The sequence below is a fragment of the Manis pentadactyla genome, chromosome 13 (assembly GCF_030020395.1).
Source record: "Manis pentadactyla isolate mManPen7 chromosome 13, mManPen7.hap1, whole genome shotgun sequence".
Taxonomy (NCBI): domain Eukaryota; kingdom Metazoa; phylum Chordata; class Mammalia; order Pholidota; family Manidae; genus Manis; species Manis pentadactyla.
Window position 1 is genome coordinate 28,003,002 of NC_080031.1, and position 144,179 is coordinate 28,147,180.

Genomic DNA, 144,179 nt, shown 5'->3' on the forward strand with positions numbered 1-144,179 from the left:
TTCTATTTGATGATGTCATGTTCTTTTTTAAATGCTTAGCCTGAAATACTAAAGCCTAGTATTTAGACATCTACATTATGAATCAGAATCAACATCAAACATATCAAACATTTTTGTGAGGTTGCAAAGCAATAACCACAACAAAGCCAAACCCTTCAGGCCCCACAGTCTGTTCCCCTGGAGCTGAGCACAATCAAAAAGCTTTTAGATTATATTGGAAATTAAATCTGTGTGGGTGGAAAAGGATTTGTGTCATCAAAATATTGTTTTAATTCAAAGTAACAAGAATCAGATAATAAAATGGTCACATCATCAACTATTCTCTGGGACTACTGAATGTTATAGGCTAATGACATTGTTTTTGTTATTTGGACATACCTATATTCATTTACTTTTGCCACAGATTATGTGACAAAATTATGTGACATTCAGAGAGGGACTATTGCCACGGTGATAGATTTCCTTTAACTATTGTGTACAGGAGAAATTAAAAATGCATTTATGGGTATGACATTTGTACAGAAAAATATATTTAAAGCTTTTTCAACAAATGTACATACAGATTTAATGCAAACAAATTACTGACATGACTAAACTAAGGAGTTATTTGATATTTAAAGTTAGTATCTTATTTTGTGTTGCATTTGTCTCAGCAAAGTTATATGTAAATAATTCTTAGCACCTATCAAATCCAAACTATAATTTCATTTGTACACTCAACAAATATTTGAGTCCCTACTATTTATTAGTCACTGTGGCTTATATAGACTACTGGCCTATAATTTCTTGAGTTATATAGTCTTCCTTCAGCTCTAAATTCTCATAGTGTTTACCACATTTTCTTGTGCTAGTAGTAGGGACTCAATAAATATTTGTTGAATGAAATCAGAAATGAAGAAAATTTGTATATTGAAGTTATAATAACATTTGAGGGCTACTTAAATATAAGCAACAATTGTATTTGTGGACTTTTTCTTAGGGAAATAATATTCTATTCATTGGATTTTGCAGTTAAGAACAGGGAGCATACAGTGCTGTTCTTACTAAATATATAATGTACTTATATACTCCTGTGTTATAGTCAGCACAAGGAGAGATCTCACAAAGTAGCAAGAAAAGGTGGAAAATTTAAGAGAGATGAAGAGAAATAAACATGGAGATAGGGACCATGGGAAGAGAAAGTGATACATTCATGCATACAAAAACATGCAGCTGATGTAACAAAAGAATGATAGAGATCCACGGTGCTAACAAAAAAAAAGAGAACATGCCATTCAACTTTTAGTCAAGAAATGGTATTGTTTGCACCTTAATATAGCTCCCAGACTTAGAGTCAAAATTGTAGAACAATGCACTACTGTAATTCAGATGTACACAAAATATCTGGTGACCCTTAGGAGGAAGCAAATTGCTGTCTGGAAGAAGCAGAGAAGACATTACAGGACTGATGTCTGATGAGTCTTGAAGGTTGAGATCTGAGTGGGACTGGTATTGGAGTGGGTAAATTCAGGCATAAAATTGATGGTAAAAAGACTTGCATGGCTGGAACATAAGATGAATGTATGACAGCGGAAGATAAGAGAATAAAGTTACAGGAACTAATGTTTAAACACCATTTCAGAGTAACTACTAGGGGCCTGCGTGAATAAGAACAGCGAAGCAATTAACATGTAATCAGTGAGGAGAGAGCCCAGGTAAACGTATATTTGAAAAGCTCACTTGCAGACTCTAATGTGCATCTATAGTTGAGAATCACCCCAATAAGTAACTGCAAGTCAGTAAACAATTTAAAGTGAGTAAATGGTAAAATTAGATTCTTTTGAAGAAGAAGTTAACTTTGGCCTGGAAAGTGGAAAGAGAATGAGTCTGTGTGTGTATAAAGACTTTGAAAAACTAAATAGCAGTCAACAGTCTATTGTAATATATATTATTCACAGAAAAAAGACATGCAGATAGACATACTAAGGAAAAGACTTTTTATATTAAGACTGTTTGGAATACTTGGGTTAAACTCTTATTAAATGTTATAACTGAATGTTATAAAAATTTGTATATTATGTATTATATTTGCCATACAGATCCAGTGAACCCAAACTAAAGACCCTGGTTGGAGCTTATTTTAATCCCTATTTCAAATGCCTTATAAGAATTCACTATTTAAAGATACTCCACAGCTAATTATTTTTATAAACTGAAGAAGTTAATGGCAAGAAACGTTATGGTAACATTAGTATGATAATTTTTTCATCAGATCAAACCACTTTATGTTGTTTTGAGGGCTACCTTAGTACTCATTAAGATTATTCTGTCATTGTCCCTCAGTAAACTGAAAGTATTTATCACTTGAAGGGAATGGGTAATTAAAAATGCATTAAGAAGTCACTATTAAATTGCATAAGGTGGTATGTTTTATTTGTAAGATAATGTCCAATTTTAAAGAAATTTAGGAAAAGAATTGGTTTACTAGCTTCTCTGAACTGTTAGAAATTGTATCTTTATTATGCCTAAATTTGGTATAAATTGCTTTATCTAGAAAAGATCAGTTTTAATTGAATTTTGCCTATGATATGAACTTGGTTCTTCCCTGATATATGTATATATATATATGTCTTTTAAAAATAAATTGATCTCCAAATGACTTCTCTCAGAAAAATAATTCATGTCTGTCTTCTAAGGAATAGTTTCAGTTCATATAGTGGTGTGAAATGTGTGTTTTCTAGTTACTGTAATTGGTTGTATTATTTTAAGCCAGTATCTAGTATTTTCTGAAATACCTCTCATGGAACTGGATCAGAGGAATAAAATTTTTCAACCTGTGATTTGTTATGCCCCACTGAGTCAAGAAACAGAAGAATATTCTTTTTTTCTCCTCCCTCTCTTTCCTCCTTAACCTACCTTCCTTTCTTCCTTTCTCTTTTGATTCCAGAAAAAGTATGTAAGAAGCTCTGACCAAAAGGAACATTTGTAGGAATGTGTTGAATCAGCAACATTAAGTGACTTTCCACATGTCCCACATGGGAAGGAGTGAAATTAGTCCCTAGACTCTTCTGACTTTTTGATTCACAATACCTTATCAGAGGACAATTCCCCAGAAAGGTTAGTAAAAAAGTACAAAACCCATTATACTGTTATCATAATGATATGGCTCTGCTTAATAACTTCTTTGGAGTTAAGTGTTTCCAATCTAGGAAGCAGTCTTAACATATGAGCTATTTTTCCTAGTTTGAGAGACACCAATCTATTTCAGGGATTTTTAACCCTTTTTCTCTATAATTTTTGTATTAAAAACTCTTTGGAAAATCTAATGATGATTATGAATTTCTTCCTCACAAAAATGTATATACAATCCTGTAGACAAAATTCTGCATACCATATTAAAGGCTCATTTTTATAAATATAATCAAGTAGACAAAGGGAGTGACCTAAAAAGGAACATATATAATAAGTTTTCATTTTTTACATGTAAGTTTTTTTCCTCCAAAGTATAATATTTTTTAGATGCAAAAGTTAAAAATCTTCACCTAAATGGTATGAAATAATATGTATGGATAAGGCTAAGTTTACTTTAACAATCAATTTCAGTACTTTTTCAATCATGTAAAGTCTTAAAGAAAATATGGTTACACAAAACACTTTAAAAATTCTAATTATGCTTTATAAAGGAAAATAATCAAAACTTCACAAATTTTCTCTGAAATTTACACACTATGATATGTTATAAATGTAAGGCTTTAAGAAGAACATTATAAAAACTTGGGACCTCATAATCCTGACCAAAACAACAAGACAAACCACAAAATTTAATTTTGCAAAGATAATAATGGCATTCATTTTTTGTGAAAGAGAAGAGGTTTCACCATCCCTGCCAAGATCTTGGGTAATTGTGCAGCAATTACTTCAGACATCATTTCTGGAAATTCAACGCTCAGTGCCCGGGACTGGATAAATGTATTCAAGCAGTACAGATGAAGTTGTTTGACAAGCTGTCGATTTAACAAATGAGTAAGAAACATGTAAGAAAAATAATAAATTCATATGCTTTTCACACATGGGAGCTTATTTTTCTAACAATATAAATACTTTTCAGGATGTTTTCTTCTTACCAAAATGAAAATAACTCCCTCCACTCTCTAGAATAATACGTAAAATATTACTTACTCATGATGAAACATTCTGATAGTATGGAAAGATTCAAAGAAATGAAAGTCATTCATTATACCATGGGATAGTCAATGTAAACATTTTGGTGTATTTCTTTCAAGTTTTTTTAATACATGTATATAGGCATATGAGGTATATACACAATATGCATATGTACATATGTATTTCCAAAAATGCAATTATTTTATAGAGTTTTAACCTAGATTTTTCATATAGCAATGTATTGACTCTTCCTATGTCAATATAAACAATTCATTTAAATCTAATTTGAATTCTTGTCCAAGTATTTCATGTATGTTATTTTAAGAGTCAAAAGTACCACAAGACTTAACAGCAATAAAAACAATAGCCAATGACAAAACCCAGCGGTTTACAGATACAGTTCTTCCCATCCTTGTTCCAGCTCCCCAGATGCAACCACTTTCAACTGCTTAACCTGTGTCTTTTAATATTTACCTCTGTATTTCTAGTAAGTTTTGTGTTCTAAATTTGACATTATTGATCAAGTTCTCTTATGGAAAATGAGGATTTACCTCTCTCATACTATACATCCCCCTCCCCAACCACACACACTTTCTTTTCTCCCCATTCTTCTTATAGTTGTATCTCAATCTTTGGCTAAATTAATGTCTAGCATTTATATTATAAAGATGTTTATTGTTTCCCACCTGATTATATTTCTTTTCTTATATGACTTCTTTTTATTTTGCTAGAGCTAATCACCTTGATTCAGTTTGCTTTGTTTTCTCTATATTTATCATAAAGCCAAGTCAAATCCTGGCAGAATTGTAAAAACTCACCTCAGTATGTTCACATGTATTGGGTAATCCCTCTGTTCCATCTTTTCTTCCTGGTACTGGTATCTTGAAACCCCCCTGCATTATTTATCCAATCTAGACTACTGATTGCTCAGCAAGGTTAATGTACTGGACTTCCCTTTGCATCTCTCCTGGGTTTGATCTTCTTTGGCTTACTCCAGTGTTTTGTTGGAAGATGTTCTCAGAAAAGGTTGCATTTGAGGTATGCTCTATGAACCTTGCAAGTCTGAAAATACTTTCATGATGTCATCATATTGTTTGGTCATTTGGCTGAGTATAAAATTCTTTGAAGATTCTCCTTTCTTTCAAAATTCTGAAGACATTACTGCATCATTTTGTGTTTACTGCACTCCAGTACTGTTATTGGCAAGTCCAACATAATTTTGAATCCTGATAATTTGTATGTGAATTGTTTCTTTTCTCATTGATATATATGTTAGGATATTCTCTTTATTCCTGGTATACTGGAATTTGACAATAATGTGCCTTGTTCAATTGTGCTGTGCATTTATACTGAGCCCTTTTAGTCAGAAAACCCAATCCTTCAGTTCCAGCAACTTTTTTTTTTATGACTTCTTACATAATTTCCTCTCTTGGATTTTCTGTATTCTTTCTTCTGAAAATTCATATTAATTGGAGAATGGAACTCATTGGATTAATCCTCTAAATTTGCCATCTCCTCTAATTTTTTCATATCTTTATATTTTTTGTTATATTTTTCTGGTTTTCCTGAGATTTATATTTCAACCCTGCTATTGAATTTTTAATTTTTGCTTTTCTATATATTATTATCCTAAAGTATTTTCTTGCTGTTCCTTTTAAATGTTTTCCATTCTTGTTTCATGGATGCATATCATTTTTATTTTTCTGGATATCTTAATTTTTTGGCACTTTCTTCTGCTCTTTTTACTGGTATGTTTTCCAGAATTTTTTTTTCTGTTTATTTTGCTTTCTGCCTTTTACTTTAGAGGCTTTCCCTAAATGGCTAATAATCCTTGGCTGTTTATTCATATTCAGGTGTAGGATCTCAAATTTGATCTGATGAGTAGGTAGCTTTTTTATGCATTGCCTTCATTTTTAGTGTGGTTTTTGAAGCAGCAATAAAAGCTTGTATTCAATGTCTTGACTAGCCACATATATCTTGTATTAATCCAGTTTTGGTTTGGGGAATTTTTTTTTCCCTCTTGTATAAGCAACACTGTATAAACATCCTTGCATATTATCTTCAATACTTGCCTAATTATTACAGATAAATCCTAAAAAAGTGGAAATTTGAAAAGCATGCAAATTTTAAACTTTTGTGCTATGTATGGCCATATTGTCCATTAGCATTGTTACTAATTTATAATTCCAACCAAAATGGTATGATAGTCTTATTTTCTATGTCCATACCTTTGCTTTTCCTGTATTTAGATCTTGCCAACTTAAGGAATAAATATTTTAGAACATATTCAGGAAAATGCATCACAATTCCTATCAACCATTAGAATACCCTCAAGTTATACCTATACTAGTAAAAGGGTATTTGGGTTATCTACACTGAAAAATTTTTAAAGCATAATATAAACCTTGAGCAATGTGGTGTAAATATTATTTTTAAATATGTGTACAAAGATGAATTTGAGAAATAAATGAAGTAAAATTTAGACTTTACATTGGAAAAGTTATAGAAATTCAAAAAATAATCTTTGGGTATTATAGAAAACAAAGTACTTACATCATGCAAGTTATCGAGAAGTTTTGTAAGTTGGTAGAAGCGCTGTGAGCTAGAAACAACTCCTTTTTGTCTTAAACCAATTGCCTTGATGAGCTCTCTAATGTAGCTTGATCTCATCTCTTCAAACTGGTTTTGACTCCTTAGTCCTTCCAAAGGAACTACAGGAAGATAATTATAAGTAGCAGATATGTTTAAAAAGGTGACATTAGCAGTTTATAATACAAATGTATGAACTGTATACTGATTTCTTTTGATAATGCAACTCAAGATACAAACATTTTAAATATGAATGAGATAGTGTTATGGATAGCTTTAGGACATGGAAACTTGTTCTCTTGAAGACTATACGAACAACTAGGAAGGTTAACATTTCAGTTTACCTATTTTAGAGCTGTAGTGATGGAATATGCATGTAACTTAGCATTTGCTCAGAAGAGCACCTGACGTTATCCTACCTGCCTGTCTCAAATACTTGGTTTGATTTAATATACACCCCACGTATGCTGGGTCTCTCTTTTCTTTTATTTCTCTCTTCCCTTCCCTCCCTTTGCTTTTCTTTTCCTTCCTTCCTCTCTTCCTTCATTTCCCTTCTTCCTCCCTTCCCTTTCCTTCATTTCCCATCCTGTCCCATCCCTCCCTTCCCTTTCTTCTCTTTCAACAATTATTTGGATCTCTGTAAAGTTTTGTCTTCCTATAAATCTGAAGTATTTCTCATTAGGATTATTTCAGGATAATATATCTTTTTTGTGGTAATTTTAACATTGCTTCATTAAGTTTCCTGCTGATATGAAAGAAAGCAATTGATATTTGAAAACTTCTTATATCCAGCCACTTGCTTTTACTGTTTTATTTTTTTATTTCTATTTTTAGTTGATTATCTTTTGTTTTCTTGGTATTCAAAAATACTATATTTAAATATATCCTCTTTCTCCCCTTTCCAATAGTTGTACCTCTCATTTCTATTTCATGATTCAGTGCATTGTTTAGGACTTCCAGAAAACAATGTTAAATAATAATAGTGATGGCAAATATCACTATTTTGTTGCTAATTTTAATGTGAATATTTCTTATTCCCATTGTGATGTTAACCGGTAATGCATTTACCTCTGAAATCTTTAATTGTAGTATCTAATTCTTAGGCACAACTTCCTATTCTTATGGCTAGTTCTCTTATTTCTACTACATTGTCTATTTACCTACAGTTTTTCTCATAAATCTTTTAGGTCCTTCTGTTGTCACTTGTCTGAATGCCCTGGTTGATTTCTTAGCAGCTCTATTACCAGAACTCCTGATTTCTCTGTTTCCTTTTTCTTTCTTTGCACTTATCCTACAAACAAGTGTTCAACCTTAAGTGAAACATCTGCCTTTTTCTGCAGCTTTATCCAGATTGCTGAAAGAAATAATCACATAATCTCTTGGACTTATAAAACTATATATTTATGACCTTAGCAATATTTCTGTGGAGAAGTGTGTAAAATGTAATCAAAGTCAACTGTATATGCCCGGCAAAAGAAGAGAAATGATGCATTTTTTAAAAACTCCTCCTACTTATTCCCTGTATCCCAATCAGACCTTGGCTTCTTCTCCCCTTGGAAAAAAAGGCGAGATGACAAACAAAAAGAAAGCAAAAAGTTAATTATTTGGTCTTGAGTTTTCAAGGGCTCAGATCTTGAATATAAAAAAGACTCTCAATGGGAATTTGGTAATATGCAATTTTGGCTCAGTTGAAAACTTGACTGCTGTTTACATCTGTATAGATATGCTATGTGTGCCTATGATCTCTTTTCTCTAGTTATTTCCTATTTTAAAGTAGGCAGTTAGATTGACATGAGCAGGAGGTGAGAAAGGAGGATGGCAGATCACTTAGTCTCCACCCAGAGACAGCCCCAGCTTGTTTAGATCAGTCCCTTTTAACCCCTTTTGCGTTTAACACAGACTGACAAAGAAAAGATATGGGTCACAGGGACTTTCTCAATTTTAGAGAATGCACCCTTAAAGAAAATTTTGTCTACTAATAACCCAAGGCTATTATATCATTTGCCTTGCAGATGGTTTTGCTTAGGTGCTTATGGGAAGATGGTAGACCGAAGCATGCATAAAGATGTTGGAGGGGAAGAACTAGGGCAGACCCAAAGGGTGGTGGGATGACGGCAAATCGGGAGGAAGGAAACCAAGTAAACCCCCATAGAAAACACTGTGCAAAACTCAGTGGGCTATTACCCATCTTCAGGGTCAGCCCTCCTCTATCTCTGGACTGTACTCTCCTTTTGCTTTGCTAAATTAAAAAACAAAAAACAAAACTTTGCATCTTTAACTTTCTGTCAGTCTCTCAACTGAATTATTTCCTTCAAGAAGACAAAAATGAGGAATTCCACAATCCACCACCTGGTAACAGTATGGCAGCTATTTTAAATCTCCATAACTCTTTTCAGACTTCCCAACCAATCCCCACATCTCCTTCACACTTTTTTTCTGATTATTGAAGTATTATTTTCCCACTGGGCTTTCAAGAACTGGAAATTAGTAACTCAAAACCTTCACTGTCCATCTAAGTGTAATCATCCTCCTTGCTCTAAGGGAAGAGCGCACTGATGCCATCCCGCCTCACATCCTGCAGTATCAGTCACTGCAGCTGCTTCCGGGATAAGCTCATCTCATCATGAGGCTTCCTTCCTGGGCTCCTGGTGTAGCTCCAGAATTTTTCCTCCTCTTCCACTCTGTTCCCTAGATTTCAGATCTTTGATGATCTAGCTCTCCTAAATATTTCTATTTCCTTTGAGCTCCTTACCTTAATTCATTGTTTCCTTAATTATTACATCCAGTATTATATGATTGGAGAATTTTCTCTCAGATTCTTGTTGATTCCACATGATGTGAGTTTTTAGGATTTCCTGTAAATATCTTAGCGGCAAGCTGGGAGAGGGTGAGCCAGATGCTATTTAGATAAGAACACTTTTTTATAAATAAGAATATTTGTGATTTAACTAATTTAAAAATAACATGTATTCATTGGAAAAATTTTTTTAAATATAGAAAATACACAGAAATATTTATGTCATCTTAGATCCTACAGTCCAATATTTTGGGACATTTCCTAATATCATATTGGAGTATTTACTTATTCAAAATTCTTCAAAAATGATTGTTTTAATTCTCATCAAATTTCATTTTACATAATTATAGGAAATACAATTTGTTTTATCACTTGGCATTTGAAATATTGTGCTAGTCTAATACTTATGAATATCATTTCTGATATTTTTGAAAGATTCTTAGAAGTGGAATTATTGCAGTGAAAGTTATTACCTTTCTTAACATTCATACTATACATTGCTAAACTTCTTACTCTTTAACTGTTTTGTGGCTAGTATTGAGTTTTCCCATTTTAGGTAATCTTTGCTTTTTATATAGAGAAACAAAATATCACTTTCATCTTTCAAACTATTAGTATGGTTCAACAATTCTTTAATTCTTATTAGATATTTAAGAAAATTTTTTTGTTTTGTACTCATTTATCTAGAGAGGCCTAAAATATATTTTAAATATTTTTCTAAATTTGTTGTTTAAAATATTTTATCACATTTTTATAACCTCATTAGGGCAGAGTAGTGCCCAGTAGAACCTATTTCTTTTTTTTTTTTTTTGAGAGGGCATCTCTCGTATATATTGATCAAATGGTTGTTAACAGTTAACAACAATAAAATTCTGTACAGGGGACTCGATGCACAATCATTAATCCACCCCAAGCCTAATTCTCATCAGTTTCCGATCTTCTGAAGCACAACGAACAAAGAACCTATTTCTTTTGATTTTTAACTTCCAAACCTTTAAATAACATCCTTACAATGCTGATTCTTGATTTTTTAACTTTTGACTTTCCAGTATGGAAAATTAATCTGTAGTTCTGTTTCGATTCTAGATCTACCATCACCACTACATTAAAGCATGCATGCTCACGCGCGTGCACACACACACATACTTACACACTCATCTTCCTAATATTTTCAGAATATTGGTTAGATCAGTATTCAGTGTTTGTTAGTGTAGCTGTGTAAAATTGTTACCATAGTCGTGTACAATATATTATGATTTCCTTTATAATCTAATGCAACTTTTTGTTTTACTAAGAGTAAATAACCATCCTAATGGGTATGAAGTTGTATCTCATTGTGGTTTTGATCTGTGTTACTAATTTGTATTTTCTTAATGATTAGAAATGTTGAGCATCTTCTCATGTGCTTAAGTCTGTTTGCATACTGTCATAGGGAAACGTGTCAAAGCTTTGCCTGTTTTTAAATTGGTTTTTTTTAAAAATTGTTGAACTGTAGGAGTTCTTTGTATTAATTCTGAATATTAATGCTTTTTCTTGATCAGATATCTGATTTTCAAATATTTTCTCCCATTCAGTGGATTACCTTTCATTCTGATGGTCATGTCCTTTGATACACAGAAATTTAAATTTTCATTAAGTCCATTTGTTTTTCTTTTATGGTCTGTGTTTTGGGTGTCATATCCAAAAACTCATTGCCAAATTCGATGTCAGAAAGCTTTCTCCTATGTTTTCTTCTGAGAGTTTTGGAGATTTAGCTTTAAGATTTAGGTATTTGATCTATTTTGTCAATTCATATATATAGTGTAAGAGTCTGACTTAACTTTTATGAATGAAGTTTTCCAAACACCTTTGTTGAAGAGACTAATTATTTTCTTGATTATTTCTTCTTTTATCTGTTGTTCTCTCTCTCCAGACCTCCAACTATTTGAGTGTTGGAATGCTTTCTTATTTCCAATTTCCCACATTTTTTTGTTTTTTGCTCTACTTTTGAGAAGTTTTCCAACTTTCTCTTCCAGTGCCTCTGCTTTTAAATTTTACTTTTATCTCTATACATTTTTAGTTTCCAAGAGCTTTTTCTTTTTTATATTATTCATTTTTCATAATATCTAATTCTTGTTTCATGGGTATAATATGTTCTCTTATCTTTCTAAGGAGAAATAGCTTTCTAATTTTTCTGAATATTTCATTTCCCTATATATTATCTATTTCTTTGAAGTTCTTATGTTTTGTCTTTGTCTTTGAAATCAAAGGCCTCCCTCAGATGCCTTGGTTTTTTTGGTTTATATTCAAGAGTTGAAAATGAAAAAGGTGGCTGATAGCTCTCTTTGAACGGGTAGTGCTTACTGACCGTGAGCTTTAGTGCAGGGCAATCCTTGATACTCCAAGGATAAATTCCTGCTATTAGCATAGTGAGTTACTTTTTTTTCTGGCTAAACAAGATTCTGCAGAGAAAAACCTTTCACTGTCCTTAGTACAGAATATAAAGCTGGATGAAAATGTTCTGGAAGGCAGGTGGGGGGAAGTATGCTGGAGGATGGTCTCTCAACATCTGTGTAATCATCATCTATAGAATGCCTCACCCTCAACAGTGCCTGCAGTTCACCTACCCAGCTACCCTCTGTTATATCCTCTTCAGGGAGTAATCATACAGTGTCTGCCTGAGTTGGAGAGGAACATTGGACCGCTGGGTGATACCTGCAAACACTTTTAATAGAACTTATGTTTTGAACTTTAGCATCACTCATTTCAAAAAATCGTCATCACCAAGTACAGAACATGCTAGAGGTTCAGTGCTGCAAATCAGGTTGCTTCTTGGCTTTCCTTACTTCTGGAATGGAATCCAACCTTCTCAGGTGTGCTCAATTAGTTCTGATTGATGGCTTGCAAAATTTTTTATTGCTTGTGATCTCTCTCTCAGGCACCTTTCATTTTACTTCTCAATAAATGCCTTTCTAAAATGTTGTGTAGTTTTATGGGAAACAATGGTTAAAGTATATGTTCAACCTGCCATATTTTCCTGGAGTTCTGTATTTTAATTTTTAATAGCAAATGGGAGGTTGAAATTCTTATGTAGTATGTCATTGAACTTTTCATTTGTCCATTTTCCAGTTGCATTTATTTTTAAAAAGATGACAGTCCTTATTTGAGATTTCAAAATCATGTATATTGTTTTTAACAATTTAGGTAAGTGTTTACATTCAACTCAATTATCTGGTATTTATTTTAGGATATAATTTGAGCTTAATATCTAAACTTGGTTTTCTCCAAATATAAAGCTATTTTTCTTAACAATATTTGTTTCATATGCACTGATTTGTGATGTCTTCATTAAAGTATATTAAGTTCTAATATACACTGGTATGACTTGACTAACTATTCAATGTATTACTCTTTTCCTTCACTGTATTATTGTAGCTGTCTGATACTCTCCAAAATTTTGTAATACTTATCTACTTATTTTTCAAGATACAAAGATGATTTTCTATTGCTTTGCTATGTCTCTCTTCAAAATTTCCATCTGAATTTTTATTAGAATTTGTAGTAATCATAAGTACTTGTCATTAAATATTTGTTTTTCTCTGTTCTTATAGTTGCAAGTGGCCAGAATCTTGCTCTCTCCATTGTATGTGAGTGGAAGTCATGTACATATTGTTTCCTTTCCTTACCACTGCTCCAGTGATGGTGGAAATGTATGCCAAGATACAGCCTCCAGCTGTCCACTCAAGGGCACCTGAGTGACGACAGTGATCAGAGCTTCCCTGTTGACATGCACTGGATGTTACTTGGGAAGAACAAATACTTTTTTAAAGGTTTTGGTGAGCTACTGAGATTTGGGGGTTATCTGGTCCCCCAGCATAATGAAGTCTATCCATAAATACAGAATTATTTTAATGGTATCAACTAATTTGGGAGATCTAGGAGTGTATGACATAACCTCTATGGGATACATCACCGCCAATGAATTAACTACTGTAATTTCAAATTTATTCCAGTTGACTCTTGGCCAGTCCCACATCAATACCCTTAGTCCACTTTATATTCTTTCATCAAATTAGGTTTGAAGGCTTCTGCTCCAAATAGGATTCCCAAAGGTCAGAGAATAGGGCTATGAATCCTTAGATGCTCTATTGGTCCCTGTCTTTGCATAAATTTCATGAGGAAAACTTCCTCTATACGGATTCAGATTTTCTGCCTTTCTTCCTGATGTGTCCCCACCCCGCACCCCACCATCGACACCATTTGAAATTGGTGCCACTAGAGAGAAGTCCCTGAAAAGATGTTGCCAAGAAAAACCATTGGCTTTCCTTCTACCTAAGATCTTAGCTCCCGTGATTCTCTTTCAAATTACTAGGAATGAAAGGAGGATCGATTCAGACATTCAAAGGCAGAACTTACCTGTGCATGGTAGGGGCACAGAAAAGGGTGAAAGGTAAAAGCAGGTTTTATAATTTTCCCACCTAAACCCTTAGGGGTTCCACTGAGGCAGACATATGCATATGCTTCTCTCTGTGTATGAGAAATGAGTGAAATGCCTACCCTTCGAGTGACCAGTACCATGATTCATAACATACCATTTCCTTTTTCTTCTGGGTATAGAGTTGGGGTGCAAGTCCAGCCTCTCCAGCAGTTAAGGTGGTGATGGAATATGGGAAGAAGCGGCCAATGACACCTCCACGCCTTGCCTCCAAACCTTCTCTCTTTCGGTGCTAATCTTCTAATCAGATCCGATGGAGGCACTGAGCCTCCCACTGAAAGGGTGGAGGCCCTGGGGGGAAGGAGCCTGGGTTTTCTTGCTACCCACTGGACTCTGACTGTGAGTGACAGATAATTGTATTATGCTACTGATCTTTGGAGTTATTTGTTGTAATAGCCTTCCTGACATGAAGGGAATAGTTCAAACAAAACTATATTTTATATAGTAAGTCCTCTGGGGGATGGGTGCAGGGAAGCATAATTTATGTTTACACAATATCAATAAGTTCATAATACCTAATTAGGTGAATATAAAAATGTCACTTAATAATGTTTTATCTAAAAAATAGAACTGGCTAAATTGATAGGCCATTTTAATATTATGTGATAGGTAAGCCTGAGAAACATGAAGTAATTTTAGTAATATCTAGGACAGTATGTCAGGTGTTTCTCCTTTACAGTTGCAATCTAAGATTCATACATCATATACAATAATATGATTGTATTGTCATTGGAGACTTTCATAATTAAAAATTAACAAAGTAAATATCTTGTATTAAGTTGCTAATACTCACTCACTTGTATTAAGAAGTAGCAATACTTTCATACAGAGGAACTCTTCTTGGCTAACTTGAAGCTTGACAAACTCCTGTGGGATCTGCCACATGGTAAGGCATAATGAATAGAACGATGATTCCTTCATCCGCTGTCTTGTACCACATCCAACACACAACAGAAAAAGCATCGGGAAAAAAAAAACACACGCACACACAGTGTCTTAGCCAGTTTATGTAATTTATCAGAGGATATGAGTTTTAGTAGTTAATTTTATTGAAAATGACTTTTAATGAACAAACTCAGTAGTTGGAATTTTAAACATCTTCTAAACTTATTGACAATACTGAATTTTTGAGGTTAAAAAATTTTAAACTTAGAAATCTTATGAAATATGAATTGATCAGGATTAATGCTGTTTCTCATTTTCATTATCATATTTTGAAAACTAAACCAAGAAAGGAGACCAAATTTTAGGAGTTGAAAATGTGGAGCTAAAGAATGCTTAGGAAATAATTTATTCACTGATAATGTTTTTCCTGTGGAAAAAATATATAAAATTTTGTGTGCAATCCAATGGGAGAATGGATTCAATTCACCAAAACCATAGAACAGTTTGATATAGCTGGTCAGGGTGTTCCACGTGGAATAGTTACTGTGAACTACTCCAGGGGAAATGAAGGGTGACACGAACAACAGAACATTCAGAAGCACCAAGGAACTGACGTGAGCAGATATTCATTCTGAAGACTGAGGAAATTTTTAAAGGCATTTTCTCAACCATATGCTATTTTGTAGTATCTGCATTAGTCCAATGAAGCTAACAGGAATAGTAAAAAGAAAACTAGATTTTGCCTCAGAAAAGCTAAAATTAATCCCAAATGTCACTCAGATTCTTTGGCAGGTTATGCGATTCTTCAGAGCCTCAATTTCCTGAGCTGTAAAATGAAAGATGCTGATTCCTTATCTATTTGAAGGGATTGTAGAATAAAGTGAGGTACAATTCATGAAAGTTTTCTGTAAACTATAAAGACCTATGCAAGTGTAAGTTAATATGTTATATAATTCTGAACATTCACCATTAAAACACTATAAATATTTCCATGAAAAGATTATTTATTTTAAGGTTATATGCACAAAATAAATTAAGTACACACAAAAAAATGTAAGTAAATCAAGTAAAGTGAAGTGTTAGTCTTTCAATTTCTAAAATAAATTACCAGACTGATCTTTCCTCTAGGAAAATAAATGATATCTTCACTCTTTGAAGGTAAATCAATACTTTCAAGCAAAAATATTTCTAATTTATTTCATTATCTTCATTATTACCAAGGAGTAAAATTTTAATTTGATAAAGTAAAAAATTTTATCTTTAAATATAATTTCTTGATACATTTTTTAAGTTTAAAAAATTGGATTTGAGAAACAAGGAAAACTCCAAATATCAAATTATAGACAAAAATACAATTTATTAATATTGTCATATCAAGCTGTTTTGCAAGATAATTGAAAGGCCTTTCATGAAAATCTATTATCATTTAAATGTATGATTATCTGTTTAAATGTAATTTTCAAGATTACTCTACATTTAGGATAATTATGAGAACAACAAAAATAAGTTACTACTTACTCATTTAATATTAAATCAGGTGCAAAATAAAGCATCTGACCACTGACATGTTTATAAGATCTCCATCCTAGTCCAAACACCATTAAGCTCATCCAAGAATACTGGATGAGAGTTATCTGGTCATCAATATGTAAGTTTCGAAAACCTACAAAGCAAATTTTAAAATAAATGATCACAAAGTCACTTGTGTAAAAAATGTTGAAAGTACATAGAAATTTGAAAATAGAGGTACATAGGGTGATACAATATCTCCAACCTCAATATGTTTTACACTAAAAATCACAAAATATTAGTGAATAATAGAGCCTGAAAAATTAAAAAGAAGCAACTTCAGAAAGCATCACAACTAGTCACTATAATTTAGCATTTCTGAGAATTCACTAATTAAGTCAATCATCCATCATTCACTTATGCAGCATTTATTGAGAACCATTTTTGTGCTGGGCACTGTGTTAAAATACTGGGGTTATGAGATGAATAAGACACAGTCCTTGCCCTTAAAAGGAGCATACAAGTCAACAGGAGAGACAAGCATATAAATGCAGAGAAAGAGAAGGTTAAGAGGGAGAACACCAGGCAACTGGGAGGCAGACCAGAAAAAACTCTTAATTAGAATATGCCTGAATATAATATAATCAGTTTGTTGAGGAAACTCAATTCTTTGGAATTTAAATGTAAACTGGTTTTATTTTGTAAAACCACTACTTTCCATTGTGCTGTATCTGTTTTTTCTTTCGCATCCCATAATTAGGTCATGAGTAGATCTATAGTTTTCTAGTCACTTTTGTTTTTTGAAATTTAATCCAGTCTTGCTTTAAACACCCACGTGGTTTAAGAGGTTTAGTGTCTCCGTGTCTATCTGTGAAAATGGTCAAAGTCTTCTCTTCAACTGTTTCCAACTCTCTTTTGCCTCCTTGTGGGAAGATTGGAAATTCGACACTGACGAACTTGAAGGCGAGGCAAGGAGGTAAATCTGGAGATGTAGGCTGAGGTCCGGTCATGGATGTTCCTGCGTGTCTGATAAGAGCTGTGGGGGTGACATAGCCTTACTTGTGTACGGAGAGATTCTTGGTGCCTTGTAGGGGACGGATTCAAGGAAATAGTCTGGAGTCAAGGAGAGATGTTTAGAGTTCTTCCCAAAGGCCAGGTGAGAGACTGTAAAAGTCTGAAATAAGTCAACAGGTAGGACCAGAGGGGAGGGAGAATAATCAGAGAAATATTTAAAGAGTAAAATGGGAGGAATAAGGAGCCAAAGAAGTTTTTCAATGTTTTTGCTTGAATGGGGGGTGAAAAAGCATTATTGAGATAAAATAAGAGGAGAAAACAAGCTAGGGAAAAAATAATTAGTTCTGGACACGTTTGAGGAACCTCTGTAATATCCAGATAGCAATTAGACAAATGACTTAGAAATATGGAGAAGAATCTGAACTAGAGATATAAATTTGGAAATTATTTGTATCTCAGTGTAGCTGAAGTAGTCAAAGTGGATGAAATCTTTCATTAAAGGTATCAACCACTTTCCATAAAGCTATTTTAATAACATTTACTGCCCTTAAGAATCCACTGAAGTCTACATACAAGAACCTATTTAAAAGCAAAACTAAAGCAAAACTTTATTCCTTAGATCTCGAGGACAAAGCACATTTATTTCTTGATTCTGTTAATCATCTCAAGGTAGGCTGCAGAACAGGGTATCTTCTCTCCATACACTCCATAGTCCCACCTTCATGTGAGCAGTAGGAACACTGCTGTTCTCTTCTTACAAGTTCTCAGCCTCACAGGAACCAAAGACAACTCAAGTGCATATTCATGATTAGGGATGCCACAGCACACATTTACTTTTTTGTGAGGGTGGGGGTGTGGAGTGCCACCTCTTCATTGTCTTACCTTTCACCCTAACTTCTTCCTTCCCTTTCTTCCCTGTGTGGGTAGAGTTTCCTACTGGCAGTTGTTTGGTGACAGTAAGTGATCTCCCCACCAAAGAAGCTGGCTAAGGCCTCTGCTTCCTTGGGCTTGTGTTACAGGGTTTGGCCTGTGGTACACATACTACCTGGACTTCGAATCAGAAACTAGTAAAGCAAAGATAAAGATATGGTGAGCCTTTATTCTTAATCATGGTGGTTATCAGGGATGGCAGGATCCAGTGCAGGTATCTGTGTTGGCCCTCTAGAAATGCCTTGGTTTCTGCCTATTTTACAAACTTGTTTCAAATTCTAGTCAGCGAATCCCTGGTGTCCTTCCAGGAAGCCATTTTTTCTTTTTGTTTTGGTTTGGATAGCCAGAGGTTTTTTTGTTTTTGTTTATGTTTTCTAAAATTAACAGAGTTGGTTTTTATTGCTTACATTTTTCAGGTGCGAAAAGACTCCCTTAATAACTGGCCAAGAAAAATTTGGCATGTGATTTTCATAATTCTTTCTGTCATTTTCATATGACATACATGCATCAAGTTCATGTTGATATATTACCTCTCATTTAAAGAAAAATTATGAATTGCCCTTAAGGCAATAGTACAGAAATGCTGCTTATAAGTGGAATATTGTATAGGCTTTATAAAAATGGGTAATTAATTATAAAGTTTAAAATAATTTGGTAAGAGATAAATGAAGTTTCCTATTTTTTGAAAAGCAAGATTCCCTAAAGGGAGGCACCTAATGGCCTGCATATTGACTTACTGTGCTATATTTTTTTCATTCTAGGACTTTTTTTTAAATGTTAATCTGACTAGTTTTTAAAATCTACAAAATTATATGACAATTCATTTATTCTTTTTTAAAAAACAGATATTCTGCTTGTATTTCTTCGTTAAGTTTAATTTACCCTTTGGTTTCTGTTTGTTTTTGCATTAGGACTAGAAATAAAGGAACATTTTTAGTATATCATAAAAGGCAAATCTTGCTGAAATAACTTCAAACTTATGAAATTACCAATATTTATAGCAGATCTGTATTCTTTCCATTTAACAAAATGGAAAACAACTCAGAAAATAGCTTTAGTTACTCCACCTTTTTGAGAGCTTTTCTGTGATAAATGCACAATGTTAAAATTGACTTGAACATGCCTGGTACAGAAGTGTAATTCCTCCCCCCTAACCCCCATGAACTGTAATATCGTTCATTATTTTATGCAGAAACAAAGATCAAATTCCCATTGATGATAATGATCAGGTTAACTCAGTACATTTGAGATGATGATCAATATGAAAACCCTCACACAGAGAAGTGATGGGTGATCCTTAACTCTGTTTAACAAGTAGCAAAGGAAAATACTCTTTTCTTTCAAGTGTCCTGACCTGATAATTTCTTACAAACGCCCTGTTACAAACTGATCCATGATACTTAAAAAAAAGTAAAAGAAGTGTACAGTAATACATGGCCTGTATGACCTTCCAGGTTCTCCCTCTCTCTTACTTTCAGAGTTTTGATAAAATATATAGGCTGTGCTTCCGTAAAAACTGTCTCATATTGAAACAGTTAACCTAAAGGCAGAGCCTTTAATACCTCAGCACCTTCTGACACAAAGTACAAACTTTGGCAGGCACAAAGCTTTAGCACAATGAGCGTCATCACCAACCTGTTTGATATTTATTATGAATAAGGATTTGAGGATTATTAAAGGCAGCATTGTTCTTTTCATATCAATTCCATAATTTACATTTCTATAAATATTCTAAGCACCTCTTTGGGATGAAGAGTCATGCTTGCTACTAGGCATAAGACTAGAAAGACGGCCCCTGCCTTAACACTTGCTGTGGTGTGAGACAGACAGAAAAGCAGAACATCATCATAACTCCGAGTGACAGTGCTGTGGCTGACAAGGCCGGGGGAGAGCAAAGGAACCTTCGGCTCGGCTGGGAAGGCTCAGAGAAATCTTCCCCAGGGAGGCGACAGGTGGTTAGGATTCTGAAGGCTAGAGAGGGACCAGCCAAGGGAAGATGTGGGAGAAGGGAAGTGCCTCCAGATAGGGAAAGCAGTTTGGGCAAAAGAAGGCAGGAAACTGAGCAGAGAGCACTGTGGGACCTGAGCCTTAGAGTGGCTAGAAGAGGGAGAGTGAGAGAGAGCACTGCAGATAAGGAGTGAAATGACAAGCGCCTAGGGTGTCAAGGCTAAGAAGTTTGACTTTGTTCTGAAAAGGAAAGGAATTATATAATTGATTATAATTGTTTTCAGAAAGATGATTCTAGTGGCAGAATAGAGGACTGTTTTTGCAGCAGCATGAAACTGCGGGAATAAAGTCAGGGGGGCTGCAATAGAAATCTAGGAAAAAATGAAAAATGATGACCTGAACTAAGTCAGTACACAGTAGCAGTGGAAGTAGCATGTCTAAAAAATCCTATATTTAATAAGTAGAGTCGATGGGATTTGATAACTAATTGCACATAAGGTTAAGGAGAAAAGTGAGCTGAGGCTGATACCCAAGTTTGTGTCTGAGGTGCCATTTTAGGACACTGGAAAAGGTTTTAGGTTTATGCAGAAGGTCATGTTGACTTGGAAGTTCCTCCAGGTAGAAACATGTGATAAGCCATTGAAATACATGGTTCGATAGTTCGGTAGAGGGTCTGAGCTGGTACCATGTATTTAGGAGTTATCGGAATATAGCGGTAGTTGAAGACAGGTTACGAATGAGATCACCCAGACTGCGCAGAGAAAGAAACTAATGGAGAAGATGGAACCCAGGAAATGTCAAATGTGTAGGTGTAAGAACAAATATACAAAAGAAAAACAGAAAATGTCTAAATTGAGAGAAACATATATATCTGGAAGGGAAGTGATAAATGCCAGAGAACAAGTTTCACCAAGAAATGGTTACTTTGTCAGTGGCCCCAGGGGCATGTGAAACATGTTAAAGGGCTGAAAGTATTCATATGATTTGGTAAGTAAAAAATTTTGTTGACATTGGCAATAATAGGTTTTTAGAAAAATCATTTTTGACAGTCTTCATGGAAGTGATTTGATTTATTCCTTTGATTTGGGAAGAAAAAAAAATCCTTTATCACATAACTCAAAATATATTTTGGCATGCTTCAAAAGCAGAAAATTAGGCAAAGGACTTTTCCAGCCTTCCAATACTGCCAATTGTTAGGAGTGTGGCTGAGACCAAGAAGTGAGGTACGTATTCAAAAATACAATGCTAAAAAATTTCAAACCATTAACATGGATTGATTTTTTAAATAAAATAAAAGGGTCAAGACAAAATTTATGAGGAAGAAATATTACCCCCAAAACCTGTCTCATCTGTTCTGCTACAGTGTACTGATATACAGGATGAAGAATATTTAAAGGTGAAATTGGATTGGGAAGGAATACTTATTAATTTGATTTCCAAAACCTATCCTAACTTTCAAGACCCTCCGTGACCAGCCCTTATTGTCTGTGGTTTCTTAATTCTTGGGTGATAAAACCTCCAAGAGACCAGTACTCATTGTAGTAGTGTTTGAGAAACCATATGCACAAATGTCTTTTCTCAATCAGCAGCCATTAAAAGTTTTGATTACTATGCTGTGGGGGGAAGGTATAACATTTTTTATATTACTAAGGGACGCTCACACTTGAAAAGATTGAGAACCATTCTTATGCTGGTGTAATTCATTATTCATGAAACATACTTCATGCTTTATTTTTACACCATCAACCACACCATCCTTCTATCTGGCATGCTTTCCTTCTTATCATGATTTAGCAGAGTCTGATTTCTCCTTCAAGGTGCAGTTTGACTGAAACTTTGTCTCTGAAGCCTTCTCTAGTCCTTGAAGCCAAAAATGTTTCTTCTGTCCCTATATATTATGTCACTTCACATACCACTATAGTTTGAGTATCTTATTTATCCAACTGGACTGAAAGTTCCTTAACAAAGAAGATGTCTTGTTCATTTTTAAAATCTTGCAAATAATTGTGTAGTTTCAAGCTCCAAATAAGAAAATATTACCCACTGAAGTTACAGCTAGAAGTCAGGGTATAGTCAATATGTCAAATGATGCAATATGTCAAATGAAATGTACCCTAAGAGATCTTTTGTAAATAAATGTGCTGTCATAAGGCTGAAGTATCTTGCAAGTCTCCATTAAACAGAAACAAAGAGATCTCTGAAATATTAGGAGGGAAATATCAGATGAGCTGCAATTATTGTAACAGGTCCAAGGTAATAGAAAAGCACAAAGGAGAAATGAGGAAACTGTGATCAGGCAACAAGAATCCTCTTAGGGATCTGCAGATATATGTTCTGGGGACCTCATGTATTCTGGCACCTTTGTTATGATTATCATTTTGCATCTGAGCTTAATCTGACTTCTCAAATACATTTTCCAATTGTGAAAGAATGACCCAATCTGCCAACATATATTCCTAGTGGTACCTTTATGGCACTCTATAAACTGATATCCTGGCTTATTCATAAGCCTCATTTAACAAAAGTTCATCTTTCACAGATGAAAAACACATCAGAGAATGGATAAAATAAATTTCTACTGTGTGCAAAACTGATGACCAGATGCTAGGATGTGCTGTACCAAATGCATTCATGCCATGGACCCAGCCTCCTGGCTTCTCTTTCTAACAAACACCCCTGTGTAATTCTAAGGTCTTGCACACAGCAGGAGTACAATAGACATTTGTTGAGTGAATCAAGTGAATAAAATCTGTACTCTGGTTTAAAATCAAAACTGAAAGGTTCTGAGCAGCTAATGATATTAGATTACTTTATATACACGTGTTCCTCTGAGTCCTTTCACAGAGGTCAATATAAGTCACTGGTTTATTGACCATTTTCATCACTCATTCATTAAAGGTACTCCCAGAATGCAGACCATGCAAGTATGGTTTAAAAGAACCTGGGCCACACAGTACTCTGATAATCTTATTGTATAGATTATGTGTAATACCGGCGATGCCATCATTCTTGTTTACTTACACACAGATTACATTTTGCAACATTACAAAAAGTGATCACTAAATTTAATGTAAAATTTCTTTTCACTTTGTAAGTGTGTGGTGGTCAAAAAATCTTGTCAGGTAACAGTGTTTAAACCTAAAAAGCTCACTTAGCTTTTATCCAAGTGAATAAATTACCATCTAAACTATAACTGGTTACTTCCTAATTTTGCCAATTAATAGTAAAATCTTTTTAAACAGTAAAGAACCTCAAAAATGCAAAGAAGAGAAATAATGAACTATAATAGTATATATATAAAAATCAAAGAAATCACTTTTTCCAAATAGGGAAACTGAGAAGAGTTAAACACGTGTAAGCACTCATATTTTTAAACAGAAAACATTCATTAATGCTATTGTAATAATTTAACTTAATAAAGATCTACCAAACTTGATAACCACTTTTCAGTAAGTTATAAACATTCATAACTTTACTAATACAAAAAAAATATTACCTATCCAAGGCCTTCCAGCAAGAATGAAGCAATAAGAGTCTGAGCATTTTGATTTTTCTATAAGGTTACTTTATCTCCATTATAATAGTGAGTTTTATCAACTTTATAAAAGATTCAACAAACAGGAATCTTTTTCTTTTTGTTTCATATAACCTTGAATTTTCAATAACAATTCACCTATTGTATTTCAAACCTTTCAGGCAAAATAATAATTGAAAAAATATTAAGGCAAGTTGGGAATGGAATTCTTTACTTGCAAACTAAATGGCATAATATATTTAACTCTTAACCAGATATTAGAAAAATAAATTGGTCTAAAGGAGTATAAGGATATTATTGGTGTGAAAAGGCTGTAATATGAAAAAAGTTCTAATTATGGGATTAACACCTCCACAAGCAATTGCTACCTATATATTCTTCTCCTGGCTGTGCAGTCTAAGATTTAGCCAAATGAGAACCACATCCTTGTAATTCTTTCAACATCTTACCACCTACGGTGCTGTGTTAAGGGAGCAAAAATAGCTTATAAATAAACTTACTGAAATTGCTTCATGATGACATAATGCAGATTTTCATTGTTACTCCCTTTGGATATAAATTAGAGAAAATAGTGAATGGAAGTTCATTTTCTATGTCTAAATTATTTTCACTTAGCAATTTGGCTTCTTAATTGACTTCACATACAACATTGTTCTCTGAATACTATTTTGATTTGTTATATGAATAGATACATTCAGTTTTTTCTTTAGCCATTTGGATTAGGATTTAGCATGAAATAGACACTTTTAAGATGGTTAATTTGTCTTTCTCTGAACTATTATAACATGCTCTTCCTTAACTGTTTGATGAATGTAATTATTGATCAGTCGACAAGACTCAAAGTGTGTCTTGTATTTCCACAGCATACAGCAGGGTCCTAGATACATATTTTGAACTGCTGAAACACATACTATACCATGCTTTCTGGACTATAATTAATTTACTGCACAGACTGTTTATTTAAAAACCTACTAGAACAGTAACATTTGTATTATATGCTATTATATACAAATTATTATTACCTGGCAGCGATTTAGACCACTTGACTACTGAAAGAAGTTGTCTCTCTCCTAGTTGATTGAGACTTGTCAGCAAAGAACTGGAGGAATCAGGCTGGGTGTTGTCGTGTCCTGCATAGATCATGTCTGGTTCAATGCTAATTAACAGGTTTATCAGTGGGGGGATCAAATGCACATCTTGACCTGGCGGAAAAGTGATTCTCTGGCTTAGGGCTTGGCTTTCAGTTGGAATGCCTACTGACTGTGGTAGAGCAATAGCCTCTAGTGGTCTCATAACTCTGACTTTATTGAACTTTTTAAACTTTCGACCTAAAGAGAAGAAGAAAAAAAGAAAAGTTCATATAAATACATATCAACGAAATCTTCCAGCAGAGTATTATTTTTCTTAAGTCTTAGAAATAGAGCATTAATCTGATAAAATGAAAATAAGTAAGTGCTAGGTCTCAGACTTAGATTAAAGAGTTGATTATACCAGCATTCATTAGGTTGGTAGGGTGTAAGTAGTTACATCAGTATCCACTGGGGGGCTGTGGAGCTTTGCAGTAACATGTATGAAAAAGACAAATTGGATGTGAGTCCAACATGGCAGCAAGAAAGAACCTGAACCCATCTCCTATGTACACACCAAATCTAACTGATGCACAGAGCAATTCATCCTGTGGAAGGACTGAAGTCCGCATGAACACCTGCACATGAGGGATAAAAAAACATAAAAAAATGGCAACAGAGACAGACATGGTATGGAGGAAGCCTCATCCCAGTCCTACAGTAAGTAAGGAGGGATATCAGTGGGGACAAAAGCAGAGATTCCCCTGCCCTGGACACAGGAAAAAGTCCCAGTTTAAAGAGCAACTGCCCTATGAGAGAAGGAATCCAACTTTCAGAGCTAAGGCAGGGGAACTGTTAGAACTCTCTCTGTGACCAGAGGTGCTAGTTAGTGCCAATATTTCTCTTCTTGTCTACACTCTGACAGTGTGTATGGGAACAGAGTGAGGGCTCACACTAGCTCCAGACTTAGCTAAGGCAGTCGCCCCGATCCTGCCTTCACCCAGTCGTGCCAGCCAGAGGCCCAGCAGTTCCACCAAGGAGGAACCAGTGCAACGCCCATGTGAACTCACACTGCCTGCATCCCTTCTGAATCCAGTCACTGCACCAGTGTAGCCTAAACGGGAGCCCTATGCATCACAACCTGGGGGCCCGGGCACCACAGCACCCTGCTGGCACCATCTAGCCTTCAGCTTAAACTGCCAGGCATACACGATCTACCCAAGGGATGTTTGTAGATAAGGCCAACAATTCAAGATTGAAAAAGGTAGCTCCTTTCCCTAGCCTGTAGAAACACACAGAAAGTCAATCAAAACAGGAGACTGAGGAATATTCTTAAAACAAAATGGTAAGACAAAACTTCGAGAAAAGAACTAAATGAAACTGAGGGAAGCAATCTATCTGATAGAGTTTGAAGTAATAGTTATAAAGATGCTCACCAGATGAGAGAAGAATGGATGAACTCAGGGAAGGCTTCAAAAAAAAAAAGTAAAAAGAACCAATCAGAGATGAAAAAGACAATAAAGGAGATAAAAAATACCCTAGAAGGAATCAACAGCAGGCTACAGGATGCAGAACTCATCAGTAGTTTGGAAAACGGAGTAATGGAAAGCACTCAAGTTGAAGAACAGAAAGAAAAAATAAAAAGAAATGAGAATAGGTTAAGGGACCTCTGAGACAACATCAAACATCCTAACATTCTTATTATAGGAGTCTCAGAAAGAGAAAGGGGTGAAAACATTGTTTGAAGAACTACTAGCTGAAAACTTCCTTAACCTAGGGAAGGAAACAAACATTCAGGTCCAGGAATCAAGAAATCCCCAAATAAGATGAATCTAAGGAGGGCCACACCGAGACACAAAATTAAAATGCCAAAGATCAAAGACAAAGAATCTTAAAAGCAGCAGAAGAAAAGCAATGAGTTACATACAAAGGAAATACCACAAGGTTATCAGCTATTAGTCTATAGGCCAGAGGGCGTGCATGGTATATTTAAAGTGCTGAAGGTAACAACCTACAAGCAAGAATACTCTATCTAGTAAGGTTATCATTCAGGATTGAGAAAGATATGAAGAACTTCTCTCGTAAACACAATTAAAGGAATTTACATAATAGAGGGACTTCTTTAAGACAAAGAAGTAAGGACCATAACTAGAGGCAAGAAAATTGTGAAAAGAAAAAAAAACTCACTGGTATAAGGAAAGAGATAACAAAGGTAGATCACTTAAAAGCTAGTCTGAAGGTTAAGAGATCAAAGTAGTAAAATCAGTCACTTCTAATATTTAGTTAAGAGAATTATTAAATAAAAAAGTATAAAAGAATACATCATATATATGAAACATGGAGGATCAACTGTAAATATAGTGCTGTTAGAATTAGTTTAAGCTTAAGCAACAATCAACATAGAATGTGACATATGTACAATATTACATATAAGTCTCATATAAATACAACCCAAAAACTATAATACAGACACAGAAAATACAAAAGAAGCCAACCATAACACTAAAAGAAGTCATTATGTACAAGGGAAGAGAGCAAGAGAAGAAAAAAAGATAAGAGAAGAATGAAAAAACAGCCAGAAAACATTTAACAAAATGGTGATAAGCACATACATTTCACTATTTACTTCAAATATAAATGGACAATTAATGTAACTCTAATCAAAAGACACTGGGTGGCTGAATGGATAAAAGAAACAAGATCCATTTATGTGCTTCCTACAAGAGACTCATTTCAGACCTAAAGATACATACTGAATAAAACTGAAGGAATAGAAAAAAATATTCCATGCAAACAGAAATGAAAAAAAAAGCGTGAATAACAATACCTATATTAGACAAAATACTTTAAGACAAAGACTAAAAAGAGACAAGAATTATGTAATTACTACAGGCTCAATCCAGCAAGAAAATATAACAATTACAAATATCAATGCACCCAATAGAGGAACATGTAAATACCTAAAGCAAATATTGTCAGACATGAAGAAATTGCTAATACTATGATAATAGTAGGGGACATTAAGACCCCACTTACATCAATGGATACATCATCCAGACAGAAATACAATAAAGATACAGTGGCTTTCAATGACACATTAGACTAAATGGACCTAAAGATATATATGGGACATTATATCCAAAAATATACTCATTCTTTCCAAGTGCACAGAGAACATTCTCCAAGATAAATCCCATGTTAGGCCACAGAGGAAGTCTTAAAAAATTCAATCTTAATACAGAGTGAAATCATGACAATAATCTTTTCTGCCCACAACAGTATGAACCTGGAAATCAATTACAGGAAAAAACAAACTGGAAAAAAAAAAAAAACACAGAAGCTAAACAGCATGCTACTAAACAATAAAGTAATCAAAGTGGAAATAAAAATACTTGGAGAATTATGAAAATAAAAACAGCAGTTCAAAATCTTTGGGATGCAGCAAAAGCAATTCTAAAAGTAAGTTCAATTAGTGATACTGGACTAACTCAAGACAAAAAAAACAATCTCAAATAAACCATCTAATCCTACACCTAAAGGAATTAGAGAAAGGACAAAGCCAAAAGTCAATAAAAGGAAGGAAATAATAAAGATCAGAGTGGAAATAAATGAAATAGAGACTAAAAAAAAAAATACAAAAGATCAATGGAATGTTGAAGAGACAAAATTGATGTCTTTAGCTAGAATAATCAAAAAAAAGATGATGCAAATAATTGAAATAAAAGAGGTTATAATTGACACCACAGAAATCCAAACAATTATTAAGAGATTACTATGAAAAATTATATGCCAACAAGCTGGATAACCGAGAAGAAATGGATCAACTCCTAGAAACATGCAATATTCCAATACTGAACCAGGGAAGAAATACAAAATATGAAAAGAATGATTAGTAGTGAGAAAATTGAGGTAGTATTCACAAAACTCCCAATAAACAAAAGGCTAGGAACAGATGGCTTTATAGGCAAATTCTACCAAACATTTAAAGAAAAGTTAATACCTTTCCTTCTCAAAATAGTCCAAAAAACTGAAAAGGAAAGCTTCCATTCATTCTACAAGGCCACAAACCTTTATACCAAAACTAGACAAACTCTACAAAAAAAAAAAAAGAAAAGAAAATTACAGCCCAATATCCCTTATAAACATACAAAATCCTCAACAAAATACTAGCAAACTGAATTCAAAAATACATTAAAAGGATCATTCACTACAACCAAGTATGATTTATTCTAGGGATACAAGGATGGTTCAACATCTGCACATCAATGTGATATACCACATTAACAAAAGGAAGGGTGAAAAAAATATGATCATATCAATAGATCGTGAAAAGCATTTGACAAAATTCAATATCCATTCATGGCAAAAGCTCTCACAAGGTGGATAGAAAGGAAACATATCACAACATAGCAATAGCTATATACATTAAACCCGCAACCAACATCATAATGGTGAAAAGCTGGAAGCTTTCCTCTATGATCAGAAAGAAGATAAGAGTACCAGCTCTCACCACTTTTATTCAACATATTACTAGAAGTCCTAGGCAAAGCAATCACACAAGAAAAAGAAATAAAAGGCAAGGCATCCAAATTGGTAAGGAAGAAGTAAAAGTGCCACTGTTTGCAGATGACTATACTGCAAGTACTATAAAAGTACTATAAAAGTACTATATTGCAGGTACTATAAAAAGAAAACCCCAAAGACTCCACCAAAAAATATTGGAACTAAATGAATTCAGTAAAGGCCAAGGATACAAAATCAATATACTAAAATCTCTTGCAGTTCTATATATAAATAATGAACTAGCAGAAAGAAAAATTAAGAAATCGATTCCATATACAACTGTATCGAAATGAAAAAAATACCTAAGAAAATACCTAACCAAGTTAATGAAGACCTGTACTCTGAAAACTGTAAGTAATTGATGAAAGAAACTGAAGATGGCACAAATAAATTGAAAGTTATTCCATGCTAATGAGTAGGAAGAATTAATGTTAAGTATGGCCATAAATATATACATATTAATATAAGTATGGCCCCAAAAAGATACAGATTAATGCAATCCCTATCAAAATAAAAATGGCATTTTTCACAGAACTAGAGCAAACAATGCTGAAATTTGTATGGAAACACAAAATACCTCAGAATAGCTAAAACAATCTTGAGAAAGAACAACAATGCTGGGTAATCACACACCCTGATGTGAAACTATACTAAAAGCTACAGTAATCCAAACAGTATGGTACTGCTCCAAGAGTAGACACACAGGTCAGTGGAACAAAATGGAGAGCCTAGAACTAAACCTACACTTATATGGTCAACTAATATATGGTAAAGAAGACAAGAATATGCAGTGGGGAGAAAAAAGTCTCTTAAATAAATGGTGCTGGGAAAATGAACATTACATGCAAAAGAATGAAATTAGATCACTGCCTTACTCAAAAATAAACTAAAAATGGATTAAACATCTGAAACTATAAAATTTCTTGAAGAAAACATAAGTAGTAAGCTCCTGAACATCAGCATTAGTAATTTTTTTTCTACATATGTCTCCTCAGTCAATAGAAACAAAAGCAAAAATAAATGAATGGGACTACATCAAACTAAAAAGCTTCTTTAAGGCAAAGGAAATGGTCAACAAAATGAAAAGGCAACCTATTGAATGGCAGAATATGTTTACAAATGATATACCTGATAACAGGCTAATACCCAAAATAGAATTCATAAAACTCAACATAGAAAACCAAATAGTCTGATTAAAAAATTGGCATAGACCTGAACAGACATTTTTCCAAAGACATACAGAAGGCCAACAGACATATAAGAAGATTCTCTAAATTGCTAATCATCAGGGAAATGTAAATCAAAACCACAAAGAGATATCACTTCACACAAGTCAGAATGGCTACTATCCAAAAGACAAATAACAAGTGTTGGCAAGGATGTGGAGGAAAGGAAACCCTGTATACTGCTGGTGGGACTGCAAATTGGTACAGCCACTATGGGAAGTATGGAGGTTTCTCAAAAAACTGAAAATAGAAATACCATATGACCCAGCAATCCTACTTCTGGAATATACTCAAAAGAAAATGAAATCATTAATTTGAAAAGATATATGTATCATATGTTTATTGCAGCATTATTTACAATAGCCAATGAAATGTCCATCAAAGATGAATGGATAAGGAAGATGTACTTATTTACAATGGAATATTATTTACCTCTAAAAACACAAGGATGAAGTTTTGCCATTTGCAGCAACATGGGTGGACCTAGAGAATATCTTGCTAAATGAAATAAGTGAGAGAAATACAAATACCACATGATTTCACTTAAATGTGAAATCTGTAAAAATAAAACAGACAGAAAAAGACTCATAGACACAGAACAGACTGGTGGTTGCTAGAGAAGTGGGTAGCAGTATGGGTGAAATAGGTGAAGGGGGAAAGAATTAGTGAGAATGTTTGAAATGTTCTGAGTGATGGTTACATGAATGTACACATGTGAAAATTCATTAAGCTCTACACTAATATTTGTGCATTTTATTGTATATACCTCAATAAAAATAAAGAGCTGATTAAATAAATTTTTAAAAATATAAAAGTATGATCTCATTATTAAGTAGAGAAATGCAAATTAGACCACAATTAAATACTACCTACCCAGAATGGCAAGAACACATAAAATAGGAGCTTTCAGACAAAGCTGCTGTGGGGTGTAAATTGCTACAACTACTTTGAAAACAATTTGGCATTACAGTATCTAGTAAAGCCAAGATGAACATATATTGCATTGGCAGTTCCACATCCAGGTGTATACCTTACCTGTAGAAACTCTTGCATGTGAGCATCAGGAGACATGTGCAAGAATGTTCACAGCTGCACTCTATGTAATAGCCTTCAAAGTGGAAACAAATGTCCAAACATGAGAATGGATAAATGATAGGTATTCATAGGATGGAATAATATACTGCAGTAAAAATGAATAAACCAGAATAATACACATCAGAATAAAGAACGTCACAAATATAATGTTAAGCAAAGAAGATTAAATTGCAAAAATATATATGCCATATGATACCATTTCTATAAAATTAAAAAAACCCTCAAATATAAAGAATAAATTATTCATGGACAGAGACACTCAGAAAACCTACAGAATAATAACAAGGGAATGAAAAACCCAAAATTCAAGAGAGAGGTTTCCTGGAAAATTGACAGCTTACATGTAGCCTTACAGTAAAAATTCTGAACTATCTGAGTAAAATTGTAGACAATAGAGAGGGGAAGGAAAAAACATCTGAACTTCTTTACATGTTAATAATATAATTTAGTAAAATGGTACAGGCACAGTTATTATTTAATTCTGATATAATAAGACTATAGATTTAATTATGACTCATGAGGATGAGAATGTAAGTACTAGAAAAATGGATAAGCAGATTAACAACAATATAGGATTGACAATCGAAGAGGGAAAAGAAAATGAATGGAAAGCTGACCAAGCCAGCAAAGTAATAAATACATAAAATGTACATAAAATATGTTGGAAGAAAATAAAAGCTTGTATACTGTTTGTCCCAACAAGTGTGAATGTTAAAGACCGGACTGGGTTAAAAAAATTCTATTTACAAGAAACACAATAAAAACATAGGAAAATAAGTTGAAAATTAAAAGATGAGAAAAGGTGATTCAGGCAAATACAACATGTAGAGAGTATGAATAGCAGCAATGATCACTGATAAAACAGAACTCAAGTTCAAAGATATTAAAATGAGACAAAGTAGGGATTTTAAGTAAGGATAAAAGGTACTCCCTTCAAAAATGGTGATAAGCCTAGGCCTTTTTAGAAGCAAACATGACAGCCAAGTACTTAAAACTGAAAATCAAAAAAAACCCAAAAATGACTTGTTAAAAACACAGTGGAACTTTTCATATATTTTCTTTCAGATTTACTTACAAATGGAAAATTAACAAGCAAAGCTATAAAGAACTATACATGAGAATATAAGGAATCCTTAATAAATTCTAAAAATTTCGTTATATTCTTTGAGGATAATTTTATTAAAAATAAAAATTAATGAGGCAGTTAACACTTTTATAACTAAGTCCTTGACCAAAGAAGGAAGTAACATAAAAATTATTCATCTAGACATTAACAAAAAAGACAACATTTCAACACAAAGTGAGTTGATACTGCAATTCAAAACCCATATTAAAAATAAATATAATACTAAAAAATTGGGAACAATGGGAAAAGACTGAAAAAATTGAGTTAAACATTCAATTAAGATATTAGTAAAAAAGAAAAAAATCAAACAAGCCATTGAGGAAAATATGTATCATATGACATATGATACAGAGATATAAGTATAGATACTAAAATAAATAGAAAAATTAGGAAATATTAGTTGCAACTCTCCTGAGGTAAATTTGACAATTCAGGAAATGGAGGGTTTTATAGCACAGCATCAATTTAAAAAATTGGGTCTGATATCAATTTCACAGTATAAGTCTTGTCTCCTGAAGTGACAGAATTTCTCATACTACTTTAAAGTAGAAGGAAATGTCAATATAGGATGCAGCAAAATCATTTAAGCGGGAAGTTAACAGCAATATAAGCCTACCTCAAGAAACAAAAACAATCTTAAATAAGCAATCTAACCTTACAACTAAAGGAACTAGAAAATGAAGACAAAAGCCCATAGTCAGTAGAAGAAAGAACATAATAAAGATCACAGTAGAAATAAATGAAGGAGACTCAGAAAATAGAAAAAAAAGTCAGTGAAATTAACAGCAGTTCTTTGAAAAGATAAAATTGACAAACTTTTAGCCAAAATCATCAAGAAAAAAGGAGGACTCAAATAATATCAGAAATGAAAGAGGACAAATTACAAATGACACTACAGAAATATAAGCAATTATAAGAGAATTCTATGAAAAATTATATGGAACAAACTGGACCACCTAGAAGAAATGGATAGTTCTTAAAACATGCAGTCTCCTAAGAATGAACAGAAAGGAATAGAAAATATGAAAAGAATTATTTGTAACAAATGTTTTATTCCAACGATTTGTAAAAAATTGAATTGATAATCAAAAACCTCCCAACAAACAAAAGTCCAGGTCCACATGGTTTCATGAGTGAATTCTACTAAACATTTTAAGAAAAGTTAATGAATATCCTTTTTAAACTATTTTTTAAAATATGAAAAGAAGAAAATAAATGTTTCCAAACTCATTATACAAGGCCAGCATTACCCTGATACAAAAATCAGACAAAGACACTATAAAAAAAAAACATTACAGACCAATATACTTGATGAACATAAGTACAAAAGTCCTCATAACAAAATATTAGAATGATGAATTCAAAGTACATTAAAAGAATCATTCACTATACCAAGTGGGATTTATGTGAGTGATGTAAGGATGGTTCAACATGTGCAACTCCATCAATGTGACACACCACATTAACAAAAGGAAGGATAAAAATCACATCATCTCAATAGATATTGAAAGAGTATTTGACAAAATTCAACATTCATTCATGATAAAAACTCTCAACAAAGTGGGGGTTGAGGGAACATATCTCAATATAATAAAGGCCATATATAACAAGCTCAAAGCTAACATCATTCATAATGGTAAAAATCTGAAAGATTTTCCTCTGATATCAGGAATAAGACAAGGATGCCTATTCTCACCACTTTTATTCAATATAGTACCGGAAGTTCTTTAAGATCAGAAACAATATAGATGACATGATATTATATATAGAAAACCATAAAGATTCCACCAAAAACATACTAGAACTAAATGAATTCAGTAAAGTCAAAGGATACAAAATCAATATACAGAAATCTGTTGCATTTCTACATACAGATAATGAACTTGCAGAAAGAGAAATTAAGAAATTAATCCCATTTACAACTGCACCAAAAAGAAAAAAAAACCTAGTAATAAATCTAACCAAGTTGATGAAAGACCTATTCTCTGAAATCTAAATCATGGGTGAAAGAAACTAAAGATGGCACAAATAAATGGAAAGGTTTTCCATGCTCGAGGATAGGAAGAATTAACATTGTTAAATTAGCCATACTACCCAAAACATTCTACAGATTCAATACAAACCCTATCAAAATAAAAATGGCATTTTTCACAGAACTAGCAAATAGCCGTAAATTTTTTATGGAACCACAACAGATCCCAAATAGTCAAAACAACCTTGAGAAAAAGCAAAATTGGAGGTATCACACTCCTTGATTTCAAACTGTTTTACAAAGCTACAGTAATTAAAAGAATATATGCCAAGAAAATAGATACATAGATCCATGTAACAGAATAGGGGCTAAGCAGTAAGTCCATGCCTATATGGTATATGACAAGTGAGGGAAGAATATGTAATGGGAAAAAGACAGTCTCTTCAATAAATGGTTGGGAAAACAGCTACATGCAAAAGAATGAACCTTGGTTAGTACCTTACCCATACACAAAAATAAACTAAAAATGGATTAAACAACTAAAACCATATTAAGTCCTAGAAGAAAACATAGTAACCTCTTGAACATCAGTACTCATAATTTTTTTTTCTGGATATGTTTCCTTAGGCAAGGGAAACAAAAGCAAAAATAAACAAGTGGGACTACATCAAACAAAAAAACTTCTACACAGGAAAGAAATGGTCAACAAAATGAAAAGGCAACCTGATGAATAGGAGAATATATATGCAAATGATATACCTGATAAGGGGTTAATCTCCAAAATTTATAAAAATTCATACAGCCTACTCTAAAAAAAAACCAAATAATTTTATTAAAAAATGGACAAAGAACCTGAATAGACATTTTTCCAAAAAAGACAAATAGACGGCCAACATAAAAAGATGCTCGACATCACTAATCATCAAGGAAATGCAAATCAAAAGCGCAATGAGATATCACCTCACAACAATCAAGAAGGCTAGTATGAACAAGATAGGAAGTAACAAATGTTGCCAAGGATGTGGAGAAAAGGGAAGTCTTGTATACTATTGGTGGGAATGTAAATTGGTGTCATGTGACCCAGCAATTCTACTTCTGGGAGTTTATTCAAAGAAAACAAAATCATTAATTTGTAATAAAAAAACTCAGGCAGTCCTATGTTTATTTCAGCCTTGTTTACAATAGCCAAGATATGGAAGCAATCTAAGTGTTGATCAACAGATGAATGGATAAAGAAAATGTGGCACATATATAATGGAATATTACTATACTAAAAAAGAATGAAATCTTTCTACTTGTAACAACGTGGACAGACCCGGAAGGTATTATGCTAAGTGAAATAAGCCAGGCAGAGGCAGACAAATACCATGGATTTCACTTATATGTGAAATCTAAAAAACAAAAGAAACAATGAAAGAAATGAGAAAAAAGAGAAATAGACTCATGGACACAGAGAAGAGACTGGTGGTTGCTATGGGGGAGGAGGAATAGGGTGTGGGCAAAGTGGGTGAAGGGGCTAAAGAGGTGCAGGCTTCCAATTATAAAAGATATTAGTCAAAGAGATAAAAGTATAGCATAGGGAACACAGTCAATAATACTGTAATATCTTCGATGACGGATGGTAACTATACTTATTGTGGTGAGCATTTAGTAATGTATACAGCCGTCAAATCACTATGTTGTCCACCTGAAACCAACATAACATTGTATAGCAACTGTACATCAATAAAAAAATAAAAACAGAAACTTTTAGAAGATACAAGAATACATTTTGCATTAAAGTTAAATACTTTGCCAATGGCAATGTTTGCATAAATGGCTTCAAGACATAAGGATATCTTAAGCCACTTAGTAAACCTTTCTATATGCCAGACATTGTGCTATATATTTTAGAAGTATCATTTTATTCACTCTTGTAATAACTCTCATTAAGTAGTCTTATAGAAAAGAAAATAGATGTACAATTGTTAAGGTATGTGCTTCAGGTCCCACAGCTATAAGGAAGGAAATCAAATCCTACTTATGCTGATGCTACACCCTTATTCTTTATTACAATACTATACCATCTCCCATAGAGGTGTTCTGAAAATCCTTTTTTAATCTATTGATAAAATTAAAATTTTAAGGTAGAGATAATATATTTGATTAAAATTGGCATAAAATTCTATATAGATTTACTGGCAATGTAGAAGACTAAATAATTTATAAATCTCCTTTTTCAGAACTCCTACAAATGATGAAAAACCAACCAGTATCCTTTTAAATGCATACCTAAGCCTCTAAAATGTCAGCAAAATATCAAGGAGTTCAAAATGAAGAACACCTCTGTCTGCTGACAAAGGGACATGAGAAGGAAAAGTGTCTGTTTTATCTTCAGCTCAGTATGGGAAGAAAAATGTCCTCTGATTATTCTTTATCACATACTTCCCTTACCCAGATTTGCAGCCTGAAATTATTCTACCTGCATGACATGGGAACCCCAAAGGCAAAAAGTAAATATGAAAAGTGGTCCTTTGCTTAAGAAATCCCTAAAGTACCTAGAAGAATAAAATGAAAATTCTCTCTGGAGATAAATCCTTCAATTAAGGCCACATAGGATTTCAAAAAAAATTGAACTCTACCAAACATGAGTTTATAATCCAAAATTACAAAAAAAGAAGTAGCAGAGATAACAAACAGGGTGCTAGATTGACCCATACTAGCTTATGAAAATTTGTTAAGTATTCAGGAGTTTCAAGAGCCAGTTGTTAAACCAGTGGTCACCTGAAATTTGCTATAAGGGAATAACAGTCATTGGGAAACTATAAATAATCAGGGCTTTTAAAAAAATCATGTCACAATGGCATAATTAGATCTGGAGTTATGGAACTTAGAATTATTGAATACAAATATTTGCAAGTAGTATGTTTACAATTAGTAAAGTTATGTAATAAAACACAAGAAAGGGATTAAATCTTATTTAATATTAAATAAAAGATATATAAGAGAGAATAGGCCACACTAATGTATGCCTAATAAGTGGTCTGGTGATAGGAAGAGATAATGGCGTGGGAATCAATATTTGAAGAATACTAGGAGACTGCTGATCACCCTGGTATTTATGAAAGACATACATTCTCAGATTTGGGAATCCTGATGTTTCCATGTAGAATGAGTAATGCTAAATTTATAATTAGTTAGATTATACTGAAACAGGAGAAGAAAGGATAAAAACATTTTATACAAATATAGAAAAAATATTGCCTTAAAGAAACAACTATTGGATCTACAGGAGAATTCTCAGAAAAACGATACAAACCAGAAGACAGCAGACTAACATTTTTAAAATGTGGGGAAAAAAAGTGAAGCTAACACTTTATAATCAGCACAATTATCATTCAAAAATGAAGTTGAAATAAAAATATTTCCAGTGGAAACATGAGTTTATCATTAATAAATTCTCACAGTAGGAACTTATAAATATTTATTTCAAAAATAAGGGAACTGAATGAAGGATTGAGTTGGAAAAAATTGAGCAAATAGGTAAGCATATAGGTCAATTAGACTGAATGAAGTAATAATGATTACTAATTATGGATTATGTTCCAAAATGAGTGCTGTTTACTTTGCCATGGCCTCTATTTTTTTTTTATTTCGGTATCATTAATCTACAATTACATGAGCAACATTATGGTTACTAGACTCCCCCCATCATTAAGTCCCCACCACATACCCCATTACAGTCACTCTATTTGTTTTTATTTCTGGCAAAGAAATTACATTGTATGGATAACATAAGGTATTTATGTTATAATGCTGAACCTATTGCATAGAAGCAAAGGAAGGGTATTATGTTGGATATTAAGTTTTATGGCAGCCAGATAGCTTTCTCAGAATTGGATGAAGAAATAGAGAGTAAAGATCAGCAGGCAATTGAGGAATGGTACAAATCCTTTGACATTATGAAGGTCATAATAAACATCAGTTTAGGTAGATTTACAAGAAATTATTCCAACAGTATCTGTGAGAAATCATGTCTAGATACATGTTTTTATTTTGAATTAGCAAAAGGATGATGTTGCTATGATTAGTTGATTAGTCCATTGGGACTATGCTCTAACAACACCTTACAGAACTGATATAGCTTGCTTTTCCTTTATCAGGATCTGTCTTAACTTCCTAGATCAAAACAGCATGCCTGTATCTATATTTCAAAAATAAAAAAATTAAAATGCTAGATGATTAGAAATAAAAAATTAAAATAGTAATTTACCAAAAAACTGTACTAGATCTGATTTTTTAAAAGAGTTAGTTTCAATCATCAAATAAACTCAGGCTACAAATGGAAGAGAATCTTTGTACCCCTCATTTCTGACTTTGTACCAAGTCTAGAAAATAGCAGATACTGGTAGATACTTTTGAACAGCTCTAGCTGGCAGCCATAAAAGCAGTCCCCACAAGTGCAAAAAAAAAAAAATTTTAAACAGATGTGAGAAAAAATAAGGAATATGCTTATTCAGTGTGTGTAGGATGGAGTTTAGGGTAAGCACTCACTCTGTGACCAGAAGGCATTATTTGGCTGTAAGTTTTCAGTGCAGTGAACTGAGGGAACAGTGTAAGAGGTACTGTCTCTGGCCAGGGGTGGGAGGTGCTGACTGAAGGCTGGCTGGAGTAGAAAAGGACATGTTCACAAGATGAAGGCCGTGAGAGGTCTAAAGAGGTAGAAGGAGGCACCACTCACAGCAATTTCTGCATTAAAGGGGGGACAGATGATTTTAGTTTATAATTTGCAGTAATGAAAGGCATAGACTAGGCTTTTATACTTCCCAAAAGGGTATTGTTCAGTGTCCCAAATTCAGGAATTTTGGAATTCTTCAGAAAAGAAAATGAAATTTATTGGGTTCAAATGTAAGAGGAGAGAACAACTTTGCTACACTACCCATACTCTGTAACCCAGAAAGTTACTCTTTTCACTAAAAGATGTAGTGGTGAATCTAGGTGATGGCAGAGGCAGGAGAGAGAAACTCATTTTCTAACATAACCTTTTAAACTCTGAAGATAAGGCTCTCTACAAGAAAAAAAAAAAAGAACAGAAAGCTCCATAACCCTATAAAAATAATCTCTAGCTTAAAAAAAAATTCAGCAAATGTAACTATGCATTTAATCATTTTTTTATGTTCAAAGCTACTTGTTTTTGTAAGAGCAAGTCACTTTTATAATAGTTTAACATTTTTACCACAAATGCAAAATACAGAGCTATATTCATTTCAGAAAATTTTAAAAATTTCTTTCATTACACAAAAATGTTTTCTAAAAGAAAGAAGTTAGAAACAGAACACCCAAATTAGAAGATGTATTACCATCCTTGAGGGTGTAATTATGTTTCCTACTTAGTACTGTACAGCAATGAACAAAATGAAAAAGTTCACTGTGACCTGGTGAAGGTAAGGGAAGTGATTCATTAAAAACAAGAATCATATGCAGCTGTGAGTTCAAATGACTCAAACATAATTCTTACAATCAGAACATAGCTGCTGAGGCTGGTAAGAACAGCCTGCAATATCTGTGTCGTGGCATATCACTCAGTGTGTCTGATATGTTGTAGTCTTGATATTATTCTGACTGGGAGAGTCAGTGGCAAGAATCTGGGGTGTCAACCATCCAATCCCTATACATCAGGAAGAAGGCAGTCAGTTCATAGGATTAGGTTCTAATTGCTAGTCCTGTATTAAATTTCTGGAGTAAGGGGAACGACACTTGTATTCTACTGAAAATGAGAGCCTTCCTTTGAATTATAATCAGGGGTGCTCATGTTTTAATTCTTCAATCTTTAGAGGAGTTTCACTGAGCTGAATAAATGCCTGTCATACTACTGAAACTGGAGCCTACATCCTTTTCATTCCTTCTTTCCTTCTTTTCTTCATGTTTGTCATTCTTTGAGGTTTCCCATTTCTGATAAAGAGACCATTTCAATAACAAAAAAAATGAAACAAGAGAGAACACTGAAAAACATTTTAAAAATATAATAAAATCTACGGTAGCATATTGGAGGTCAGAAATAATTTCAAGCAGTGGTGGCTTGGAAGCTTTGTAGCGATTATCTGATAGGGGAAAAAAGAAGAAAACAAATTTGATATATATCTAATTCCCAGAGGTAAGAACTCATGGTTTTAAGTGTTAGATAGCATTGTGAATACACCTTTTAGAGTCACTTTAAAAAACGTTAACAGGGTCAAGAAAGGCCAACAATTTGAAGAAGTGTAACTTAGGGAGACTTACTCTATGAGGTATCAAGATATATAAAACAACATTGTTTCCGACTGTGTGGTAGTGGTGCAGGAATGGAGCAGAAGAGAGAAAGCAGAGAGGAGCAAACACATATGGAAATTTGACATATAACATTGGTGGCACAACAAATTCCAGCAGAATTTGTAATTGGAGTATTGTTAGAAAATATTAAATTACTATTTATATTTTTGTAAGGAAATAAAAAGAAACTAATTATCACTAACATATAATTTGATGATAATACATATGTATAATTTACTTGTAAACATACCTAAGCAGGGGTTGGAGACTCAGAACATTTTTATTTATATAGGAGTGCACTGTCGAAATTCTAGACTTCTATGATGATAAATGTGTTTCAGTAACTCATTATCCATAGAGATAATAGAATAAAGTTATATTCTTGAGCTGTGGGTCCAATATGGTGATGCAGAAACAGCCTGACCCAATCCTCCCGTAACACAACCAAATCTACACCTACACAAAGAGGAGTTCATCCTGAACTGAAGCCTGGGTGAACACCTTCTGTACAATGGGGGATAAACACACCACATGTAAAATGGCAGGAGTGCTGGAGGTATGGTAAGAGGGACGCTACCTGTGGCCCTGTAGTAAAAAGGGATACCACTGAGGGACTGGAGCACATATTTGCCCACAAGTGCAGAAAACTAGCCTTGGATTAAAGGGCTTAAAGGCCAACCACACTAAGAAAGGAAACCAGTTTTTAGAACTAAAGTCTGTGCCAAATGTCAGGGAAACTGCTGGAATTCTCTATGGGACCCAGGTGCTAGTTAGCACTGTTGTTTATGTTCCCCTCCCATGCTGAGAATGTGGGCAGGAGCAGAGTATGTGCTATTGTTTACACTCCCCCATTCAATAATAGGATGGGAACAGCGTGGTGCCACTGTTTATGCCCCCCACCACACATACACACATACACACACACACACACACACATTGCTAGTGTGAACAGGAGCAGGGGTCAGACTTCAGTAACAAACTATTAGAATTAATAAGTGAATTCAGTAAAATATCAGGCTATGAATCAATATTCAGAAACGTCTTGCATTTCTATATACAAATAACTAACAGAAGGAAAAATAAGAAAAAAAATACCATTTATAATTGTATTATAATTACAATTATTCAATGAATCAAAAAGAAAAACTTAGCTAGGAAATCTAACCAAGATAGTAAAAGACTTGTACTCTGAAATCTGTAAGTCAATGATGAAAGAAACTGAAGGTGACAGAAGTAAGTGGAAAGTTATTCCATGCTCACAGATAAGAAGAATTAATATTGTTAAACATGGCCATACTACCCAAAGCAATGTACAGAATCAGTGCAATCCCTATCAAAATAAAAACGGCATTTCTCACAGAACCAGAGAAAATAATCCTGAAATGTGTGGAAACACAACAGACCCTAAACAGCCAAAGCAATCTTGAGAAAGAACAAAGCTGGAGGTATCAAGCTTCCTGATTTCAAACTGTACTACAAAACTACATTAATCAAACCAGTATGGAGCAGGCACAAGAATAGATACATACATCAATGGAATGGAATAGAGAGCCCAGAAATAATGGTTAATTAATATATGACAAAGGATGGAAAATATGCACTTGAGAAAATGCAGTCTCTTCAATAAAAGATGTTGGAAAAACTCAACCATTACATGCAAAAAAATGAAATTAGATCACTACCTTACATCATACACAAAAATAAAACAAAAATGGATTAAAAACCTAAGCATAAGAACTGAAACCATATAACTCCTAGAAGAAAGTCTTGGCAGTAAACTCTTAAACATTAGCATTAGTAATTATTTTCTGGATGTCTCCTCAGGCAAGGGAAACAAAAGCAAAACTAAACTGGGACTACATCAAACAAAAAAGCTTCTGCACAGCAAAGGAAATGGTCAACAAAATGAAAAGGCAACCTACTGGATGGGAGAACATGTTTGCAAATTATGTATTTGATAAGGGGCTAATACCCAAAATTTATAAAGAACTCATATAACTCAACATCAAGAAATAAATCTGATGAAAAAATGAGCATAGGATCTGAATAGACATTTTTCAAAGAAGACATACATATGGCCAACAGACACATGAAAAGATGTTCATCACTCATCATCAGGGAAATGCAAATCAAAACCACAATGAGATATCACCTCACACCAAAGTGACTAATATCAAGACAAGAAATAAGTGTTGGTGTGGATATGAATAAAAGGGAACCCTAGTGCAATGCTGGTGAGATTATAAATTAGTACAGGTACTATGGAAAGTAATATGGAGGTTTCTTTAAAAAGTAAAAATAGAAATACCATAGGACCCAGCAATTTCACTCCTGGGAAGTTACCAGAAGAAAACAAAATTACTAATTTGCAAAGCCATATGCACGCCTATATTTATAGAACATTTTTTACAATAGCTGAAGCATGGAAGAAACCTGAATGACCGTGGATAGGTGAATGGATAAAAAAGATGTGGTACATATAAGCCATAAAAAATAACGAAATGGAATCTTGCCATTACCAACAACATGGACAGACCTACAAGATATTAGGACAAGTAAAATAAGTCAGACAGAGAAAGACAAATACTGTATGATTTCACTTACATGTGGAATACAAAAAAATAAAACAAATGAACAAAATAGAAGTGAACTCATGTATCAGAAAAGAGACTAATGGTTGCCATAGGGGAAGGGACTGAGAGCATGGGTAAAATAGGTTAAGGGGGAAAAAATTAGTGAAAATGCTTGATATCTTGATGTGAGTGATGGTTAAATGAGTGTATACATATGTCAAAATGCATCAAACTGTATGCTAAGATTTGTGCATTTATATTGTATTTGCCTCAATAAAAATTAAAAATAATAAATACTTTTTATACTAAAAAAAAAATAAGAAAACAACAAAAAACAAAAATTATCCTGTAATGATTTTTGGAATGAAAAAGTTACAATGTTGTATCCCTACATAAAAAAATAATTTCAGGTAGGTTAAGAACATGAACATGATTTAAAACTTTAAAGTTTTTTGTATGACTTTTAGTACATTATCTGCAAGATTTCAGGGTGGGAAATGATGTATAGGATAAATATTGATACATGTGGTTATTTAAAAATGAGAAAACATCATAAATAAGGGAGAAAGTGAAGACATAGATTGCATGTACCTAACAAAGAATAAGTATAGAGAATATAGATAAGATCTCTGAATCAATAAGAAAAAAGAAAATTTGGCATTACTTAACATATAGTTTGATAATAGTGCATATATAGAATTTACATGTAAAAAGACCTATGTTGGGGTTGGAGGCTTAGAACATTTTTAAGACATAAGTCTTAAAATAAGAAAAAAGACAACCAGTTGACAAATGGTCAATGGATATGAATAGCCAGTCCTCGGGAGAGGATATATAAATGGCCAATAAATATATGAAGCAATATTTGCCTTCACCACTAATCAAAAACATACAAATTAAAACAAAATTAGATGCTAAGTTTATGTCTATTAAATTAGAAAATTAAAAAATCTGAAAATATCCAAATACAGGTGAGGATACATGGTAAAAAGAACTTTCGAGGACTTCAGGAAGATGGCGGCGTGAGTAGAGCAGCGGAAATCTCCTCCCAAAACAACATATATCTATGAAAATATAACAAAGACAACCCTTCCTAGAATAAAGACCAGAGGACACAGGACAATATCCAGACCACATCCGCACCTGAGAGAACTCAGCGCCTCGTGAAGGGGGTAAGATACAAGCCCCGGCCCCGCCGAAGCCGAGCGCCCCTCCTCCCCAGCTCCCGGCGGGAGAAGAGCAGGCAGAGCGGGAGGGAGACGGAGCCCAGGACTGCCGAACACCCAGCCCCAGCCATCCGGGCCAGAGTGCAGGGCCCTCGATACTGGGAAAACAGGGCAACAAGAACAGTGAGCAGGCACTGGAGGCTGGGCGACAGAGGACATAAGAAAAGCGCGCGACCATTTTTTTTTGCTTTTTTGCTGTTTTGTTTTCGCTAGCGCTTTTTGGAAGTCTTAAAGGGATAGGGACCCCAATACTAGGGAAAAAGGGCAGAAAGACCGGTGAGCAGAGGCCTGAGGCTGGCACCGGAGAATAAAGAAAAACGAACGACCACCTTTTTTTTTTTTTTTTTTTTTTTTAATTAAAAACTTTTTTTTTTTTTTTAATTAAAAAATTTTTTTTTCTTTTTTTTTTTTGGTGGGCGTTGTTTTGTTTTGGTGGGTGCTTTTTGGAAGTCTTAAAGGGGCAGGGCGGGTCACTTAATCCAGAGGTAGGGAATCCGGGATCTCTGGGCACCCTAACCCCTGGGCTGCAGGGAGCAGGGAGGCCCCTTACGGAGATAAATAGCCTCCCAGCAGCTCCTGCTCCAAAGCGACTCCACCATTTTGGAGTAGCGGCCCGAGCTAGGCCACGCCCACAGCAAGAGCGGAGATTAACTCCATAGCAGCCGGGCAGGAAGCAGAAACCCTGTCTGTGCGCAGCTGCGCAGCACAAGCCACTAGAGGGCGCTGTTCTCCCAGGAGAGGAGGGACACAAACCAACAAGAAAGGAAGTCCTTCCAGCCGTCACTCGTCCCAGCTCTGCAAACTATTCCTATCACCATGAAAAGGCAAAGCTACAGGCAGACAAAGATCACAGAGACAACACCAGAGAAGGAGACAGACCTAACCAGTCTTCCTGACAAAGAATTCAAAATAAGAATCATAAACATGCTGACAGAGATGCAGAGAAATAAGCAAGAGAAATGGGATGAAGTCCGGAAGGAGATCACAGATGCCAGAAAGGAGATTGCAGAAATGAAACAAACTCTGGAAGGGTTTATAAGCAGAATGGATAGAATGCAAGAGGCCATTGATGGAATTGAAATCAGAGAACAGGAACGCATAGAAGCTGACATAGAGAGAGACAAAAGGATCTCCAGGAATGAAACAATATTAAGAGAACTGTGTGACCAATCCAAAAGGAACAATATCCGTATTATAGGGGTCCCAGAAGAAGAAGAGAGAGGAAAAGAGATGGAAAGTATCTTAGAAGAAATAATTGCTGAAAACTTCCCCACACTGGGGGAGGAAGTAACCAAACAGACCACGGAAATACACAGAACCCAAAACAGAAAGGATCCAAGAAGGGCAACACCAAGACACATAATAATTAAAATGGCAAAGATCAAGGACAAGGAAAGAGTGTTAAAGGCAGCTAGAGAGAAAAAGGTCACCTATAAAGGGAAACCCATCAGGCTAACGTCAGATTTCTCAACAGAAACCCTACAGGCCAGAAGAGAATGGCATGATATATTTAATACAATGAAACAGAACGGCCTTGAACCAAGGATACTGTATCCAGCACGACTATCATTCAAATATGACGGTGGGATTAAACAATTCCCAAACAAACAAAAGCTGAGGGAATTTGCTTTCCACAAACCACCTCTACAGAACATCTTACAGGGACTGCTCTAGATGGGAGCACTCCTAGAAAGAGCACAGCACAAAACACCCAACATATGAAGAATCGAGGAGGAGGAACAAGAAGGGAGAGAAGAAAAGAATCTCCAGACAGTGTATATAACAGCTCAATAAGCGAGCTAAGTTAGGCAGTAAGATACTAAAGAGGCTAACCTTGAACCTTTGGTAACCACGAATTTAAAGCCGGCAATGGCAATAAGTACATATCTTTCAATAGTCACCCTAAATGTTAATGGGTTGAATGCACCAATCAAAAGACACAGAGTAACAGAATGGATAAAAAAGAAAGACCCATCTATATGCTGCTTACAAGAAACTCACCTCAAACCCAAAGACATGTACAGACTAAAAGTCAAGGGATGGAAAAACATATTTCAAGCAAACAACAGCGAGAAGAAAGCAGGGGTTGCAGTACTAATATCAGACAGAATAGACTTCAAAACAAAGAAAGTAACAAGAGATAAAGAAGGACACTACATAATGAAAAAGGGCTCAGTCCAACAAGAGGATATAACCATTCTAAATATATATGCACCCAACAACCAGCATATGTGAAACAAATACTAACAGAACTAAAGGGGGATATAGACTGCAATGCATTCATTCTAGGAGACTTCAACACACCACTCACCCCAAAGGATAGATCCACTGGGCAGAAAATAAGTAAGGACATGGAAGCACCGAACAACACAGTAGAGCAGACGGACCTAATAGACATCTATAGAACTCTACATCCAAAAGCAGCGGGATATACATTCTTCTCAAGTGCACATGGAACATTCTCCAGAATAGACCACATACTAGGCCACAAAAAGAGCCTCAGAAAATTCCAAAAGATTGAAATCCTACCAACCAACTTTTCAGACCACAAAGGCATAAAACTAGAAATAAACTGTACAAAGAAAGCAAAGAGGCTCACAAACACATGGAGGCTTAACAACACACTCCTAAATAATCAATGGATCAATGACCAAATCAAAATGGAGATCCAGCAATATATGGAAACAAATGACAACAACAACACTAAGAACCAACTTCTGTGGGACACAGCAAAAGCAGTCTTAAGAGGAAAGTATATAGCAATCCAAGCATATTTAAAAAAGGAAGAGCAATCCCAAATGAATGGTCTAATGTCACAATTATCAAAATTGGAAAAAGAAGAACAGATGAGGCCTAAGGTCAGCAGAAGGAGGGACATAATAAAGATCAGAGAAGAAATAAATAAAATTGAGAAGAATAAAACAACAGCAAATATCAATGAAACCAAGAGCTGGTTCTTCGAGAAAATAAACAAAATAGATAAGCCTCTAGCCAGACTTATTAAGAAGAAAAGAGAGTCAACACAAATCAACAGTATCAGAAACGAGAAAGGAAAAATCACGACGGACCCCACGGAAATGCAAAGAATTATTGGAGAATACTATGAAAACCTATATGCTAACAAGCTGGGAAACCTAGGAGAAATGGACAACTTCCTAGAAAAATATAACCTTCCAAGATTGACCCAGGAAGAAACAGAAAATCTAAACAGACCAATTGCCAGCAACGAAATTGAAGCGGTAATCAAAAAACTACCAAAGAACAAAACCCCCGGGCCAGATGGATTTACCTCGGAATTTTATCAGACATACAGGGAAGACATAATACCCATTCTCCTTAAAGTTTTCCAAAAAATAGAGGAGGAGGGGATACTCCCAAACTCATTCTATGAAGCTAACATCACCCTAATACCAAAACCAGGCAAAGACCCCACCAAAAAAGAAAACTACAGACCAATATCCCTGATGAACGTAGATGCAAAAATACTCAACAAAATATTAGCAAACCGAATTCAAAAATACATCAAAAGGATCGTACACCATGACCAAGTGGGATTCATCCCAGGAATGCAAGGATGGTACAACATTCGAAAGTCCATCAACATCATCCACCACATCAACAAAAAGAAAGACAAAAACCACATGATCATCTCCATAGATGCTGAAAAGCATTTGACAAAGTTCAACATCCATTCATGTTAAAAACTCTCAGCAAAATGGGAATAGAGGGCAAGTACCTCAACATAATAAAGGCCATCTATGATAAACCCACAGCCAACATTATATTGAACAGCGAGAAGCTGAAAGCATTTCCTCTGAGATCGGGAACTAGACAGGGATGCCCACTCTCCCCACTGTTATTTAACATAGTACTGGAGGTCCTAGCCACGGCAATCAGACAAAATAAAGAAATACAAGGAATCCAGATCGGTAAAGAAGAAGTTAAACTGTCACTATTTGCAGATGACATGATACTGTACATAAAAAACCCTAAAGACTCCACCCCAAAACTACTAGAACTGATATCGGAATACAGCAAAGTTGCAGGATACAAAATCAACACACAGAAATCTGTGGCTTTCCTATATACTAACAATGAACCAACAGAAAGAGAAATCAGGAAAACAACTCCATTCACAATTGCATCCAAAAAAATAAAATACCTAGGAATAAACCTAACCAAAGAAGTGAAAGACTTATACTCTGAAAACTACAAGTCACTCTTAAGAGAAATTAAAGGGGACACTAACAGATGGAAACTCATCCCATGCTCGTGGCTAGGAAGAATTAATATCGTTAAAATGGCCATCCTGCCCAAAGCAATATACAGATTTGATGCAATCCCTATGAAACTACCAGCAACATTCTTCAATGAACTGGAACAAATAATTCAAAAATTCATATGGAAACACCAAAGACCCCGAATAGCCAAAGCAATCCTGAGAAAGAAGAATAAAGTAGGGGGGATCTCACTCCCCAACGGTTCAAGCTCTACTATAAAGCCATAGTAATCAAGACAATTTGGTACTGGCACAAGAGCAGAGCCACAGACCAATGGAACAGACTAGAGAATCCAGACATTAACCCAGACATATATGGTCAATTAATATTTGATAAAGGAGCCATGGACATACAATGGCGAAATGACAGTCTCTTCAACAGGTGGTGCTGGCAAAACTGGACAGCTACATGTAGGAGAATGAAACTGGACCATTGTCTAACCCCATATACAAAAGTAAACTCAAAATGGATCAAAGACCTGAATGTAAGCCATGAAATCATTAAACTCTTGGAAGAAAACATAGGCGAAAACCTCTTAGACATAAACATGAGTGACCTCTTCTTGAACATATCTCCCCGGGCAAGGAAAACAACAGCAAAAATGAACAAGTGGGACTATATTAAGCTGAAAAGCTTCTGTACAGCAAAAGACACCATCAATAGAACAAGAAGGATCCCTACAGTATGGGAGAATATATTTGAAAATGACACATCCGATAAAGGCTTGACGTCCAGAATATATAAGGAGCTCTCATGCCTCAACAAACAAAAAACAAATAACCCAATTAAAAAATGGGCAGAGGAACTGAAGAGACAGTTCTCCAAAAAAGAAATACAGATGGCCAACAGACACATGAAAAGATGCTCCACATCGCTAATTATCAGAGAGATGCAAATTAAAACTACAATGAGGTATCACCTCACACCAGTAAGGATGGCTGCCATCCAAAAGACAAACAACAACAAATGTTGGCGAGGCTGTGGAGAAAGGGGAACCCTCCTACACTGCTGGTGGGAATGTAAGTTAGTTCAACCATTGTGGAAAGCAGTATGGAGGTATATCAAAATGCTCAAAACAGACTTACCATTTGACCCAGGAATTCCACTCCTAGGAATTTACCCTAAGAACGCAGCAATCAAGTTTGAGAAAGACAGATGCACCCCTATGTTTATTGCAGCACTATTTACAATAGCCAAGAATTGGAAGCAACCTAAATGTCCATCAATAGATGAATGGATAAAGAAGATGTGGTACATATACACAATGGAATACTACTCAGCCATAAGAAAAGGGCAAATCCAATCATTTGCAGCAACATGGATGGAGCTGGAGGGTATTATGCTCAGTGAAACAAGCCAAGCGGAGAAAGAGAAATACCAAATGATTTCACTTATCTGTGGAATATAAGAGCAAAAGAAAAACTGAAGGAACAAAACAGCAGCAGAATCACAGAACTCAAGAATGGACTAACAGGTACCAAAGGGAAAGGGACTGGGGAGGATGGGTGGGTAGGGAGGGATAAGGGGGGGAGAAGTAGGGGGGTATTAAGATTAACTTGCATGGGGGGGTAGGAGAAAAGGGAGGGCTGTACAACACAGAGAAGGCAAGTAGTGATTCTACAACATTTTGCTATGCTGATGGACAGTGACTGTAAAGGGGTTTATAGGGGATACCTGGTATAGGGGAGAGCCTAGTTAACATAATATTCGTCATGTAAGTGTAGATTAGTGATACCAAAAACAAAGCAAAAAAAAAAAAAAAAAGGGCAGTTCCTGTGTGGTAACCTCCAACGAGTTCTACACAAGGGTATAAAGGGCATATAAAAGTGTAGGCAAAGGGTCTGTTTGTGTTTATACAAAGGATCAAAGCCTAATTGGGCTACCCCAAAAATGAACTAAGATATGATATGAAAAAGAACTTCCAACATCTGCACTCTCTGGAAGACTCATGCCGGAAGATGATCATCAAAAAACACCAACAAAGATCCACGCACTGGTACAGCTGTAGATGCACTCATCCCACCAGTTCCTGGACTTGCCATGGGAATGAGGAAGGAGATATCTAAGCTGGCCTGTACATACAGTAAAACAACAAATTTGACTGGATCTATACTGTTGGAACTCAACCAAGAATTTGGAGAAGTGCAAATTGTAGCGCTCCAAACTCTTACAACTACAGACTATTTACTGTTAAAAGAACATATGGCATGTGAACAGTCCCCAGGAATGGGTTGTTTTAATTTGTCTGATTTCTCTCAGACTGTTCAAGTTCAGTTGGACAATATCCACCATATCATAGATAAGTTTTCACAAATGCCTAAGGTGCCTTAATGGTTTTCTTGGTTTCACTGGAGATGGCTGGTAATTACAGATATGCTTTGGTTATGTAACTATACTCCTATTATGTTAATGTGTGTGCGCAATTTAAGTAGTAGCTTAAAACCTATATAGGCTGAAGTTACTCTACAAGAAGATATGTCAAAGAAATAATCAATCTTCCCATGTTTTCTTCCGCCTGCTACTTCTATAGCTTTTCTTCTTCCTTCCTAATTACAACCCTTAAATAGAATTCGTGCCTCATATCAAATTTACCGAGTATCATAACTCCTCCAAGTGGTAAAGATACCTCAAGACAAATGCTGGGCATAGAAGCCACAGGGCATAAATATGCAAAGAAGTAAAAAGCTAACCTTTTCAAACAATAAGGCTTCCCTCTCACTTACCAACTTCACATTTCCCTGTATGGCCCTGGAAGATGACTGGTTAGCCAGAGATGGGTAAGATTCCTCAAGGGAGGAACAACCTAAGACAGGCACAGTCGCAGGGGGGCCATCAGGTGAGAAATTGGGGATCAACAGAGGTGAGGCTTAGAACCTCACCCCCCCTGTTCTGAGAGAAATCTTCTGCATACGTGGATGTTTTAATGCCCTGGTCTAGCTTGGATTAACACATAGTCTACAGGCACACACCTGATCATCTACATTTGCTCTCTTACAACACTAAACTATGTTTTCTACCTTTATCTTGTATCTACCTACCACTTCAGCATTTTATTAAAAATCATAATAATAAAGAGAGAAATGTGGTATCCACATATAAATCAAGTATAAAAACCAAATGAGTATTCACATTTGAACTGACTGTTTAGAGTTCATAATGCATGAGCAAAACCGAAAGTTTCTGTGATGACTGCCCTTGTACTGTTCACTATGTAACTTATTCATTATGTAAGAATTTGTTCTACATGTAAGAACTTGTTTGTTATGCCTCAGAAGATTGGAGACTGATGAAAATTAGGCTTGGGGTGGATTAATGATTGTGCATTGAGCATTGACTCCCCTATACAGAATTTTATTGTCGTTAACAACCATTTGATCAATAAATATGAGAGATGCCCTCACAAAAAAAAAAAAAAAAAAAAAAAAAAGGACAGACTTCCAATGGTAAAATAAATAAGTAACCGGGATGTAATGTATAGCATAAGGAATATAGTCAAGATATTGTAACAGCTTGGTAGGGTGATAGCTGGAACCTAGAATTATGTATATAAATGTTCTACCACTGTGTTGTACACTTGAAACTAATGTAATGTAATACTGTGCGTCAACTACCCTTCAATAAAAAATAATTATTTAAAAAAAAAAAAAAAAAAAAAAAAGAACTTTCATTCCCTCCTGGAAAAAATACTTGGGAGAGTGATTTGGTATTTAGGTAACATCTCATAAGGTACAATAAATCTAGGCATTTCCTTTCTAGGTATATAGCCTGGAGAACTTTTCAAACATATTTTCGGTAAAATTGTAATATTTCCAGAACCTCTTGCCTGGCCTTAGTTCATCTCCCTATCAATAGGTGTTTCCGAGAGAACTAGTCCATCTCCATATCAATAGGTAATTACAAGGGGGAGCAAGGGCATATCTGAATCAGAGAGGCTGGGTGGGGTCCCCTTCCTCTGCAGCCAGGTCATGAGAGATACGGCAAGCAGAAGTGGATGCCTACTTGTAAGCAATAAACAGGTTCTCCCTCTGATTTTGGTTTCAAAGGTATTTTGGTTTCAAAGGTATTTTGCCCTGGCATTTTCCTCCCAGAGTTACACATATGCACAAAGATACAGGTACAAGAATGTTTATTATAGCACATTTTATAATATAAATTGGAAATGTTCGTTAACAAAATAAGCTAGTGTACTGTGGAATGTTCATGAAATGAAGTGCCACAGTTAAACTGAAACCCTAGCTACATGTATAAATATGAACAAATCTAAAAAAAATGTTCACACAACTTTGAGTCCAATAAGCAAGTTAAGGAAGTATCTGTACAGTGTGGCCATTTATATAAAGTTTAAAAATATTCAAAATAGTACTATACTACTTAAGGGTCCATACACTTGAGTTACAAGTATGCAGTTGTTGAACAGAATAGTGTCAACTTCAGATTCCAGTGGGCCCAAGGCAACTTTTAAGTTTAATTTCCTGTTTCCACTAAATAATTGACTTTCCAGAACATTCATAACTGGAAAGCATCATGTTTTTTCAAATACACAGTATTTTCATGGTAAACAGTTTCTTCCTTTTCCACTTCTAAAGTCTCTGTTCATTCCTTGAGATCCTCCTCCCTGAAGCTTTTACCAACTCCCTCAGATAGAATTCTTTCTTTTTCTCTATTTGCATAGCAATGCATGGTGCCTGCCTTAAATCACTTACTCTTCTGTTTGGTAATTTATTAGGTTTGACTGTAACATGCTCAAAGGCAGCAGGAACGAAATTCAGCAGGGTGCTTAACATGAGGACACTGAAAACTACTGGTCTAATACACTCTTTCCCAGAGTGTAATACATACTACTATGGTACATGACATGTTTTGGGGTGCTCATTCACTTACCATCATTTGACATATATATTTATTTATATTTATATGTAAGCTCCATGAAGGTAGGGATTTGGTTCATTTTTTTTTTTTTTGTGCAGCTATACCCCCAGAACATAGAATAGTACCTGATAAGTAGTAAGAGCTCAATATATAGTTACCTAAAGAGAAGGATGTAAAAGGGAGTGATGTAGAGAGAGAGGGACAGATCAATGCAAAAGAGGGGCTTGATCAATTCATAGAATTCTTTTTTGAGCTGGAAGGAATTTCAGTGCTCTCATTTTACAGATACGGAGACTGAAGCCCAGAAAAGGTTACTTACTGATTTAAGGTAACACAGGCAATGAGAGGCAGATCCTAGACTCCAACCCATGTTACTTAATAAGAGGTTGGTAAACTTCCCATACATCCTCTCATAGGCAACACAGACCAATAAAGGTGTATTACTTCTCATAACAGATTTCAGTTCAACATGCTGAAAATCTATAAAATTAATGGGATACTACTGGTTGTTGCTTAATCAGACACTGATAATCAAGACAGAAAAAGCAAAGCAAGAACAAAGATGAATAAGAAAACTAGGAATTTCTGACCCACAGTTTTACAGTGTAAATACTCAATATTATATTACTGACAAAAATATCGCATTACCTCCAAGGACCATGCCAGCCTGACAGCACTTTCTAAGGCGACATGCTGGGCAGTTTTTTCTGCGGATTTTATCAACAATGCAGTCATTTCTTCCAGCACATAAATAGTTATGTTGTCCTAAAGAAAAAAAAGAAAACAAGAAACAGTATAATTACTTACAATAGCTAAGGACCATTGAAAATTTTACGTACTAACAACTGAAAAAGAAGATATGCATATCAGCAAGTATGTGACTGTTAGCCTCTTGTTTGGCATAACTGAATGCTGGTGACGCTTCAAATCTGTTCAATACTGCACCTGTGCCCCTAGGAGCCTTAATGAGGTGAACAGAGCTTAGAAATCAATTCCAGGGCTCCTTTAAAAATCTTTTGTACAAGATTTCTCTGCATCTTCTAAATGGTGTCATTATCATATTGTCCTTTCTGTCATTTCAAAATTAACTACATGTTGCTGATAAGCATTAGTTGTGTAAGACAGTCAAGATCTAGTAAAACTTTTCTAAACCTTCAGGAAAACATAGAAATAGATTAATATTGATATTCAACAGGAGAAGAAAGTAGAAAAAGTTAGTGTTTATGGTATGACCCATGAAATATAAGCTTCAGCCAACACGAACTAGTACATATGGGGCACTCAACACCACAAACACAAATGCTGGGAAAAAATATGATAGAAGCATACTGTTCAGTATCAGTTTAGCACTCCAATCCCAGAAAAAACGGAAATTCCTTTAAGCCAGAAATGAAGAAAGAAATGAAAGGCACAGGGATAAACTAGCATGGACCCTGCAGTGGTCCAAACAAGCTTCAGCTGTAGATATAGGACCGAGGAACCAAGAATTGGGGTTTAAAGCTTATGAGTGGCTGAGATTTGTGACCTCAAGCTTGTTGTATAAAATGGAGAATCTCAAAAGGCTATTGTATCCATGAAAATAGGGTAGAAAACACTACCCAGATTATGCCAATGAAGCCAGGAATTTGTCCAAAATTTGGGTGGGGAGAGGAGTCATCCACGACTAAAAACAAAATAAAAATCTTGGCTTTTATGTGAAGTGATTTTCACTTGGTGTGTGAACCTGCACCAAGAAACAAATACTGGTCTAGAACCATTGACACTCCCAGGGCCTTGGAAGAGGCAAATGCAAAACCTGTCTGTAAGGACAGGTATACATATATGCAAAATAATGATTTTTACTAGAATATATATGGAAGCAGTTTCCTAGTTAGCCTCAAACTGAAAACAACCCAAATATCTTCTATAGCATAACGTGTAAACAAACTAATTCATTGAATGCATGATTATATAGCAATGAGAATTTATGTCTAGCCCATGCTAAAACACAGATGAACTCTGCAAGAATAATGTTGTATACAATAAGTAGACACAGAGAAATACTGTATGATTCCATTAATATAAAGTTCCAAAACAGTCAAAACCACCTGTGGTGTTAGAAGGTGGGGGGTTAGTTACTTTTAGGGAGTGACTGGAAGAGGCACAAGGGGACTTCTGGCCAGCTAATGATTTTTAAATTCCTTGGTTTAGATGATGGTAACACAGTTTCATTTACTCCATGATAATTCATCAAGCTCTATGCCTTTAATTTGAGCACTTTCCTGAAAATATTTATGTCAATAAAAATTCTATTATTTCTTTCTTTAAAATGGTTCCACCTAACAGGACAGCCTAGAGGGCACTGTGATCCAACAGACAGAGTCCATGTAGCGCCAACCACTGGGAAGGCCAGAGGCTGAGGGCTGAAACCAGAAGTGTCCAGAGAGAAAAGAGGCATTACCTGTATCATAAGATTAGAGCTGGAGCTTCCCAGTGAAATATCCCCAGGAATTCCACCAAAGTATCCTCCTAGAGAGTCAGTTATAACCATCCTCTAAACACAGAGAATGCCAGTGACAGTCCAATATGTATGTACCTGCGAAGTACAACAGTGCTTTTCCTTTTAACCTCTTATCCTAGGCTTTCACCCTGAAAAGGTCACAATCAGCTGCTGATGGGTCTGAGGAGTGTAAGCAGGGTAAAAAAATTGAAGGTGATCTTGTTTGTTCTTCCCTACAGGCTACAGACTCCAAGCAGTGCTGAGCTGGGGAAACAGGGAAATCCTAAATTAGGGGAGAATTTCTAATTTTAACTATAATGCTGATCTGTGCAGTTTGATTACTGAAATGAGACTGTTCTTTCGATTAAAAACTGTGAGATTGGACAAAGATTTCATGTAGAGTATGGAAGAACTAGCCCACAGAGCAAGTGCTGTTGTTAGAAGTCATGATGATATTGGCATTTTGAGAAAAAAAATACACACACACACACACATGAATACATATACATATGGATAACACAATTAGGGAATTATTTTAATGTTGCTAGAAACAGAATTATATTCCAATGTTCTCACCTAAAGGCATTTTTGCTTCCTTCTCCTACTCCACCTCTGGGACAGTTTTAGTTCATACAACTAACTAGGGTAGACGCTACTGAGAAGCCAGGGACACTGCTGAACGTTGTACAATGCACAGGACAGTCTCCACAACAAGAATTAACTGGCACAGAAGGTCAGTACTGCTGAGGTTGAGAAAGTTTGGTGTAAACCCATGATCAACCCCACTTGGTCAAAAAGATGTATTTTCTGCATGAGTTTACTGAAAATGCCCAGAAGCAAAGACAATCCAGCAGCAATAAACACTAGGATACAGATTGTTGTATGTAATATCACTTTCATCTGAAAGGAACCACAGCTCCTTGGAGAAATGGCTGATCCAGGACTGGGACAGAAAACGGACAAGTTGAGCCAAGGATGTTTTGTTTTGACAGAGTTTTATGTCGTGGAGAATTAATGAAATCATGTCAAAGCCACAATGACCAAACATAAAACCATTTATAAAAAGGCATGAGGGGCTTCTATAGGGAGCCAAAATGGCGGCGTGAGTAGAGCAGTGGAAATCTCCTCTCAAAACCACATATATTTATGAAAATATAACAAAGACAACTCTTCCTAGAATAGAGACCAGAGGACACAGGACAACATCCAGAACATATCCACACCTGCAAGAATCCAGCGCCTCACGAAGGGGATAAGATACAAGCCCCAGCCTGCGGGACACGAGCGCCATTCCCCCTAGCTCCTGGTGGGAGGAGAGGAGTCGGAGCGGGAGGGAGAGGGAGCCCAGGACTACTGAACACCCAGCCCCAGCCATCCAGACCAGAGTGCAGACACAGTGCATGTGTGGAGGGCTGGATACTAGGGAAACAGGACAGCAAGACCAGTGAGTGGGTCCCTGAGGCCGGCGCCCGAGGACAAAGAAAAAAGAGCGGCTTTTTTTCTTTCTTTAAAAATTATTTTATTTTTTTTTGGCGAGTGGTTTTTGGAAGTCTTAAAGGGACAGGGACCTCAAAACAGGACAGAAGCGTCCCGGGACATTTAGTCCAGAGGCAGGAAATCTGGGGATCTCTGGGCACTCTAACCCCCTGGGCTGCAGAGAGCAGGGAGGCCCCTCACTGAGATAAATAGCCTCCCAGCCGCTCCCCCTCCAACGCGGCTCCACCATTTTGGAGCAGCAGCCGAGGCAGGCCACGCCCACCGCAACAGTGGAGATAAACTCCATAGCAACCGGGCAGGAATCAGAAGCCCTGTCTGCGCGTAGCTGCCTAGCACAAGCCACTAGTGGTCGCTGTTCTCCCAGGAGAGGAGGGCCACAAACCAACACGAAGGGAAGTTCTTCCAGCCATCACTCGTCCCCGCTCTTCAAACTATTTCTATCACCATGAAAAGGCAAAATTACAGGCAAACCAAGATCACAGAGACAACACCATAGAAGGAGACACACCTAACCAGTCTTCCTGAAAAAGAATTCAAAATAAAAATCATAAACATGCTGACCAAGATGCAGAGAAATATGCAAGAGATAAGGGATGAAGTCCAGAGGAAGATCACAGATGCCAGGAAGGAGATTACAGAAGTGAAACAAACTCTGGAAGGATTTATAAGCAGAATGGATAAGATGCAAGAGGCCATTGATGGAATAGAAACCAGAGAACAGGAACGCACAGAAGCTGACATAGAGATAAAAGGATCTCCAGGAATGAAACAATATTAAGAGAACTGTGTCACCAATCCAAAAGGAACAATATCCATATTATAGGGGTACCAGAAGAAGAAGAGAGAGAAAAAGGGATAGAAAATGTCTTTGAAGAAATAATTGCTGAAAACTTCCCCAAACTGGGGGAGGAAATAATCGAACAGACCACGGAAATACACAGAATTCCCAATAGAAAGGACCCAAGGAGAACACCAAGACACATAATAATTAAAATGGCAAAGATCAAGGACAAGGAAAGAGTTTTAAAGGCAGCTAGAGAGAAAAAGATCAACTATAAAGGAAAACCCATCAGGCTATCATCAGACATCTCGACAGAAACCTTACAGGCCAGAAGAGAATGGCATGATATATTTAATGCAATGAAACAGAAGGGCCTTGAACCAAGGATACTGTATCCAGCATGATTATCATTTAAATATGATGGAGGGATTAAACAATTCCCAGACAAGCAAAAGCTGAGGGAATTTGCCTCCCACAAACCACCTCAACAGGGCATCATACAGGGACTGCTCTAGATGGGAGCACTCCTAAAAAAGCACAGAACAAAACACCCAACATATGAAGAATGGAGGGGGAGGAATAAGAAGGGAGAGAAGAAAAGAATCTCCAGACAGTGTATATAACAGCTCAATAAGTGAGCTAACTTAGGCAGTAAGATACTAAAGAGGCTAACCTTGAACCTTTGGTAACCACAAATTTAAAGCCTGCAATGGCAATAAGTACATATCTTTCAATAGCCACCCTAAATATAAATGGACTGAATGCACCAAAAGACAAAGAGTAATAGAATGGATAAAAAAGCAAGACCCATCTATATGCTGCTTACAAGAAACTCACCTCAAACCCAAAGACATGCACAGACTAAAAGTCAAGGGATGGAAAAACATATTTCAGGTACACAGAGAGAAGAAAGCAGGGGTTGCAGTACTAATATCAGACAAAATAGACTTCAAAACAAAGAAAGTAACAAGAGATAAAGAAGGACACTATATAATGATAAAGGGCTCAGTCCAACAAGAGTATATAACCATTCTAAATATATATGCACCCAACACAGGAGCACCAGCATTTGTGAAACAAATACTAACAGAACTAAAGGGGGAAATAGACTGCAATGCATTCATTTTAGGAGACTTCAACATGCCACTCACCCCAAAGGACAGATCCACTGGGCAGAAAATAAATAAGGACATGGAGGCACTGAACAACACAGTAGAACAGATGGACCTAATAGACATCTATAGAACTCTACATCCAAAAGCAACAGGATATACATTCTTCTCAAGTGCACATGGAACATTCTCCAGAATAGAACACATAGTAGCCCACAAAAAGAGCCTCAGTAAATTTCAAAATATTGAAATTCTACCAACAGACTTTTCAGACCACAAAGGTATAAAACTAGAAATAAATTCTACAAAGAAAACAAAAAGGCTCACAAACACATGGAGGCTTAACAACATGCTCCTAAATAATCAATGGATCAACAAACAAATTAAAATAGAGATCAAGGAATATATGGGAACAAATGACAACAACAACACAAAGCCCCAACTTCTGTGGGATGCAGCAAAAGCAGTCTTACGAGGAAAGTATATAGCGATCCAGGCACACTTGAAGGAAGAACAATCCCAAATGAATACTCTAACATCACGATTATCAAAACTGGAAAAAGAAGAACAAATGACACCTAAAGTCAGCAGAAGGAGGAACATATAAAGATCAGAGAAGAAATAAACAAAATTGAGAAGAATAAAACAATAGCAAAAATCAATGAAACCAAGAGCTGGTTCTTTGAGAAAATAAACAAAACAGATATGCCTCTAGTCAAACTTTTTAAGAGAAAAAGAGAATCAACACAAATCAACAGTATCAGAAATGAGAACGGAAAAATCACGACAGACTCCACAGAAATACAAAGAATTATTAAAGACTAGTATGAAAACCTATATACCAACAAGCTGGAAAACCTAGAAGAAATGGACAACTTCCTAGAAAAATACAACCTTCCAAGACTGACCAAGGAAGAAACACAAAAGTTAAACCAATTACGAGTAAAGAAATTGAAACGGTAGTCAAAAAACTACCCAAGAACAAAACCCCCAGGCCGGACAGATTTACCTCGGAATTTTATCAGACACACAGAGAAGACATAATACCCATTCTCCTTAAAGTTTTCCAAAAACTAAAAGAGGAGGGAATACTCCCAAACTCATTCTATAAAGACAACATCACCCTTATACCAAAACCAGGCAAAGACCCCACCAAAAAAGAAAATGACAGACCAATATCCCTGATCAATGTAGATGCAAAAATACTCAATAAAATATTAGCAAACCGAATTCAAAAATATATCAAAAGGATCATACACCATGACCAAGTGGGATTCCTCCCAGGGATGCAAGGATGGTACAACATTTGAAAATCCATCAACATCATCCACCACATCAACAAAAAGAAAGACAAAAACCACATGATCATCTCCATAGTTGCAGAGAAAGCATTTGACAAAATTCAACATCCAATCATGATAAAAACTCTCAGCAAAATGGGAATAGAGGGCAAGTACCTCAACATAATAAAGGCCATCTATGATAAACCCACAGCCAACATCATACTGAACAGCGAGAAGCTGAAAGCTTTTCCTCTGAGATCGGGAACAAGACAGGGATGCCCACTCTCCCCACTGTTATTTAACATAGTACTGGAGGTCCTAGCCACGGCAATCAGACAAGACAAAGAAATACAAGGAATCCAGATTGGTAAAGAAGAAGTTAAACTGTCACTATTTGCAGATGACATGATACTGTACATAAAAAAACCCCAAAGACTCCACTCCAAAACTACTAGAACTGATATCAGAATACAGCAAAGTTGAAGGATACAAAATTAACACACAGAAATCTGTGGCTTTCCTATATACTAACAATGAACCAACAGAAAGAGAAATCAGGAAAACAACTCCATTCACAATTGCATCAAAAAGAATAAAATACCTAGGAATAAACCTAACCAAAGAAGTGAAAGACCTATACCCTGAAAACTACAAGTCACTCTTAAGATAAATTAAAGGGGACACTAACAAATGGAAACTCATCCCATGCTCCTGGCTAGGAAGAATTAATATCTTCAAAATGGCCATCCTGCCCAAAGCAATATACAGATTTGATGCAATCCCTATCAAATTACCAGCAACATTCTTCAACTAACTGGAACAAATAGTTCAAAAATTCATATGGAAACACCAAAGACCCCAAATAGCCAAAGCAATCCTGAGAAAGAAGAATAAAGTAGGGGGGATCTCACTCCCCAACTTCAAGCTCTACTACAAAGCCATAGTAATCAATACAATTTGGTACTGGCGCAAGAACAGAGCCACAGACCAGTGGAACAGATTAGAGACTCCAGACATTAACCGAAACATATATGGTCAATTAATATTTGATAAAGGAGCCATGGACGTACAATGGCGAAATGACAGTCTCTTCAACAGATGGTGCTGGCAAAACTGGACAGCTACATGTAGGAGAATGAAACTGGACCATTGTCTAACCCGATACACAAAAGTAAATTCAAAATGGATCAAAGACCTGAATGTAGGTCATGAAACCATAAAACTCTTAGAAAAAAACAGGCAAAAACCTCTTAGACATAAACATGAGTGACTTCTTCTTGAACATATCTCCCCGGGCAAGGAAAACAACAGCAAAAATGAACAAGTGGGACTATATTAAGCTGAAAAGCTTCTGTACAGCAAAAGATACCATCAATAGAACAAAAAGGTACCCTACAGTATGGGATAATATATTTGTAAATGACACATCCGATAAAGGCTTGACGTCCAAAATATATAAAGAGCTCACCCACCTCAACAAACAAAAAACAAATAATCCAATTAAAAAATGGGCAGAGGAACTGAACAGACAGTTCTCCAAAAAAGAAATACAGATGGCCAACAGACACATGAAAAGATGCTCCACATCACTAATTATCAGAGAAATGCTAATTAAAACCACAATGAGATATCACCTCAAACCAGTAAGGATGGCTACCATCCAAAAGACAAACAACAACAAATGTTGGCGAGGTTGTGGAGAAAGGGGAACCCTCCTACACTGCTCCTGGGAATTTAAATTAGTTCAACCATTGTGGAAAGCAGTATGGAGGTTCCTCAAAATGCTCAAAATAGACTTACCATTTGACCGAGGAATTCCACTCCTAGGAATTTACCCTAAGAATGCAGCACTCAAGTTTGAAAAAGACAGATGCACCCCTATGTTTATCGCAGCACTATTTACAATAGCCAAGAATTGGAAGCAACCTAAGTGTCCATCAGTAGATGAATGGATAAAGAAAATGTGGTACATATACACATGGAATATTATTCAGCCATAAGAAGAAAACAAATCGACCATTTGCAACAATATGGATGGAGCTACAGGGTATTATGCTCAGTGAAATAAGCCAAGCAGAGAAAGAGAAATACCAAATGATTTCATTCATCTGTGGAATATAAGAACAAAGGAAAAACTGAAGGAACAATACAGCAGCAGAATCACAGAACTCAAGAATGGACTAACAGGTACCAAAGGGAAAGGGACTGGGGAGGATGGGTGGGTAGGGAGGGATAAGGGGGGGGAGAAGAAAGGGGGTATTATGATTAACATGCATAACGGGGGTGGGAGAAAGGGGAGGGTTGTATAACACAGAGAAGACAAGTAGTGATTCTACAACATTTTGCTATGCTGATGGACAGTCACTGTAAATGGGTTTGTGGGGGGAACCTGGTATAGGGGAGAGCCTAGTAAACATAATATTCTTCATGTAATTGTAGATTAATGATAAGAAAAAAAAAGGAAAGAAAAGGGGGATTACTCCCTGATAGGATAAAACTAACTGTAAATCAACGAATAATGCACGCTTTAAATATCCTTAATTTTGATCATTTAAAGGGTGTCAGATGTTCAGCTATGGAAATACATTTTTCTGATAATATTCCTTTCTCTTAAAAAAAAAAAAGCAGTTCCTGTGTGGTGATCTCCAATAAGTTCTTCACAATGGTATAAAGGGCATATCAAAGTGTGGGCAAAGGGTTTGTTTGTGTTTATACAGAGGATCAAAGCCTAATTTGGCTACCCAGAAAACGAATTAAGATACGATATGAAGAAGAACTTCCAACATCAACATTCTCTGGAAGAGTCATTCCAGAAGATGATCATCAAAAAACTTCAACAAAGATCCTGGTGCTGCTGCAGTTGTAGCTGCATTCATCCCACCGGTTCCTGGACTTGCCATTGGAATGAAGAAGGAGATATGTATGTTGGCCTGTGCATACAGTAAAACAACAAATTTGACTGGATCTATACTGTCAGAACTCAATCAAGAATTAGGAGAAGTGCAAGTTGCAGCGCTCCAAAATCTTGCGACTACAGACTATCTACTGTTAAAAGAACATATGGGATGTGAACAGTTCCCAGGAATGTGTTGTTTTAAATTGTCTGATTTTTCTCCAACTATTCAAATTCAGTTAGACAATATCCATCATATCATTGATACGTTTTCACAAATGCCTAGGGTGCCTAACTGGTTTTTTTGGTTTCACTGGAGATGGCTGGTAATTGTAGGTCTGCTATGGTTATGTAGCTGTATTCATATTATGTTAATGTGTGTACGCAATTTAATTAGTAGTTTAAAACCTATACATGCTTATGTTACTCTACAAGAAGATATGTCAAAGAAATAATCAATCTTCCCATGTTTTCTTCTGTCTGCTACTTCTATAGCTTTCCTTCTTCCTTCCTAATTACAACCCTTCAGTAGAATTCGTGCCTCATATCGAAATTACCGAGTATCATAATTCTTCCAAGTCGTAAAGATACCTCGAGACAAATGCTGGGCATAGAAGCCACAGGGCATAAATCTGCAAAGAAGTAAAAAGCTAACCTTTTCAAACAATATTGCTTCTCTCTCATTTACCAACTTTACATTTCCCTGTATGGCCCTGGAAGATGACTGGTTAGCCAGAGACGGGTAAGATTCCTCAAGGGAGGAACAACCTAAGACAGGCACAGTCGCAGGGGGGCCATCAGGTGAGAATTTGGGGATAAATAGAGGTGAGGCTTAGAACCTCACCCCCCCTGTTTTGAGAGAAATCTTCTGCATCTGTGGATGTTTTGTTGCCCTTGTCTAGCTTGGATTAATACTTACTCTATAGGCACACACCTGATCATCTACATTTGCCCTCTTACAGCACTAAACTATGTTTTCTACCTTTATCTTGCATCTACCTACCACTTCAGCATTTTATTTAAAATAATAGTAATAATAATAATAATAAGGGAGAAATGTGGGATCCACATATGAATCAAGTATAAAAATCAAACTAATATTCATATTTGACCTGATAGTTTATAGTTCATAATGCGTGATCAAAACCGAAAGTTTCTGTGATGACTGCCCTTGCATTGTTCACCATGTAAGAACTTGTTCACTATGTAAGAATTTGTTCACCATGTAAGAATTTGTTCGTTATGCTTCAGAAGATTGGAGACTGTTGAGAATTAGGCTTAGGGTTGATTAATGATTGTGCATTGCGTCCCCTATACAGAATTTTATTGTTGTTAACAACCATTTGATCAATAAATATGAGAGATGCCCTCTCAAAAAAAAAAAAAAGCCATGAGGGAAGGTTAAGGAAATGTTGACTTCATCAAGTGTGAAAAGACAATTAAAACACTCCGTTTTTCAAGTACATATCTGTGTGATGCCACATTTTCTTCATTTGTTTCAACCAAAATAACATATTGCAACAGATTGAATGTAGACACATAAGAAATAAAGCTGCATTCTATTAAGGCACTGTGAGTAGAACTGCAATATTTCCAGAATCTCTTGCCTGGCCTTAGTGCATCTCCATATCAATAAGTGTTTCCAAGGGGTGGAGAGAAGTAGACCATTTCCATATCAGTAGGTGATTACATGGGGGAGCAAGGGCATATCAGGACCAGAAGAGTTTGGTGGAGTACCTTTTTGCAGCCAGGTGACAAGAGACACAGGGGAGCAGAAGTGGGCAGAAGTGGACAACTGCTTGTAAGCAATAAACAAGTTTCTCGCACTTTATTTGTCCCTTGACTGATTTCAGTTTCAATGGTAATTTGCCCTGGGCTGGGAATATATCTTCCACCCAGAGTTATAGGCACATATTACAATGACTTGTAAAAATGTGCACTGTTGTCATTAAATTATTTAGGATTGGAAAATTAACAGCTAATGGGTTTGCTGTTTTTTAAGTGAGTTGGTGAGAAGTTTCAGAAAGTATTTTTAATTTCTAGTGGAAAATTTTGATACACATAAATATTATTTGGGCTCTCAATAATTCTTAGGCATGTAAAGGGGTCATGAGACAAAGCGTTTGAGAACCACTGGCCTGTGTGATTGTTGTCAAAATGTTTAACCTGAATCTAATCATGTGGGACAAAAAATCAGACAAATCTAGATTCTGAAAATGTTTACAAAACAGCTGGCCTGGTCTTCTCAAAAATGTCAATCACCCAAAAGACAAAAAAAGGAGGGTGATCTTGAAAAAGATGGTGGTGTGAGAAGTGAGTCAGAAACATCCTCTCAAAACCACATATAACATGAAAATATAGCAAATACAACTAATCCTGAAAGAGCAACTGGGAAGAAGAGTGGAACAGATGGCCTACATCTGGGGAAAAGAGAAGACCTCATGGAAAAGGGTAAAGTAGCAAAGCCATGATCTGGCAGGACCCACGCCCTCTCCCTTCCCCTGCTCAAGAGCAGGAGGAAGAGAAACAGAGAGGGAAGGGAGTAGAAGCACAGGACTGCCAAACACCCACCCCTGAAGATTTCTTTCAAGACAACGGACCCACATTACATGGTGCTCCGGAGATTAGTGGGGTTGGAAAGGTAAGGTAGGTGGAATACTCAGAGAGACTGAGATTCCAGACATTTATGGAGAATGGGTACCCACACCCAGCCACTCTCAGACAAAAGAAAGGCAGGACTTTGAAAGACTACCCAGTAGCAAGAGGGTAAACGGGCAAGGATTATTGCTGAATCCAGTCACCTCACAATCCTGCCGCCCCTGCCATTGTGCCAGGCCAGCTGGAGAGCAGTGCCCCTATGGCACATATATGGGTATAATGCAGAGGCTCCTCTCTGCATGCTCAGCCCACTGGCCTTGGCAGTGTAGGCAGGCACTGCAGCTGGGAAGCAGGAAAGAGCTCTTTCCTCCATGAGACCCCCACCATAGCTCCAGGAACTGGGCAGCTCTAGAGAGTAGAGCTTCTATAGGCACTAGAGGGCACCACCTACATAAAGTTATTATTCCATAATAATCATTAGAAATATGAAACAGCAAAAGAATATTCTACAAACCACATTCCTTAAAAAACCAAGAAGAGGGCTAAATGAAACTGAAATCATCAATCACCTTGATAAAGATTTCAAAATAAAAATCATAAACATGTTCACAGAGCAACACAAAAATATTCAAGATCTCACGGAGGATTTCAAGAAAAAGGAAGGAACTTTGAAAATATAGTATCTGAAATGAAGCATGCAATGAAAAGATTTAAAAGTAGATTAGATAAGGTACAGGAGATGGTAAATGACACAGAAACTAAAGAATAGGAATACAAAGAAGCTGAGGAACAGAGAGAAAAAAAAGGATCTCTAGGAATGAAATAATAAGAGAACTATGTGAGCAATCCAAATGAAACAATATTCACATTATAGGGTACCAGTAGAATAAGAGAAAAAAAGAGATAGAAAGTCTCTTGGAGGAAATGATTGCAGAAAACTTCCCAATCTCAGGCCATGGAGGTACACAGATCTCCCAACACAAGGGACAAAGGAAGACAACACCAAGACAAATAACAATTGAAATGGAAAATATCTAGGACAAGGAAAGAGTATTAAAAGCAGCCAGAGAGAGAAAAAAGATCACATACAAAGGAAAAACTGTCAGGCTATCATCAGACTTCTCAGCAGAAACCTTACAGGACAGAAGGGACTGGCATGATTTATCTAAGACAATGAAACAGAAGGGCCTCAAACCAAGAATATTCTACACAGCAAGATTAACATTTAAATTTGAAGCAAGGATTAAACAATTTCCAGATAAGCAAAAGTTGAGGGGATTTACCTCCCACAAACTGCTTCTACAGTGTATTTTGGAGGGACTGCTACTGATGGAAGTGTTCCTAAAGCTAAATAGCTGTCATCTGAGAAAATAAAACCACAGTAAAGGAAGTCAACCAATTAATTGCTAAGCTAAGCAAATGCAAAAGTAAATCAACTACCCACAAAGTCAGTCAAGGAATACACAAAGAGTGCAGAATATGACACCTAATATGTAAAGAGTGGAGGGGGAAGAAAAACAAGAGAGGGAGCAAAAAAGAACCTTTTGACTGTTTTAAACAGCATAGTAAGTCAGTTAAGTTAGACTGTTAGATAGTAAAGAAGCTGCCCTTGATGTAGGGGCTGGCCTACGGCCGAGGCTGAGTCCCACTATGGCTGAACACCGCCCTTCCACTGTAGCTGACCAACGCCCTAAGATGGCGCCCGCTTCCTGAGCACCACCCTTCCTGGTTTGGTGGCATTAGCATAAGGAAGTTGCTCCTATAGGCTTGCCCCATGCTTCTGCACTCATGCTCAACTCATGCAGAAGGCATGCTACCAATCAGCTTAAAGGTCACGCATGATCTTGATCACCATAGGCCAGCTTCCTTTATATAAGGCATAAGCAGGAAAGAGAAGCTCTCTCTCTCTCCTCTCATTCTTCCTCTCACTCGCTCCCTCTGGCTGTTGCTTCTTCTCACTCACCTTCTCCCGACCTTCTGAGCAACAATAAAGAACTGAAGTGAACCAGGTCTGTGTACGTATCGCTGTCGTCACCGCCACAAGGAGCGAACGCGATACTTGAACCTTTGGTAATGACGAATCTAAAGCCAGCAATGGCATTAGTATATACCTCTTCATAATCACCCTAAATGTAAATGGACTGACATCAAAAGACATAGAGTTACAGATTAAATTAAAAAAACAAGACCCATCTATATGCTGTCTATAAGAGACTCACTTCAAACCAAAGACACATACAGTCTAAAAGTGAAGAGATGGGAAAAGATATTTCATGCAAATAATAGGGAGAAAAAAAGCAGGAGTTGCAGTACTTGTACCAGACAAAATAAACTTCAAAACAAAGAAAGTCACAAGAGACAAAGGATGTTGCATAACAATAAAGAGGTCAGTCCAACAAGAGGATATAACCATTATAAATATCTAGGCATCCAATATAGGCGCACCTAAATATGTGAAGAATTACCAAGAGAATTAGAGAGGGAAATAGAATGCAATGCACTCATTTTAGGAAACATCAACACACCACACACTCCAAAGGATAGATCAACCAGACAGAAAATAAGAAGACAGAGGCACTGAAAAACACATTAGAACAGATGGACCTCACAGACATCTGCGGAACACTCCACTCAAAAGCAGCAGGATACCCATTCTTCTCAAGGGCACATACAATGTTTCCCAGAACAGATCGCATTCTAGGCCACAAAAAGATCCACAGTAAATTCAGAAGGACTGCAATTGTACCAAACAGCTTCTCAGACCACAAAGGCATGAAAATAGAAATAAATTGTGCAAAGAAAGCAAAACAGCCCACAAATTCATGGAGGCTTAAAAACATGCTCCTAACTAATCAATGGAACAGTGACCAAATAAAAACAGATATCAAGCAATATATGGAGATGCATGAAAACAACAACTCAACACCCCAATATCTGTGGGAAGGAGTGAAGGTCATTCTAAGAGGGAAGTATATTGCAATACAGGCTTACCTCAAAAAAGAACAATCCCAATTGAACAGTGTAAACTCACAATTAATGAAACTAGAAAAAGAAAAACAAATGAGGCCCAAAGTCAGTAGGAGGGACATAATAAACAACAGAGAAGAAATAAATAAAATTGAGAAGAATAAAACAATAGAAAGAAACAATGAAACCAGGAGCTGGTTCTTCAAGAAAATTAAAAAGGTACATAAATCACTAGACAGACTTATAGAGAAAAAAAGAGAGACTACACACATAAAAAGAATCAGAAATGAGAAAGAAAAAATTACTACAGACATCACAGAAATACAAAGAATTACGATTATGAGAGAATACTATGAAAAATTATATGCTAACAAATTGGATAACAGAAGAAATGGACATCTTTTCAGAGATATAAAACCTTCCAAGACTGACCAAGGAAGTAACAGAAAATCTGAACAGACCAATTACCAAGCAAGAAAATTGAATTGGTAATCAAAACACTACCTAAGAACAAAACACCTGGACCAGATGGTTTCACTGCTGAATTTCATCAAAATTTAGTGAAGACCTAATACCCATCCTCCTTAAAGCTTTCCAAAAAGTAGAAGAGGAGGGAATACTTTCAAACTCATTCTATGAGGCCATCATCACCCTAATACTAAAACCAGGCAAAGACACCACAAAATAGAAAATTACAGACCAATATCCCAGATGAACACAGATGCAAAAATACTCAACAAAATATTAGCAAACTGAATTCAAAAATACATCAAAAGGATCATCCATCATGACCAAGTGGGATTTATTCCAGGGTTGCAAGGATGGTACAACATTTGAAAATCCATCACCATCATATACCACATCAACAAAAAGAAAGACAAAAACCACATGATCATCTCCATAGATGCTGAAAAAGCATTTGACAAAATTCAACATGCATTCATGATAAAAACTCTCAACAAAATGGGTATAGAGGGCAAGTACCTCAGCATAATAAAGGCCATATACAACAAACCCACAGCCAGCAACATACTTAAAAGTGAAAAGCTGAAAGCTTTTCCTCTAAGATTGGGAACAAAAAAAGAATACCCACCCTCCCAACTTTTATTTGACACAGTACTGGAGTTCCTTGCCATGGCAATCAGACAACACAAAGAAATAAAAGGCATCCAGATTGGCAAGGAAGAAGTTAAACTGTTACTGTTTGCAGATGACATGATATTGTAAATAAAAAACCCTAAAAATCCACTCCAAAACTACCAGAACTAATAATTGAATTCAGAGAAGTTGCAGGATATAAAATTACACAGAAATCTGTTACATTCCTATACACTAATGATGAACTAGCAGAAAGACAAATCAGGAAAACAAATCCATTCACAACTGCATCAAAAAGAATAAAATACCTAGGAATAAACCTAACTAAGGAGGTGAAAGACCTATATCCTGAAAACTACATGAACTCATGAGACAAATTAAAGAAGACACCAATAAATGGAAATACAACCCATGCTCATGGATAAGAAGAATTAATATTGTCAAAGTGGCCATCCTGACTAAAGCAAACTACATATTCAAAGCAATCCCTATCAAAATGTAAGCAGCAGTCTTCAATGAACTAGAATAGTTCTAAAATTCATATGGAACCACAAAAGGTCTTAAATAGCCAAAACAAACCTGAGAAGGAAGAACAAAGCTGGGGTATTACACTCCCTAAATTCAAGCTTTACTATGAAGCCACAGTAATCGAGACAATTTGGTGCTGGCACAAGAAGAGACCCATAGATCAATGCAAGAGAATAGAGGGCCCAGATACGAACCCACACATATATGGGCAACTAACATATGATAAAGCAGCCATGGATATACAATGGGAAAATGATAGCCTCTTCAACAACTGATGTTGGCAAAACTGGACAGCTACATGCAAGAGAATGAAACTGGATTATTGTCTAACCCCATAAATAAAAGTAAACTCAAAATGGATAAAAGACCTGAATGTAAGTCTTGAAAGCACAAGACTCCTAGAAGAAAACATAGGTGAGCAACTTTTTCTTGAATAAATCTCCTCGGGCAAGGGAAACTAAAGCAAAAAAGAACAAATGGGACTACATCAAACTAAAAAGCTTCTGTACAGCAAAGCTTACCATTAGTAGAACAAAAAGGCATCCTACAGTATGGGAGAATATATTTGTAAATGACATATCTGACAAGGGGTTAACATCTAAAATATATAAAGAACTCGCATGCCTCAGCACCCAAAAAGCATATAACCCAATTAAAAAATGGACAGAAGATATGAACAAACACTTCTCCAAAGAAGAAATTCAGATGGCCAACAGGCAAATGAAAAGATGCTCCACATCTCTAATTATCAGAGAAACGCAAAGTAAAACCACAATGAGATATCACCTCACACCAGTAAGGATGGCTGCCATCCAAAAGACAAACAACAATTGCTGGCAAGATTGAGGAGAAAGGGGACCCCTCCTACACTGCTGGTGGGAATGTAACTTAATTCAACCATTGTGGAAAGCAATATGGAGGTTCCTCAAAAAACTAAAAATAGAAATGCATTTGACTCGGGAATTCCACTCCTAGGAATTTACCCAAAGAAAACAAGATCCCTGAATCAAAAAGACATATATGCCCCTATGTTTATTGTAGTACTACTTACTATAGCCAAGATATGGAAGTAACCTAAGTGTCCTTCAGTAGATGAATGGATAAAGAAGTTGTGGTACATATACACAATGCAATACTATTCAACCATAAGAAGAAAACAAATCCTACCATTTGCAACAACATGGATAGAACTAGAGGGTGTTATGCTCAGTGAAATAAGCCAGGTGGAGGAAGACAAATACCAAATGATTTCCTCATTTGTGGAATATAACAATGAAGCAAAACTAAAGGAACAAAATAGCAGCAGACTCACAGACTCCAAGAGGGGACTAGTGGTTACCAAAGAGGAGGGGCTGGGGAGGACAGGTGTGGAGGGAGGGGGAAGGGGATTGAGGGGCATTATGATTGACACATAATGTAGGGGTTCATGGGGAAGTCAGTATAGCACAGAGAAGACAAGTAGTGACTCTGTGGCATCTTACTACACTGATGGACAGTGACTGCAATGGCGTGTGTGGGGACTTGATAATATGGGTGAATGTAGTAACCACAGTGTTGGTCAAGTGAAACCTTCATAAGATTGTATATCAATGATTTTAATAAAAATTTTTTTAAAAGGAGGGAGATCTTTTTAGATTAAAGGAGACTAAAGAGGCTTGGTAACCAAATGAAATGCCTACTTCTTGCCCAGATACTGCATTAAAAAAACGATCTATATGGAACAACTGGGGAAATTTAAATACTAGTATATATTAGATAAAATTACTGTATCAATGTTAAATTTGGGGGTACGATAATAAAATTGTGTTTATATTGCAAAATGTTTTTGTCCTTAGGAGATACACTTTGAAAATTTGAGAGGTAAGATATGTTTGCCATTTATTTTGGATAGTCGTGTGTAGACATTGATGATAGTATTATTTCAATTTTTCTGGATTTTTCTTTAAGACACACATAATGAGATAAAGAATTGGACCAGTTTTTCACATTAGCCCGTCAGGGACTGGTTATGTAAAGCTGGAGTGAAGAGAGAGGGGCAGAGTGAATATCTGGCAGAGTGTGAAAGAGAGCCAGACAACAATGAATGAATAAGTTCTAAAGTATCTTAATGTAAGATCCAAGGGCTTCTTATTAAAGTGAAGGAAAAAGATGAGGGGGAAGGGATAAAAGGAGGGAAACAAAATTTTATTGAGTATACTATGGGCCAATATACTAGGAATTTAACTGGTTTTATTTTATGTAATCCTTATAACAAAATAGATACCACACAGGTATTTAATTTTCCCAAGGGGAAATGGCTAGTAAGGTACATGGAAATGCCTAAAGGTAGAGTAGACATGAAGAGTCTTGGACTGGGAACAAAGAGGTCACAGAAAATATCCTTGAAAGGTTAACTGTCTTAGCAGTTAATCAGTTTGTTTTCTTGTTTAAACTCATGTAAAGTGTTTTCTTTCTATGTAAAATTAAAATTTGTTTAACACATGCAAAGGTGCAGCTTTTTTTATCATATTTGTTTGGGGGCATAGTGAGCCCTTTAGATGTACAGAATAAAATTTGTATTTAACTATTACATTACTTCTATCACCCAAGTTCTACCACCTATTACCTATAAGAACTTGAATAAATCACTTAATTTGGGCACTGGACATAAAACATGAGCATATGACACCTGGAAGAGGCTGCCTGGGGGAATTACAGCATGCTGGCAGGTAGCAGGAGTAGAAAGAATGCCAACTCCCATCTCTTGTACTAGACGTTGCTAAGCTTCATCCTGAGCCTGAGGCTACCCTAGGAATCCAATTTTCTTCAAATATCAGACAAACATGTACTTCCTACATATTCCTACATATTCCTGTGGCTTGCACATGTGTGAGAATATATGCTGCTTTTACCTAAGAATAAAACTCACCTTGACAGAATTCTTGACAATCACAGCAGTTAGTGCTTCAAAGAGAGAAATCTAACTTTTGCCTAACTTTTATTTCTTAGCAGTTAACCAGTTTGTTTTTCTGTTTAAACTCATGTAAAGTGTTTTCTTTCTATGTAAAATTAAAATTTGTTTATCACATACAAAGGTGCAGCTTTTTTCATCATATTTGTTTGGGGGCATAGTGAGCCCTTTGGATGTACAGAATAAAATTTGTATTTAACTATTACATTACTTTTATCACCCAAGTTCTACCACCTATTACCTATAAGAACTTGAATAAATCATTTAATCTCTTGGTGCTTCATCTTCCTCATCTATAACATAATAGTTCAAAAGTTGAGAGCTGAATAAAATAATGTATTAAAAATGTAACACTCTGACAACACAGACACAGAATACATGATTAATAGGTAGTAATTGTGTTGGTTCAATAAATGAAGCTGTACTGAATATCTCCCATGTCCTTCCATTCTTCAAGGTACTGGTAAGATCCCAAGAGCTTACTTTCCATAATCAGTTAACAAAAGTTCCTTAGTTTACTCTTCACAAATACTGATTATTTATAGGTTGGATATCTGCTCCCTAACTTGTTCTTCTGCTCTCTTTATAAACAAAACAATGCGATCTATTCTGAACTCTCTCCCAATAATCTACATATCTTTTAAGTTGAAAAACACTAATTGTATGCAGCATCCAACTAGTTCCACCTAATATTTCCAATTATACATTTAGCTAACCAGCAGGCATGTAGGGAAGATTTAGGAAAATTACATACAAAATTTTAAAAACTCAATTACGTGACCTTAAGAAAATGTTGCATACTACTGAAAAAGAAGGTGTTCAAAACATCTATATAAAAAGGAAGAAACAACAAAACTATGTGTCAAGATCATTTAAATCATTCTGCTAATGTGATACAAGGTTACAACTTTTTACACACTTGTAAATGGTCTCTCCCTCATTTATTTGCATTTCTTTTTTTTTAGCATAGCAATCTCCAACTTAACGTTCAACTTCATTATTTTGTTCAAACTTCTGCTTGGCTTATCAGGTGACTTATGATTCCAATTCTTCAAAGTCACTCTAGCTTCACCTGAAACTGACTTTGTGAAAAACTAGAACTATATGGCTAATTAATTTGCATTTCCTACTTATTAGGTCTAGACTCTCAAATACGTAAGACTGTACCACTACTATATTTTTAAGGCTTTTATGATACATCTCTTACTCAAATGACACTACAAACAGTGCTGAATGGTGGTCTAGTAAAAGCAGCTTAGCTTTTGGAGTCTGGCAGAACCAGGTTTGGTTACTAGCTCCACCGTAACTGGCTGGGTGACCTCAATGCAAGTTGTCTTCCCTCCCTGTCTCAATTCTTGCATCTGCAGAGAATATAATTCCACAAATAACTCCTGAGAATTAAAGGAGATAATAAATACATTACATGTGTCTTCTACGATATATATGTAATAATGGCACAAAAAAAGAGTCTCCATCCTACCTTCCTATCCTCACATTTTTTAGGATTTTCCCTGAAGAAGGGAGCATTCTTGGTAAGGCACTGCCTAATCTGCCTTCTACACTTAAACTTAACTGCTTTAGAGAATGAAAAGTAGGTTCTCCTCATATAAGGACTGAAGACCCCTAATCTAGATCAAATAACACTTTAAATAATCTTAGAGCTGACCTCCTTGTTTCACTTTCTGCCCTTTGTCCCTATTGCTTCTAGAGTTAATTTTCTCAAAAACAAAACTGACCATGTCACCTCTGAGCTTAAGGACTCTTACGGACCTCTGAGTAAAGCATTTCTTTCTTACACATAAGAAATACCTGAACAAGTCATTGAAATGCAGATTTATGAGTCTCTTCCTAGATATTTTAATTCAGCATATCTGGAGTGAGGCTTAGAAATCTTGATTTCATTTATTTACTCTTTGTTGATATATATTATTATGTTGGTTTCAGATGTATAACATAGTGACTCAATAATTATATACATTATACTAAATGCTCACCATAGTAAAGTGTAGTTACCCCCTGCTACCCTACCAAGGTATCACAATATCATTGGTTATATTCTCTATGCTGTACTTCCATTCCTATGACTAACTTATTTTATAACTCAAAGTTTGAATGTCTTTATCCCATTCACCTATTTCATCCATCTTCATTTCAAACCAATATCCCGGGTGACTCTGAGGCAGAATGGTTTGAAGACCAAGCTGGGAAGAATACTTGCTCACCAAGCAAAATCCAAAGGAGAACAGGAGCTACCTTTTGGACTTACTAGTTTGAAAAGGACTTAGTAATTTGAAGGCCACAGATAGAAACCTAGGAGAGATGAGAACATGGATGGTTTATCTGAAGTCATGAGACTAGAATAGATCTCCAAGGAAGTATCTAAACAGAAGGAAAGGGGTCCAAGTACTGAGCACTGGGCCCTCCAAAATTAAAGAAGAGGAGACTGAATGGGAGCCAATAAGGAAAATAAAGAGTGTGGTATCCTGAAAGCCAAATGAAGGGAGCATCTCCAGGAAGGTGGAGTGATCATCTGCCACATGCTACCAATAGGTCAAGATGGCACTGAGAACTGTCCATCAGATTTTGCAATATGATAACCTTGACAGAAGTAATTTTGGTGGATGAATGGCAGAGATAAAACACTGGTTGGATTAAGTTTAAAAGAATGGGAGAAGAAAATTCACTGGAGGAATTTGACTGTAAACGGTGTGCAGAAATATCTAGTAGCTGAAGAATTAGTAAAATCAACAGAAGTATTTTGGTTTTATTTTATTTTAAAATGGGAGAAATAATAGCATGTTTACATGTTGATGGGAATGAATTGACAGAAGGAAGAGGTAATGATTTTAGTGGGGAAGAGGAAAATTGCTGGAGCCTGATGTGAACTGACAGGAGGAGACTGGACCTGGTGCACAGGGGAGAGGGCTGGCCTTGAAGAGGAGCACAGATCCCTAGTGATGGGGGAAAAGTTGATTATGGATTAGATGCCATGTGAGTGCATATGATGGTAAGAGTTTCAGGAGGTTTTCTCATTAAATTAGGATACAAGGTCATCAGCTGAAAGGGAGGGTGGGAGACTATTTGAAGGCTGAGAAGAGAAGGTGGAATTGTCATCCAGAAGCCATGGACAATGAACAGACTGTTTGCAGGGCAGATTATCTAGTCATGATATTCACTTTTCAATCCCATTTATGCAAAGCTTCTTTTCCTCAAAATACAGCTAGCAAATTTCCATGCTCCCTGGTGTAAATCAGTTTTCATTACAAATAATTAGGACAAAGGGACACGAGATAATGAATAAAATGTAATATAATGGATAGAGAGGTTCACTGGATTCCAGTGTCAGTTCTGCCATTTATTCACTATTTGTGTGAGTGATTTAACCTTTCTGTGGTTCATGTAGCCAAGTTCCTGGTATGTAATAAATGTCACATAAATGCCACTATTACTATTCAATATGTTCAGAACCTAACTACTGAAACTCTTTAGAAGATTTTTTAAAAAGTTAGAAGATCCTATTCCAAGTGTTTAAGTATGTAACTATGAAAGTTTATAATGTACTTTTAATACCTTCATAATAAAATCAAATAACCATAGAATCATCTGCAGACACCTGTTTTTCCAAAATGCTCTCTATATCACAAAGATATCTTGCAAAAGGAAGTTACTCCCATTTTTCTATCAAGACCATTGCCTTCAATTTGAAGGGGCAGATAAAATAAGTGTCCCTTCTGCTAAATATCTTTGAAGTAGCAAACTACTGGGACACTTGTCATCATAGGAAAGGTCAGCAATTTGGAACATATATTCTTGTATGTGGGAAAACCAAAGGAAATTTCCTTTTAAAGGAAAATATGTAGCTTGTCTTTAAATTTGATAGCTCTTTTTAAGTATTGTACAGTGAGAACAACAGTGGGTGAAAGAGATTTTTCATTGTCAGGCCTCATTATCGTGCAAAGTATTGTTAAGATTCTACTGTATTTTAAAAGCCTTGTGTTAAAAATCAACCACATTAATGACATTTTGTATAACTTTGTTCTCTTAAGATTTCAACTTGTTTGCTGCAATATATAGCTTGCTGATGAAGGAAGCAGTAAATGTGTTTGAATTTCATATATGATATCATTGGACAAGGACTGAAGACCCCTAATCTAGATCAAATAACACTTTAAATAATCTCAGAACTGACCTCCTGGCTTCACTTTCTTCCCTTTGTCCCTATTGCTTCTAGAGTTAATTTTCTCAAAAACAAAACTGACCATGTTTTGGTCACCTGAAATCTTTTTTGTTTTTAACATGTCAAAGCAAAAATCCTATCAGGGATTTATAGTCTATCCATAACACATTCTTTTATTGTGACAATTACTACTGAGACAATATCTTCTCTACACATCTTTGTTTTATTGACTCATCAAAAACGGATTTTTTTGGTATATTTAATTACTGAAACAGATCCTAGGAACCAGTAAAACCCTATCATAAAGTATCTACTGATAATGAGATAATATTAACTCAGAAACAATCTAACTCTCAGTTGGCTCCTGTCCTGCAGCCAACTCCTATTCTCAAAAACCAAGAGAAAAGTGAGGCTAGGCGGAGAAAGGCAGGCAACTCTTCATCGACTTTAATCTCTGCTAATCTCCCCAGGTAGGGTATTAACTAACCAAGAGATTTCCTGGACTCTCTGCCCACAGATAGAGAATCTTTCCCAGTGGTGTTTAAGCATGGTGTAAAACCACAATCGGGACTAGCTGGATTTGGATTGCACAGTGGACCCCCTGAGCTCCGAGCTGCCAGGCTGCGTAAGCATGCTTCAGTCATTTCATTAGCCTCACAATAATATGACCTCACATTTTATGGAATTGAGTTTTTTGGTGATTACCTTTGGGCAGTAACTAATTCACAGTAATATAAACCAAGACATATGAAACTCTATATTCTTTCGCTCGTCTAGTAAACCTCCCATACTATAATATTTTCCACTGTATCTTTAAACCTTGCCACCAAGTTGTTTCACATGTATTATTTCAGTCATCAGTACTATGGCAGGAAGAAGGGCAAGAATCTGTATGTGTGGATTTTTACTTAGGACACCTCCAAGGAAGCTTCTAAACAGTTTTTATTAGGTTAAGTGAAGTTTGTGAATGACTAAATTGAGTATCACACGGCCTTAAACATTGCTGAAAAATGGTAGAGGTCTTCCTTCAAGTTCTAAGTATTAAGTTTTTAAATGTCTTGTTTATAATAATGGCTTCATGTAGTCATTAAATAGTACCCCTAGCAAACATATTCTTAGAGCAAGTACCATCTTTTATGATAATGTACGTAAACCCATATTTCAAATTGTCTTGATACTTTCTCAATTAAGTATTTTTCCATTTCTTGACAGATCTGATAACAGCGTCTACTTTAGAACTCCACATCCGACCAATGAAAAGCTATTACTGGAGGTAGGAGACGTTTCGGCTGCCATTTCTCTTGTTCACTTATGCTTAAATCAGCTGATGTTATCTTCAGTTGTGGTTTCCTTTATGGTCCAGGTGAGTTGCAAAAATTTGTCATACCCTAAGCATAAAATCGGCGGGGAGTGTGCACTCCTCAGTGCCTCTGCACCTTGGAGGTTAGGCACTTCCAGTAGGATGCCTTGCACTCTGTAAGAGATATATTCCTCTGATGGATGCACTGAGCAGGTGGACAGATACCATTAATATCAATGACCCATCTCTTGTTTTTTAATAAAAATAAGTATAAATTTAAGTTTTAACATTTTCTTCAGACACCCCAATGTACACACCCTGGGTTGTGTGTATCATATTAGAAAGCCAGCACTCTAGTATTTTTGGGGAAAATAGCTCATTTCACCTCTAATAAATGCTAGCTCATGCCGCTGCTATCCTTTCACATCAACCTCCTTTCCACACATACTGAACGCCACCACATTCCCTCATTTCCCCAAAGCAACCGTAACACAGGGTTAGTGATGTAAAATTTTACTTAGAAGTTTGGGGGTGGCTGGAAGTAATGAAAACACAAGACAGTAAATAATTCTAAATTTACTATCAGACCTCACAGTTCCCCAAAGTTTATCAATCATTCCCTCTGCAATAGGGAATTTCTCAAAATCATTTATTTCTCCCTGAACCCTTATGGTGAGGTCCTCTATTTTTTATTCCTTGGTCCAGCTGCCATTGAGAAATGTCTAATTTATATTATAATTATACACAGAGAGCTCAGTTTCTCACACTTCCATCCCCACCAGCTCTGACTGGACTCTGGACTGACTTTGTATAAAAACATTCACTGAAGCGCTCTGCTTAACAGAAGATCAATCATTGTGGTCTCTTCTGTTAACATGAAAAGTTTATGGTAACAATTTTGAAATTAGAAGGTTTTAAAAAATTTGACATTTTTCATCTAATGATCATTTCTCCTCTCTGTCCCTCAGCAAACACTAAGTTAGCTACTCCTTATCCTATGCTTCCATAATTTGTAGTTCATACCTCCCATAAATATTACCACACTGTATTTTATTTTATTATGTATTTTTTAATTCAAGTAGAATTGACATAAAATATCCTCTCAGTGTCAGGTGTATGTCAGAGTGACTTGATATTTGTATATATTATGAAACGATTCCCATAAGTCTAGTTACCATCTGTCTTCATGCAGAGTTATTATATTATTGGCTATGTTCCCTATGCTGTACATTACATTCCCATGACTTACTTATTTTATAACTGGCAGTTTGTACCTCTTAATCCTCTTTACCTATTTCACCCCTACCATCCCCTTCCACCTCTGGTAAACAAGTTTGTTTCCAGTAACTATGAGTTTTGTTTTGTTCTTTAGATTCCACATATAAGAGAAACCATACAGTAGTTCACTTTCTCTGTCTGGCTAATTTCACTTAGCATAATGCTATCTAGGTCCATCCATTTTGTTTCAAATGGCAAGATTTCATTCTTTTTACGGTTGAGTAATATTCCATTGTATGTATGAACCACATCTTTATCCAATCATCTACCATTGGATACTTAGGTTGTTTCCGTATCTTAGCTACTGCAAATAATGCTACTATGAACATAGGGGGTGTATATATCTCTTCAAATTGGTGTTTTCCTTTTCTCCAGATGAATACCCAGAAGTGGAATTGCTGGATCATATGGTAGTTCTATTTTTAATTTTTTTAAGGAACCTCCTTACTGTATTCCATAGTGGCTACACCAATTTATATTCCTTCCAACACTACATGAGGGTTTCCTTTTCTCCACATACTCACCAGCCCTTGTTATTTGTCTGTATTTTAATAATGTGTTTATATTTCTTTCTCCCTAAATTATGAACTTGGTTTATTCATTACTGAGTCTTAATATCTAATGCCAATCCTGGAACAAAGAAGTCACCAATAACATGTTTTTGGGTGTTTTGTTTTTTTTTTTTTAGTATGAATGAATAAATGAGCAAGTGAATGAATAAACTGACAGGCCAGAATGTCTCAATTCTCAGAAGTTATATTGTGCACAAAAGATATTTTTTCAATATCCTGGTGAGTATATTATGCATAATGTATATAGTCTGAAATTAAACTTTATCTTTTAAACCATATATCAGATCCATAGATGTTCTCTCTGACTCAAAGCTTCTAACCTCTGTTCAAACCCATTTTGCATGATGCTCTGAGGCTAATCGTCTTTAAATACTACTTTCAACATTACTTCTTAGTAAAATAATCATGTACTTCCTACTTATTTCAGGTAAAATTCCTCTATCTACATTTTTCCCCAAAAAATTCTTTTATGGAACCTTCATTACTCTCCCCACTAAATCCTTTCCTCTCAGCTACTAGCCTGGCTCACGTTCTTAGTAGGCCATCCCCAGACTATTCCCATGGCCTCATAATTTTCCTGCCTCAATCTTTCCTATCTACTGGTAATATATTAATATTCCTAAAGTACTTATTGGAATATTTCACTACAGTGTTAAAAAAAATCTGTAAGGATATCTCATTCACTATTCATCAAATTGCCAAACTTTACATTATGTCATTCCACATTTTTTTCAACCTTCTTTTTAATAATAATTCTCACCATTCCTTTAGGGAAGTGGTACTTAGCTTTCTGTGGGGGGAGGTGTCACTGATTCCTTTGAAAATCTCATGAAAGTGATCACCCCAGAAGAAAACACAAAAATGTTATTTATAAATATAAGGGTTTCTTGAATGTTCCATGCTTTAGCTAATGTGTACTGCTCATTTCATACTTTTTTTTTATAACATCCATTATTAAAATTATTACTATCAAAATCATGCATTCTTAGTAGTTCACCTAACAAAACAGGCAACATTCCCAAAATTTTCTGGTCTCTCTAATTAAATATGATCTATTTTTCCCCCTCAAAATCCATGTTCAGTTTGTATTACCTGTGTTAAACTTACCGAGTTGTCTTATCTCCCTGATAGAATGAAAAACTATGATGTTAGTCATTGTGACTTCTCTCTCTTATGGCCCTCTGCAGAACTCAGCATGGTAGTGAAAGTATAGAAAGAATAAATAAGAATAACTGTTTAATAAACATTTATTACAATTTGTAGGATTGCTACATTGCAAAACTCCAGCAGGCACCATGTTTAACAGTCTCTGAATTTCTCTTAGTACTTGCCCAAAATTCTCAGCTAAAACCTTGTGGACCAGATATGTTTCAGAATTCAGAATTGTTTAGATTTCAGAAGGATGATAGAGAACAAAACTTCATACTGAAACACTAATATTTATGCAGCAAAATGTATGAATATTCACATAGCCTATAAAATGAGAGTTCAGGTCAATTCTGCTACCAAATGAATTCAGGTCAAGTCAGGTATTATTGACAAGTGACTACAACAAAATTTCTGTTTGCAGGTTCTTTTGGGTAGTGAGATTATGAATGAGGAAATTGTGGGCCTCTTGTTAGTTTGTGGCTCCATCTAGTCAGAACAGATTCCTTAATTTATGATGCAGGGTGACCTCAAGCATTTCTCCTAAATTTTTCTGCCATAAAGTGTCGTTTCTTGTTGCTCTTTCTCAACTTCCTAGTGTACCTGAAGATCAAAAGTGGTGCACTATAGCCATTAGAACTACAGAGCTAGTGTGGAGGGAAGTCAGGCCCTAAATTGATGGGTAATGGCAGCCTCTTCAGTAGATTTTTGCTTAAAGAACAAAGCATATCATATCATATCATATCATATTATATATCATGTGATCACAGCAGTTTGGTGTATATTTTTTCAGATAACTTTCTATTCATAGTAATATCAAGTGGGTGAAATTATTTTTACCCAAAATAATATCACTGCTTGCTTTTTAACAAAATCATAGATTTTAGATGTCTTTTCATACCTGTAATACAACTAGCTAGCTCACTCTTTAAGAGCCAATGAGTATTTTATTGCAAGGGTGTATCATAATAAATGTATTTATTGACAGACATTTAGGCTGTTTTCAGTTTCTCAGTAATACAAATAATGTAGTAGTGAATGAATATCCACCTAGAGGTATTTTTTACATATTCTTATAAATTTTTAAGGACCAGTTTCTAGAAGTAGAATTGTTGGGCCAAAGCAATGAATACTTTTAATAGATAATACCAAATTTCCTTCCAACTCTCAAATGGTCATTATTTATTGTTTTACCAATCTGATTGTTGGAATGCCCATTATTTTAATCAGTAATAATATTAGTATGTTGGATATTTTTCACACTTCTATTGATTTTATTTTGTGAATTGTCTTCAGATGTTCTGTTCATTTTTCTTTCTGTCTGTTTGACTTTTTTCTTGGTGGTTTGTATTAGTACTAACATTCTTTTGATTTATACATGTGTTACAAATGGTTTTCCAATTTTTTTGACTTTCTATATTTTTGCCTTATAAAAGTTTGATACTTATTTATGTAGTAGTAAATTTGAGCAAATTTGGTTTTGAATTCTGTATTTCATGTCAATATTAGAAAGTTTTGCCACTCCAAAATTATAAATATATACCTCCAACCTCTCTTTCCACACTTTTGAGTATTTTTCCTTTAAAAACAAAACAAAAATTATTGATTTATCTGAAAATTTTCTTTTGTATAATAAGTCCATAGTCCTAGGACCATTTATTGAATAACCCAACTGAAAATAAAAGCTTCTTAACTCCAATTTTTTTCAAGGTCAAGAATAAGTCCTATTGCCAATTAACCACCTTTTATAACTGTTACAGGATGAAATCAATAAATTCTTCCATCCCTATAGCTATTATTCTTGGCAAGTTACTTGTGAGTATCTCTCACACACCTGAAAATTGAGAACAGGAACAGAGATAATGAACATAAAGCATTAGCATGGTTTCCATGATATGCAGGCAGTGAGCTCTTGGTACTCTCTTTGATCCACTGACAGCACTCCAAGCCTGCATCACACAGTTTAACCAGGCACTAAACTGTAGGGTGACTGTTGATCAGTCACTTCCACAAGACTGCCAGCTCCATGAAGTCAAGGGCTACTTTCTACTGGAGAGTCAGTAAACATCTGGTAGAGAGTAAGAATATGGGCTCTAGAAAATGAGTTCTGCTCTGCTTCTCACCAACTGCAAACACAACTTCCCTCACAGAATTGTTGTGAGTGTTCAATGAGTTAGGACATGTAAAAAGATTAGAATCCAAAGTGCCTGAATTTAGTAAATAATCAATGATAAACATTATTTTTACTTTTTAATTTTTGTACCTCCTACAAATGTTATAGCATAATTGTGAGCCCATGGTCCATAATTACTACTTGTTTATTCAATTCCAAAATAAATCACTTTGTCATACATGAGAAAACAACATCAAAAGTATTTTTTTCTGAAGAAATAATAGTTATTGAGTACGATGTTTTGCAAAAAAAATTATGTGATTCTTTAAAATGTTATAGAAAGTACATCATGCCAGAGGCTGTATCAGTGGTTGAGAATGAAACCAAAAACCCGAGTTAATTACATTTTTTTTAAATGAGCGTGAAAATTTACTTCTTTGCTTTGTAGAAGTTAAATTGAAAAAGGAAAACACAAAAGGCTGATAATTGTGTGAAGAATGCACTTTGTAGCTTTTTGTATGAGGATCAGTCATCAGTGAGAAGGACATGGTATTCATCTGCCCTTCTGCACATTAGGTAGATATGGAGGAGCTACAGAGAATGTGACTTCTAATGTTCTAAATGAAGATGACATTTAAAAACCCAGGGAAAGAAATGATCTGTCTTAAGCATCAATTATTTCAATCAATCCTTTAAAGAAGTTTTTGATGCAAGAGTCCCTGGTGTTACCTGGTTTTGCTGACAAAAGATGGGACTCTGTAACTCAGATGTAATTTTCAAGTGATAATGTTTATATTCTGTTAGAATAGTGAACCTCTGCATTTGAAATCTTGACTGTTAACCTTACCTTTGCATACATGTCAAAAAGATATCAGAAAATAAAGTCGAGAAGTTGTTTAAAATTCACTTGAGTAAAAGAATAAACACTTGATTGAGGCCTAAGGGTTTTCTGCCATAATGCAGTGGTATGTGAAAGGAAATGTTGGCAGCACATCCTTTGTTCAAATAGAATCTTAAGTGCAAGAGTAAACCAAATAAGCACACAAAAGCAGAACTGTTCTGGTTTGAAAAAGGAATGGGACTGAATTATAGAGCACAACTTGAAAACCAGTCTCCTGCAAAAGATCACGCTTTCGTCTGAAAAATTATAAAGTAATTAATATTTGCTCAAATACAGTGTAATCTGGAGAGAGAGCATAGAAGCACAAAAAACACAGAAGTTGGGGTCAGATGCCCTGGGTTTTTTTGAGTTTGTCCCCCACCCTTTGAAGTGACCACTCTGTATACTCATCTATGAAATACAGATAGTAAGAGTACCTACACCTTTTTAGGACTTTTAGAAGAATTAAATGACAACACAGTGAACCACTCAGAATAGTGCCTGGGTCCTAGTCAGGGGTAGTTAAATATTTGTTAAGTGAATAAGCCTTTTATACAATAGGATGTGTTAGTGAAACAAACCTCAGTCCTTCCATATTTGTCTACTTGACTACAATGGTGTGTCATCTGTGGCTTCGACATAATTTTTATCAAAGTATTCTTACGTTTACTAATTGTACAACAGGTTTTTTGCTTTTCTACTTCTACTAGTTTTGTGCATATCAAAGACCGGGACTGTATATTCATCTTTTAGTCCAGGCATAAGCAACTTTTAAATGTAGTTAAGTATCAATACATGTATCTGGAGTGAATAAAATCATGAATTAAATCATTTTAGCAGCATGAAGGAAACTGATCATCTAGTTCATTTAGAGCTGTCTCAAAATACTTAATTACATTCTGGAAAGAGGAATAAGGCATGTACCTAAGGAGGCAAGTACAAATAATGCTTATTCAAGTAATGGTGCCACAGTGATACCTTAATAAAAAGATATTCATACTATGAGGTATTATGCAATAGAACAAGCTAAAACTATATATAAATACACAGGGCTTCAAGTCATTGCATGAAAAAATAAGATGAGGAATGATATCCAAATTACAATATAATTTATGTATAACATGTCTCAAACAACACACAGGTACACACAAACATGTAAAAATTCGAGATAGAGGTATAGAAAAATTGTAGGAAGGGAACAGATTAGACGTATTGATTCAGAGAGAACTTAACCCTCATTAGTAATGTTTGAATTTTTTTAAAGGACAATGTATTGTTGTATTACTTGAGTAATTAAAGTGCAACAAATCAAAAGCTGGAGCAGGAGCACTAGCTGTTAGCATTAGCATGTGTGTCTTGATACCAAGGCTTCCCCATCAGGTTTTCACAGTGGTATTAAGATGAAGGTTCTGAAGGACCATTAATAATTTGGCAACCCTACATAACCAAATATTGGGCAGATGACACCAAATGCTACCTTTCTTTTTTTTTTTCATAAAGTGGAGGTTTACTTTAATGGTCCATAATGCAAAATTGTGCTTAAAACCAGCTTACTACTCATACTAAATAACAAACTGAGAGGCCTGCAGCTTGAAAATAAATTATTCAAGTAACTATTAATAATAATATTTATTTTTGTTTATAGTTGAGAAGTGAGGTCCAGTGAATTACTACATGTTTAATTTTATGGGAACAGGGAACTGTCATAGGGAAAACTCTGTGAAGAGAAAATTAAGTAAGATTATTGGCAAATTATCTTCCTAAGAACCCAAATATTAATCAAGGAAATTATGGTGGAAAGGATTGTTGGATACTCTTGTTTACAACAAAAGATAGAGAAAACATTATAGAGCTCTAGACAGGAAAAATAATTCATGGATTTGTCAATGACAGTTTGAACATACAGAGAAGATTTCGAAGGAAAGTTTAAAAAGGGACATTGCATAATGATAAAGGGGTCAAATCTTCAAGAAGATATAACAATGATGGTTATGTAGATATAGTGTGTATGTATCGTAACAACAGAGCATCAAAATTTTGTGAGGCAAGAACTGACAGAACTTCAAGGAGAAATACATAAATCCACTAGTATACTTGGATATTTCAACACCTTTCTATCAGAAATGGACATATCCAGGAGGCAAGAAAATCAATAAGGACATAGTTGAAGTCAAAGGACAACCTCAGTCAACTGGATATAATTGGAATTTGTAGACTGCTTCATCCAACAGCAGCAGAATGTACATTCATCAAGATAAAACATTCTGGGCCATATTTAAGAATAGAAATCATATAACGTCTGCTCTCAGACCATAATAGAATTAAACTAGAAATCAGTAATAGAAAGGTAACTGGACAATCCCAAAATACATGGAGATCTACCAACACACTTTTAAATAACACGTCATTTAAAGAAGAAATCTTACTAAATGAAAATGAAAACAAAATTTCAAAATCTATGGCATACAGCAAAAGCAGTGCTTAGAGGAAAATGTATAGCATTTGATGTACATATGATAAAAGAAAATAAAAAATCCATCACCTAAGTGTCTACCTTAAGAAACTAGAAAAGAGCAAGTAAGCCAAATAAAGTATCAGAAAAGAAATGATAAAAATTAGATCAGAAATCAATGAAATTGAAAATAGGAAATGCATAAAGAAAATAAACAAAACCAAAAGCTGGTTCTTTGAAAAGATCAATAAAGCCAAAAAGCTCCTAACCAGGCTAATTAAAAGAGAACACAAATTATTAATATCAGAAATGAAAGAGAAATCTATACTCACTATAGATCTGTGAGTAGTAAAAAATAAAATAAAGGAATGCTATGAACAGCTTTATCCTCACAAATTTGATAACCTAGATGAATGGACCAATACCTTGAGATACGCAGTCTGCCAAAACTCATACAATCTGAATAGGCCTATATCTATTAAAGAAATTGAATCAATTATTAGTAACTTTCCAAAACAGAAAGCACCATGTCCAGTTGGGTTCACTGGTGAATTCTACCAAACATTTAAGGAAGAAATTATACCAATTCTCTACAACCTCTTTCAGAAATAGAAACAGAAGGAATGTTTCCTAATTTATTCTATGAGGCCAGTATTACCTTAATACAAAACTGAAGAGAGTACAGGAAAACTGCAGACTAATATTTTTCATGAACATAGATGCAAAAATCATTAACAAAATCAGCAAATTGAATCAAAAGAGTATAAAATGATTTATACACCACAACAAAATGGGATTTATCCCAGGTATGCAATGTTGATTCAACATTCAAAAATTAATTTCATCACATCAAGAAGCTAAAAAAGAAACATCATATGATCATGTTAACAGATGCAGAAAAAAAACATCTGACAAAACCCAATATTCATTCATGATAAAAACTCTGAGTGAACTACAAATGGAGTGGAACGCAAATTAATAAAAAATATATATCTATAAAACCTAGAGCTGTTGTCATACTTAATGGGGAGAAACAAGAAGTTTTCCATTAGGTCAGGAATAAGGCAAGATTGTCTCTTTTCACCACTCATTGTCAACATTGTAGTGGAAGTCCTATTAATGCAATAGGACAAGAAAAGGAAATGGAAGGTATACTCATTAGGAAGAAAGAAATAAAACTGTCTTTGTTTGCAGATGACATGATCTTCTATGTAGAAAATCCAAAAGAACTGATGAAACAAACTCCTGGAGCTAATAAGCAATTATACAAAGTTGAAGGATACAAGATTAACATACAACAATCAGTCACTTTCTTATATAATGGCAGTGAGCAAGTGAAATTTGAAATTAAAAATACAATATCATTTATATTTTCACCCCCAAAAATGAAGTACTTAGGTATAAATGTAATGAAATATGTAGAAGATTTATATGAAAAAATGACAAAAGTCTGATGAATGAAATAAAAGAAGTAAATAAATATTCCTAGTTCATGGACAGGAAGATTCAGTATTATCCAGAGGTCCATTGTTCTCAATGTGATATATATAGTCAATGCAATCTCAATCAAAATCCCAGAAAGTTATTTTATGGATATTGACAAAAGGACTCTAAAGTTTATATGGAGAGGCAATCAAAAATAGCCAACACAATATTGAAGTTGGAAGACTGATACAACCTGACTTCGAGACTTACTATAAAGCTACAGTCATCAAGACAGAGTGGTATTGGTGAAAGAATAGACAAACAGATCAGTGGAACAGAATAGAAAGCCTAGAAATGGACCTATGTAAATATAGTCTACAAATCTTTGACAAAAGAGCAAAGGCAATATAATGGAGCAAAGACAGTCTTTTCAACAAATTGTGCTGAACAACTGGATAGCCACATGCACAAAGAGAATCTAGACACACACCTTATATCTTTCACAAAAATTAACTCAAAATGATTCACTGGCCTCAGTATAAAACATAAAACTGTAAACTCTTAAAAGATAACATAGGAGCAAATCTAGATGACCTTGGTTTGGTGATGACTTTTTAGACACAACATCAAAGTCATGATCTATGAAAGAAAAAATTGAGAAACTAGGATTTAATTAAAAGTAAAATTGCTATGGAAAAGATACTGTAAAGAATAAAAAGGGACAGAGAGAGAAAATATTTGCAAAAGACATATGTGATAAAGATCAGTTATACAAAATATACAAAGATCTCTTACAACTCAACAATAAGAAAACGACTCAATTTAAAAATGGGCCAAACACCTTAACAGACACTTCACCAAAGAAGATATACAAATGTCAAATAAGTATATGAAAACATGATATGTCATCAGGGAAATGCAAATTGAAACAATGAAATACCACTACACACCAAACTCCAAAACACAGACAATACCAATACTAGCAAGGATATGGAGCAACAGGAATTCTCATTCTTTGCTAGAGAAATGCTAAATAGTACAGCCACTTCGGAAGACAGTTTGGAGGTCTCTTTACAAAACTAAACATACTTTCACCATACAACCCAGCAATCACACTCTCGTATATACCCAAGTATCTGAAAAGAAACCTATGCATAGATATTTGTTGCAGCTTTATTCATAATTGCCCAAACTTGGAAGCAACCAAGATGCCCTTTAGCAGGTGAGTGGATAAACTGTGTACATCCAGACAATGGAATATTATTAACATTAAAAAGAAATGAGCTATCAAGCCATGAAAAGACACGGAGGAAACTTAAATGTTTATTACTATGTGAAACTGTATGACATTCTGGAAAAGGCAACACTATGGAAACAGTAAAAAGATCAGTGTTTGCCAGGGCTGTGGGGGGAGAAAGGGATGAACAGGCAGAGCACAGAGGATTTTTAGGGTAGTAAAACTACTTTGTATGATACCTTAATGATGGATAAAGTTCATTGTACATTTGTCCAAACCCACAGAATGTACACCACCAAGAGTGCACCCTAATGGAAACTATGGAAACTTAAAATGTATCTTCCTCTCAGTTTTGCTGTAAACCTAAAACTGCTCTAAAAATAAAATCTTGCAAAAAATTATACGTTCATTATTTCTCTTTTGGAAGCCATCCTAGGGAGAATATGCTACCAAATCTACTCAACTTTTGAAAGACATAAATTATTCATAAAAATATTTCATTTCTCTCCAGTTTCCTCTGGGTCTATTTATGATGGTATCTTTCTAATTTTGAAAGGCTTTTCCAGCCATCCTTAGCTTCTGATAGAGGGGTCAATTCTCTAGTTATCCAGTCAATGCATAAACTCTTCACTTAGCACATCTATAATGTTACATACATGCTAACCGATAGAATGGCCCTTTTCTCCACTACACTATACACTCCACCAGGATTGCAGCCAGCCAGGTCTGCCCTGTTTTACTGCTTTCTCAACTAGCACCGAGCACAGTGCCTGGCATATGATAAGAGCAGATGCTCAATAAATATTTGGTGAACTAATACATGAAAAAAAAAAAATAGATGAACCTAGGGGCATTATGCTAAGTGAAATAAAGCAGGCAGAGAAAAAAATAAAAACTGCATGATATCACTTACACGCAGAATAAAAATGAAAGTCAGATTCATAGAAACAGAGTAGAAAAGTGGTTGCTAAGGGGCTGTGGAGTGGAGGAAATGGGAGAGGCTGGTAAAAGCGAACAAACATTTGGTTATAAGTTGAATAAGGTCTGAGGAGCTAATGTATAACATAGTATCAGTAGTTGATAATATTGCATTATGTAATTGAAATGAGCTAAGAAAGAATTTTAATGTTATTTCCCCAAAGAGAAAAGGTAAATATATGAGGTGTTGAATATGTTAATTAACTTTATGGGGGAAGGGGAACCCTCTATCACCATATCAAATCATCACATTGTACACTCTAAATAATCTTACACATTTATTTGTATATAGCAATAAGGCTAAGAAAAATGAGGCTAATAATGTAATATAATTAAAACTCCATGAACACCTACTTAGTGTTTTCTAAATAATATTGCCCAACCTTATGTCATTAAATGTATTCATTTCAAATGCTGTAACCGTATAAAAGCACCTAAAGATTAAGAACTTGGCATCATCAGTTTTGGACACTGGTTCATTTAGCAAACAGTTATTTACTAAATGTCTAGTATATTCCTAGCACTGAACTAGTCACAGTGCATACAAATGTAAGCCAACGAGAAGTGATTTCTTCTCTCTTAATACCAGGTTACTAGCCTGCAATTTATAGGACTGGAGGGTCAGTATGACTTCATGTCCTTGAAAGGTATTTCATGTCCAGGCAATTCCTGACCATTTCCTGGTTTACTCGGAGTCTTAATAAAGGAATGCAATGGCTTATTCAACCAATTGTTTTTTTGGCTAATTCATGATTTTAGCTTAAGAGAGGTGATCTTTCCCCATCCCCCACTTCCTGAGAAGTTTCTTTTTTTCTGCCTCTTCTCTCTTCTGCTCATACCAAGGGAACCTTGTTTTCCTGAGTGACTTTTTTATAGGCTTTATCGTCTCCCATTTCTAACTTGGAGGAGAGGAGGGGAAACTGGCTCTTGGTCTCTATGCCTTCCAGTTGCTATCCAAAATATGGAGTTGTGTCACCCATCCATTTATATCACACGCGTCTAATCAACCTTGGTCTTGCGTTCTCACTTTAACCTTCCTAGATGTCTTATCACTTGGCTTACAGTTTTTTCTTCTAACTGCCTGTTGCTTTTCTTTGAAATTTAAACTGCATTTCCTATTATGAGAAAGGAAGCATAGTGGTGGAGAGCACGGATTCTGGAATCACACCACTTCCTAACTGTGGTTAGGGCAATTTAACATACCTGCACCTTAGTCCCCTTATTTGCAAACTGAAAGTGACAGTAATATCTACATTATAAGGATTTCTATGAGTTAAGACCCATAAAAACACTTAAAAACTCACTGGCACATAGAAAGCACTCTAAAATGCTATTACTATGGTTTATTGCCTTTAGTAACATTAATAACCATATTGTTGACTATTTACTTTCAACTTCAGGACATATATCCACACAAAATTCTACCTTGACTAGCTGATCACACATCCCTACTTTAAGATTTCAGATCTGATATTCTGTCTAATTATAAAATTCTTTCTACTCATTTTTTCACTCTTGAAAATTCCCAGAACCTTCTCTGTTCCCTGGCCTTAACTCAATATTCTCCCCCAATTTATCCAAGCACTAGTAATCTAACTTTCCAATCTTTAACAATTTCCTAATATGAATCTTCAAGTCTTAGTCAGTCTAATCGTAATATCTTCACTCTTCTTTGAACATAAATGTTTAAAAGCTCTCTTCAATGCCCAGAGATAAAAAATCTTACTTGTTCTTTAATAACCAAATAAAGTTTTATCTTCCATGAGGTCTTCTCCCATCATTCTAGAACATACACATTCCATCTTACAACCAACCACCTTCCCCCTGCCCAAGCACAACTCACAAACCACACAAATTTGTGTACGTTACAGAACTGCTTATTTGGGCATTTACTAAGAATCTCTATTTTGCATGCATACAGGTCTTATGTGCATATATGCCACTTCCTTAATTCTGTTATTAGCTCCTTGATGGTAAAAGCCACACTAATTGAAGTTGACAATATGTTAGGCATTCTTTTAAATGTTTTGCATGTACTAACTCATTTAATCTTTACAACAATCCTGAATAGCTATCATTATCCTCATTTTATATCTAAGGCAGAGAGAGGTGAATGCAGGGAAAGAAAATCTTTGGCACAGATTTAAATATAAGAAGTATATAATAATTGCTGAATGAATGAATTTACTCAAAGAGTTTTGTAATCTTGTTCTAAGTTTCATGAATGACCTACCAACACCTATCTTGAAATCCTCTTTGTAAATATGGTCAAATGAAGCTGCTTCATTTCTATTACTCAAGACTAAAGCAGGACACAACATTAGAGGTCCAACAAACGCTAAGAGTAAATTTGGGAAGACACCTTTTGTGGTTTGGGATGCTATTCTGATAATGATGTGAAAGCATTATTTTAGTTAGGGCACTCTTAGTCCTATATGCACTTATTGAAGTAATTTCCAAGAATTTAGGAGCATTTATCATATATATAATTGTGCATACTATCTATGATTTATAAGCATTGCAAGGAAAGAATATCTAACCTATGTTGACCAACAATCACCTACTAACTAGTTGTATCCTCTTTGGAAATTCAGATTTATATCTTTGGAACTGCTTATCTGTAAGAAGAAGGAACTTGGCTAAAATAAACTGGCTTTGAGAGGATTTTAAGGCAGTCATTCATTTGTAAAATTATACTACTCTAAGGAGACTGTAAGATGAAGGAAACCATATTGATGCAGGAAGGAGTGTTCAAGAAACCAGAAATCAGGTGGGAACAGTAACTCCAGTTATGCACTGGACAATCAACACAAAGAACTATGATGAAATATGTCATTGGGAAGGTTAAGGCCACTCTCAGCTGTCCCATTCTCTCATGTAGCCTCTTTTCAGTGTCTCAACCTTAATTTAAAATGCAATTAAAGTCCTCTTAAGCTGAATACATCTGTTCAGCATTAAATACTAATTTAACTAAATTAGTTAAATGTTAAAAATCCTTTGTGAAAAAGTCATATTCTAGAAATATATAAAGCAAATATTTCTTATGAAGAATTAATTTCAGTAGGAGCACAAATACTACTAATAAATAGTTGGGAATCATTTTTACCAAAAAGTCAATAATAGTGCTAAGAATCACCTGTTAGCCATCTACAGGGATAGTGAACTTTGTTAAATATCTTTTAGGTTAATATTCTTTTGGTGTAAATGTGCATTAAATGTTAATTGTTAAAGAACTCCTTGGAAAGCACTCTTAAGGTAAAAATTCCCCACTCCCTCCTTTCCTACTTACAAGTTGATGCTCTTGAAAAGAAAAAAAAAGGCAACTCACAAACAGGAAGAAAAAAACTATACATTGAGACCTTTGGTTCCTTGTATATGTGTGATCTCAGTGCACCAGAGGGAACACTAAACTCATTTGAGCTCCTTATACAATACACTTTGTTCGAATCCCAATGTGAAGTGATCCTTAAGTGTACTTTTATCTTCAAATATAAATGTGTTTGTCTGCTTAGAGTTTAGTGTAGACAGAGAAATTTAAAATATCTTCTGGGAAAATTCAAGTCTGAAATACTATGCAGGGCAATCCAAAATCATTAGATAAATATGTATTTTAGATTATTTTAACGGGTGAAAGTCTTACTTAAAGCAAAATATTTATTTAGAAATTACATTACTGTGATGTCCAAATATTTCATTTGCTTTAAATGAAAAATTTATTCTATCCCCATACACTTAAAAAAATACTAAAAAGGGAATTTTAAAACTTTGTTTAGAATTACCATTACATAAGTATTTCATAAATATATATATATAGGAAAAAGATAAAATCATGCAAAAAGTTTATAGCTGCATCATGTAAATGTGTATATACATATACACACGTGTATATATAAGTTTGGTGACTTTCACCTTCTTTAGACTGAAATTTTAAATTTAATGTATATCATATATAAAGAAATATAAAAATACAATTAGAACAAAGTTGTTTCTTTAAAGCTACAAAGTTATGAACGAACAATAGTAGCATTGTTCTCAAAATTAGTATGACTTGTGCCTAATATTAAAAGTTAGTCATAAGTGTGCAATTATAACAGGCAACCACACTCGTTTGAGTATTATAAATAAAAACATGTTAAAGCATCATCACATATTTTAAGTTATATGGAAATATCACTATTTCTTAGAAGAAGCAAGGGATACTTAAAATATATGAAAGACAGTCTCCATTTACAATTAAACCAACAATAAAGGATCAGGGGAAAGGAGCCTACCTTCCATTGCCCTTTTAAAGAAGACTTTACAGCTCCCACAGGTAAGGACACCATAATGACAGCCTGATGCTTCATCCCCACAGATTAAACAAATCTTCTGAGGTAATGACTCGAAGCTGTACTGTGGGCTCTGGCTGGCTTCTGAATCCGGCCTTGAAATGCAAAACAAAGGACTCCATTTATTTTTAGGTGCACCACTATCTAATACTAGTTTTCTTAACTCAGAATGAACAAAGGTAAAGGGGATTTTAAAAATAGCACTGTATATACACACACACTTGAAAGACATGCAAACTAAAACTTAGTGTACTCTACCAGTTACTGGGTTCACCAGGCTTGCAAATCATTAGCCATTCATCAGTAGTACCAACACGAAAGAAAAATAATATATAATTTAATGGACGGAAAACTAAGGTCCATTGGTTTAAAAAAAATCTTTCTATGAAACTCTTTATATAGAACCCAGTTAGTCTTTGACAAATGAAATGTTTTGCCCTTCCTACATGTAGGCTGGAAAACAATAAAAACATGGTTTTAAGAGTTCAATAGTACTTTGCAATGCTTTTGTTTTGAGTTTTTAAAACTCAACTTTGTAATGGCTGTTCACTTTAACGAGTATTTGTCATTTTGAAGTGTTGTCCAATATACTGCCAGTTTTCCCTAGTCACAGTACATAAGAGTCCAAGCATTCTTTTTTTTCTTTTTGGTTCCATTATTTTAGTATGCAAGTTAAAATGTTTTCAAAAACCCGTTTAAAGAAGTTGTAGCGAATCCGAAGCAGAATTAGAAGAGATGGTTCTGCTTTCGGCTCCGGTGGCTACCCCATCAAGTGCCTCCCTCCCCGGGGAGACGGTGCCCCAGTGTCTCCTCTTCAAGACAGGCATCCCCAGTAGATGCCCCTCTAAGAAGAGAAGCGTGTTATACGCCCCCAACTCGCCGCTCCCTTTCCTCTCCACCCGGCTATGGCGGACCCAGTGTGACGCTGATTTTAAATCGACTGGTCTTGGCTCGGAATCTCGTAGATGTGAAAAGTTTAAGAAAAATGTTTTCAGGGAGGCACGCTCCGAAAACAGTCTACTCCGCGTGCCCTTTGTGCCGCCCAAAAAAGTGAGGAGAGGTGGGAAGGAAAAGGAAGCGCGGCCGGCGCGCGCCCGCCCCGCCCCGCCCCGCGCCCGCCGGCCCGCGGCCCCTCACCTCAGGTAGCCCAGGTAGGGCGGGTAGACCTGCGGCAGGCCCTCCTTGAGCACCGCGGCCGGGTAGCCGAGCTGCGGGAGGCCGTTGAGGCCGAGGGGCGGGTAGAGCGCGGGGGCCGCCCCGGCGGCCGAGGCCGAGGTGGAGGGCAGGCCGTCCCGCGGCAGCAGGCAGGCGCCTGCGCCCGGAGCGCGGCTGGGCGGCGGCGCGAACGGGCCCTGCGGGGGCGGCGCGCCCTCTGCTTTGTACAGGATGCACTCCAGGGCCGACCCCGACGAGGATGCGGACGAGACCGAGGCGCCGGTGGGGACGGCGGCGGCCGCCGCTGCTTCGGGTCTGGACGACGGCGCTCGCGGGGGCGGCGGCGGCGGGAAGTCCGGGAAGACGGCGGGGCCGGCCCCTGCCACCAGGTACGGCCGCGAGGAGCGCGCGGCGGCCCTGGCGCCTTCCTCCTCCTCCTTGATCTTCAGGGCGGACGGCTGGAAGTCGCCGTAGAGCGGGAACGCGTCGTCCCTGGGCTCGGCGTCGGGCGGGTACGCGCAGTCGGCGAAGTCGCCCGCGGCGAGCGGGGCGGACGAGGCGGGGGGCGAGCCTCGCGGCGGGGCGAAGGCGCCGACCGCCGCGGCCCCGGAGTCGTAGCTCTCCGCCTCCAAGAGCTGCCGGGTGCGGGCGGCCAGGAAGGCCGAGTTGAACGGCAGGATGGGCACGTGGATGAAGTCCATCACCGCGGTGGCCAGCTGGGAGCACCCGGGCGCCGCGGGGGCGTCCTGCTCCGCCGGGGAGACTCGGGGCCCGGAGAAACGGGCATCTTCCCGGACGACCAGAGCGACGCCGCCTGCGCCTGCCCCCGGGGCGGCTGTCGCGGCTCCGCCCCCTGCTGCCGTGCCTCCCGGAGGCCGAGGTCTGCCCTTCTGAAGCGGCCCCACCGAGCCCTCAGACTCGGAGTCCTCCTCCTCCTCCACCTCCACCACCACAGCGGGCTGCGGAGACGGCTTCCCTGCCGCCCCGGGCCAGGAATGGCTACCGGGGGGCGGGGGCAGCAGCTGCCGGGACGGCGACAGGCCCCTGGGCAGCACTTTCTGGGAGGCCGCGGTCCCAGAGCTGTCGCCAGCTTTGCCCTCTGGCCGGCTCATGAGCGGGGACAACACCCCCTGGATGGAGGGGGCAGTCCGGGGGTCTTTGGGAGGCTCGGGGCCAAACAGGCACCAAAGGCTGGTGGCCTCGCGGACGGAAGGGCTGGCGCGGCTCTGCCTGGGTCCCGAGGGAGCCAGCAGCGTGTCCAGGACACTGTCCAGCAGCCCGCTCTCCCTCGCCGGGGCTCCAGATTCGCCGCCTCCGGCACCGCCCGAGGCTTTGACTCTGGGATACGCCCCCTGCACGTCTGACAGAGGGAGCTGGTCCCGCGAATTCCCGTCGGGGTCCTGCCCCTGGCAGGGCCGAGGGAAGAGCAGCCCGTCCAGGGAGATGGGAATAGCCGAGGCGTCCGAGGCCTGGCTCACCTGGAAGGGGTCAGCGTCCCGGCGCCCCAGCAGAGGGGATCCGACCTGGGTCGGGGAGGGCGCGCCTTCCGCCACGTGGGGAGCCCGGGGATCCTCGGCGTTCAGCTCTGTCATAACGACCTGGGCTACCCTTTTCTCCTCCCCCGTCTCTGGGGAGGAGGGACGGGGAAGAGGAGGGGGAGTGGGAATGTACAAGCAGCGGGAGGAGGCAATAGGTGTTCAATTTGGCTGGACAGGGTGGGGCGGGGTGGTGATCTCCACCCCCTGGGTGCGGAGGGGGAGGCGACGGTCAGCTCCTGTCTCTGCGCTCCATCTGGCCGGCAGGGGAAAGGGGGCAGATGTCTCGTCCTAAGGCAGGTGGGAAGGCGGGAGAAGCAGTTGTCGGGATCTCGTCCCCTAACTGGGAGAGTTCTCCGAGAGCTCTCCGACTTCGGTCTGAGGGCGGGAGACGCAGAGTACTCACAGGTCGCGCACTGCAGGGGCTGCGGCTTCGAAAGCAGTTACACGCGGCTCTGTCTCCCGTGCCTGTGGCTTCAGGCGCCCAGGTCTCCCAGTCCTTGCCCGCGCTCCACTTTCCTTCTCAATAAAACCCCGGGGGCTACATGGACCTCTCAGTGCAACCCATTCTCAAGAACGGTAGTGTTTCTGCCGGCGTCCTATCGCTGGTGACAGCCGTCCCTGCGGCTCTCACATTCTCGGAGTCCGAAAGGACGGAACGCCTGTGGATGCAGATTGATCCCACTCAAACGCCAAGTGAAACTAGTTCTCCCTGAGAATGCTGCTCCAACACCGGATCCTCTCTCACTCAAATACTACAAGGCTTGAGTACTGTAGTGACAGCAGTAGACTGGCCCCACAGCTTTCTAACAACGCCTCCTCCCTCTCTCGAGGCCCCGCCCAAAGCCCCTCCCTAGCCCAATTACAGACCTGATCTGAAATTCTGGAGTTGGTATTCCCAGCCGCCGGTCTGAATTCCACTCTGAATAGCAGGTGGGGTGGGGTGGAACCTCATCAACAGATTTTGTACTACCAAGTAAGAATTATGCCCAATCTAAGCGGAAACACTATCAGAAGCTGAATTTTCAGGATTTCAGTTCTGTAAAGGTTTACCATAGAGGAAGATATTTGGCTATATTATCTTTAAGAATGTGTGTCTAGGATATTTAAAAATATGAAAGAGTCTCTCTTATGACTTCCATAAAAGTGATCACTTTCAAATTTCTCTTACTACAACCAATCTGTCGTGACCTCTTCAACCGTCCATAATGTGGTAAAGAAGTTTGGGAGTGTACATCGATAACACCTCTCTACCTGTGTGGGAAGTTTGGATATTGTCTGCCTTCCTCTGATTTGTTCTATGAATGTCCTCAAGGTCTTATCTGTTCTGATGCCCCACAGGTTCTCTTAGCCAGGTTTAGGGAATATAGTAGAACATTCCGACTTCAGGATGGGCAGAGCCACTAGAATACCTGGGAATCTGACTCACTTGGGGAGGGTCTCCATGAGAAATAAACCTGTATCATATCATGCCAAAATATATGTCAGTTGTTCTACTTTTAGGCTATCATAAATACTGCTGCTGTGAACATTCATGTACAAGTTTGCATGTGAGCATACATTTTCATTTCTCTTGGAAAATATACATAGGAGTAGAATTGATGGGTTATATGGTAACTGGTTTTAACTTTTTGAGGAACTGCCAGCGTGTTTTCCAAAGTGACTGTACATTTTATATTATCACCAGCAGCACATGAGAGTTCCACTTTCTCCACATGCTTGGAAATATTTGCTCTTATGTCTTTTTTATTATAGTGCTCATGTTGCATGTGAAGTGGTATCTCACTGTGGTTTGGATTTATATTCCCTGATGGTTAATGCCATAGACTCTAAAATTTGTAGACTCTGGATAGCACTCCCAGGTCGTCTTCTAATACTTTTACATGTGTTAACTTATTTAATTTTTCAACATATACATGAAATAGGCACTATTATTTCCATTTGATAGTTGAGAAAACTGGGGCACCGAGTTTCCCAGTATTATAAAGATAGTAAATGCATGGCCAAACTTGAACCCAGGCAATCAAATGCCAGCCTTTTTAGCAATATGATTTTTAAGTAGCCAGTGGTGCAGAATTTGGTTTCCAGGTGGCTGTAGCCACAGAATTGACACTAGGGCTCATTTAAAATGACAAGCTATATATGGCTCAATTTTAAATTAAATTAAATTCGCTATAAAAATGCCCTCAAGAAAGACAGGTTGAAACAGGGTTTTCTCCATGAGATTGAAAATCATGAAGTGGGAAAAAACAATAAAGATGCACAACCTGTTCTAAGTCACGATTATGCTGTGAAAGTTGATGATTAGCACTGTTTGCACTGGAATTCCCAAGTACATGAATCTTAGAGTCACACAAAACTCACTGGTTAAATTCAGGTGTGACAAAGCTAACTCCAAATATTCCTGAAGACTGTTTTTGGAGAAAAGAATTCAAATTTGGAAGGTTTTTGTTTGTTTATACTTTGGAAAAAAGCTTTATTAAAGTATAGTTGTACAATAAGCTGCATGTATTTAAAATGTACATTTTGTTAAAGTTTTGAAATGTATATACTGTGAAACTGTCTCCACAAACAAGATGATGATTATGTCCTTTTCTATCAGAAGTTCCTCATGCAACTTTTTAATCCCTTCCTACTGCTTTTTTCCCATTTTCAGTCTGTCCCTGCCCCTCTCCATCTATCCCTAGGCAACCACGAATCTGTTCTCTGTCACTGTACGTAAGTTAAAAAAAATCATATTTGATTTGTTAAACATATTAAATTATACACATATTTTTAGGACTAAGTGTCTAATTTTTTAATAGACTACTTTATAGGATGGTTTTAGATTTATAGTGAAATTAAGCAGATAGTACAGAGAATTTCCTATATCCTCTGCATAGTTTCCCCTATTAACATAGTAACATGGCATACTTGTTACAATTAATGAACTAATATTGATACATTATTACTAATATGCATAGTTTATTCACATGTCCTTAGTTTTAACCTAGTTTCCTTTTCCCTCCCATGGACACCACACTACATTGTCATGTCTCCTTAGGTGCCTCTTGACTATGATGGTTTCCTTATTTTCCTTGTTTTTGGTGGCCTTGACAGTGAGGCATATTGCAGGATGCTCCTCTATTGGAATTACATGATTTTAATTTCTAATTATTTCCTTCTGAATAGAATGGGGTTATGGGTTTAGGGAAGGAAAATCAAGGCAGAAAAGTACCACTCATCATATTGTGCCATCATGGCATATTGGTACATACTGTTAACATGACTTAACCACTGTTGATGGTGACTTTTATCACCTCTCCACTGCCCAGTTACTCTTTTTCCCCTCTTTCCAAACTGCACTCTTTGGAAGTTACTATGAGCAGCCCCCCAAGAAAGGGAGTGTGGGGGAGTAGGGAGTTACGCTCTCTCTCTTTTAGGGTAGAGTAGCTACATAATTTATTTGGAATTCTTCTGCATGGGAGATTTACCTCTTCTCCCCCATTTACTAATTTCTTCAGTCTTTTACTTATGTCACTATAGACTTACGGATATTTATTTTTACTCTAGGTTATAATCCAATACTACTCTATTTTGTTGCTCAAGTGGTTCCTGCTTTGGGCATTGGGATCCTGTGTAGGAATGTATGTTTGAGTATTTTCTTACTTTCTGGCTTCACAAGATGCTACAGACTCATCTGGTCTATTCCTTGCTCTAGTTCTAGAATCCGTTACTTATTGGAAAATGATGTTAAAAATGAAGATCTGGGTGCTAAATATGTTTTACATTCATTTCTATTTCTTAGAAGTTCATATAATACAGCATATGCTTTTTCTCATCTAGCTTCTTTGACTTGGAGAATAATTGTTTTAAGGATTCTTCTATATTTTAGTGTATATCATTAGTTCATTGTTTTTATTGCTGAGTAATAATCTGCTGTATGGATACACAATAGTTTATTCACCCGTTGAACATTTGAATTGTTGTCAGTTTTTCGATATTACAAATAAAGCTACTATGAAAAGGTATGTACACATCTTTGTGTGGTCATATGTTTTACTTTCTTCTGGGTAAATGCCTAGAGAGGAAATGGCTGGGAGAATTAGTATGTGTACATTTAGCTACCGAAAAATTTTCCAAAATGGTTGTATCATTTTACATTCCCACCAGCAGTATATTACAGTTGTAATTCTTCCATGTCCTGAACAACAGTTGATATGGTCAGTATGTTAATTTCATTAATTCTAGTAGGCATATAGTGGTGTCATTGTGGTTTTAGTTGCATTGCTGTCGTGACTAAGGATGTCGATCATGTTTTCATGTACTTGTTTGCCGTCTGTGCATTTCTTTGGTGTTGTCTGTTCAAATATTCTGCTTGCTTTTAAAAAAACTTTATTTCCTTATTGAATTTTGAGAGTTCTTTATGAATTCTGATGCAAGTCCATTGTCACATATGTAATTTGAAAATATTTTAACCTAGTCTATGCCTTATCTTTAAGTTTTCTTAATGGTGTCCTTGGAGAGCAGATGTTTTTAATATTGATAAAGTGATTTAACAATTTACACTTTAATGAATATTTCTTTCAGTGTCATAATTAAAAATCTTTGCCAAACCCAAGGTCACAAAAGTTTACTACTTCTGTTTTTTCCTTCTGGCTTTATAGTTTTAGTTTTTTTTTCATTTGTATTGAGTCATTTTACATTATGTTTTAATATGGTATGCACTATAGGTCAAAGTTCCTTTTTTTTTTTTTTGGCGTATGGCTATGCAGTTGTTCCAGCACCATTTGATAAAAACAGTACCTCTCCTTTCTCCACTTATTTGGGGGTCTGTTTCTGGAATCTTAATTTTGTTTCATTGTTCTATTTGACAACCTTTATGTCAATTCCACATGATCTTGATTGTTGTAGCTGAATAGTAGGTCTTGGATCCTTGATGTGTTCTTCAGATTTATTCTTTTTCCAAAAAATTTTTTATTATTTTAGGGCATTTGCATATCCATATCAATTTTAGAATCAGTTTATCAATTTCTACAAACAAACCTACTGCAATAGTGGGTCAGGAGTCTGAGCATGGGTGCGTTGGGTCCGCTGCTCAGGGCTCAGCAAGGCTGCCATTAACGGATGAGCCACGTCAGCACTCCTGGGCTCAGGCTCATCCAGGTTGGTGGCACAATTCAGTCCCTTGAAACCCTCAAACTCATTGGGCTTCCATCTTCTTTGAGGTCAGCAAGAGAAATTTACTCTTCTTAAGGGCTTCTGCCTGCTTAAGTCAGGCCCACCCAGATAATCTCCATTTTGATTATAATAAACTGATTTGGGATATTAACAGCATCCGCAAATCCCCTAATGCCATAAATGTAACATAATCATTGGAGTGAAATCCATCATTTTGACAGTCTCATTCACATTCAAGGGGAGGATATTACATAAATTATGCACACTAGGGGGAGAGAATTTTGGAGACCATTTTGTAATTACACCTAATTTTTGCTTTATATTGTATACATTCCTAGTGTTTAGAAATACAATTGATGTTTTAATTGGAGTGATGAGAATGGGTGTCCTTGGTGATTTGCTGATTTTATGGGAGAAAGCATTTAGTCTTTTATCATTCAGTCTGATGTTAGCTGCAGATTTTTTATAGATTCCCTTTATCAAGAAGTACCCTTCTATTCCCAGTTAGCTGAGAGGTTTATTAGGAGCAGATGCTGTTTTTTTTTGTCAATTGCTCTTTCTGTACTTGTTGAGCATATGATAAGATTTTTCTTTTTTAGTTTCTTATTAAGGTGAATTACTTCTTGAATTTTGAATGTTAAACTAACCTTGTATTTCTGGGACAAATCCTACTCAGTCATGATGTAATTTTTCATATATTACATTTTATTTGTTAAAATTTTGTTTAGAAGTTTTAAATCTCCATTTATGAGGAATATTGGTCTGTTCTCTTTTCTTTTTATGACTTTGTCTGGTTTTTGTATCATGAATTTGGAAAAATAAATAACATTTTCACATCATTAGAATAAAACTAAAAGTACAATAAATTTAGGGTCTCCACAAATGCATGTATTTTGGCAGTAACCATTTCTTTGGTGTTGTCTTTTCAGTATGGCAGTGGGCATAGCATGCAAGAAAGCCATGAAGCTTCCTTAAACATGAAAAGATGATGAACTTCCATAAAGTCTACTCCAGTTTTTATAGTAAGTGAAGGATTGATTCATTCATTTTACAAACATGTACCACTGTTAAGTCATTAAACAGTTTACTTTGTGTGTGATTTTGTTGCATATATATATATATATATATACACATTTTCTACACTGTCACATATAATGCTCATAAAACTTCATGATATATATATTATCTCAATTTTACAGATGAGAAAATTGAAACCAGAAGTCCCAGACCTAGTAATTAGAGCCATAACTTGCTACTAGGCCTTTTGATTTCAAATGTAGTGCTATTTTCACTTTACACATTGCATTTCTGTATTTTTATAGATCAAAGTGTTGGATACTTGTCAAGGTTGATGGAATAGTGTAGAAACATTTACTTGATCTCAGATTGCAGAAATATGAGCACTTCAGAAAGGCATATCAGGCCACCCAGATCTGTGATTTGGTTAGTTTGGAATTTTTTAAATTTTTTATACATCTTTGAGAACTAGAATTCTTCTGTATTTATGAAGGGATGATCACAGATGTAGATGAAAGTATACAAAGGTGACTTCTCTAACTGCTTGAGATCCCCCCTGGGTTTTGGTTCAGAATCCAGTGCCCCATACAACTCGGGTTATTTAGGCCCCTCCACAGCTGTACTGACCATCCACACATGTATGCTCCCTCCCTCCCTTCCTCCCTTCCTCCCTTCCTCCCTTCCTCCCTTCCTCCCTTCCTTCCTTCCTTCCTTCCTTCCTTCCTTCCTTCCTTCCTTCCTTCCTTCCTTCCTTCCTTCCTTCCTCCCTCCCTCCCTCCCTCCCTTCCTTCCTTCCTCCCTTCCTTTCTTTCTTCCTTCCTTCCTCCCTTCCTCCCTTCCTCCCTCTCTCCCTCTCTTTTCCCTCCCTCCCTCTCTTTTTCTCTTTCTCTTTCTCTCCCTCCCTCCCTCCTTTCTTCCTTCCCTTTCCCTTCCCTCCTCTTTCCCCTTTCCTTTCCTATCAAAGAAGAAAACCTTATCCAGAAACTGACCCCACAGACATCCTGTCAAGATTTATTGGCTGGAACTGGGTCATCTGCCCACCACTAAAGCAGTTACTCAAAGGGGAATTTGATTAGATTAATTGTGATTCATCTCCTGCAGCTGAGTCCACTGTTCTGCGTACTTTGCTACCAATATGTAAACAAAAGTTGTATTCTGTTAGAAAGGAATAGGAGTTAGGGATGTGGCTTATAGAATTCAACAGTGTCTGACATTATACCAAAGCCTCATTTCCCTCAGAATCCTAAACGACAATCTAAACTGAGCAATTCACACTGACGTATGAATGAATTTAATAGCCTACTTATTTTTGTAAGTCTAGTCTTAACTTATTTTAATAATTACTTTTCATACATGCATATGTACTTGTGATTCTACTATAATATTTTTAAATGACTATCAGCACAAAATATCCTTTTATGTACCTTAAATTATACTTCAGCATTCACTAATTACTGGTTGCCATGGCTCTTATTTGTTTGGTTCTGCAGTTAAGCATGTAGTCAGAGCTTATGCACTGGTGCATTTGTTACATTTCTGTGTTGTCAGGGTTAAATACACTTAAATAGATGGCTTGTATTAAAGTTTTGAAATATTTTATTTTTAATGTTATAGTCTACCTTTCTCTTCTTAATGAAATTGATTTTTGGAAATTTTTCCAAATTACCATTACATCTATATTTACATGGAATGTTATAGGAGTAAGGCATAATTGGCAAATATAAGTAGTAGGTGTAAAGATCTGTCATAGTTAATCTATAGTTGATGCTGTTTACTATGAGTCGTTTATTTTGTTACACTATTAAGAAGAAAGCTGCTGTGAAATTGGGAAGGAGCAGGAAGATAAAGAACCAGAAGGTAATTAATTCTTTTACTACATTCTGTAATAAGGTCTTTTGGAGCAGGAATCATAAATACAAGTTATTTATTTTACAATGTTTATTAGTCATATAAACTTCAAATTTATCTATCTAGGATTGGGAAAAGGAGTATATGCCTGTTCTAGGTGATTTTGATAAAAAAACAAGAATAAGTGCTATGGGAAATATCTGTGTCTTTCCCAGATGAAGCACCAGAAACAATTCTTTCCTCATCAGGTTGATAAAAATATCAGTAGTAACTGTATAGTTGATGTTAAAATAAGAAACTATGATCATTTTACATTTAAAGCTATGGTTTATGAAACATAAAAGAATGCTTTCTCTATTAGTTTTGCAGTTATACTACATATAAGTATTGCTTATAAAAGAACATATCCATATAAATCCATATAACTTGCAAAGTGTACAATAAATAAAATATAAACATAAATAACTTACAAAATATATAGTAAATAAACTATAAATACAAAATCAGGTGCAACAATAAAAATTCATGATGCCAGACCATTTCTAGAACTGCAGACATTTTTCAGTTGTGAGCCAAATTCATTTCTGACAACAACCAACTTCATTTGCCCAGTATTTTGGCTTTTTAAAAAACTAACCAAAGGGGCAGAACATGGCGGCGTGAGTAGAGCAGCGGAAATCTCCTCCCAAAACAACATATATCTATGAAAATATAACAAAGACAACCCTTCCCAGAATAAAGACCAGAGGACACAGGACAATATCCAGACCACATCCGCACCTGAGAGAACCCAGCGCCTCGCGAAGGCGGTAAGATACAAGCCCCGGTCCCGCGGGAGCCGAACGCCCCTCCCCCCAGCTCCCGGCGGGAGAAGAGCAGGCAGAGCGGGAGGGAGACGGAGCCCAGGACTGCCGAGCACCCAGCCCCCGCCATTCGGGCCAGAGTGCAGGGCGCTCGATACTAGAAAAACAGGGCAGCAAGAACAGTGAGCGGGCACTGGAGGCTGGGCGACAGAGGGCATAAGAAAAGCGCGCGACCATTTTTTTTTTTTTTGCTTTTTTGCTGTTTTGTTTTGGCGAGTGCTTTTTGGGAGTTTTACTATAGGGACCCCAATACTAGGGAAACAGGGCAGAAAGACCGGTGAGCAGAGGCCTGAGGCTGGCACCGGAGAATAAAGAAAAACGAACGACCACCTTTTTTTTTTTTTTTTTTTTTTTTTTAATTAAAAAAAAATTTTTTTTTTCTTTTTTTTTGGTGGGCGTTGTTTTGTTTTGGTGGGTGCTTTTTGGAAGTCTTAAAGGGGCAGGGCGGGTCACTTAATCCAGAGGTAGGGAATCCGGGATCTCTGGGCACCGTAACCCCTGAGCTGCAGGGAGCAGGGAGGCCCCTTACGGAGATAAATAGCCTCCCAGCAGCTCCTGCTCCAACGCGACTCCACCATTTTGGAGTAGCTGCCCGAGCCAGGCCACGCCCACAGCAACAGCGGAGATTAACTCCATAGCAGCCGGGCAGGAAGCAGAAACCCTGTCTGCGCGCAGCTGCGCAGCACAAGCCACTAGAGGCCGCTGTTCTCCCAGGAGAGGAGGGCCACAAACCAACAAGAAAGGAAGTCCTTCCAGCCGTCACTCGTCCCAGTTCTGCAGACTATTCCTATCACCATGAAAAGGCAAAGCTACAGGCAGACAAAGATCACAGAGACAACACCAGAGAAGGAGACAGACCTAACCAGTCTTCCTGACAAAGAATTCAAAATAATAATCATAAACATGCTGACAGAGATGCAGAGAAATACGCAAGAAAAATGGGATGAAGTCCGGAAAGAGATCACAGATGCCAGAAAGGAGATCGCAGAAATGAAACAAACTCTGGAAGGGTTTATAAGCAGAATGGATAGAATGCAAGAGGCCATTGATGGAATTGAAATCAGAGAACAGGAACGCATAGAAGCTGACATAGAGAGAGACAAAAGGATCTCCAGGAATGAAACAATATTAAGAGAACTGTGTGACCAATCCAAAAGGAACAATATCCGTATTATAGGGTTCCCAAAAGAAGAAGAGAGAGGAAAAGAGATGGAAAGTATCTTAGAAGAAATAACTGCTGAAAACTTCCCCACACTGGGGGAGGAAGTAATCGAACAGACCACGGAAATACACAGAACCCCCAACAGAAAGGATCCAAGAAGGGCAACACCAAGACACATAATAATTAAAATGGCAAAGATCAAGGACAAGGAAAGAGTGTTAAAGGCAGCTAGAGAGAAAAAGGTCACCTATAAAGGGAAACCCATCAGGCTAACGTCAGATTTCTCAACAGAAACCCTAGAGGCCAGAAGAGAATGGCATGATATATTTAATACAATGAAACAGAAGGGCCTTGAACCAAGGATACTGTATCCAGCACGACTATCATTCAAATATGACGGTGGGATTAAACAATTCCCAGACAAACAAAAGCTGAGGGAATTTGCTTTCCACAAACCACCTCTACAGAACATCTTACAGGGACTGCTCTAGATGGGAGCACTCCTAGAAAGAGCACAGCACAAAACACCCAACATATGAAGAATCGAGGAGGAGGAACAAGAAGGGAGAGAAGAAAAGAATCTCCAGATAGTGTATATAACAGCTCAATAAGTGAGCTAAGTTAGACAGTAAGATACTAAAGAGGCTAACCTTGAACCTTTGGTAACCACGAATTTAAAGCCGGCAATGGCAATAAGTACATATCTTTCAATAGTCACCCTAAATGTTAATGGGTTGAATGCACCAATCAAAAGACACAGAGTAACAGAATGGATAAAAAAGCAAGACCCATCTATATGCTGCTTACAAGAAACTCACCTCAAACCCAAAGACATGCACAGACTAAAAGTCAAGGGATGGAAAAACATATTTCAAGCAAACAACAGTGAGAAGAAAGCAGGGGTTGCAGTACTAATATCAGACAAAATAGACTTCAAAACAAAGAAAGTAACAAGAGATAAAGAAGGACATTACATAATGATAAAGGGCTCAGTCCAACAAGAGGATATAACCATTCTAAATATATATGCACCCAACACAGGAGCACCAGCATATGTGAAACAAATACTAACAGAACTAAAGGGGGATATAGACTGCAATGCATTCATAATAGGAGACTTCAACACACCACTCACCCCAAAGGATAGATCCACTGGGAAGAAAATAAGTAAGGACATGGAAACACTGAACAACACAGTAGAGCAGATGGACCTAATAGACATCTATAGAACTCTGCATCCAAAAGCAGCGGGATATACATTCTTCTCAAGTGCACATGGAACATTCTCCAGAATAGACCACATACTAGGCCACAAAAAGAGCCTCAGAAAATTCCAAAAGATTGAAATCCTACCAACCAACTTTTCAGACCACAAAGGCATAAAACTAGAAATAAACTGTACAAAGAAAGCAAAGAGGCTCACAAACACATGGAGGCTTAACAACACGCTCCTAAATAATCAATGGATCAATGACCAAATCAAAATGGAGATCCAGCAATATATGGAAACAAATGACAACAACAACACTAAGCCCCAACTTCTGTGGGACACAGCAAAAGCAGTCTTAAGAGGAAAGTATATAGCAATCCAAGCATATTTAAAAAAGGAAGAGCAATCCCAAATGAATGGTCTAATGTCACAATTATCGAAATTGGAAAAAGAAGAACAGATGAGGCCTAAGGTCAGCAGAAGGAGGGACATAATAAAGATCAGAGAAGAAATAAATAAAATTGAGAAGAATAAAACAATAGCAAACATCAATGAAACCAAGAGCTGGTTCTTCGAGAAAATAAACAAAATCGATAAGCCTCTAGCCAGACTTATTAAGAAGAAAAGAGAGTCAACACAAATCAACAGTATCAGAAACGAGAAAGGAAAAATGACGACGGACCCCACGGAAATGCAAAGAATTATTGGAGAATACTATGAAAACCTATATGCTAACAAGCTGGGAAACCTAGGAGAAATGGACAACTTCCTAGAAAAATATAACCTTCCAAGATTGACCCAGGAAGAAACAGAAAATCTAAACAGACCAATTACCAGCAACGAAATTGAAGCGGTAATCAAAAAACTACCAAAGAACAAAACCCCTGGGCCAGATGGATTTACCTCGGAATTTTATCAGACATACAGGGAAGACATAATACCCATTCTCCTTAAAGTTTTCCAAAAAATAGAGGAGGAGGGGATACTCCCAAACTCATTCTATGAAGCTAACATCACCCTAATACCAAAACCAGGCAAAGACCCCACCAAAAAAGAAAACTACAGACCAATATCCCTGATGAACGTAGATGCAAAAATACTCAACAAAACATTAGCAAACCGAATTCAAAAATACATCAAAAGGATCATACACCATGACCAAGTGGGATTCATCCCAGGGATGCAAGGATGGTACAACATTCGAAAGTCCATCAACATCATCCACCACATCAACAAAAAGAAAGACAAAAACCACATGATCATCTCCATAGATGCTGAAAAAGCATTTGACAAAGTTCAACATCCATTCATGTTAAAAACTCTCAGCAAAATGGGAATAGAGGGCAAGTACCTCAACATAATAAAGGCCATCTATGATAAACCCACAGCCAACATTATATTGAACAGCGAGAAGCTGAAAGCATTTCCTCTGAGATCGGGAACTAGACAGGGATGCCCACTCTCTCCACTGTTATTTAACATAGTACTGGAGGTCCTAGCCACGGCAATCAGACAAAATAAAGAAATACAAGGAATCCAGATTGGTAAAGAAGAAGTTAAACTGTCACTATTTGCAGATGACATGATACTGTACATAAAAAACCCTAAAGACTCCACCCCAAAACTACTAGAACTGATATCGGAATACAGCAAAGTTGCAGGATACAAAATCAACACACAGAAATCTGTGGCTTTCCTATATACTAACAACGAACCAACAGAAAGAGAAATCAGGAAAACAACTCCATTCACAATTGCATCCAAAAAAATAAAATACCTAGGAATAAACCTAACCAAAGAAGTGAAAGACTTATACTCTGAAAACTACAAGTCACTCTTAAGAGAAATTAAAGGGGACACTAACAGATGGAAACTCATCCCATGCTCGTGGCTAGGAAGAATTAATATCGTTAAAATGGCCATCCTGCCCAAAGCAATATACAGATTTGATGCAATCCCTATGAAACTACCAGCAACATTCTTCAATGAACTGGAACAAATAATTCAAATATTCATATGGAAACACCAAAGACCCCGAATAGCCAAAGCAATCCTGAGAAAGAAGAATAAAGTAGGGGGGATCTCACTCCCCAACTTCAAGCTCTACTATAAAGCCATAGTAATCAAGACAATTTGGTACTGGCACAAGAGCAGAGCCACAGACCAATGGAACAGACTAGAGAATCCAGACATTAACCCAGACATATCTGGTCAATTAATATTTGATAAAGGAGCCATGGACATACAATGGCGAAATGACAGTCTCTTCAACAGGTGGTGCTGGCAAAACTGGACAGCTACATGTAGGAGAATGAAACTGGACCATTGTCTAACCCCATATACAAAAGTAAACTCAAAATGGATCAAAGACCTGAATGTAAGCCATGAAACCATTAAACTCTTGGAAGAAAACATAGGCGAAAACCTCTTAGACATAAACATGAGTGACCTCTTCTTGAACATATCTCCCCGGGCAAGGAAAACAACAGCAAAATTGAGTAAGTGGGACTATATTAAGCTGAAAAGCTTCTGTACAGCAAAAGACACCATCAATAGAACAAGAAGGATCCCTACAGTATGGGAGAATATATTTGAAAATGACACATCCGATAGAGGCTTGACGTCCAGAATATATAAAGAGCTCACACGCCTCAACAAACAAAAAACAAATAACCCAATTAAAAAATGGGCAGAGGAACTGAACAGACAGTTCTCCAAAAAAGAAATACAGATGGCCAACAGACACATGAAAAGATGCTCCACATCGCTAATTATCAGAGAAATGCAAATTAAAACTACAGTGAGGTATCACCTCACACCAGTAAGGATGGCTGCCATCCAAAAGACAAACAACAACAAATGTTGGCGAGGCTGTGGAGAAAGGGGAACCCTCCTACACTGCTGGTGGGAATGTAAGTTAGTTCAACCATTGTGGAAAGCAGTATGGAGGTATATCAAAATGCTCAAAACAGACTTACCATTTGACCCAGGAATTGCACTCCTAGGAATTTACCCTAAGAACGCAGCAATCAAGTTTGAGAAAGACAGATGCACCCCTATGTTTATTGCAGCACTATTTACAATAGCCAAGAATTGGAAGCAACCTAAATGTCCATCGATAGATGAATGGATAAAGAAGAAGTGGTACATATACACAATGGAATACTACTCAGCCATAAGAAAAGGGCAAATCCAATCATTTGCAGCAATATGGATGGAGCTGGAGGGTATTATGCTCAGTGAAACAAGCCAAGCGGAGAAAGAGAAATACCAAATGATTTCACTTATCTGTGGAATATAAGAGCAAAAGAAAAACTGAAGGAACAAAACAGCAGCAGAATCACAGAACTCAAGAATGGACTAACAGGTACCAAAGGGAAAGGGACTGGGGAGGATGGGTGGGTAGGGAGGGATAAGGGGGGGAGAAGTAGGGGGGTATTAAGATTAACATGCATGGGGGGTAGGAGAAAAGGGAGGGCTGTACAACACAGAGAAGGCAAGTAGTGATTCTACAACATTTTGCTATGCTGATGGACAGTGACTGTAAAGGGGTTTATAGGGGTGACCTGGTATAGGGGAGAGCCAAGTAAACATAATATTCGTCATGTAAGTGTAGATTAGTGATACCAAAAACAAAGCAAAAAAAAAAAAAAAAAGGGCAGTTCCTGTGTGGTAACCTCCAACGAGTTCTACACAAGGGTATAAAGGGCATATAAAAGTGTAGTCAAAGGGTCTGTTTGTGTTTATACAGAGTATCAAAGCCTAATTGGGCTACCCCGAAAATGAACTAAGATACGATATGAAAAAGAACTTCCAACATCTGCACTCTCTGGAAGACTCATGCCAGAAGATGATCATCAAAAAACACCAACAAAGATCCACGCACTGCTACAGCAGTAGATGCACTCATCCCACCAGTTCCTGGACTTGCCATGGGAATGAGGAAGGAGATATCTAAGCTGGCCTGTGCATACAGTAAAACAACAAATTTGACTGGATCTATACTGTTGGAACTCAACCAAGAATTTGGAGAAGTGCAAATTGTAGCGCTCCAAACTCTTACAACTACAGACTATTTACTGTTAAAAGAACATATGGCATGTGAACAGTCCCCAGGAATGGGTTGTTTTAATTTGTCTGATTTCTCTCAGACTGTTCAAGTTCAGTTGGACAATATCCACCATATCATAGATAAGTTTTCACAAATGCCTAAGGTGCCTAACTGGTTTTCTTGGTTTCACTGGAGATGGCTGGTAATTACAGATATGCTTTGGTTATGTAACTATACTCCTATTATGTTAATGTGTGTGCACAATTTAAGTAGTAGCTTAAAACCTATACATGCTGAAGTTACTCTACAAGAAGATATGTCAAAGAAATAATCAATCTTCCCATGTTTTCTTCCGCCTGCTACTTCTATAGCTTTTCTTCTTCCTTCCTAATTACAACCCTTAAATAGAATTCGTGCCTCATATCAAATTTACCGAGTATCATAACTCCTCCAAGTGGTAAAGATACCTCAAGACAAATGCTGGGCATAGAAGCCACAGGGCATAAATATGCAAAGAAGTAAAAAGCTAACCTTTTCAAATAATAAGGCTTCTCTCTCACTTACCAACTCTACATTTCCCTGTATGGCCCCGGAAGATGACTGGTTAGCCAGAGACGGGTAAGATTCCTCAAGGGAGGAACAACCTAAGACAGGCACAGTCGCAGGGGGGCCATCAGGTGAGAAATTGGGGATCAACAGAGGTGAGGCTTAGAACCTCACCCCCCCTGTTCTGAGAGAAATCTTCTGCATACGTGGATGTTTTATTGCCCTGGTCTAGCTTGGATTAACACATAGTCTACAGGCACACACCTGATCATCTACATTTGCTCTCTTACAACACTAAACTATGTTTTCTACCTTTATCTTGTATCTACCTACCACTTCAGCATTTTATTAAAAATAATAATAATAAAGAGAGAAATGTGGTATCCACATATAAATCAAGTATAAAAACCAAATGAGTATTCATATTTGAACTGACTGTTTAGAGTTCATAATGCATGAGCAAAACCAAAAGTTTCTGTGATGACTGCCCTTGTACTGTTCACCATGTAACTTATTCATTATGTAAGAATTTGTTCTACATGTAAGAACTTGTTTGTTATGCCTCAGAAGATTGGAGACTGATGAAAATTAGGCTTGGGGTGGATTAATGATTGTGCATTGAGCATTGACTCCCCTATACAGAATTTTATTGTCGTTAACAACCATTTGATCAATAAATATGAGAGATGCCCTCACAAAAAAAAAAAAAAAAAAAAAAAAAGGACAGACTTCCAATGGTAAAATAAATAAGTAACCGGGATGTAATGTATAGCATAAGGAATATAGTCAAGATATTGTAACAGCTTGGTAGGGTGATAGCTGGAACCTAGAATTATGTATATAAATGTTCTATATACTGTGTTGTACACTTGAAACTAATGTAATGTAATACTGTGCATCAACTACCCTTCAATAAAAAATAATTATATTAAAAAAAAAACAAAAAAAAAACTAACCAATTCATTGAAAATGAAGAAATGTAGGCTTAGAAGAAGCCATTTTCTTTTTAATATCAATTATTGTGAAAGCACAAATAAACAGCACAGCTAAAATTTAGAAAATAGAAACTGCAGTACTATGTCTCATCATAAATGGCCACCTATATATACCAATTCTAGTAAGCAGAAATAAGAAGAAAGGATCTTGTTTTTTTGCTGTGGGGAATCCTACCTTCCACTCTTTTCTCTTATTTCTTTTTCTCTGTGTTGCTTCACAACCTGGTTCCTGCATTTTTGTTCTACATTAAGGCAGTCTGCTACTCTACTCTCCTAGATATTTACCTTCGACTGGCTTTGGTCCTCTGCCAGTTTTCATTCTGCCATATATTCTTCTCATCTGTCTCTTCCCAAGGCCTGGATCCTTATCCATTAAGTATTGAGAAAAATGAAATTTATTATTAAATACTATATTTATTTTTTGAATGTCTGCATGAGATAAGCTTTGAAATAAATTTTTGATAATAAAAAACTTTAAAAAATTAAAAATACTGTAACCATATGAGGAAATGTTAATAAAAACTACTTACAAAAAAGACTAACTTTAATTTTAGAATTCAAATAACGTATCAGTTCATGGTGGTTGTATCTTCTTCCTTTTCTTTCTCCTACTACTCAATTTTAATCAAGTTTCACCTTTCTTAGTATCTCCCATTATTCTTTGATATGCTTCTACTTTTATTTGATTTTCACTTACATCTTATATTCTTTGACTCCCACACTCCCACTTACACAAATGATTCACTAACAAGATGACATTCTATCCTGTAACCCTTGTCCCAGTGCTTGCCGTCACTTTAGATTTTAACTGGTTAAAAATATATAAGGCTCTCTGCTGAAGATTCCACAGCCATATCCTGGTTTCTTTAGGTTTCCATTTACTAAATTCTTAAATGTTCAAATTGTTGGCTGTCTTCTTTATACTTGGAGGAGTGCTTGGCTGAATAAAAAATCCTGAGACTTAAACTTTTCTTGCATATTTTAGAGATGTTGCTCCTCTATTTCCTGACTGTGGAGAAGTCTAATACCTCTGTCTTTTTCTTTCCATTGTTAAATTTTCCTCTGGCTACTGGAAAAGCCTTTCTTTGTTACTGAAATCTAATAAATTTTCCAGGATAAATATCAATGGTATCTATTCTGGATCAGATCTTGTGGTATATGGTGTACTGTTTGCACATGAAGATTCAATTATTTTAGGAGGCTCCATTTCTGCAAGTATTGGATCTCTTTTGCCTGCTTGGTGTATTTATTTTTTTTATTTTTATTTTATTTTATTTTTTAGTTTTGGTATCATTAATCTACAATCACATGAAGAACATTATGAAGAACTAGGCTCCCCCCTTCACCAAGTCCCCCCCACAAACCCCATTACAGTAACTGTCCATCAGCATAGTAAAATGCTGTAGGATCACTACTTGTCTTCTCTGTGCTGCACATCCCTCCCCGTGCCCCCCACCACATTGTACATGCTAATCGTAATACCCTCTTTCTTTTTCCCCGCCCTTATCCCTCCCTTCCCACCCATCCTCCCCAGTCCCTTTCCCTTTGGTAACTGTTAGTCCATTCTTGGGTTCTGTGATTGTGCTGCTGTTTTGTTCCTTCAGTTTTTCTTTGTTCTTATATTCCACATATGAGTGAAATCATTTGGTACTTGCCTTTCTCCGCCTGGCTTATTTCACTGAGCATAATACCCTCTCGTTCCATCCATGTTGTTGAAAATGGTAAGGATTTGTTTTCTTCTTATGGCTGAATAATATTCCATTGTATATATGTACCACATCTTCTTTATCCATTCATCTACTGATGGACACTTAAATTGCTTCCATTTCTTGGCTATTGTAAATAGTGGTACGATAAACATAGGGATACATCTGTCTTATTCAAACTGGGCTGCTATATTCTTAGGGTAAATTCCTAGAAGTGGAATTCCTGGGTCAAATGGAATTTCTATTTTGAGCTTTTGAGGAACATCCATATTGCTTTCCACAATGGCTGAACTAATTTACATTCCCAGCAGCAGCATAGGAGGGTGCCCCTTTCTCCACAACCTCGCGAACATTTGTTGTTGTTTGTCTTAGTGATGGTGGTGATCCTTACTGGTGTGAGGTGACATCTCATTGTGGTATTAATTTGTATTTCTTTGATGACAAGTTATGTGGAGCATCTTTTCATGTGTCTGTTGGCCATCTGAATTTCTTCTTTGGAGAACTGTCTGTTCAGCTCCTCTACCCATGTTTTAATTGGATTATTTGCTTTTTGTTTGTTGAGGTGTGTGAGCTCTTTATATATTTTGGATGTCAACCCATTATCAGATTTGTCATTTATGAGTATATTCTCCCATTCCGTAGGATACCTTTTTGTTCTATTGATGGTGTTCTTTGCTGTACAGAAGCTTTCATCTTGATATAGTCCCACTTGTTCATTTTTGCTTTTGTTTCCCTTGCCTGGGGAGATATGTTCATGAAGAAGTTGCTCATGTTTATGTCCAAGAGATTGTTGCCTATGTTTTTTTTCTAAGAGTTTTATGGTTTTATGATTTACATTCAGGTCTTTGATCTATTTCGAATTTACTTTTGTGTATGGGGTTAGACAATGGTCCAGTTTCATTCTCTTATATGTAGCTGTCCAGTTTTGCCAGCACCAACTTCTGAAGAGGCTGTCTTTTCCCCATTGTATATCCATGGATCCTTTATCATATATTAATTGACCACATATGTTTGGGTTAATGTCTGGAGTCTCTATTCTGTTCCACTGGTCTGTGGCTCTCTTCTTGTGCCAGTACCAAATTGTCTTAATTACTGTGGCTTTGTAGTAGAGCTTGAAGATGGAGAGTGAGATCCCCCCCCCCACTTTTTTCTTCCTTCTAAGGATTGCTTTGGCTATTCAGGGTCTTTGGTGTTTCCATATGAATTTTGAACTATTTGTTCCAGTTCGTTGAAGAATGCTGTTGAAAATTTGATATGGGTTGCATTGAATCTGTATATTGCTTTGGGAAGGATGGCCATTTTGACTATATAAATTCTTCCTAGCCAAGAGCATGAATTAGTTTCCATTTGTTAGTGTCTTCTTTAATTTCTCTTAAGAGTGTCCTGTAGTTTTCAGGGTATAGGTCTTTAACTTCCTTGGTTAGGTTTATTCCTATGTATTTTATTCTTTTTGATGCCATTGTGAATCGAATTATTTTCCTGATTTCTCTTTCTTTTAGTTCATTGTTAGTGTATAGGAAAGCCACAGATTTCTGTGTATTAATTTTGTATCCTGCAACTTTGCTGAATTCTGATATTAGTTCTAGTAGTTTTGGAGTGGAATCTTTAGGGTTTTTTATGTACAATATCATGTCATCAGCAAATAGTGACAGTTTAACTTCTTCTTTACTAATCTGGATGCCTTCCTTGTATTTCTTTGTTTTGTCTAATTGCTGTGGATAGGACCTCCAGTACTCTGTTGAATAACAGTGGGGAGAATGGGAATCCATGTCTTGTTCCCAATCTCAGAGGAAAAGTTTTCAGCTTCTCGCTGTTAAGTATGATGTTGGCTGTGGGTTTATCATATATGGCCTTTATTATGTTGAGGTACGTGCCCTCTATACCCATTTTGTTGAGAATTTTTATCATGAATGAATGTTGAATTTTGTCGAATGCTTTTTCAGCATCTATGGAGATGATCATGTGGTTTTTGTCCTTCTTTCTGTTTATGTGGTGGATGATGTTGATGGATTTTTGAATGTTGTACCATCCTTGCATCTCTGAGATGAAGCCCACTTGGTCATGGTATATGATCCTTTTGATGAATTTTTGAGTTCGGTTTGCTAATATTTTGTTGAGTATTTTTGCATCTACGTTCATCAGGGATATTGGTCTGTAATTTTCTTTTTTGGTGGGGTCTTTGCCTGGTTTTGGTATTAGGGTGATGTTAGCCCCATAGAATGAGTTTGGGAGTATTCCCTTCTCTTCTATTTTTTGGAAAACTTTAAGGAGAATAGTTGTTATATCTTCTCTGTATGTCTGATAAAATTCCGAGGTAAACCCATCTGGCCCGGGGGTTTTCTTCGTGGGTAGTTTTTTGATTACCACTTCAATTTCATTGCTGGTAATTGGTCTGTTTAGATTTTCTGTTTCTTTCTGGGTCAGTCTTGGAAGGTTGTATTTTTCTAGGAAGTTGTCCATTTCTTCTAGGCTTTCCTGCTTGTTAGGATATCTAATAATTCTTTGTATATCTGCAGGGTCCGTTGTGGTTTTTTTCTTTCTTGTTTCTGATTCTGTTGATTTGTGTTGATTCTCTTTTTCTCTTAATAAGTCTGGCTAGAGGTTTATCTATTTTGTTTATTTTCTCAAAGAACTAGCTCTTGGTTTCATTGATTTTTTTCTATTGTTTTATTCTTCTCAATTTTATTTATTTCTTCTCTGATCTTTATTATGTCCCTCCTTCTGCTGACTTTAGGCCTCATATGTTCTTCTTTTTCCAATTTTGATAATTGTGCCTTTAGACTATTCATTAGGGATTGTTCTTCCTTCTTTAAATATGTCTGGATTGCTATATACTTTCCTCTTAAGACTGCTTTCTCTGTGTTCTTTGTGTTTTGTCGTCATTTGTTTCCATACATTGCTTGATCTCTATTTTGATTTGGTTGTTGATCCATTGATTATTTAGGACCATGTTGTTAAGCCTCCATGTGTTTGTGAGCCTTTTTGCTTTCTTTGTACAATTTATTTCTAGTTTTATACCTTTGTGGTCTGAGAAGTTGGTTGGTAGAATTTCAATCTTTTTGAATTTACTGAGGCTCTTTTTGTGGCCTAATATGTGGTCTATTCTGGAGAATGTTCCATGTGCACTTGAGAAGCATATGTATCCTGTTGCTTTTGGATGTAGAGTTCTGTAGATGTCTATTAGGTCCATCTGTTCTAGTGTGTTGTTCAGCATCTCTGTGTCCTTACTTATTTTCTGTTTTGTGGATCTGTCCTTTGGAGTGAGTGGTGTGTTGAAGTCTCCTAAAATGAATGCATTGCATTCTATTTCCTCCTTTAATTCTGTTAGTATTTGTTTCACATATGCTGGTGCTCCTGTATTGGGTGCGTATATATTTATAATGGTTATATCCTCTTGTTGGACTGAGCCCTTTATCATTATGTAATGTCCTTCTTTATCTCTTGTTACTTTCTTTGTTTTGAAGTCTATTTTGTCTGATACTAGTACTGCAACACCTGCTTTTTTCTCCGTGTTGCTTGCATCAAATATCTTTTTGCATCCCTTGACTTTTAATCTGCATGTCTTTGGGTTTGAGGTGAGTCTCTTGTAAGCAGCATATAGATGGGTCTTGCTTTTTTTTCCATTCTATTTCTCTGTGTTTTTTTGATTGGTGCATTCATTCCATTTACATTTATGGTGATTATTGAAAGATATGTACTTATTGCCATTGCAGGCTTTAGATTTCTGGTTACCAAAGTTTCAAGGTTAGCTTCTTTACTATCTTACTGTTCTGACTTAACCCACTTATTGAGCTATTATAAACACTGTCTGATGTTTCTTTATTTCTCTCCCTTCTTGTTCTTCCTCCTCCATTCTTTATATGTTGGGTGTTTTATTCTGTGCTCTTTTGTGTTTCCTTTGACTGCTTTTGTGAGTAGTTGATTTTATTTTTTGCCTTTAGTTTGTATTTGATTGGTCTGCTTTCTTTGCTGTGATTTTATTTTCTCTGGTGACATGTATTTAGCCTTAGGAGTGCTCCCATTTAGAGCTTTCCCTCTAAAGTACCCTGTAGAGATGGTTTGTGGCAGGCAAATTCCCTCAACTTTTGCTTGTCTGGGAATTGTTTAATCCCTCCTTCATATTTAAATGATAATCGTGCTGGATACAGTATCCTTAGTTCAAGACCCTTCTGTTTCATTGCATTGAATATATCATGCCATTCTCTTCTGGCCTGGAAGGTTTCTGTTGAGAACTGTGATGATAGCCTGATTGGTTTTCCTTTGTAGGTGACCTTTTTCCTCTCTAGCTGCCTTTAAAATTCTGTCCTTGTCCTTGATCTTTGCCATTTTAATTATTATGTGTCTTGGTGTTGTCCTCCTTAGGTCCCTTCTGTTGAGAGTTCTGTGTGCTTCCATAGTCTGAGTGACTATTTCCTCCCCCAGTTTTGGGAAGTTCTCAGCAATTATTTCTTCAAATACACTTTCTGTCCCTTTTTCTCTCTCTCTTTCTTTTGGTACCCCTATAATGCAGATATTGTTCCTTTCGGATTGGTCACACTGTTCTCTTAATATTGTTTCATTCCTGGAGATCCTTTTATCTCTTTCTGCATCAGCTTCTATGCATTCCTGTTCTCTGGTTTCTATTCTATTTCATATTAATGGCCTCTTGCATCTCATCCATTCTTCTTTTATGTCCTTCCAGAGATTGTTTTATTTCTGTAGTTTCCCTCCCTACTTTGTCAGTTAGCTCTTGCATTTTTCTCTGCAGCTCCATCAGCATGGTTATGACCTTTATTTTCAATTATTTTTCAAGAAGATTGATGAGGTCTATCTCCCCAGGTTCCCTCTCAGGGGAGGAGGTCTGTGTGATTCTGGTCTGGATCAAATTCTTCTGCCTTTTCATGGTGATAGAGGTAGTTGTGGGGAGTTGGCACATGTGTCATCTGGGAGAATGTCCCTTATTGCTAGTTTGTGTCCTTTCTCTCCTGTGAGAATGGCGACCCCCTAGCAGCTTGTACTGGGCAGCTGTGTGCAGATGGTGTGTCTGATTCTTGCCCGGCCACTGTGGAAGAAGCTCTGCCCGGCTGCTGTGGGTGTGGCCATCCTCAGGCTGCTGCTCCGCTATGGCGGGGCCGCGCCAGAGGGGGAAAGGGCAGGAGGCTGTTTATTGCCGTGATGGGCCTCCGACCTGTGCTGCCGCCCAGGGGTTTGGGGTGCCCAGATTTCCCTGGGATTCCCAGCTGCTGGGCTGAGTGCACCGGGACGCTTCCATCCAGCTGTGAAGCCCTTGTCCCTTTAATACTTTCAAAAAGCACTTGCTTTTCTTTTGTCCCAGGGGCGCCGGCTGCAGGCACCTGCTCACAGGTTTTACTGTCCTGTTTCCCTAGTATCCAGCACACCATGCACTGTGTGTATGCACTCTGGTGTGGATGGCTAGGACTGGGTATTTAGCAGTCCTGGGCTCCCTCTCCCTCCCCGCTCCGACTCCTCTCTTCCCGCCGGGAGCTGGGGTGAGGGGCGCTCGGGTCCCACCAGGCCGCGGCTTGTATCTTACCCCCTTCACGAGGCACTGGGTTCTCACAGGTGTGGATGTAGTCTGGCTCTTGTCCTGTGTCTTCTGGTTTCTCTTTTAGGAATAGTTGTATTTGTTGTATTTTCAAAAATATATCTGGTTTTGGGAGGAGGTTTCCACTGCTCCACTCATACTGCCATCTTGGCTCCTCCCCGGTATATTTATTTTATTTCTAGTTCTTTCCTCTCTTTTTTCCTTTTTGATATTTATTTTCTTAGCCCTTATTGTATTTCTCATGGTGTTTTCATTTCTTAGGGCTTCTGTAACATATTATTGCAAATTTGATGTCCCAGAACAACAGAAATTTATTCTCTCATAGTCTGGAGGCTACATTTCTGAAATCAAGTGTCAGCAGTATTGTGCTCCATGTGCTGGTTCTAGGAATCTCTCATTTGCCTCCCCCTACTTTCATGTGGCACTCAGAAATCCTTGGCATTCCTTGGCTTTTACCTGCATAACTCCAATGTCTACCTCTGTTTTAACATGACTTTTTTCTCTGTGTGTCTTTCCTTTATTTATAAGGATATCAGGTATTAGATTTAGGGCCCACCACAATCCAGTGTGATATTATCTCATGTCTTACTTTTACATAGACCTTATTTCTAAGTAAGGTCACATGCACAGACACCAGAGGTTAGGACTTGGACAGGTCTTTTGAGGGGACACTGTTTAATCTGCTGCACGTTGTGCCTATGTTTTCTATTCTCCAGTTTAAAAATTAAAATAAAATTTTTTTTTTTAACATCAGAAAAGTTTTAATATACTCTGTGGTTCATTAGAATGACCTCCAATACAATTAATGAATTTTTGGATTGAAATAAAATCTTGGGAAATAGGATGGCAAACTGAAACTGCTCTTTACTAATATGGTTACATTTTAAGGGGGTTGATCTTTTTTTTTTTTTTTAAATAATTATTTTTTATTGAAGGGTAGTTGACACACAGTATTACATTACATTAGTTTCAAGTGTACAACACAGTATATAGAACATTTATATACATACTTCTAGGTTCCAGCTATCACCCTACCAAGCTGTTACAATATCTTGACTATATTCCTTATGCTATACATTACATCCCGGTTACTTATTTATTTTACCATTGGAAGTCTGTCCTTTTTTTTTTTTTTTTTTTGTGAGGGCATCTCTCATATTTATTGATCAAATGGTTGTTAACGACAATAAAATTCTGTATAGGGGAGTCAATGCTCAATGCACAATCATTAATCCACCCCAAGCCTAATTTTCGTCAGTCTCCAATCTTCTGAGGCATAACAAACAACTTCTTACATGTAGAACAAATTCTTACATAATGAATAAGTTACATAGTGAACAGTACAAGGGCAGTCATCACAGAAACTTTCGGTTTTGCTCATGCATTATGAACTCTAAAAAGTCAGTTCAAATATGAATACTCATTTGGTTTTTATACTTGATTTATATGTGGATACCACATTTCTCTCTTTATTATTATTTTTAATAAAATGCTGAAGTGGTAGGTAGATACAAGATAAAGGTAGAAAACATAGTTTAGTGTTGTAAGAGAGCAAATGTAGATGATCAGGTGTGTGCCTGTAGACTATGTGTTAATCCAAGCTAGACCAGGGCATTAAAACATCCACGTATGCAGAAGATTTCTCTCAGAACGGGGGGGGTGAGGTTCTAAGCCTCACCTCTGTTGATCCCCAATTTCTCACCTGATGGCCCCCCTGCGACTGTGCCTGTCTTAGGTTGTTCCTCCCTTGAGGAATTTTACCCGTCTCTGGCTAACCAGTCATCTTCCGGGGCCATACAGGGAAATGTAAAGTTGGTAAGTGAAAGGGTAGCCTTATTGTTTGAAAAGGTTACCTTTTTACTTCTTTGCATATTTATGCCCTGTGGCTTCTATGCCCAGCATTTGTCTTGAGGTGTCTTTACCACTTGGAAGAATTATGATACTCAGTAAATTTGATATGAGGCACGAATTCTATTTAAGGGTTGTAATTAGGAAGGAAGAAGAAAAGCTATAGAAGTAGCAGGCGGCAGAAAACATGGGAAGATTGATTATTTCTTTGACATATCTTCCGGTAGAGTAACTTCAGCATATATAGGTTTTAAGCTACTACTTAAAATGCGCACACACATTAACATAATAGGAGTATAGTTACATAACCAAAGCATATCTGTAATTACCAGCCATCTCCAGTGTAACCAAGAAAACCAGTTAGACACCTTAGGCATTTGTGAAAACTTATCTATGATATGGTGGATATTGTCCAACTGAACTTGAACAGTCTGAGAGAAAACAGACAAATTAAACAACCCATTCCTGGGGACTGTTCACATGCCATATGTTCTTTTAACAGTAAATAGTCTGTAGTTGTAAGAGTTTGGAGCGCTACAATTTGCACTTCTCCAAATTCTTGGTTGAGTTCCAACAGTATAGATCCAGTCAAATTTGTTGTTTTACTGTATGCACAGGCCAGCTTAGATATCTCCTTCCTCATTCCCATGGCAAGTCCAGGAACTGGTGGGATGGGTCCATCTACAGCTGTAGCAGTGCGTGGATCTTTGTTGGGGTTTTTTGATGATCATCTTCTGGCATGAGTCTTCCAGAGAGTGCAGATGTTGGAAGTTCGTTTTCATATCGTATCAGTTCATTTTCGGGGTAGCCCAATTAGGCTTTGATCCTTTGTATAAACACAAACAGACCCTTTGCCTACACTTTTATATGCCCTTTATACCCTTGTGTAGAACTCGTTGGAGGTTACCACACAGGAACTGCCCTTTTTTTTTTTTTTTTTGCTTTGTTTTTGGTATCACTAATCTACACTTACATGACGAATATTATGTTTACTTGGCTCTCCCCTATACCAGGTCACCCCTATAAACCCCTTTACAGTCACTGTCCATCAGCATAGCAAAATGTTGTAGAATCACTACTTGCCTTCTCTGTGTTGTACAGCCCTCCCTTTTCTCCTACCCCCCATGCATGTTAATCTTAATACCCCCCTACTTCTCCCCCCCTTATCCCTCCCTACCCACCCATCCTCCCCAGTCCCTTTCCCTTTGGTACCTGTTAGTCCATTCTTGAGTTCTGTGATTCTGCTGCTGTTTTGTTCCTTCAGTTTTTCCTTTGCTCTTATATTCCACAGATAAGTGAAATCATTTGGTATTTCTCTTTCTCCGCTTGGCTTGTTTCACTGAGCATAATACCCTCCAGCTCCATCCATGTTGCAGCAAATGATTGGATTTGCCCTTTTCTTATGGCTGAGTAGTATTCCATTGTGTATATGTACCACATCTTCTTTATCCATTCATCTATTGATGGACATTTAGGTTGCTTCCAATTCTTGGCTATTGTAAATAGTGCTGCGATAAACATAGGGGTGCATCTGTCTTTCTCAAACTTGATTGCTGCGTTCTTAGGGTAAATTCCTAGGAGTGGAATTCCTGGGTCAAATGGTAAGTCTGTTTTGAGCATTTTGATGTACCTCCATACTGCTTTCCACAATGGTTGAACTAACTTACATTCCCACCAGCAGTGTAGGAGGGTTCCCCTTTCTCCACAGCCTCGCCAACATTTGTTGTTGTTTGTCTTTTGGATGGCAGCCATCCTTACTGGTGTGAGGTGATACCTCATTGTAGTTTTAATTTGCATTTCTCTGATAATTAGCGATGTGGAGCATCTTTTCATGTGTCTGTTGGCCATCTGTATTTCTTTTTTGGAGAACTGTCTGTTCAGTTCCTCTGCCCATTTTTTAATTTGGTTATTTGTTTTTTGTTTGTTGAGGCGTGTGAGCTCCTTATATATTCTGGACGTCAAGCCTTTATCGGATGTGTCATTTTCAAATATATTCTCCCATACTGTAGGGATCCTTCTTGTTCTATTGATGGTGTCTTTTGCTGTACAGAAGCTTTTCAGCTTAATATAGTCCCACTTGTTCATTTTTGCTGTTGTTTTCCTTGCCCGGGGAGATATGTTCAAGAAGAGGTCACTCATGTTTATGTCTAAGAGGTTTTTGCCTATGTTTTCTTCCAAGAGTTTAATGGTTTCATGGCTTACATTCAGGTATTTGATCCATTTTGAGTTTACTTTTGTACATAGGGTTAGACAATGGTCCAGTTCCATTCTCCTACATGTAGCTGTCCAGTTTTGCCAGCACCACCTGTTGAAGAGACTGTCATTTCGCCATTGTATGTCCATGGCTCCTTTATCAAATATTAATTGACTGTATATGTCTGGGTTAATGTCTGGATTCTCTAGTCTGTTCCATTGGTCTGTGGCTCTGCTCTTGTGCCAGTACCAAATTGTCTTGATTACTATGGCTTTATAGTAGAGCTTGAACCGTTGGGGAGTGAGATCCCCCCTACTTTATTCTTCTTTCTCAGGATTGCTTTGGCTATTCGGGGTCTTTGGTGTTTCCATATGAATTTGTGAATTATTTGTTCCAGTTCATTGAAGAATGTTGCTGGTAGTTTCATAGGGATTGCATCAAATCTGTATATTGCTTTGGGCAGGATGGCCATTTTAACGATATTAATTCTTCCTAGCCACGAGCATGGGATGAGTTTCCATCTGTTAGTGTCCCCTTTAATTTCTCTTAAGAGTGACTTGTAGTTTTCAGAGTATAAGTCTTTCACTTCTTTGGTTAGGTTTATTCCTAGGTATTTTATTTTTTTGGATGCAATTGTGAATGGAGTTGTTTTCCTGATTTCTCTTTCTGTTGGTTCATTGTTAGTATATAGGAAAGCCACAGATTTCTGTGTGTTGATTTTGTATCCTGCAACTTTGCTGTATTCCGATATCAGTTCTAGTAGTTTTGGGGTGGAGTCTTTAGGGTTTTTTATGTACAGTATCATGTCATCTGCAAATAGTGACAGTTTAACTTCTTCTTTACCAATCTGGATTCCTTGTATTTCTTTATTTTGTCTGATTGCCGTGGCTAGGACCTCCAGTACTATGTTAAATAACAGTGGAGAGAGTGGGCATCCCTGTCTAGTTCCCGATCTCAGCGGAAATGCTTTCAGCTTCTCGCTGTTCAATATAATGTTGGCTGTGGGTTTATCATAGATGGCCTTTATTATGTTGAGGTACTTGCCCTCTATTCCCATTTTGCTGAGAGTTTTTAACATGAATGGATGTTGAACTTTGTCAAATGCTTTTCAGCATCTATGGAGATGATCATGTGGTTTTTGTCTTTCTTTTTGTTGATGTGGTGGATGATGTTGATGGACTTTCGAATGTTGTACCATCCTTGCATCCCTGGGATGAATCCCACTTGGTCATGGTGTATGATCCTTTTGATGTATTTTTGAATTCGGTTTGCTAATGTTTTGTTGAGTATTTTTGCATCTACGTTCATCAGGGATATTGGTCTGTAGTTTTCTTTTTTGGTGGGGTATTTGCCTGGTTTTGGTATTAGGGTGATGTTAGCTTCATAGAATGAGTTTGGGAGTATCCCCTCCTCCTCTATTTTTTGGAAAACTTTAAGGAGAATGGGTATTATGTCTTCCCTGTATGTCTGATAAAATTCCGAGGTAAATCCATCTGGCCCAGGGGTTTTGTTCTTTGGTAGTTTTTTGATTACCGCTTCAATTTCGTTGCTGGTAATTGGTCTGTTTAGATTTTCTGTTTCTTCCTGGGTCAATCTTGGAAGGTTATATTTTTCTAGGAAGTTGTCCATTTCTCCTAGGTTTCCCAGCTTGTTAGCATATAGGTTTTCATAGTATTCTCCAATAATTCTTTGCATTTCCGTGGGGTCCGTCGTCATTTTTCCTTTCTCGTTTCTGATACTGTTGATTTGTGTTGACTCTCTTTTCTTCTTAATAAGTCTGGCTAGAGGCTTATCGATTTTGTTTATTTTCTCGAAGAACCAGCTCTTGGTTTCATTGATTTTTGCTATTGTTTTATTCTTCTCAATTTTATTTATTTCTTCTCTGATCTTTATTATGTCCCTCCTTCTGCTGACCTTAGGCCTCATCTGTTCTTCTTTTACCAATTTCGATAGTTGTGACATTAGACCGTTCATTTGGGATTGCTCTTCCTTTTTTAAATATGCTTGGATTGCTATATACTTTCCTCTTAAGACTGCTTTTGCTGTGTCCCACAGAAGTTGGGGCTTAGTGTTGTTGTTGTCATTTGTTTCCATATATTGCTGGATCTCCATTTTGATTTGGTCATTGATCCATTGATTATTTGGGAGCGTGTTGTTAAGCCTCCATGTGTTTGTGAGCCTCTTTGCTTTCTTTGTACAGTTTATTTCTAGTTTTATGCCTTTGTGGTCTGAAAAGTTGGTTGGTAGGATTTCAATCTTTTGGAATTTTCTGAGGCTCTTTTTGTGGCCTAGTATGTGGTCTATTCTGGAGAATGTTCCATGTGCACTTGAGAAGAATGTATATCCCGCTGCTTTTGGATGTAGAGTTCTATAGATGTCTATTAGGTCCATCTGCTCTACTGTGTTGTTCAGTGCTTCCTTGTCCTTACTTATTTTCTGCCCAGTGGATCTATCCTTTGGGGTGAGTGGTGTGTTGAAGTCTCCTTGAATGAATGTATTGCAGTCTATATCCCCCTTTAGTTCTGTTAGTATTTGTTTCACATATGCTGGTGCTCCTGTGTTGGGTGCATATATATTTAGAATGGTTATATCCTCTTGTTTGACTGAGCCCTTTATCATTATGTAGTGTCCTTCTTTATCTCTTGTTACTTTCTTTGTTTTGAAGTCTATTTTGTCTGATATTAGTACTGCAACCCCTGCTTTCTTCTCACTGTTGTTTGCTTGAAATATGTTTTTCCATCCCTTGACTTTTAGTCTGTGCATGTCTTTGGGTTTGAGGTGAGTTTCTTGTAAGCAGCATATAGATGGGTCTTGCTTTTTTATCCATTCTGTTACTCTGTGTCTTTTGATTGGTGCATTCAACCCATTAACATTTAGGGTGACTATTGAAAGATATGTACTTATTGCCATTGCCGGCTTTAAATTCGTGGTTACCAAAGGTTCAAGGTTAGCCTCTTTAGTATCTTACTGCCTAACTTAGCTCGCTTATTGAGCTGTTATATACACTGTCTGGAGATTCTTTTCTTCTCTCCCTTCTTGTTCCTCCTCCTCGATTCTTCATATGTTGGGTGTTTTGTGCTGTGCTCTTTCTAGGAGTGCTCCCATCTAGAGCAGTCCCTGTAAGATGTTCTGTAGAGGTGTTTTGTGGGAAGCAAATTCCCTCAGCTTTTGTTTGTCTGGGAATTGTTTAATCCCACTGTCATATTTGAATGATAGTCGTGCTGGATACAGTATCCTTGGTTCAAGGCCCTTCTGTTTCATTGTATTAAATATATCATGCCATTCTCTTCTGGCCTGTAGGGTTTCTGTTGAGAAATCTGACGTTAGCCTGATGGGTTTCCCTTTATAGGTGAACTTTTCTCCATCTCCCTCCCGCTCTGCCTGCTCTTCTCCCGCCGGGAGCTGGGGGGAGGGGCGCTCGGGTCCCGCGGGGCCGGGGCTTGTATCTTACCCACTTCGCGAGGCGCTGGGTTCTCTCAGGTGTGGATGTGGTCTTTATATTGTCCTGTGTCCTCTGGTCTTTATTCTAGGAAGGGTTGTCTTTGTTATATTTTCATAGATATATGTTGTTTTGGGAGGAGATTTCCGCTGCTCTACTCACGCCGCCATCTTCCGCCCCTCCCTCCAAAATAAAATTATTTTGAAATAATTTCAAATGTAGAGGAAAATTTTAATGAGTGCAAAAAACTCCTATGTGCCCTTTACCCAGTATCTCCAGTATTTTCTTCTGTTTGCTTCATTGTTTGTTTAAACAAACCTAACCTAATCTAATCTAGTCTAATTTTTGTCTATGACATTATCTTTGTGTATCTAGGGATATATATAGATACATACATTTTTTCTGAACCATTTGAGGTTAAGTTTACATATGGTACTTTACTCCTAAATACTTCAGTGTATATTTCCTAGAACAAGAGCATTCTCTTACATTAACATAGTATAATTATCACTTTTAGGAAATTCATCCTTGAAAAACTTATCTACCACCTACTCCCAATTTTCTCAATTGATCAAAAAAATTATTCACAATATTTTTTCTTCCAGTCCAGGATTATAAAGTACATTTGTCAGTCTTTTATATATTACAGTGGTCAAATCTCTTTAGTCTCCTTTAATCTTGAATGGCTCCTCAGCTTTTCTGACTCTCATAACTTTGATATTTTGAAATGTGTGGGCCCTTTTATTTTTTGCCTTTTTATTGAAGTATAGTTGGTATACAGTATTATATTAGTTTCAGGTAACAATACAGTGGTTCAACAGTTACACACATTGTTATAACCTCAACCCAACCAGTATAGTTATTATCTGTCAACATGCAAAGATGTTACAGAACCAATGGATATTATCTCCATGGTGTACTTCCATCCCTCTGTTCAACTTATGATTGAGATTTTTGTGCCTCTTTATTCCCCTCACCCTCCCCACCTACCACCCCAAACCCTTCCCCATGGTAAGCACAAGTAATATCAAAGTGTCTCTGACTCTACTGCTGTTTTGTTCATTTTGTTTTGTTTTGTTTTGTTTTTAGATTCCACAAATGAGTGAAGTCATATGATATTTGTCTTTCTCTGCCTGGCTTACTTCATGTAGCATAGTATCCTCCAGGTCCATCCATGTTGTTACAAATGGTAAGATTTCATTCTTTATTATGGCTGAATACTATTCCATTGTGTATATGTACCACATCTTTATTCATTCAACTACTGACGGGCACTTTGGTTGCTTCCATATCTTGGCTATTATAAATAATGCAGCAGTATATGTAGGGGTGCATATATCTTTTCAAATCAGAGGTTTTATTTTTTGGAGAAAATTTCTAAAAGTGGAATTACTGGGTCATATGGTGTTTCTATTTTAGTTTTTAGAGGAACCTCCATACTCCACAGTGGCTGCACCAATTTATATTCCTACCAACAATGTAGGAGGGTTCCCATTTTTCCACATCCTTGCCAACACTTCTTATTTCTTGTCTTTGGGATTAATGTCCATTCTAACTGGTGTAAGATTGTGTTTCATTGTGGTTATGATTTGCATTTCTCTGATTATTAGTGTTGGGGAGCATCTTTTCATATACCTGTTGGCCATCTGAATTTCCTCTTTGGAGAAGTGTCTGTCCAGATCCTCAGCCCATTTTTTAATTGGGTTATTTGCATTTTGTTTGTTGAGGTGCGTGAGCTCTTTATATATTTTGGATGGTAACCCCTTATCAGATGTGTCATTTATGAATATATTCTCCCATACTGTAGGATGTCTTTTTGTTCTATTGATAGTGTCCTTTGCTGTACAGAAGATTTTTAGTTTGATATAGTCCCACTTGTTCATTTTTGCTTTTGTTTTCCTTGCCCATGGAGATATGTCCATGAAGAACTTACTCATGTTTATATTCAAGAGCGTTTTGCCTATATTTTCTCCTAAAAGTTTTATGGTTTCATGACTTACATTCAGGTCTATGATCCATTTCGAGTTTACTTTTGTGTATGGAGTTAGACAGTAATCCAGTTTCATTCTCTTACAAGTAGCTGCCCAGTTTGCCAACACCAGCTGTTGAAGAGGCTCTCATTTCCCCATTGTATATCCATGGCTCCTTTATCATATGTTAATTGACCATATATGCTTGCGTTAATATCTGGACTCTTTATTCTGTTCCACTGGTATATGGGTCTGTTCTTGTGCCAGTACCAAATTGTCTTGATTACTGTGGCTTTGTAGTAGAGCTTGAAGTTGGGGAATGAGATCCCCTGTCCACTTTATTCTTCCTTCTCAGGATTGCTTTGGCTATTCGGGGTCTTTTGTATTTCCATGTGAATTTTACAACTATTTGTTCCAGTATGTTGAAGAATGCTTTTGGTATTTTGATAGGGATTGCACTGAATCTGTAGAGTGCTTTAGGTAGATGGCCATTTTGACAATATTAATTCTTCCTAGCCAAGAGCATGGGATGAATTTCTATTCCTTAGTGTCCTGTTTAATTTCTCTCAAGAGTGTCTTTTAGTTTTCAGGATATAGGTCTTTCACTTCCTTGGTTAAGTTTATGCCTATGCATTTTATTCTTTTTGATACAATTGTGAGTGGAATTGTTTTCCTGATTTCTCTTTCTGCTAGTTCATTGTTAGTGTATAGGAATGCCACAGATTTCTATGTATTAATTTTGTATCCTGCAACTTTTCTGAGTTCTGATTCTAGTAGTTTTGGAGTGAAGTCCTTAGGATTTTTTATGTACAATATCATGTCATCTGCAAACAGGGATAGTTTGACTTCCTCCTTACCAATCCGGATGCTTCTTATTTCTTTGTGTTGTCTGATTGCCATGGCTAGGAACTCTAGTACTATGTTGAGTAACAGTGGGGAGCGTGGGCATCCTTGTCTTGTTCCCTATCTTAGAGGAAAAGCTTTCAGCTTCTCACTGTTAAGTATGATGTTGGCTGTGTGTTTGTCATATATGGCCTTTATTTTGTTGAGGTACTTGCCCTCTATACCCATTTTGTTGAGAGTTTTTATCATGAATGCATGTTGAATTTTTTCGAATACTTTTTCAGCATCTATGGAAATAATCATGTGGTTTTTGTCCTTTTTGTTGATGTGGTGGATGATGTTGATAGATTTTCGAATGTTGTACCATCCTTGCATCTCTGGGATGAATTCCACTTGATCATGGTGTGTGATCCTTTTGATGTATTTTTGAATTCGATTTGCTAATATTTTGTTGAGTATTTTTTAATCTATGTTCATCAGGGATATTGGTCTGTAGTTTTCTTTTTTTGTGTTGTCTTTGACTGGTTTTGATATCAGAGTGATGCTGGCTTCATAGAATGTGTTTGGAAATATTCCCTCCTGTTCTATTATTTGGAAAACTTTAGGGAGATTGGGTATTATGTCTTCTTTAAATGTCTGATAAAATTCCACATTGAATCCTTCTGGTCTGGGGATTTGTTCTTGGGTAGTTTTTGATTACTGATTCAATTTCATTGCTGGTAATTGGTCTGTTTAGATTTTTTGTTTTTTCCTTAGTCAATCTTGGAAGGTTGTATTTTTCTAGGAAGTTGTCCATTTCTTCTAGGTTATCCAGTTTGTTACCATATAGATTTTCATAGTGTTCTCTAATAATTTTTTGTATTTCTGTGGTGTCTGTCATGATTTTTCCTTTCTCATTTCTGATTCTGTTTATGTATGTAGATTCTCCTTTTTTCTTAATAAGTTTGGCTAGGGGTTTATCTATTTTGTTTATTTTCTCAAAGAACCAGCTCTTAATTTCACTAATATTTTCTATTGTTTTGTTCTTTCCAATTTTATTTATTTATTCTCTGGTTTTTATTATGTCCCTCCTCCTGCTATCTTTGGGGTACATTTATTCTTCTTTTTCCAGTTTCAATAATTGTGAATTCAGACTATTCATTTGGGATTGTTCTTCCTTCTTTAAATAGGCCTGGATTGCTATATACTTCCCTCTTAGAACTGCCTTTGCTGCATCCCACAGAAGTTGGAGTGTTGTGCTGTTGTTTTCATTTGTTTCCATATATTGCTTGATCTCTATTTTAATTTGGTCGTTGATCCATTGATTATTTAGGAGCATGTTGTGAAAGTTGCATGTGTTTGTGAGCCTTTTTATTTTGGTACAATTTATTTCTAGTTTAATACCCTTGTGATCTGAGAAGTTGGTTGGTAGAATTTCACTCTTTTTGAATTTACTGATGCTCTTTTTGTGGCCTAGTATGTGGTCTATTCTGGAAAATGTTCCATGTGCACTTGAAAAGAATATGTATCCTGAAGCTTTTGGGTGTAGAGTTCTGTAGACGTCTATTAGGTCCATCTGTTCTAATGTGTTGTTCAGTGCCTTACTTATTTTCTGTCTCCTTAATAATAAATAATATAGGTCTCCTTACTTATTTTATAATAAAATAAAATAAATATAAATATATAAATATATAAATATAAAAAAATATTAAAAAAATAAAATAAAATAAAATAAATATAAAAAATAAATAAAATAAGTCTCCTTACTTATTTTCTGTCTAGTTGATGTGTCTTGTGGAGTGAGTGGAGTGTTGAAGTCTCCTAGAATGAATGCATTACATTCTATTTCCACTTTTAATTCTATTATTTGTTTCACTTATGTAGGTGGCTCTGTGTTGGGTGCATAGATATTTATAATGATTATATCCTCTTGTGGTAGTGACCCCTTTATTACTATGTAATGTCCTTCTTTGTCTCTTGTGACTTTCTTTGTTTTGAAGTCCGTTTTTTCTGATTCAAATACTACAACAACTTCTTTTTCCTCCGTATTAGTTGCATGAAATATCTTTTCCATCCCTTCACTTTTAGTCTGTGTATGTCTTTGGGTTTGAAATGATTCTCTTGTAGGCAGCATATTGTTGGGTCTTGTTTTTTTTTGTCCATTCAGTGAATCTATGTGTTTTGATTGGTGTATTCAGACCATTTACATTTAGGGTGATTATCGATAGGTATAATTTATTGCTATTGCACGCTTTAGATTCGTAGTTACCAAAGGTACCAAAGTTTTCAGCAATTACTTCCTCCAAGACACTTTCTATCTCTTTTTTTTCTCTCTTATTCTTCTGGTACCCCTATAATATGAATATTGTTCTGTTTGGATTGATCACACAGTTCTCTCAGTATTTCTTTATTCTTAGAGATCCTTTTTTCTCTCTATGCCTCAGCTTCTTTGTATTCCTCTTCCCTAATTTCTATTTCATTTATCATCTCCTCCACCATATCTAATCTGCTTTTAATGCCCTCCATTGTGTTCTTAAACAATTTGATCTCTGTCCTAAATTTGCTCCTGAGTTCTTGATTATTTTCTCTACCTCAATGAGCATGTTAATGATTTTTATTTTGAAATCTCTTTCAGGAAAATTCATGAGGTCAATTTCACTTGAATCTTTCTCAGGTTTATTCATAATTTTTCTTTGAACCAGGTTCCTTTAATGTTTCATAATTTGTCTGTGGTGCCCTCTAATGCCCAGAAGCTTTGCTCCCCAGAGCTGCTCAGCCCCTGGGGCAATGTCGGGGGTCACAGGGGAGCAGTATTGTGCTTGGGAGGAGTAAAGAGCTGTTTCCTGCTTCCCGGCTGCTATGCCTGTCTTCACTGCCAGAACCAGTGGGCTGAACACACAGGTATAAGCCTCTATGCTTTGTGTTTGTAGCTGCCATTGGCAGGGCTTCCCTCTGGCTGGCCTGTCACCAGGGCAGGGGTTGCCAGTTTGCCAGCCTGAGCCAGGTGCAGACTAGCCAAGAGGAAGACCCAGCAGTCTGCATATCACAGTGGGGGGCCTTGGAGCTGCATAACCTGCCAGGTGTATGGAGCACCTGAAGATCATTCAAGCTCTCGGCCTGCTTGGCAGAGTGCACCTGCACAATTTTGTCTACCTGTCGTTTCTCCTGAGCAGTAAGCTCTGTGCAGTCGTTGCCCCTTTAGCAGCCCTCTTGCATTTAGGAAGTCTCTCAGACTGCCTACCCAGATCAGCAGGATTTAAATCCCTGTTTTCCACAAGCAGCTGGAGTGTCCATCTCTACAGGTTTTCTGCCTGTCTTAGCTTTCCAACCACACTAAATCACCAGAGCACCATGCAATGTAGGTAGGTTCATACTCCCAGAGCAGATCTCCAGAGCTAGGTGTTCAGCAATTCCAGGCCTCCACCCCCTCCCCGCTCTGCTTCTCTTCCTCTCACTGGTTAGCTGGGATGGGTGAAGGGCTTGGGCCCTTCCAGGTCACAGCTTTGGTATGTTACCCTGTTCTTTGAGGTCTGCTCTTTTCTCCAGGTGTATGCAGTCTGGTGCAGCCTTCTTTCCTGTTGCTCTTTCAGGATTAGTTGTATTAAATTATATTTTTGTATTATATGTGGTTTTAGGAGAAGATCTCTGTCTCACCTCTCATGCTGCCATCTTTAATCCAATCTCCAAAATCCCCTCTGCCCATTTTTTAACTGGGTTATTTGTTGTTTTGGTGTTGTGCCATATAAGTTTCTTTATATATTTTAGTTTTAAACCCCTCTTCAGATAAATCATTTACAAATATATTCTCCCATACTATAGTTGCCCTTTTGTTCTGCTGAGGGTGTCCTTTGCTGAACAAAAGCTTTTTAGTTTAATGTACCACTTGTTCATTTTTTATTTTGTTTTCCTTGCCCAGGGAGTTATGTCCAGAAAAGAAATTGCTCATGCTTACGTTCAAGAAATTTTTGCCTATGTTTTCTTCCAAGAGTTTTATGGTTTCATGTCTTATATTTAGGTCTTTAATCCATTTTGAGTTTAAATGTGTATGGAGTTAGACAATAATAGAATTTCATTATAGTGCTTGTAGCTGTCCAGTTTTCCCAACATCAGTTATTGAAGAGACTGTCCTTTCCCCATTGTATATTCTTGGCTCCTTTGTCATATGTTAATTGACCATGTGTGGGTTTATTTCTGGCTCTCTATTCTGTTCCATTGATCTATGGGTCTGGTCTTATGCCAGTGTCATACTGTTTTGATTACTGTGGCTTTGTAGTATATCTTGAAGCCAGGGAGTGTAGTACCCTAACTTTGTTCTTCTTTTTCAAGATTATCTTTGGCCATTTGGGGTCTTTTTAGGTTCCATGTGAATTTTACGATTATTTGCTGTAGTTCCTTGAAAATACTGTTGGTATTTTGATAGGGATTGCTTTGGACAGGATGATCATTTTTAGAATATTAATTTTTCCTATCCGTGAATCCATGATTATAAGATAGGTTTCCATTTAGTTTGTGTTCTTTAATTTCTCTCATCAGTGTCTTTTAGTTTTCAGAGCACAGTTCTTTTGCCTAGTTGGTTAGGTTTATTCCTAGGTATTTTATTCATTTTGATACTACTGTAAATGGCATTGTTTTCCTGATTTTTTTTCTTTCTGCTAGTTTGTGGTTAGTATATAGGAATGCAACATATTTCTGTGTATTAATTGTATCCTGCAACTTTGCTAAATCCAGTTAGTAGTTCTAATAGTTTTTTGGTGGGGTCTTTAGGTTTTTCTATATGCAGTATCAGGTCATCATGCAGGGCCTTTTAAAAAAAAGAGAATGTTCATCATTTTTGGTTATTCTGGTACTTCTTTATGGTTGATTCAAGTTAAGCATTCCTAGTTGAAGCACAATGATACTTTGTTTTGAGAATATCACTTTTAGAGGCACTCCTGGCCTGTCTGCCCCTCATCTCTGATACTTATTTTGATCACTTGGTCAAGATATTGTTTAGTTTATCCACCATGTAGTTGTTCTTTTCCCCTTGCAATCTTTATTACTATGATTGAAAATTTTTTGTTTCCCTACTCCAATTTTCCTTCCACCTTTATCAGTCAGCATACTTTAAGGAAAACTTCTCTCTCATTTATGTATGTATGTTTCCTATGTATGAATGTTACCTATTCATTATTACAATGGATTCATACATTCCTATTTTTTAATTTAAAATTTTATTTTTTCAATACTGTACTCAAATTATACCAGTTTTGCCAGAAGGAGTTCCTGTACACCAGTTCCTTTTTCCTTTTAACATGACCCAATCATTTGTTTTTAACACCTTCTTACTTTATGACATTATATTCTAGGATCATTTTAGATTTCCTGTCCCAGCTATTGAATTATTCATTTTTTTCTGAAGAAATTTGTTCATTTAGTGAAAAATGCAACTAGAAAACAATACCTAGGCACTCAATGTACTCATTGCTCCTGGAGTATCATTGCTTCTAGAGTCTTTATCATAGAAACAAATGTGTATTACATGTGTGTGAACACACCTATACATATGTGTTTTTATGCATATATAATTTATTATACCCATGTGATCTGTATAACTTATCTATGAAGAAATTAGATATCATTAGTTCTTACTGATACCTCCAAACCCTATCATTTTCCATTTTTCCTTTCTTCACACATTCTGTTTGTAGCTCCCTTTTTCCACAGTGAGAACCCTTGTTCCTAATATCAAAGCACTCAAAGAATTTATTCCATTTCCTCAATCCAAGAGTATGCCTAAAATAATTTCAGAATTGTTGCATCCATACCACTCTAAAAATAAATAGAAAACCTCAAAATTTTTTTGATTCTTCCCATTATTGCAGGCATCTCCCCAACAACTGAAAAAATAGTTAAATGCCATGTTTAAAAATTTTGGATTTGTTCCTTTCTTTCCAGTATTATTATGTTATTCATTTGTAATATAGTTGTATATATTGGTTTAAGTTTACTTTCAGCTTTACTTGTATTTTTTTATTCCTCCACCCCTTGGTAATTTGGTTTTATTTCTAGGAAATCTATAGAATTAATATGCTTCCAGAAGTCAAAAGTACAAAAATATGTTATACCCATGAGAAATGTCATGCCCTCCTCAGTCCCTTTTACTTCGCCTCACTCCCCGATAAGTAACTGAATTTATTGTTTTCTGGTTTAGCCTTTCTGTGATTCTTATTTTAAGTGTAACAGGTAAGTTTGCTTTTTTATTACACCTTATTTACCATAGAAAAGGTCATTTTCTTGACATTAACAATGTACCCTCTAAATCACTTCATAGAAATACATACAGATCTTTCTCATTAATATCTCATAGCTGTATGGTACTCCTTTGTGTGCATATAAGCTATAGTTCATTCAAACAATATACTATTGTTATTCTTATTTTCTTAGGGGTTTTAAATTGAGAATGTGTTTGAATTTTGTCAAAGGCTTTTTCAGTATCTATATTCCTTTAAATTTAGTCTTGATTTCTGAAATTTTGTTTTGGTCTTTATTCTTTTATTTTTTTTCCACTTAAATTTTTCAAGTTTTGATTTATTTCTTCCTATTGTCACATCATAACCCACTGTTTTATGGCCATTTCTTCTGAGTTTTTGTATTTCTGCTTTGTGGTCTTCCTTCAGAATATTGATTGCTTCATTATTTCCCCATGAAATTTGGTTTACAATTTTCAAGTTGTAATTTTCTAAATATTTTTTGTGAAATATTTACAATTTTACAATTTCAAAATATTGATGGCAGTATTTTCTGGTGATTTTTTTTTCTATAAGAATGTTTTGTTGCTCTTTTCCCATTTTTAAAACATTGTTGTGTGGATGTGGTGTCTATCCTTTGCTGTTTCATATACTTGAATAAACTTAATTTTAATGGACCAGATTTTTACAAAAGCTCATAGGGTAATCTGCGCCTCTAAAACGCAGATATTCCTACATCGTGTTATATATGGAGCTCTGTAGAACCAATATTTCTTCTCTACTTTTTTTATTGAAATATAGTTGATATGTAATATCATATTAGTTTCAGATGTACATTATAGTGATTTGACAATTCTATGCATTACTGAATGCTGACCACAATAAGTATGGTGCAAATTATTGCCTATTTTCCCTATACTGTACTTCCTGAACCTGACCTGGCTCAGGGAGGTTTCTATTGCCAACCTAAACTTCTACAGGTTCTACTCTATCCTTGTCACCAAGGATGTCACCTACCTTTTAGAAGATGTGTTTTTGATGATTTTATGATCTACTATCCCTGCATATCCCTGCATAACTTCTAAGACCTCTCTCTCTGCCTCCCAGTGTGTTCTTCAAACCTGATTATAGCAATTTCCATTCAGGATGGGTCCTCTTAAGTGTTTGTTTAAGTGCTGATGACCTTTCAGATCTGCTAGTCTGTTTTCCTACTGCTCTCCCTGCTCTTCCCCTTGATTTTTATCATACCCCATTACAGCTTTCTTCAACGCTATGTTCCCAGTTCTGTGTAGGGAAACATTTGTTTAAAAATTTGTGGTTTGGAGGTGTTTTCTTTGTCTTTTGCCTTTCTTGAAAATTGAATTTGCATTTTTCTTATTGTTCTTATTTCCTATGGCATTCTGAAAAGGTAGAATGATTCATAACTAAGTTGCCACCAAGTTTTACTGGAAGTGGAAGGGTATGTTATAGTATTTCCTCTGTTTTACTTGTAATATGACTCTAGACCAGATATTTAAGTTAATTGTACTGCTATTGCCCCATTTTCATTTTTTTATTTATAAATTTTTATTTATTTTATTTTCTTATTAAAGTATCATTTATATACATTCTTATGAAGGTTTCATATGAAAAACAATGTGGTTACTACATTCATCCATATTATTGAGTCCCCCATATACCACTTCAGTCACTGTCCATCAGTGTAGTAAGATGCCAAAGAGTCACTACTTGTCTTCTCTGTGCTACACTGTCTTTCCCATGAACCTCTCCACCCACACCATGTTTACTAATCATGATACCCCTCAATCCCCTTCTCCCTCCCTCCCCACACACCCTTCCTCACCTGTCCCTTTGGTAACCATTAGTCCCTTCTTGAAGTTTGTGAGTCTGCTGCTGTTTTGTTCCTTCAATTTTGCTTCATTGTTATACTCCACAAATGAGTGAAATCATTTGGTGCTTGTCTTTCTCCCCCTGGCTTATTTCACTGAGTATAATACCCTCTAGCTCCATCCATGTTGTTGAACATGGTAGGATTTGTCTCTTTCTTATAACTGAATAGTATTCCCTTGTGTATATGTACCACCTCTTCTTTATCTATTCATCTAATGATTTGGCTATTATAAATAGTGCTGCAATAAACATGGGGGTGCGTATGTCTTTTTGAATCTGAGAACTTGTATTCTTTGGGTAAATTCCTAGGATTGGAATTCCTGGGTCAAATGGTATTTCTATTTTTAGTTTTTTGAGGAACCGCTATTGCTTTCCACAATGGTTGAACCAGTTTTCATTCCCACCAACAGTGTAGGAGGGTTCCCTTTCCCTCTGTCCACACCAATATTTATTGTTCTTAGTCTTTTCAATGCTGGCCATCATAACTGGTGTGAGGTTGATATCTTATTGTGGTTTTAATTTGCATTTCCCAGATAATTAGTGATGTGGAGCATCTTTTCACATGTCTGTTGACCATCTGAATTTCTTCTTTGGAGGAGTATCTGTTCATGTCCTCTGCCCATTTTTTAATAGGGCATATTTGGTTGTTGTGGTGTGTGAGTTCTTTATATATTTTGGATGTTAACCCCTTGTCGGATATGTTGTTTACAAATATATTCTCCCATACTGTATGATGCCTTTTTGTTCTGCTGATGGTGTCCTTTGCTCTAAAGAAGCCTTTTAGGTTGATGTAGTCCCATTTATTTGTTCACTTTTGCTTCTGTTTCCCTTGCCTGAGGAGATGTGTTCAGGAAAAAGTTGCTCATGTTTATATTCAAGAGATTTTTGCCTATGTTTTCTTCAGAGAGTTTTGTAGTTTCATGACTTACATTGAGGTCTTTGATCCATTTTGAATTTACTTTTCTATGGGGTTAGACAATAATCCAGTTTCATTCTCTTACATGTAGCTGACCAGTTTCGCCAATACCAGTTGTTGAAGAGACTGTCATTTCCCCAGTGTATGTCCATGGTTCCTTTATCATATATTAATTGACCATGTATGCTTGGGTTTATATCTGGGCTCTCTAGTCTGTTCCACTGATCTATGGGTCTGTTCTTGTGCCAGTACCAAATTGTCTTGATTACTGTGGCTTTGTAGTAGAGCTTGAAGTTGGGGAGTGTAATCGCCCCAGCTTTATTCTTCCTTCTCTAGATTGTGTTGGCTATTCTGGGTATTTTGTGGTTCCATAAGCATTTTAGAACTCTTGCTCTAGTTTGATGAAGAATGCTGTTGGTATTTTGATAGGAATTGCATTGAATCTGTAGATTGCTTTAGGCAGGTTGGCCATTTTGACAATATTAATTCTCCCTACCCAAGAACACAGAATGTATTACCATTTATTGGTATCTTCTTTAATTTCACTCAAGAGTGTCTCATAGTTTTCGGGGTATAGGTCTTTCTCTTCCTTCATGAGATTTATTCCTATGTATTTTATTCTTTTTGATGGAATTGTGAATGGAATTGTTTTCCTGATTTCTCTTTCTGCTAGTTCATTGTTAGTGTACAGGAATGCAACAGATTTCTGTGTATTAATTTTGTATCCTGCAACTTTGCTGAATTCAGATATTAGTAGTTTTGGAGTGGATTATTTAGGGCTTTTTATGTACAATATCATGTCATCTGCAAACAGTGACAGTTTAATGTCTTCTTTACCAATCTGGATGCCTTTTATTTCTTTATGTTTTCTAATTGCTGTGGCTAAGACCTTCAGAACTATGTGAATAAAGTGGCTAGAGTGGGCATCCTTGTCTTGTTCCCAATCTTAAAGGAAAGGCTTTCAGCCTCTCACTGTTAAGTATGATGTTGGCTGTGGGTTTGCCATATATGGCCTTTATTATGTTGACGTACTTGCCCTCTATACCCATTTTGCTGAGAGTTTTTATCATGAATGGATGTTGAATTTTGTCGAATTCTTTTTCATCATCTATAGACATGATTATGTGTTTTTTGTCCTTCTTTTTGTTGATATGGTGGATGATGTTGTTGGGTTTTCTAATATTGCACCATCTTTACATCCCTGGAATAAATCCTACTTGATCATGATGGATGATTTTTTTATGTATTTTTGAATTCGGTTTGCTAATATTTTGTTGAGTATTTTTGCATCTATGTTCATCGGGGATATTGGTCTGTAATTTACTTTTTTGTGGTGTCTTTGCCTGGTTTTGGTATTAGAGTGATGCTGGCATCATAGAATGAGTTTGAAAGGATTCCCTCCTCTTCTACTTTTTGGAAGGCTTTAAGGAGAATTGATATTAGGTCTTCACTAAATGTTTTATAAAATTCAGCAGTGAAGCCATCTGGCACAGCGGTATTATTCTTGGGTAGTTTTTGTTTACCAATTTAATTGCTGGTAATTGGTCTGTTCAAATTTTCAGTTTCTTCCTTGTTCAGTCTTGGAAGGTTGTATTTTTATAGAAAGTTGTTCATTTATTCTAGGTTATCCAGTTTGGTAGCATATAATTTTTCATAGTATGCTCTCATAATTCTTTATATTTTTGTGGTGTCGATAGTGGGTTTTCCTTTCTCATTTCTGATTCTTTTTATGTGTGTAGACTCTCTTTTTTTCTTGATAAGTCTGTCTAGGGGTTTATCTATTTTCTTTATTTTCTCAAAGAACCAGCTCCTTATTTAATTGATTCTTTCTATTGTTTTATTATTCTCAATTTTGTTTATTTCTGCTGTAATTCTTATTATATCCCTCCTTCTCCTGACT

General features: G+C 36.6%; 1 protein-coding gene across 2 annotated transcripts; it reads right to left on the bottom strand.

Annotated features, from left to right (window-relative positions):
• Window positions 1–3,430: 3,430 nt before the first annotated feature.
• On the bottom strand, window positions 3,431–100,733 carry PGR (progesterone receptor). 2 transcript variants are annotated; one of them, XM_036902812.2, is made up of 8 exons: window positions 97,318–100,724; window positions 96,124–96,275; window positions 54,757–54,873; window positions 24,846–25,151; window positions 16,407–16,551; window positions 14,801–14,931; window positions 6,697–6,854; window positions 3,431–3,983 (listed from the first exon to the last, which is right to left on the bottom strand). In XM_036902812.2, exons 1-8 carry the CDS (start codon window positions 98,925–98,927, stop codon window positions 3,828–3,830), a joined length of 2,775 nt encoding a protein of 924 aa, XP_036758707.2. In that variant the 5' UTR covers window positions 98,928–100,724; the 3' UTR covers window positions 3,431–3,827. The 2 variants fall into 2 exon arrangements, with proteins under 2 accessions (XP_036758707.2, XP_036758709.2); XM_036902814.2 differs by lacking the exons at window positions 3,431–3,983; window positions 6,697–6,854; window positions 14,801–14,931; window positions 16,407–16,551 and adding an exon at window positions 31,715–31,787 and having other exon boundaries at window positions 25,006–25,151; window positions 97,318–100,733.
• Window positions 100,734–144,179: the final 43,446 nt, after the last annotated feature.

Bases quoted from the DNA above. Each gene is read 5' to 3' on its own strand.
- PGR (XM_036902812.2), bottom strand. From the start codon at position 98,927: ATGACAGAGCTGAACGCCGAGGATCCCCGGGCTCCCCACGTGGCGGAA. The intron at 16,552-24,845 runs GTAATAATAATT...TTTGCTTTGTAG, and splicing joins GTGGTCTAAATCGCTGCCAG to GTTTTCGAAACTTACATATT. The intron at 14,932-16,406 runs GTAAGTAGTAAC...ATGTGGTACAAG, and splicing joins CCTGATTTAATATTAAATGA to ACAGCGGATGAAGGAATCAT.